Source organism: Dipodomys merriami, unplaced genomic scaffold, assembly GCF_024711535.1.
Source record: "Dipodomys merriami isolate MVZ:Mamm:240054 unplaced genomic scaffold, mDipMer1.0.p SCAF_60, whole genome shotgun sequence".
In the NCBI taxonomy this organism is placed as follows: domain Eukaryota; kingdom Metazoa; phylum Chordata; class Mammalia; order Rodentia; family Heteromyidae; genus Dipodomys; species Dipodomys merriami.
The window spans coordinates 1,278,466-1,405,106 of NW_027206180.1; the positions used below are offsets into that span (position 1 = coordinate 1,278,466).

The following is a 126,641-nucleotide window of genomic DNA, read 5'->3' on the forward strand; positions in this document are numbered from 1 at the left end:
ATCGTGTGCACGAATATCTTAGGTGGGTGGTAAGACTGTAGAAAGGGAGATCCACGGTGAGCTGTCCAGGCACCCCAGCACATGGCTTCAAGGAGAAGTCCAGCAGCCCTGTGGCTCCATCTTCCTGGGTTCTCTCCTTGAGCTCTTTCGCTCAGGGCTAACCACTCTACCATTTTGAGCCACAGGGCCACTTCTGTTTTTCCGGTGGTTAATTGGAGATAAAAGAGTCTCATGGACTTTCCTGCCCAGGCTGGCTGTGAACTTTCATCCTCAGCTCTCAGCTTCCTGAATAGCAAGGATTACAGGCGTGAGCCACTGGTGCCCAGCATTCCCCAGTTTGAGATGTCACACACTCAGAGACCTGGCCAGAGGCTGGATTTCTCAAAGGTCCCCACAGACCAGGCGGGGCCACTCATCCCAGGAGAGTGACATAGAGGTGAGCAGTCACCATGGCAACCCCAATGCGGCCAGGGTGATGTCTTGAAAGTCCTGATCAGAGCTGTGGATTACGGAAGTGAGGGCTCATAGTGCACATAGTTTCACAGTGGTGGTGGTCAAACCTTGACCTGGTTCTTCCTGGCAGGTGTATCTCTGCACAGTCTGGCTGGAGGGCAGGGAGGGGAGAAGCTGGAAGGCAGCGCACTTGAGCTGAACTTCGGAGAAATGAATCAGAGAGGGAACAGGTCAGGGGATTAAAATGGAGTCTGCTAGGGCAAGCACTAGGCAATAACTCTGGAAAGGTTTAAGTCACTGGCTGCAGATGACAGTCACGGCTGTCACTCTGATAATCTAGGGAAGGCTGATGATAAATGATGTGTTGGTTAAAATGTCCCTGAAAATCTGAAGAATTATCTTAGTTACTTCTCCATGCCTTCAGAGCTAATCAACTGTGTTGTGTTGTGTATGTGTGTGTATGTGTATTTTGTACCAATACTAGGCTTAAACTCAGGGCCTAATCACTGTCCTTAGCTGATTTGCTCAAGACATGGTGCTCTACCATTTCAACCAAAGTTCTACTTCCAACTTTTTACTGGTTAATTGAAGATAAGAGTCTCACAAACTTCCCTAGCCTGGGATGGCTTCAAACTGCGATCCTCAGCTCTCAGCCTCCTGAGTAGCTAGGATTACAAGTGTGAGTCACCAGTGCCTGGCTGAGGCACCAATTTCCCCGTCTGTGGACTCAAGTGGAGAGTCAGAGCGTTTAGTAAAAACAGACTCTTAAGTCCATGTTACAAGATTTTTAATATAAAATTTTCTAGGTCTTCAAAGCGTGTGGGTGTCATAAAAGAGCAGACTGGACTGACTGTTGTTTTGTGGGAACTAATGTAAAAAATATAATAATCACAGAATTTCATCGTTTTAGTAATAAAAGAAGGATATAATGCAGAAAAATGGAAGTCCCTACATCTAGGTGACTGTGGTGTGTGCAGCTGTTGGCTTTTTCTAGATAGAGAGTGCTTCCTTCACAGTAACACCCCCCAATTCTATCCAGAGCAACACTAATGGACCAGAAGCTCTGCAGTATAGGACACCCTGAATCCGTACCTGCTTCCCAAATCTACATAAATGGAAACCATTGGAACAAATATTCAGTGAATTGGAGCAGAATCTACTTGTATTAGAAGACTCCAATCCTTGAATAACCAGAGACTGATTTTTACCATTGCCCGTCCCCCAGTAAAATCTCTAGTTTGAGATTTATCTTCGCAAGTAAATGCCTTCAATAATCTTGACTTTTAATCAGACTAAACCAAAGGTTACACTTGACCTAATGATGGCTCTAGCTGGCAGTGTATGCAGTCATAGGATGCAGAAATATTCAATTTAAAATGCTGTCCTGTCCACTAACCTTTTTCCTAATAAACAGGTTCCCCTTCTTCCAATCAGAACATCTGATACTTGCTCAGAGGTCCCTCCTAAGAGCCTTTGATCTTGCCTCCTCTGATTGGTGGCTCACACCTTTCAGTTGATTGTGGTTGCTAGGTTACTGATGATTCATTTCCCTTCTGACTCTGAAAGGGTTGGGATGAGCTCCATTCAAGGGGGTTTTCAAATAGGGTTTCTCTTTCTTCCATGGCTAAGGCCAATAATGTTTCAGCCCTGGTGATTGAAGAGTACTGAGCCAGGTCTGGGCCTGCCTGGCTGTATCCTCACGGGAAATAAACAGAAAGGCAATAAGAACCAATTTGTACCTGTCCTGTTCCCCACACCCACACACCCACACACTGTGGCTTGTGCTCACCTGGACCAACTTCGAATCTTGACCTGTCTAGGCCCCATTTGGAGGTTACCTCCCTTGCCCTGCCAAAGAAGTTTCTAGGGAAAGGCACATGACTCTTCATTTATTCTTCACTAAGATTGTTAATCATTGTAGAAGTCATATGCTCCAGCTCTTGAGGACTTTCCTTTGGGCATCTTTCCTTTCGGACATGTTTCTTTTTGTGGATGAATTTCCAAAGTCTGGTTTGAAACTCAGAAATGGATAACTGACTGACTTCTAGATTCCCTGCACTGAGTTTTGACTTTCTCTTCTTTCCCTGGGGCTGGAGAAATGCCATCTGTACAAGAAGAGGTGGAAGGGAATTCAAAGGAATAGCTTTCTTTCTTTCTTTCTTTCTTTCTTTCTTTCTTTCTTTCTTTCTTTCTTTCTTTCTTTCTTCCTTCCTTCCTTCCTTCCTTCTTTTTTTCTTTCTTTCCTTTCTTTTTTTTTTTTTTTTTGTTGGTCATGGGGCTTGAACTCTGGACCTGGGCATTGTCCCTCAGCTCTTCAGCTCAAGGCTAGCACTCTACCACTTGAGTCACAGCACCACTTCTAGTTTTCTGATAGTTTATTGGAGATAACGAGTCTCATGGACTTTCCTGCCCAGGCTGGCTTTGAGCCATGATCCTCAGAGCTCAGCCTCCTGAGCAGCTAGGATGACAGATGTGAGCCACCAGTGCCTGGCTATTCAAGTATTTATTGAGTACATTCTATATATTTCACTGTTGTTTCCCAAAGTCCAGATTCAGGTCCTTTACTGTAAAAGACATTCTGAACACTGCAGGAAGTTTAAAAAGAAAAGAAAAACGACCTCCAGTTTAAATGCCTTTCCTAGAGAATCTAATGCCATCCAGTCAGCTGTAGCTCAATGCTTACAATTATGGCATCCATTCTAAAGGTTAGATGAGGCGTGTTTGATACTATGTAGGTTAAAATCCTGTGAAAGAAAGCTGTGTGGAGCTCAGAAAGGTTTATAAATAGCTTTGCCGAATTCAGGCAGGATCACAAATCTTGTTTCTGAGTTGATACCTACAGGGAGAAAGATGAGGTTTCTAGTGACGTTTAGGAAGGAAAATGTCCACATTGCTGCTTCCTGGTGGCTTTTGCTGAAAAGCACTAACAGCAGGAGAAATACTAGGCACCCTCGTCTCCATTTTTCTGTTTATGTTCGTGTGTGTGTGTGTGTGTGTGTGTGTGTGTGTGTGTGTGTGTATGTGTGCATACGTGCTCACATGCCTGTGTGCTGGTCCTGGGGCTTGAATTCAGGGCCTACACGCTGTCCCTGAGCGTAAGGATATAGCTCTTGACTACTTTGAACCATAGCACCACTTCTGGCTTTTTGGTAGTTAACTGGAGATAAGAGTCCCACTGACTTTCCTGCCTGAGCTGGACTGGAACTGTGATCCTCAGATCTCAGCCTCTTGAGTTGCTGGGATTACAGGAATGAACCACTGACACCTGGCTCATGTCCTTTCTCCCAAGCCATTCCCTCCCTCTACTTCGCAGCCTTCTTGTAGTGGACAGGAAGACAGGAGTCAGTGACTCTGAGTGAAACCAGTCATGGGACAGGGAGCCACCAGACCAACTCTGCAAGTGGTCTCTGACCACCAGAACCTGTGCCTGTGCCCTGACCGGTTAACTATGCCTTCCTACCTTTTGCCTGGTCCCTATTTAAACCTAGAGCTCCCGCCAGCCGCCTGGAAGATGGCTGACAATGAACAAACAAAAGTTCTCTCTTCCTGTGGCCGCACCATGCTGTGGTCAGTCTTGCTCTGTATCTATTTTTGGAACATGTGGCCAGTTTTCACGTTGTGTCTGGGATCTGAACCTCCAATTTTAGTGTGGACACCCCCTACTCCTAAGCAAGGTCCAGGCAGAGGAAGAAACAGGGCTTTTGCCCTTTTCCAGGCCGGCGGTGGCAGGCCTGTCCATCCCGAGGGGTTTTAATGGAGTGATGAGGTGGATGGGAGACCAGGACCCTGAAGCAACCAGCCAATGAGGAGCCAGAAGAGCTCATTCGTCTTTTGTTGTACCAGCTTTTGCGTTAGTTTGTGTGGTTGGGAGACAGAGTCTCACAAATGTAGCCCAAGTTGGCTTCGAACTTTTAATCCTCCTGCTACCGCCTTCCGAGCACTGGGGCTTACATGCATGTGCCATCCCTGACTTGAGTAGGGTTTTTTTTTTTTCTTTAATTTGGGTGTTTTGACTTTTTTTTTTTTTTTTTTTGCCAGTCCTGCGGCTTGAACTCAGGGCCCAGGCACTGTCTCTGAGCTTCTTTTTCTCAAGGCTAGCACTCTACCGCTTGAGCCACAACACCACATCCGCCTTTTTCTGTGAATGTGGTACTGAGGAATCAAACCCAGGGCTTCCTGCATGCTAGGCAAGCACTCTACCGCTGAGCCACCTTTCCCAATCCTGTTTTGACTTTTTTCGTGTGTGTGTGTGTGTGTGTGTGTGTGTGTGTGTGTGTGTGTGTGTGTATGTGTGTGTGTGTGTGTGTGTGTGTGAACTCAGGGTCTCACAATCCCCTTAGTTTTCCACTCAAGGCTTGGAGCTCTGCCACCTGAGCTACGGCTCCACTTCCAATGACAAGGTAGTGTAATCTTGTGCATTGGCTAGATTTTCAGTTCTAGGATTGAGGAACGCGAGCTATAAAAGAGAGTAAGGTTCTGGGAGATCCAAGCAAAGGAGAGGTTGATTTTTATAGACAAAGAAGGGCTTGAGAAAAACAGACACAGACACAGCAAGAGAGCTGGTCATTTTAAATTTTCTGAGGCGACAGGGAAAAAGAATAATAGGGGAAATGAAGGATTATCTAACGCCCAGGTATTTCAGGTGATTTCTTTTGTGTAAGGATTAAGAACGAAGGAATTTCACTTTCATACTAATGGAAGTTGGGCAATTGGACTTCTCTCTCTGTTTCTAATCCTGATTTCCTGCAAGGTCAGATAATCAGCTTAGTTTTTCAGCTTGGTCTCCTTCTTTATTCTGATAAATGAAAATAATGGAAGGCCATTGTTTTGGACCAGGCTCAAAATAAAAATGGAGCTCTTCAGGCTGCGGTTCAAGTGGTAGAGCAGTAGCCTTGAGCAAAAGCAGCTCGGGGCCAGGGCCAGTGGCTCTCGCCTGTCATCCTAGCTACTCAGGAGGCTGAGATCTGAGGATCAAGATTCAAAGCCAGCCCAGGCAGGAAAGTCCATGAGACTCTTTCTTTTTTTTTTGTCGGTCGTGGGGCTTGAACTCTGGGCCTGGGCGCTCTTCAGCTCAAGGCTAGCGCTCTACCACTTGAGCCACAGCGCCACTTCCGGTTTAGAGTTCAAGCCCCACTACCAATTAAAAAAAGAAGCAGCAGCTCAGGGGTGGCACCCAGGCCCTGAGTTCAAAGTAAAATAAAATAAAAATAAATGCTTGACAAAATGAGTGGCTGAATGAATGGTATTATAGAAACATTCATCTGAATTCCCCTCTACTACTTCTTGAACGGATGGCATTCACCCAGTCTTAGGGAAAGACGAGAAAGTCAAAACTCAGGGAATCTAGAAATCAGTCATTAGCTTCGGAATTTCAAACCAGACTTTGGAAATTCATCCACAGAAAGGAAGATGTCCAGATAGTTAATTGTCCAAAGATGTATCTCCGATTGCCAAAAGGAAAGTCCACAAGGGCTGGAGCATAAAACTGCTACAATGATTAATAGACTTGGTGAAGAATAAATGAAGAGCCATCTGCTTTTCCTTGGTAATTTCCTTGGCAGGGCAAGGTTCAAAGTTGGGCCAGGTGAGCACTAGCCACCGTGTATGTGGGGGAGGGGGGGAGCAGAGCAGGTACACATTGCTTCTCATTACCTTCCTGTTTATTTCCCATGAAGATACAGCCAGGCAGGCCCAGACCAGGCTCAGCACTCTTCAATCACTAGGGCTGAAACCTTATTGGCCTTAACCATGGAAGAAAAGAGAAGTTCTATTTGAAGGCCCTATTGAATGGAGCTCATCCCAACCCTTTCAGAGTCAGAGGGGAAATGAATTATCAGTAGCCTAGCAACTACAATCAACTGAAAGGTGTGAGCCACCAATCAGAGGAGGCAAGAGCAAAGCCTTTTAGGAGGGACCTCTGAGCAAGTATCAGATGTTCTGATTGGAAGAAGGGGGAACCTATCTATTAGACAGGAAAAGCATAGTAGGCAGCAGTAAATAAGTTGTTAATTTCTTTTTACTGTTTGTCGTGTGTGTGTGTGTGTGTGTGTGTGTGTGTGTGTGTGTGTGTGTGTGCATGCATATGTGTGTGTTGCTGAGATTAAGGCCTCCCCTTTACTAATAAGCTATACCACAAGTGTAATTTTTATTCTTTCTTCATATTCACAGTAAAGATTACTTCCTCTAGCAATTGCTTTATAATTTTCTATTTTATATACTGTGTGTGTGCACACACGCATGTACACACAGGTATTAGGACTTGAACTCAGGGCCTGTGTACTGTCCCTTAGCGTTTTCAGCTCATAGATGGGCTTCTACCAATTGAGCCACCGCTCCACTTCCGGCTGTCACAAATTATCTGCCTGGGTTGGCTTCAAACCAGGATCCTCAGATCTCAGCGTCTTGAGTAACTAGGATTACAGGTGTAAGCCACCAACATCTGGCACCTTCTTCTTCTTTTTCTTTTTTTTTAGCATAGTGAAAAAAACTCATTTCTTCGAGCAAAAATATAATCACTCCCAACTGTTAAGGAATGACTCAAGACATAGATATTTTGCCCTTTAAAATTTCTCCCAGAGGGTTAAATCAACTATGTGCAATCGTTAACTCTATTCAAAAATCCACTCATCACCACCTGCAGAAAATTCTCCACTATTTCTTCTCACACATCTCTTATTGGCTAAAAGCCTAGAAATCTTGTTCTGCTTTAGTATTATTTATCATTATGGAGCAAAAACAGTTTGCAGAAAATTGACAGATTATTATTTCTGTGTGGTGGGTTTATATTTTCCTGTTCAGTTTATTAATTTAAGACTTTATATCCCTTTATTAAGTCCTCTAAATATTATTAAATATCTTTTCTGGCATTCAACCTGAATATTAATTTTTTTTCCTCCACTTTTCTTTAGTAACAAAAGCACTAAAACTAGCCTAAGCCGAAGGAGGAGGATTGTGAGTTCAAAGCCAACTGAGCTACCTAAGTGAATTCTAGGCCATCCTGGGTTACATAGTGACCCTATCTTAAAAAAAAAAAAAAAAAAAAAAAAAAAAAAAAAAAAAAAAAGGATTGGTGGTTTACTCCTGTAATCCTAGCAACTCACTGAGATCTGGGGATCATGGTTGGAAATCAGCCCCGGGAGCAAAATGGGTAAGACTCCTATCTTCACTGAGCCAGCAAAAAGCTGGAAGTAGAGTTGTGGCTCAAGTGGTAGAGTTCCAGCCTTTAATAACAACAACAACAAAAAGATAAGGATCAGCCCCCAGGCCTTGAGTTCAAACCCCAGTACTCACACAAACACACACACACACACACACACACACACACACACACACACACACAGACACACACACACACACACACACACACACACGGAGAGCAGGCTTATTCTACAAGACCTTTTACTGTTATTGGAGCCATCATATACACAGGGAAGATTTTCCCTTTGGGTTAGTGGTTTGAATTTCAGTTTTGTAACTTACAACCCTCAAGCAGAAATCAGAACAATGCTTGAAAATTTTACAAACCCCAAACCTTAGCTCTACATGTAACTTGATTTCATTGTTTCTGTCCCAGTTCAAATCAGAGAGCTAACTGCTGCATGTTGTGTACAAGGAAGAGTATCTCATCTCCCACACTTTAAATTAATTTCCCGACAGCGACTTGCTACTTCCCTCCCAGTCACACAAGTTCAACTATAACAAACCGTTCCCACAACAGCAATTCTATCAACAGAAAGACACCAAAAATAAAGATGCAATATTAAAAACAGGATAAATCTACGAGACTCTCTCTCCAATTAGCCAGTAAAATGCTGGACTGAGCTTGGCTCTGGTGGCTCACACCTGTCATCCTAGCTACTCAGGAGGCTGAGATCTGAGGAACGCGGTTCAAAGTCAGCCCTGGCAAGAAGGTTCATGAGGGCTGGGAATGTGGCTTAGTGGCAGAGTGCTTGCCTAGCATGCATGAAGCCCTGGGTTCAATTTCTCAGTACCACATACACAGAAAAACCTGGAAGAGGTGCTGTGGCTCAAGTGGTAGAGCACTAGCCTTAAGCACAGAGAATCTCAGGGACAGTGCGTAGGCCTGCACACTGTCCTTGAGTTCAAGCCCCAGGACTGGCAAAAAGAAAGTTCATGAGACTTATCTCCAATGAACTACCAGGAAACCAGAAGTGGCACTGAAAGTCAAAGTGGTAGAGCACAAGCCTTGAGCGAAAGAGCTCAGGGACAGCCGGGCGCTGATGACTCACACCTATAATCCTAGCTACTCAGGAGGCTGAGATCTGACGATCGTGGTTCAAAACCAGCCCAGGCAGGAATGTTCGTGAGACTCATCTCCAATTAACCATCAGAAAACCAGAAGTGGCCCAGTGGCTCAAGTGGTAGATTGCGAGCCTTGAACTAAGGAGCCTCAGGGACAGTGCCTAGGCCCAGAGTTCAAGACCCACGACCAACCAAAAAAAAAAAATTCAGATTCAGCACCCAGGCCCTGAGTTCAACCTACAACCTACCAAAAAAAAAATTCTGGACAGGAGGTGTGGCTCACCACACCAGTGGTGAGCAAAGAAAGTTAAGGAAGAATGCAAGGGCTAGCACTGGAAAAATAAAATCCAAGCCACACATACACACCAATACATACACACAAAATGTATGTGTACATGTGTGTATGAAAATGAATCCTCAAAGGTGAGTCTTTAGAAGCAACCAATAATCAAATAAAGCACATAGCAATGATGCATGAATTAGAAATTATGACTGTGAGTTGTCCCTCTTAAAGAAACTATGCATACTCATTTAGCCCAGTGAAGCAGTCAACATAATAAGCCACCCAACACATCAGAGTTGAAATTCCGGAGGTTTTAATGTAAAGAAAATAGAACAAATTTTGTACTCAAACCATTCAAAACCACAAGTCGCAATTTTTAATGAAGTACTAGAGATTGACTGTTTTCCTCTTGGAACCAGAACATTTGGTCCTTTTTCTCATTAAACTGCTTCTTATTCTGGCCCAAGCCGAATAACACACATCAGGTAATAATCAACTGTCATCTGTATGAATGAATCTCTGTCAATCATGGACTGGCTAGTGATTGAATACTCTATCACCCTACCGAACAAATTTTGAGAAAAATATGGATGTCTTCCAAAGAGACCCACAAACTTGGTTCATCAAAAATTTTAAACAGGGGGGAGGGGGGAGGCGGGGAAGGGAAGTGAAGGGTAAACAAAGGAGGAGGCTGCAATGCTTGGTAAGAAATGTATGCATTATCCTGCCCATGTAATTGTAGCCCCTCTGTACAGTATGTTCTCAAATAAAATAAAATACAATTAAAAAAAAAGAAAAAAAAGAAATGTACTCATTATCTTGCCCATGTAATTGTAACCCCTCCGTACAGTATTTTCACAATAAAAAATAAATAAAAATTAAAAAAAAATTTTTAAACATACACCAAACTGTCAAATGGCCTAATTCTCTCTCATCTCACCAACCATGATACAGATATGATACAGATATTTCCAAAAATGAAAATGGCTCATAAGGTGCAAGTTATACATGATTTTTTAATTGCATGTAAGCTGAGTAATCACACATATCTTCATCCCTTTATACTTTCAACATTCCCAATTTCCTGGCAGTTCATTGAAGATAAGAGTCTCACGAACTTTACTTTTTTTTTTTTTTTGGCCAGTTCTGGGGCTTGAATTCAGGGTCTGGGCATTGTTCCTGAGCTTCTCTGTGCTCAATGCTAGCACTCTACCATTTGAGCCACAGTGCCATTTCCAGTGTTTTCTGTTTGTGTGGTACTGAGGAATGGAACCCAGGGCTTCGTGCATTGCACATCTCAGGCCAGTGCTCTGCCACTGAGCTGCCCCTCAATATTTCCTGTCTTCTTGCTCTTTCCTCAAAACCCCTTTCTCATGTCAGTCACAGCCATTTTCTTCTTTATTATTATTTGTTGGTACTGTAGTTTGAACTCAGGGCCTTGTACTTGGTGGGCCGGCGCTCTACCACATGAGCCATATTTCCACCTCTAGATATAATTGTGTGTGTGTGTGTGTGCGCACGCACGCGCTGGTCATGGGTCATGAACTCAGGGCCGGGACACTATCCCTGAGCTTTTTATTTACTTATTTTTTTCTAGTTATGGGCTTTGAACTCAGGGCCTGGGCACTGTCCCTGAGCCTCTTTGTGCTCAAGGCTAGCATTCTACCGCTTGAACCACAGCACCACTTCTGTTTTTTGAGTGGTTAATTGGAAATAAATGTCTCCCTGGAACTTTTATGCCTTGACTGGCTTTGAACCATGATTCTCAAACCTCAGCCGCCTGAGTAGATAGGATTATAGGAATGAGCCTCCAGAGCCAGCTAAGCCTGAGCTTTTTTGCTCCAGGCTAGCACTCTACCACTTGAGCCACAGCTCCACTTCTGGCTCTTATGGTAGTTAACTGGAGATAGGAGTCTCAAGGACTTTCCTGCATTGGTTTGGCTTTGAACCGCAATCCTCAGATTTCAGCTTTCTGAGGAGCTAGGATACTAGGCATGAGCCACCAGCGCCTGGCTTCTTGTACTTTTTGATGACAAAAGTTGTCTTACATATTGTGAAATACTTTTCTGTATTACGTTAACTACTGTTAAACTAATGTAAATATCCAGTTGTTTTAGAATTCAATCATCAAGAAATTACTAATGTAAAATATTTTCATATCAATTACACTCACATAAATTATATACTTAGAAATTATACACTTATGACCTATGTACACAGTCATACAAATTACATGTGTAGAAAGTTAGGTATACATTTTTTTTTTTCTGATTTGGGGCTTGAACTCAGGGCTTTGGTGCTTCTCCCTGAGCTCTTTTGCTCAAGGCTAGCACTCTACCACTTTGAGCCACAGCACCACTTCTAGTTTTCTGGTGGTTCATTGGAGTTAACAGTCTCATGGACTTTCCTGCCCAGGTTGGCTTTGAACCATGATCCTCAGTTCTCAGCCTCCTGAGTAGCTAGGATGACAGGCGTGAGCCACCAACACCTGGCGTATGTATACATTCTTGATCATAAATATAAATTCTCAAACTAAGAATTTAGTACTTCATTACTTGAAGTTTGTGAAATTTGCCATTGGAACCAACAAGATTATGAAATAATTAACTTGTAGATAAAATTTGCTAAAACTTCTTGAGATATTCACATACAATTTATTATTTTGTTTAGAGACAAGTCTCAAAAATTTTGGCCAGGCTGGTCTGAAACTCATGGCTGAAGTGTTCCTCCTGCCTCAGGTTTCTGAGCAGCTGAGACTACAAGAATGTGCCACCACACCTGGTTATTCACATAATTTTTAATCCTGATGGGGTTGAGATTAGACAAAGTGAACAAATATGAAAGACTAGGTCAAGTGTCTCAAATCTACCTTAAAGAGTAAAAATTTATTTTTGAAGCCCCGAATTTTAGAGATGTAATATCAGAGATCAAGGGATGTAGCTCAATGGTAGAGCCTTGAATGAAAGAAAATAAATGAAAATACCAGATGATGCAGTGTGAAATTTAGAATAATTATGTTCCCTGATACAGAATAGATTAGAGTTCTTCCTGACAGAGGAAGAAATTTTTTTTACAACTTTCACTCACGATAGTTCATTAAGAAGCCAGATATTTCATATATTTAGGAAATATACTATATATATATATATATATCTGTAGTGTCATCAAATATGTTCAAAACTAGAAAATGTTAATTTAAAAGTACTATGCTAGACATAATAATATAAAAGCCAAAGATATCAATAAAATATTCTATAAAGAATATGTCTGTCTGACATGATTCCTTTTTTAGATGATAAAAATGTGCTTATAGAATTTAATATCAGCATAATCACAAATTACAGATCATTGGGGGAAAACATGATCATCAAGTATTTCATCTGAATTAAATAAAAATTTACTATCAGAACTATTTTTGGTATAAAAGGTGATCTGATTCAAAAGTGTATAGCAAACAACCTGAGTTTTTGTTTTTTGTTTTTTTTAGAATAGATCCTTTTTAAAAATCCCAGTGGCTCATGCCTGTCATCTTAGTGACTCAGAAGGCTGAAATCTGAAGATTAAGGTTCCAAGCCAGCCTGGGTAGGAAAGTCTGTGAGACTCTTATCTCAAAAAAAAAAAAAAAAAAGAAGAAGAAGAAGAAAAAAAAAGAAAGAAAGAAAGAAAGAGAAAGAAAGGGAGAAAGAGAAAGAAAGAAACAAAGGGAGAAAGAGAAAGAAAGAAAGAAAAAGAGACAGAGAGAGAAAGAAAGCTGGAAGTGGAGCTGTGGGCTCACGTGGTAGAGTGCTAGCCTTGAGAAAAAAATAATAATAATAAAAGCTCAGGGATATTATCCAGGAACTGAGTTCAAGCCCTGGGATTGGCACATCAAAATAAAATAATAATAATAATAATAATAATAAATAAAACGCTGGGCATATGAATTTTACTGGCATTAAAATATTCAAATAGAAATATTAATAATTCTTTTGTGTGTGGAGGGGGTCTGGTCGTGGGGCCTGAACTCTGGGCCTGGGTGCTGTCCCTCAGCTCTTCAGCTCAAGGCTAGCGCTCTACCACTTGAACCACAGCGCCACTTCTGGCTTTTTTTTTCTACTTATGTGGTGCTGAGGAATCGAACCCAGGGCCTCAGGCATGCAAGGCAAGCGCTCTACCACTGAGCCACCTTCCCAGCCCCAGAAACATTAATAATTCTGAAACGACCTTTTGCCACTGGTGATGAGTTTAGCCAAAATACTAGAGGAAGCATTAAAGAATGAAGACTCTCCGACTAGAATAGGGGAGAAGGTTCAGGTAAAAGTTAAAGGATGACTAATCATCTCCATCTTCAAAGTGCAGCACGTAACTGAGTGGCAAGTGTTTTCTGTGTGAAGCAGCCAGTGCATGGAGGCAGGGCCCTTGGCCATGGGGTGGGGCGTGGGGGGAGGCGCTGCCAGGCTTCTCATTTCTCAGGGGATCCTTCCTCTGTGGCGGCCTCCTTCTTATGGAGGAAGACGAACAGCGACTCCAAAGTGCCATCCCCGCTCTGCTGTGAAAAGCAAAGGAATGTGGCCCAGAAAAATCCACAGAGTCCAGTGTAGGCCGTCCGCCAGTGCACCGGGACAAGGCTGAAGTTGGTCAGCTGGAACACACAGGGAGAGTCTGTTAGCCTGCCAGAAGCCCAGGCCGTGAGCCAACAAGCCAGGGAGGTTTGGGGCTGATGGTTGTGGTTGATTTGGGTTTTAGGGTGTTTTTGCTTTTTGGTTTTTTTTTTTTTTTTTGCAATGTCTCACCATGCTGGGGGCTACATCTCCAGCCCCAGATTCTAAGTCATTTGAAACTTACCTGAACAAAAGGCCAGTACATGAGACCACTCTGGAAGAAAGAAAACCTTTTATTAGCACGCTTGCTAAGTCATTCAAAATAAGCACACCGTTCAGTCTATCAAAACAAAACAAAGCAAAAAAAAAAAAAAAAAGACAGGTTGTATTCCCAGGCAGTACTACATTTCCAACTAAGCTGATTAAATTAACTACTTAAAACCTCAAAGGTAAAGAGCTGGGAGAAAAGCAATTGGCCCAATATTGTGTGTGTGTGTGTGTGTGTGTGTGTGTGTGTGTGTGTGTGTGTGTGTTTGCGTGAGTGCACTGGTACAAGGACTTAAACTCAGGGCCTAGGCCCTGTCCCTTAGCTTTTTTGCTTAAAATTGGCACTTGAGCCACAGCTTCAGTTTTGGCTTCCAGTGTAAGTTAACTGGAGATAAGATTCCTGCTACGGTTAGCTTCAAGCCTCAATCCTTGGATCTTAGCCTCCTGAGTAGCTAGAATTACAGGTTTGAGCACATAGCACCTGGCCCAAGATACTTTTATTAGTTATATTCATAAGTGCAGAATGAAGTCAACTGGCACTAGTACCAATTCCTTCCAGAAAGTATCACATAGGAGGTTGGAGGTATGACTTAGTTGGTAGAGGGCTAGCCAAGGAGTGAAAATGTCAGGTCTTGGGCCTAAAAACAAAGAAAACAAAAGGAAAGGGAAGAAAAGAAAATGTATATATTTACATTGTAATTTTCCAGTAAGCATAAGCAAATGAGGCAGAAATATGTTTATAAAAACAGGATCAGCTGTACACAGTGGCTCATGCCTATAATCCTAGCTACTGAGGGGGCTGAAATATGAGGATCACGGTTCAAAGCCAACCTGGGAGCTGGGCACCAGTGGTTCACACCTGTCATCCTAGATACTCAGGAGGCTGAGATCTGAGGATCCTGGCTCAAAGCCAGCCCGGGCACGAAAGTCTGAGAGACTCTTATCTCCAATTAACCACCAGAAAACCAGAAGTGGCACAGTGGCTCCAGTGGTAGAGCACTTGCCTTGAGCTGAAGAACTCAGGAACAGTGCCCAGGCCCTGAGTTCAAGCCCCATGACTGACAACCCAAAATCAAAACAAAACGAAACAACAGCAACAAAAAAGATGCAAGATGGTTGCTAGGATATGGAAACTAGCCTGAAAGACTGGCCAAACGTGAGACACTTGAGTATGCTAAATCAACACAGTAAGGAATTATAACCCACCGATTAAAAAAAAAAAAAAAAGGAAATAAACATAAAAAGGAATGCAGAAGCAGTTTGGAGGAAGCATGTTCACAGTGGAATGCTGAGTGCCACCTGGTGTGTGTGGATGTGGCAGAGGTAGAAACTAACCCCTGCAACACCACGTCCAGCTACTGATTGAGATGATGGGGTCTTACATTTATCCCTGGCCTGGAACTGGCCTGGAACTACGATTCTCCTCTTCTCCAAGGATACTTGCCTCCACAGCAGTTAAGGTTATAGACATGAGCTACCACACCCTTGCTAGGAAGCAATATCATGATCGATTTTTTTTTTTTTTTTGGTCAGTCGTGGGGCTTGAACACTGGGCCTGGGCACTGTCCCTCAGCTCTTCAGCTCAAGGTGAGCGCTCTATCACTTGAGCCACAGCGCCACTTCTGGTTTTCTGGTGGTTGGCTTAGAACCGTGATCCTCAGATCTCAGCCTCCTGAGTAGCTAGGATTATAGACATGAGCCACCAGCACTTGGCTTATGTTTTTGTTGTTGTTAAGGCTGAGGAAATATTGCTGGTTAATAGGCAGTAAAGAAAAATGACAAGTACCAGCCATTTCTGAGGCTAGACTGGGCCTTAGGTCAGAGAGAAAAGGGACGAGATAAAACTGGTCCAGTGGGGAAAATGGGATATGGATGATATGTTAAAGTATTTTTGTAACATTTGAAATTGCAAACTCTAGTAACCTAGAGAAATGAGTCTGGGGAAGAAATATTCTTGTTCTTAGAAAATAGATACTTAAGTATCCAAGGGTAACAGATAATTCCCTATAAGCCAGCTCCCAAGTGGTTCAAGAAAATGTATGTTTGGATACATGGAGGGATGGATGATAGATGCTGGATAGATGCATGGATGATGGATTGCTGATAAACAGATGCTGAATAGATGGATGGATGGATAGATAAGTGGGTGGATGAATTGAAGGATGAAAGTATGGAGCAAGCAAATAATAAAGTCAATGGGGCTTTATCATGACAAAGCAAATGTTACCAAGTGGTGAATTTGCATCAGGGGACGTGAATGTTTGTCAAGTTTGATCTTTAAGTTCTGTAAGTTTGAAATTATTAGCTGTTCTTTAAATTCTCTAGTTTTATATCATTCCAAGTCATTTCTTAAAACTATAAAAGAGAAGAATAGGAGACATGTTTCTAAAAGATAACATGCAGTACAGCTGGCCAAAAGAGCCCAAAATTGCCAGCCATCTGTGCAGAAAATAAAACACAAATCACAAACCTCCCCCAAACCCGAGTGTGACGTAGACAGGAACAACAAATAAATGAGGCCCGTCCTTCCGAAGCTTTTTCAGAAGAATATGAAGCAGGCAGGGGCTGGTCCTCAACAACAATCACCATTACTCACTCTCACAAGACATGTTTCCAGATGCTTCTTTTAGACTCTAAACATTTGTATTCTTAGTTTCATTGATCAAGCTTGGCTAAAGACAGCCTAGTTTGGACCCAATTCTGCAGGATCTAAAGACCTCTAGCTCTTAACTCTCCTCTGTTTGGACATCTCTGAGAATAATCTAAGGGGTCTAAAAGACATTTCCCAAACTGTTGGCATCTTCCCTTCTTCTCAAATCAGCGCCCTTTCTTCTTGCTGAAGCCGGAAACCTGTGTCAAACATCCACACTTCTGACCTTTCATCAAGCTGTCTGTTCTACCTCCTAAATACTTCCAGATCCTTCCTGCGACCCCCCTGCTTCTTTGCTCTTGCCTTGTCTTTCCCTCCTTTTTTTTTTTTTTTTTTTTGTGGCACTGAGGCTAATATTTGAACTCAAGCTCTTGTGCTTGCTATGTAGATGCTCTACCACTTCAGCCATGCCTCCCATCCTCTTTGCTCCATGCCTCCAGTCCAGTCCTGCTTTTGGCCCAAGCTGTGAAGGAAACAAGAATCTATCTCAAAACAATAACCAGCAAAAAAAAAAGTCAGGCCTGGAGATGTAGCTTCCGAAACAAGAGCACCTCCCTAGCAAGTGTGAGGACCCAAGTTCAAACCCCCTAGCACCACCAGAAAATAAATATTGATTGTTCACTGAATGCTCACTGAATAAGTGAATAAACTATTCGTTGATCTGAAGTATATAAATTTGTCATGAGCAAACACAACAGCAGGTGACTTTCTTCATGCCTGGAATAACCAGAAGAAACATTATATTCTATAAACACCTTTGTGATTAATGTCTTAAGAAGGCTTTTGTTTTGTTTTGTTTTACATAAGGACTCAGGCAAATACACACCTGGGTATGAAGGTGAGACTGATTTCTGTAATTCCTGCTTTGTAAATAGCGTCTAAAACTTAGCCTCTAAAACTTACCAAACTGTGGTCAGTAAGAGTAAATAGGATATCATCAGAAATCATTATGAACACGGGGGGGGGGTGAGGGATGCAAATATATAATTTCTTTCTCATTCTTGAGGAGGTAGAGCCAATCCCCCCAAGCATCTCCTCATTCATTATGCAAAACCAAAACAATGGCTAGGAGCTTGGCTCAAGTGGTAGAACTCTTGCCTGGCATTCATGGGGCCCTGAGTTCAATCCCTAGTCCTTGAAAATATTCCAACTGGGCCCTGGACTGCATGCATGCAATTCCAGTTACTTAGGAGGCTGAGCCAGGAGGATCACTTGAGACCAGAAATTTGAGACCAGCATAATAAAAAAAAAGGCTGGGAATGTGGCTCAGTGGTAGAGTGCTTGCCTAACATGCATGAAGCCCTGGGTTCCATTCCTCAGTACCACATACACAGAAAAAGCCAGAAGTGGCATTGTGGCTTTAGTGGTAGAGTGCTAGCTTTGAGCAAAAGAAACTTAGGATAGCATCCAGGCCCTGAGTTCAAGCCCCAGGACTGGCAAAAAAAAAAAAAAATCTCTTGCTCAAAATTTGGAACTCTTGCTGGGTGCTGGTGGCTCACCCCTGTAATCCTAGCTACTCAGAAGGCTGAGAGCTGAGGATCATGGTTCAAAGCCAGCCCTGACAGGAAAGTCCATGAGACTCCAATAAACCATTCAAAAAACCGGAACTGATGCTGTGGCTCCAGTGGTAGAGTGCTTCGCCTTGCACTGAAGAGCTGAGGCACAGCACTCAGGCCCAGAGTTCAAGCCCCACCACCGACAAAAAAAAATTGGGACTCTTGAGCCAACCAAACTCTTGAGCCCTAACTTAAGAGCAGTTTCACTGAAAATGTACATACTGTTAAAAGATACTCAAATATGTATGGATTATGTTTTTTCAAGAGCCTGTCTTAGCGGGGCACTGGTGGTTCACACCTGTCATCCTAACTACTCAGGAGGCTATGGTCTTAGGATGGAAGTTTGAAGTCAGCTGGAGCAGAGATGTCCCCATGAAACTGTTATCTCTAACCACTCAAAAACTGGAAAGTTGGGGTGGGAAGGCAGCTTAGTGGTAGAGTGCTTGCCTTGCATGCATAAAGCCCTGGGTTTGAATCCTCAGCACAAAGAGGATGGGGCCCAGGCTGAGTTCAAACCCTGCAACTACCACCACCACCACCAACAACAAAAAGCAGCCCATCTTACCTTATATGTATTCCAGAATTTCTGTCTCAGGTCCAAAAATATGTCATCTTTTCCCTGGAGAAAACTCATACCTGTTCGCAAAACACACAGAATTGTAAAAGATGCTTCCAGGAGGGCACTGATGGCTCAGGCCTGTAATCCTAGCTACTTAAGAGAATGAGGCTGAGATCTGAGGGTCGAGATTCCAAGCCAGGGGGGGCAGGCAAATCCAAGAGATAATCTTGTCTCCAATTAAGGGGGGAGGGGGGAGAGCTTGTGGCTCCAACTGGTGGAACACCCACCAGCTGTTGGGGTAAAAGGCTGAAAGGAGAACGCAAAGCAAGCTGTCCATTCTAAAACTGGGGACATCACAAAAGAATGTAGTAAATCTTAAATTACAATAGCAGGTGATGGAATTACAGCCAAACAAACAAACAAACAAACAAAACACATTAAAGCAGAATGGCCAGGCGCTGGTATCTCATGCATGTAAATCCCAGCTACTCAGGAGTCTGAGATCGAAGGATCAAGGTCTAAAGCCAGCTGGGGCAGAAAAGTCCAGAAGACTCTGATCGCCAAGTAACTAGCAAAAAGCTGGAAGTGGAGCTGTGGCTCAAGTGGTAGCATGTCAGCTTTAGGGTCTGAGGGTGGGGGAGCCAAGTTAAGAATGTGAGACCCTAAATTCAAGACCCAACACACACACACACACACACACACACACACACACACACACACACACACACACACACACACACACACACACACACCTAGACCCAGCCTTGAACTGGTGACAAACCCAGCCTCTCAGCTCCGACTCTAGCATGCTGGAACTCTAGCTCCCCAATCCCGGAGCTCCACCAACAGTGTGTCCCCCACCCCCAATTTTCCTTCCCTCCCTCCCCTCCCCCAGGCTCTGGCCACCTCCCCCCCCCCCCAGTACCCGGCCTTCTAACAGCTCCCAGCTCCAGCCTGAGCCCGAACCCCAAGCATCCACCCCGGCTCCCCATCCCCTGGAATCCTCCCCCACTCCCGGCCCCCCAACCCCGGGCCTCGGGGTCCCGTGGTCTCCGTGGGGAGCCCCTCACCCGCGTAGAAGGCCGAGAGGGCGATGGGCCCCCCCACCGTCTGGTCGCACAGCACCTTGGCCAGCACGGCGCGCGGCGCGCGGCCCGGCAGCGCGCGCTCCAGCAGCCGCAGCCACGCGTAGTTGAAGTGGCCGTGGAAGGTGACGGCCAGGGTGGCCACGCTGCGCGTCTGCCGCCAGTCGGCGGGGCCTCCGCGGAGCTGCTGCTGCGCCGCGTCGCCCGCCGAGAAGAGCCCGGCGTACAGTAGCACGTTGGTGGGCCACGGGTAGCGCCGGGCCGCGTGCTGCAGCGCCCGCCACCAGCTCGCCATGCCCGCCTGCCCGCGCCGCCGCCACCGACACCTACACCTCTTCCCTCACGGTCCCCACCTGCACCTGTCTGCTGCCCGGCGATTGGGCGCCGCCCCCACCGCGCACACCCAATCCGGTGCCCGCTGCCTGCCTCAGGGGGCGGAGTCCTGGCCTGGCCCCGCCCAGGGCTCAGGGACACAGGGCAGACAGGAGGTGGGTTCGGCCTGTGATGGGCAGAGGGGCTGGCAGGATTCGGAACTTCGCGTGAGTGTGCCTGGCGTTTGAGGGGGGTTTTGGTTTTGGGGGTGCGGGGTTGGAGAGATTGAGGATGTTTCTTAATAGGCATGCTTAAAAAAAATGCCCTGGCCTGGGAAGGTGGCTCAGTGGTAGAGTGCTTGCCTAGCATGCATGAAGCCCTGGGTTCCATTCCTCAGCACCACATACACAGAAAAAGCCAGGCGTGGCGCTGTGGCTCCAGGGTAGAGGGCTAGCCTTCAGCAAAAGAAGCTCAGGGACAGTGCCCAGGCCCTGAGTTCAAGCCCCAGGACTGGCAAAATAAATAAATAAAAATGCCCTTTGAATTGTGCATCATAGAACAGTGGGGTTTGTGGCTTGTGATTTCTCTGTGTGGAAGAAAAGATGTAGCGAGACCCAGTTATCCAAAGGGCGATGTGTTTTAAACACTTGTGTGTGAAGCATTGGTGCTTTCAGTTTATACAGCGTCCTGGGGCATTATGTCATTTCGCTGGCAAATGTCAAAAGTCAAAATCGGAGGCATTCAGTGAATGCGGCACTGTGTCTGCCCACGGCCTTCACTCCTCAGACTACCACCCTTAGTGGCCAGGGCCTCCCACCAGCTGAGCTGAGTTCCCAGAGAAGCTCCTAGAAGCTCAGGTCAGTAGGCCTTATACCACAAATGGAATTTTTGAGCCTATGGAATTTTTATCCCTGATTTTTAATTAAAAGAGTGTGTGTGTGTGTGTGTGTGTGTGTGTGTGTGTGTGTGTGTGTGTGTGTGTGTGTGTATGCGTATGCGTGCATGCATGTGTCCCAGTACTGAAGCTTGAACTCAGGGCCTGGTTGCTATCCCTTACTTTTGTCATTCAAGGCTAGTGTCCTACCACTTGAGCCATAGCTCTACTTCCAGCTTTTTAGTGATTTAATGGAGAAAAGAGTCTCTCAGACTTTGCTGCCCAGTCTGGCCTCAAACCCAACTCCTCAGATCTCAGTCACCCAAGTAGCTAGGATTATAAATATGAACCACAGGTACCTGGCAATGTTTAAATTTTTAACTTTAATTTTAAAGTAGTTCCAGACTTTAAAAAAAGTAGCCAAAACAGATAGAACAAAAAATGACAAAAAACATACAAATGGTTCACATATACTCTTCATCTAACCTTCCCCAAATATTGACCTCTTACATAACATGAAAATACTGATGTAATACAGTTACCCAACCTTCAGACTGATCTTAGTCAAATGACTTCCAGAAAGTCCTTTGCTCCTGCCTGACAGCGAGTCCTGGTGCATCTTGTATGGTCCTGGATTGATTTTCACATTGCTTATTTTATTTTTATTTTGCCAGTTCTGGGGCTTGAACTCAGGGCCTGGGTGCTGTCCCTGAGCTTCTTTAGCTCAAGGGTAGCACTCTGCTACTTGAGCCATAGCGCCACTTCTGGCTTTTTCTGCACAGGTGGTACTAAGGAATCAAACCCAGGGCTTCATGCATGCTAGGCAAGCACTCTACCACTGAGCCACATTCCCAGCCCACATTACTTAAGTCTTAATCACATCTTTAATTCTCCATTGTGGGGCATAGAACCAGTTCTTCTGCATGCCATCCCTCAATGTATTATCCCATTATTGAGAGCTAAATTGTGTGTCCCCCAAATTCCCAACCCCCAGATATGTTTGCAGTTCAAGGGAAGACTCTCAAAGAGGTGATCAAGGACAGTAGGTGTGACTCAAGTGTCAGAACACCACCCAGCCATGTTGACACTGGCACACACACATACGATTGCTTTAAAATGAGGTCAGTAGGGTAGGCAGTTTGTCTGGTGTCCTTACAAGCTCTTAGGCAAAGACATCCATTTATGCAGAGGAAAGGCTGTCTGGAAGGAAAGGAAAGCTATTCAGAGTGAAACCAACCTTGGTCTTGAACTCAAACTCTAGCACTGTGAAAAGGTAACTTCTATTGTTTTTTGCCCCAATCTGTTGTGTTTTATCACGGGAGACTTCTCTACTCCATTCTTGGCAATCTTGCAGTTTCTTTGACCTTTGTCTACCTATTGATTCATTGGTTTCTACTCTGCTCTGTTCCCGAGTAAATCTGTCAGACTTTTCCAACGAGATGCAGTTCTAGCTCACCTGCCCGTCACCTTCTTTGCTTATATCCCTTTTGTGTGGTTTTCTGGTTGTGGCTTTAACATATTACCCCCCAAAAATGGGATGGCTTTATACAAATCTGTTGTCATGTGTATGTATGAGTGTGTGTATCTGTGTCACCTGTAAAAGTCTGTCATTGAAGTCTATATTCCACAAATAAACAAAAATGTGGTATTTAGCTTTTTGTGCTGTCCTGTTTTGTTTTTTCCCCAAGGCCAGTACTCTACCATTTGAGCCACAGCTCCACTTCTGGCTTTTTTTTTTTTTTTTTTTGGTAGTTAATTGGAGATAAGAGTCTCATGGATCTTTTCCTGCCTCATCTGGCTTAAAACTATGATCTCTCAGATCTCAGCCTCCTGAGTAGCTAGAATCGCAGGTGTGAGCCACCAGTGCCAGGCCAGAATCCTTTTGTGCATATTTTGACAATAAAAAGGTTTTGTTCTTTTTACCTTCTAGCCACTATTAGTGAACGCTGGGTCCCCTAATGAAGCACGGGAAGACCTGAGCGGTCTCAGGGTTGCCACCTGGAGTTGCTTTCGGGGATTGCATTCTTCTCTGAAATTGCTCAGAAAGGTTTAGTGAATGAAATCTATTTCTCACAAGCCATTTACTTTAGAAATTTTAATTCATAAGAGAAAAACCCATGCAGATACTAGCAGACCAGGCAGTGCAGAAGAACATGAAATGTTGTAATATGGATGTTGCAATGTCTTTATGTTTATCTTCATCCTCGAATCCCTAACCACAAAAGCCTTTACCTACTCTGGAAAAAGCATCCTTGTGCAGTGTCTGCAGAGACTCATGCCTGAAATCCTAGCCACTCAGAAGGCTGAGACAGAGAATCATGGTTCATAGCCAGCCTGGAAAGCAAATCTTCAAGACTCTTACCTCCAATTAACCAGTAAAAAGCTTGGAGTACAGGGGTGAGGAGGGAAGAGGGGAGGGGGAGGAAGGGGAAGAGGGGAGGAGGGGGAAGAAGAAAGGGAGGATGGGAGGGAGGGAGGGAAAACAAGCAAGCAAGCTTTTAATGATACCCATGGTGATCCGTTTGGGGTGCAGTGTACCCAAATGGTAGAGAGCCAGTTGTGAGAGCATGAGTGAGAGGCTCTGACTTCAAGTCCAGACATTAGTGTGGGCACATGCGTGTGCTTGCATGCACACACACACACACACACACACACACACACACACACACACACACACACACACCCTTGCGTCTGTTTAAGAAACCATAGATTCATACTTAAAAAATGAGAAATTCGTGGTTATTTACTCTTTCTCTCTCATCAGTTCCAACTCCTGATTTTTGTCACTTAATTCTATTTTTTCTAAGGTCTCCCTTGTCTTATTTATTATTTAGTTGGGTGTTATTGGTGTGAACCACCATTTCCTTTCTCCTTTGCAGCCAGTAATATGCTGAATTGTGATGATCAGATTTACCTGTCAGTCCATCCACAAGCCAATCATTTTAACAATATTCTTTAGCCACTGGAGTGGAAAAGAACATCATAAACTTGAGAACAAAAATGAAAGCTATGACAATTCCCTTGACCTCCACCTGAGCTTCCTATGGGAGCGGGGAGCTTGTCTTTGTTTGTGCTTCTAGAATCTAATGGGAAAGATTGTTATAAATCAGTGTTTGACAAAGGATGAAGCAGTTTTCCCCATTTCCGCACATTGGATTCACAGTTTACTTTTTTAAACAATAAAGTTAACTGTTAACTCTCTAGAATTTATTTTGTAGAATGTAATCCACAGATAACTGGAGGCCGCTTTAAACATTAAGTGCTTGTTGAGCATGGTGACACACCTAGCACTCCAGAGAGGCAGGATACGTTTGAGACTAGCCTGGGCAATATAATAAAAACTTTTGTCAAAGATAAATTTAAAAAAAAATAAGAGCTGGACTCTGATGGCTCATGCCTGTTATCCTGGCTACTCAGAAAGCTGAGATCTGAGGATTTCAATTCAAAACCAGCATGGGCAGGGAAGTCTAACTGTTTTGTTTTGTTTTGCAGTCCTGAGACTTGAACTCAGGGCCTGAGGACTGTCCCTGAGCTTCTTTTGCTCAAGACTAGCACTCTACTATTTGAGCAACAGTGCCACTTCTGGCTATTTCTGTGTATGTGGTACTGAGAAACCGAACCCAGGGCTTCATGCATGATAGACAAGCACTATACCACTAAGCCACATTCCCAGACTTAAAAAAAAATCTCCAATAAACTTTTCCCCAAATAATAATAATAAAGCTGGAAGTGGAGCTGTGTCTGTAGAGGTAGAATGCTAGCCTTGAGCAAAAAAACCCAAAAAAACCAAAAAACCAAAAAACCCTCAGGAACAGCACCCAGGTCCTGAGTTCAACCCTAAGTACTGGTGCACACACAAAAGAAGAAGGAGAAGGAGGAGAAGGAGGAGGAGGAGGAGGAGGAGGAGGAGGAGGAGGAGGAGGAGGAGGAGGAGGAGGAGGAGGAGGAGGAGGAGGAGAAGAAGAAGAAGAAGAAGAAGAAGAAGAAGAAGAAGAAGAAGAAGAAGAGGAGGAGGAGGAGGAGGAGGAGGAGGAGGAGGAGGAGGAGGAGGAGGAACAGGTGGTGGTGGTGGTGGTGGTGGAGGAGGAGGAGGAGGAGGAGGAGGAGGAGGAGGAGGAGGAGGAGGAGGAGGAGGAGGAGGAGTGGTGGTGAGGAGGGAAGTGGGAGGAGGAAGAAGGGGGAGGGGGAGGAGGGGGAAGAAGAAAGGGAGGACAGGAGGGAGGGAAAACAAGCAAGCAAGCTTTTAATGATACCCATGGTGATGTGTTTGAGGTGCAGTGTACCCAAATGTATCTGGATACATGTGGACTAAAACAGGTAAAAGAAAATACAAGAGGGGATGGATGGCGTTGGGGGAGATGAGGATGATGAAGGGGTGGCATGGATCAACATGCATCGTACTCATCAACTGACATGTTGCACTGAAACCCTTTTGTACAACTAAAGACAATTTAACAAGTGTAAAAAGTATATTAAGTAGAATTTAAGTAGTGTATACATTGGTTATTAGATGTTCTCCCCCCCAACTTTTATAAATGTTTGCAACGTTTTAAAAACACATGGTTAAAGTAATGGTACTTGCTCATGCAGAAAGAGGCACATTCAATTTATCGTTCTTGGAAAAGTGAATTCTTATGTCCTTTGCCCTTTGTAATGTCCCTAGTTGTTTGCTTATTTGGCAGTACTGGGGTTTGAACTTAGGGCCTGGTGCTTGCTGGGCAGGTGATCTACCATTTGAACCACGCCCCCACGACACCAGACACCGGTTTCTTCAGAAGGCTGGCAACACACAAGGAAATACTTTGCTAGGTAATGCTTGCTTCACATAACGGGACAGTTGGCTAAAATTCAAAATAGCGCAAAATATGTCATTTCCTAGGCTGGCAAAACTGTTGACCCACAGCTTTAGGGAGACAGGCGTATAAGCCCAGAAGAGAAAAAGAAATGTTACCGTGGCTGCTACTAGAAGTTCTTCGGGCTGGGGGCGGGGGGAGGGGGAGAGGGGGAGAACGTGTCTTACCCACGACACCCACGGGTGATTTTCCAGTCCATTCATCATCACAGTGAGAGGGATTACTAACAAACCAGGCCCCTCCACAGAGCAGGAGTGATGGATAGGGAAGTCCGGCCCGGGATGCCCAGGCCTGGCGCTCAGTCCTACCTAGAGCCGCCCGGTGAGACGAGATAATGACACGGGCATCAAAGGGATGCTGTTAATAAAATGGAACCGCGGGCAGACCTGTTATCATCATCATCATCATCATCATCATCATCATCACTGTTCTCCTCCCGTCCCTGGACAAGCGTATAATTATGACATGGAGGCGCTGTCTCAAAATCTTCTCCTTCCAGGCTTCTATGGGAAGAGCTGAGACAAACACCCCCAACTTGGACCAGGGGCCCCGTGGGAATTTAAAGAGCCCCTAAATCACTGAGCCACCCGCTCCGTCGGCGCTGCGCAGGCGCAAAGGCGCTCGCCCCGCCCACCTGCCCCGAGGTCGAACGGACTGTTCCATTCCTGAAGGATGCTGAGGGGTGGAGTGGAAGAGACGGACAGGGGAGCCCGGGCCCGGGCATGCAGGTGCGTGTCTAGTAGTTCCAGAAATCTTCATTCCAGCAGTGATACTTTGTGACGATTATATTTCCACTCCGACGAGGGCCGCTCACTTCTGAAAAAGGTTCCGTGTGGGACGGTTCCACTACCCCCCCCCCGCCTTCCTCCTCCCGCCTTCCCCCGGGCGCGTCGGGGCCCGGCCAGCGTGTGAAGGCCGAGTACGGAAGCCTAGAAGGCCCCGCCCCCTCCGCCGGGGCCCCGCCCCGCCTCGCCGCCCGCGACGCGCGGCTCCACCGCCCGGCGACGCCGCCGCCGGCCGGCTCCTCCTCCTCTCCGCCCCGCCGGCCGCGGGCGCGGGGCACGTCAGCGCTGCCAGCGTGGAAACCGCTGCGGGGCGAGGCGGGGCGAGGCGCGGCGCGGGAGGCGGAAGTAGCGTCCGGGACGGCCGGGCCACCCGCGGACTCGGCCGCTCTCCTCAGCCATGGACGCGTCCCTAAACCAGGTCGGTACCCCGGGGGTGAGGGCCGGCGCCGCGGCCTCCCCTCCCCTCCGCCGCCGCCGACCCCCTTCCCTCAGCCTCCGGGGCGACTGTTTACCCGCGAGCTGCCATTGTGACCCGGGGGAGGCCGCCGGGGGTGGGGGGGGGGAGCGGGCCGCCCCGCCCGGGCCTGGTCGCGTCACGGCGGGGGGGGGGGCCGGGCCCGGGTCCTGCCGCGGGGGGCGACCTCGGCCCTGCCGCGCGCGCGCGCGCACGCGGGCTCCGGAGCGAGCGGTGACAGGCGCTTCTTCAACCCCGCGGGCCCCGGAAGCTTCTGGAACGGAAGAAAGTCTCACCTGCGAAGCTCGGACGTGTGCGCTGCGGTTTGCAAGTTAGGAAGAAAATGGTTAAACTTTGTTAGCGTTGATAAGGTTCATCTGGAGGCCCTGGGAGGGGGGTGTGTGGGTTGGTTTTTGGTTTTGGGGGCGGGGTGGGGGGGTGAAGATAAAATTTCAGCCTGGGGGTCTGGTCTGAAGCTGGGGGTCGGGGTGCAGGACTCGGGGCTGCGTGTTTAATGAGAACCCCCTCCCCCCACCACACACGCACACACACACGTACACACACGTACACACGTGTGACTCCAGGGCCGGGAGCTGGCGAACACCCGGCGGGAAGCTCTGGGGTCAAGAAGGGGTGGGGCGCCTCCCCTCCCCACCCCACCCCCAGTCGTTGATGAATTTAGTTTCCGGGATCGCCACGGCTCAGCGACTTCTTGGCTCTCCCTATCCGCCTCGCAGGAGGGACTTAGGTGTCCACCCCCAAATCCGGTGGCACCAGCAGCGCGACCCTGGCCTCCCCTCGGAGAGGAGGGGGGGGATGTAATCTGGCTGGCTGCTCTGGCGTGGAAATGGGCTCTCCTTGTCCCCGATTGAGGGCCCCGTCAAGGAGAACAGGTGTTTTACTGGGGTTTCTTCACGGATCTTGCCTGCAGTGCCTAATATCCTGCCCTCTTCTCCGTGCCAGCTTGAGACTCGGCAAGTCCAGTTTGGTGCAAACTCAGTTCTTCCTACGTGGGGGCGGGGTGGGGAGGGTAGGGGGACAGGGAGGAGGAGAATCAGCAGCAGATGATGTGGATTTGTTCACGTGTGGCCGGAGAGTTGAAGGCAGTCGCGGTAGAAATTGAGCCAGACACATGGTGGTTTATCTTCTTGGGCATTTGGTATAAACTGGGCAAAACATTTAACTGAAATAGGAAAGGATAATGTATGTTGGTTTTCCCTCTAGTCTTCTGATTAGTGCAGTGTCTACGTTTTGGTACTTAGCATTTCATGTAGGATCGACGATTCTCAACCATAGGGAAATTTTGTTCCTCAAGGAGACATTTGGCCAATCTGGAGGTTTGTTAGGTTGCCACAGAGGGCAGAGAGGTGTTGGGAAACATTGCACAGCACGTCCCCCAACCTCCTAACATCTTTAAAATGTCTAGAAGATCCCAATTGCAAAACCCACCTAGACTACACAGGGAGACTCTTGTTTGAAAAACAAACAAACAAAACAGCTGAAGCTGAGAAACTGGTTAAGATCGGGTGTATGACACCAGTTATTGAATACAAATGATTTATAAAAGTGTCCCTTCATGGGCTGGGAAGGTGGCTCAGTGGTAGAGCGCTTGCCTTGCATGCCTGAGGCCCTGGGTTTGATTCCTCAGCACCACATAAGCAAAAAGAAAAAAGCCGGAAGTGGCACTGTGGCTCAAGTGGTAGAGCACCAGCCTTGAGCTGAAGAGCTGAGGGACAGCGCCCAGGCCCAGTGTTCAGGCCCCATGACCGGATAACCCCCCCCCCAAAAAAAAGTGTCCTTTCAGTGTTGTTTCTAATTTCATAAGAAGTAGGGGTGGGCTTTGTGTCGTTCAGTTAAAAACCTAAGAGAACTGGGGTGATCATTCTTCCAAGAATAGTTCTGTATAGGAAAATCTGCAAAACAGAGTGGGTAGACATCCTACTTTAAATGTTACTTTCCTGACATTTGACTAGTAGATTACAGTGGTTGTTCCTTAAATTCTAATTGATAATAAAGGATCCTAAACCTTTAAAATGAAGATCTGAAAAGGTACTGTAACTCTTAAATGCTTAAGGCTGGAGCAGTCACCAAAACTGCAGTGAACTTTCAGGAATTCAGAACACATGGACTGAAAGTCTCTGCTTTAGGCCACTGTGAAAATTGTGAATGTGCCTTTTTTTTTTTTTAAGGCTAGGGCTCTTATTTTTATATTCCATGCAGTCATAGAGAACTTTATAGGATTGCTATGATATGTGTTTGGATGATTGTATTCTGAAAATAATTTGAGTCAAAGCAAAACATTGGATTGTATCATGATGAATAGGCTATGACACTGGGCAAAGTTCTACATTGCTGGTATAAATTTGAGAGCTATTTGAGCAGTTCTGAATGATCCCATTTAAACTGATCATGCATAATTGATGTGGCTACAGAAACCACAATGTTATTTGATAGTTGTCCTCTAAAATTCCAACATCTCTTCAAGATGTAATATGTGTTCGTCATTTAATAGAATCACTCTTCGCCTTTCCTTTGGTCCAAACGTAATGCTGTACCTTTTTCTTTTTGGGGGGGGGGTCCGGTCGTGGGGCCTGAACACTGAGCCTGGGCACTGTCCCTCAGCTCTTCAGCTCAAGGCTAGCGCTCTAGCACTTGAGCCACAGCACCACTTCCGGCTTTTTTTTCTTTTTGCTTATGTGGTGCTGAGGAATCAAACCCAGGGCCTCAAAAAAAAAAAAAAAAAAAAAAAAGGCAGCTAAGTTAATTAAGGGGACAAGGAATTCAAAGTAGCGGAGTAAAAAATAGATGTTTGAGCCCCCTAATACTATACTAGGAGACTGCTGGGGAATAGTCTCATAAATTCAAGTACAAAATGCCACAAAGTAATTGCGGATGGCCTTATTTACCTCTTACATGCCTACACCTTTCACTAAAACTTGCTATTTTAAAGTTTTTTCAGTTGCTTAAAATTCTTACTCTTCCTGTGTATTGTATTTAGGCAGGGTCTACTCTTATTTTTTGTTTGTTTTGATTTTTTGGGGCACTTGGGGATTGAACTCAGAGCCTTGCACTTGCCAGGCAAGCATTCTACTGCTTGAGCCATGCCCCCAGCCTGAAATGTGTTTTGTGTTTACTTTCATTGCATCCTTGAGCACACTAAGAGCTGAGGGTTTCAGCTTCACACTCCTGACATTGGCCAGATAACTGGCTGTCATGGAGGAGGTGAGGCACAGTTCTGTGCACTGAAGCACTTAACAGCATGCCTGACCTTCCATCCATCCCATCCTCCATGCCAGCAACACTGGCATTGCCCCAGATGGAGGCAGTTGCCTCCTGGGAGTGGGAGGAATTGGGAATTGTCTCTGTTTGGAAATTACTTAGAGAATCTAGAGCTGCACTGTACAATTCAAGAGACACTAGCAATATTTACTGACTTAAATCTAGATTAATTATGATTAAATAACACTTGCAATTCTTTTTTTTTTTGGTCGGTCATGGGGCTTGAAATCTGGGCCTGGGCGCTGTCCCTCAGCTCTTCAGCTCAAGGCGAGCGCTCTACCACTTGAGCCACAGCACCACTTCCAGCTTTTTCTGTGTATGTGGTGCTGAGGAATTAAACCCATGGCCTCATGCATGCAAGGCAAGCGCTCTACCACTGAGCCACCTTCCCAGCCCGCAATTCATTTTCTTATTCAAACTAGCGATGTTCCAAGTGTGGAAAAGCTGCATGTGGTTATGACTGCCCTACTGGTCAAGACAGTTCTAGATCATTTCCATCACCAGAAAAAGTTCTGCGGGACAGCTGTGGAGTTTAATTTGCTCACAGCATCTAATTCTTACTCCTGAACAATGCATCTTTCACTCTTTTTTTGATTTAAACACTACTCACACCTTTATCACCGTATTGAAAAGCCTGAAGTTTTTAAGGAGGAAGAACAACAGGAGTGGAACTTCCTGATGATTACTTGGCAATGAGGACCGCAGAACTGCTCTCCCTGCTTTAAAAAGCAGTTTAGAACCCTGTTAGCCCAACCTGAAATGATGGGTTTCTGTGTGTGCTTTGCAGAGCTGCTCATACATGGAATGGGAGGACTCCTGTGTGGAGCTGATGGCTGTGATTGTAGCTTTCAGTTAAAGCTGGTCTTTGCCTCATCATGAAATGAGGGGTCTTCATACTGGTTGGGTGAGGAGGACTGCACTAGGGATTACCCAGTGCTAAGTGGCAAAGAGGTCTGATGGGACTTGCCATGCTACAAAGTTTCTGCTCCTAAAAATGTTTGGCCTAGGTGATTACTCAAAATTTGGGGCAGTGGTCAGTAGCAAAGCTACTGTTGCGTTCTAAGAGTTCCAGTTATAAATATCAGGAGTTTCTGAAGTTTAGTATAAACTGGCTTTACCTACAAGCAGAAACCAGTTTTGATTTATATGGTTTTTTTATTTTTATTTTTTGTCAAAGGCCAACTAAAGACAAAACCTAGTGCTGAGTGCTGCACAATACACAAGGTGAATAAGATGTGATTCCTCTTGGGGTTATGGGCTGCTAAAGAGAATACAATACATATTTAGACAAATACTATGTGGCAAGGAGGGGTAAAAGCTCCTATAGTAGTTCACACTTGTAACCCTAGCTATTCAGAAGGCTAAGAATAAAATAGGAGGATCACAGTTCCAGGCCAACCTGGGCAAAAAATATGCAAGACCACTTCTCAACCAATAGCTAGGCATGGTGGTGTGTGCCTGTCATCCCCAGCTACCAAGGGGAACATGAACTAGGAAGATGAAGATCTATGTGCAGACCTGGGCAGAAAGTGAAACCCCTAACTCAGAATGACCATTGCAAAAGAAGACTGTCAGTCAGAAGTGCAAGGCCCTGAGTTCAAACCCCCAAACCTCAAAAAAACATAAAACCTAGCGTAGAGATGGGAAACAAGCAGGGAGTCCATGGAGTGGGTGACCAGTAAAGATTTTGTGGAAGAGATTTTTTTTTTTCTCTTCCTTTTACTTGTTGAAACAGTGCCTTGCTGTGAGGCCCAGGCTGGCCTCAGACTCGGTACTCCTGCCTCAGGCTCTTGCTTGCTGGAATCACAGTGTTCCCCATCACACCTGGCCTGAAGAGATTCTTAAGAGAAAATTTGTAACTCAGAATTATGCTTTTCTAGAGCTTGCCTTAATTGTAAAAGTGATGTAGAGTTTTACTTTACATGGTAATTGTGTCTCATAATGTTGCTATTACAATATAAATCAAGAGGGGCTGGGAAGGTGGCTCAGTGGTAGAGTGCTTGCCTCCCATGCATGAGGCTCTGGGTTCGATTCCTCAGCACCACATAAACAGAAAAAAGCCAGAAGTGGCTCTGTGGCTCAAGTAGTAGAGTGCTAGCCTTGAGCTGAAGAGCTCAGGGACAGCATCCAGGCCTAGAGTTCAAGCCCCACGACCGACAAAAATAATAAATAAATAATAAAATTAAATACATATATAAATCAAGAGACAGAAAAGCCCATTGCATCCTGGGAAGTTAAATCACGTATCTAGCTGAAGTTCCTTCTCTTCTAGCAACATTCAAGGACCATGACATAAAAGTATTTCATAGGACTGGGAAGGTGCCTTAGTGGTAGAGTGCTGGCTTAGCATGCATGAAGCCCTGGGTTCAGTTCCTCACTGCCATATAAACAGAAAAAGCTGGAAGTGGTGGTGTGGCTCAAGTGGTAGAGTGCTAGCCTGGAGCAGAAGCAGCTCTGGGACAGTGCAAGCCCCAGGACTGGCGCAAAGAAAAAAAAGTTATTTTGGTTTAATTTAATAATAGTATTTCTGGGTTTTGCTTTGCTGCAAATGTTATTTTTCATTTAGGTGGCAATGCATTCTGAGTTAGAAATGACTGAGAGAAGGGTAAGATTTTCATATAATCCTTTTCCAATTGCAGAAAACCAGAAACATCAAAGCAAAGCTTTGAAGTTGCTAACAGTTGAATATTGGCACCTTTGCACAGCTCAACCTTAAAAGTCTCAAGACACGCAGAAGGGCTGGGAAGGTAGCTCAGTGGTAGAGCCCTGGGTTCCATTCCTCAGCACCACATAAGTAGAAAAAGCTGGAAGTGGTGCTGTGACTCAAGTGGTAGAGTCTAGCCTTGAGCTGAAGAGCTGAGGGACAGTGCCAGGCCCAGAGTTCAGGCCCCACGACTGACCAAAAAAAAAAACAAAAAAAACAGGAATGGATGGTGTTTCCTCAGAATTAAGGCTTCGAACCTCAATCCTCCATGATTGTATATAATAGTGTGGATAAGAATAATATATTCTTTTTTTTCTTTTTAAAATTATTTTTAATTAGCATTAAGGTTCATTGTGACATTTCCATACATGCATACTGTGGAGCAGGTCAAACTCACTCGCACAAGGATAATAGTTATATTTCTGATTTGTCCTTTGGTAAATTCTAGGAACACTTTAAAGTAGATTTTCTGAGGAAGTTATGCTATTTAATTGCTATGGCATGCTTTAAACAATTTAATTTTTTTCTAGAATAAATATGCGGTTCCAGATAAACTAGAAAGACTTAGAAGTTTTCCTGCGTGGGGGAGGTAAGGTGGGGAGGGGGTGTTTAGAAGTGCTTGCTCATGGTATAATGGTAAAGTGAATGGATTCTAGAAGCAATGGCTTTTAGGAAGGTGTTTTTTTGAACTTGGATCTCTAGTGTTTGCAACCTGCTTCTATGACAAGTGATGGAAGCCTTTCCCTCCACATAGCACACTGCGAGTGAGATTGGACATCTGCTAGGAGTTTCCCTGCCTACCCTCCTACCCAGTACCCTACTCAGGGACTACTGAGTGTCAAATGAGGGTCCCCTTTTGCTCTTTGCTGCCTCTTCTGTGGGAATTTGCAAGGTTAGATTCTAATTGTCACATGGAATACAAAAGCTTTCCTATCAGGGAAGGAGGGATAGGTGGAGGAAAAATAGGAGAAAAGGTGAATCCTATGCGATATATAATAGAAGCGTCCTGTAGGGAGTTTAACATGACTTCCTGGGGGCTGGAAAGATGGCTCAGTGGTAGAGCGCTTGCCTTGCATGCCTGAGGCCCTGGGTTCGATTCCTCAGCACCACATAAGCAAAAAGAAAAAAACTGGATGTGGCGCTGTGGCTCAAGTGGTAGAGCGCTAGCCTTGAGCTGAAGAGCTGAGGGACAGCGCCCAAGCCCAGAGTTCAAGCCCCATGACCGGACCCCCCCCCCAAAAAAAGATGACTTTCTAACTGTGGACAGACCTGTCTCTGACACTTGAAAGTACAAAACCCAATTTACTTGCATAGCAATAAATGTTTATTTGGATATTTTTAAAAATTTTCCTATCAACTGGGAAGATCAGGCTCTAATGAGCTAGTTTTTACCGAATATCTTCATGTCCCACACACACTCAACATATCCTCCATTAGAGTTAAAAAAGAAGCCTTTCAGCAAACACCTAAACCTTAGAAGATGGAGGGAGGCAAAAAGTAGCTGGTTCTTTTTATTTTTTTTTTCTCTTCCCAGTCCTGGGGCTTAAACTCAGGGCCTGGGCACTGTCTCGGAGCTTCTCTTGCTCAAGGCTAGCACTCTGCCACTTGAGCCACAGCACTACTTCTGGCTTTTTTCTGTTTATGTGGTACTAAGGAATTGAAGCCAGGGCTTCATGCATGCCAGGCAAGCAAGCACTGTACCCCTAAGCCATATTTCCAGCCCAGGTACCTGGTTCTTAATTAAAACTGTTGAAATCAGGCAAAAATAAATATATAAACATTGAGTCCAACAAAGTTAAGCAAGCGAGTTTTGTAAGTTATCAGCCTGGAGAACTCCTGTCCTGTGTTACCATTGACCCATAGGAGCTACAGTGTTCTGGGGCGGCCATTGCTGTGCTGCTCTCCTGCTGCTTCTCAGATGGAGTGGACATGGGGTATTTGGGGTACTTGTTTCATGCTGGGCAGCAGGGGTTGTTTTCACCTAGAAGGAAAATAACATAAAATGTAAGTGGAGAAGCAAGTGGTTATCACTATCCAGGACTGACCTTGTTTGGAAAGCTGTGAGGACAAGGTAGTCAGTAGATCAGAAACAGCAATTTGGGATTAAAGTAATGATTTTTGTACCTCTAAGAACTACAGTGGAAACTGGGTGCTGAGATCTGAGAATTACAGTTCAAAGCCCAGATGGGGCAGGAAAGTCCATGAGACTCTTACTCCAATTAACCACCAGAAAACCAGAAGTGACGTGACTGAAAGTAGCAGAGTGCTAGCCTTGAACCAAAGAGCTCAGGCACCAGGCTCAGGCCCTGAGGTCTAACCCTGCAACTGAACAACAACAACAAAGAATTAGCTTGGAAACAGCACTCACAGTACCCAGCTCTTGTGTCCAAACTGAGCATTCCTTCCCTGAAAGTGCACTTCATTGCATACTAAGTCTTACGGCACTGGAGGGTGATTCCATGCCCCTGATCTATACCCTAAACTCCTATACTTCTGTTATTGATGAATGTTATGATTTATGTAGGTTGTGTGTGTGTGTGTGCCAGTCCTAGGGCATGAACTCAAAGCCTGGGCACTGAGCTTTTGTGCTGAAGGTTAGTTCTCTATCAATTGAACCAGGTCTTTTGGTGTTAATTGGATATAGGAGTCTCTCAGACTTTCCTGACTGGGCTGGCTTTGAATTGTGATCCTCAGATCTCAGCCTCCTGAATAGTACGAGTAAGTTATGGGCACCCAGCTTTTATGTGTTTGTTTGTTTTTTTAATTAAATTTTAGGCTTTCTTTCCCCTTGCACCTCCTTCTAGAAGCTGCTTTTCTAGAAACTGCTTTTCTTGAAAGATTTAGTGCTTTTACAGTCCTGGGAACTGAACCCAGAGCCTTGCATATGCTAAGCAGCCCAAGCTCTGTATTTCTCATACTGCAGTGATTCACAAACCTCTGTGAATTTTGTCACGAGTATACTGCCTACTCTATCATTTGCTTAATACTTTCTCCCCCCACCCCCTTCAGTCGTGGGGCTGAGTGCTGCCCCTCAGCTCTGCAACTCAAGGCTAGCTAGCACTCTACCACTTGAGCTACAGTGCCACTTCCAGCTGTGGTGCTGAGGCATCTAACCCAGGGCCTCATGCATGCGAGGTAAGCATTCTACCACTGAGCCACCTTCCTAACCCCTTAATACTTTCTTTTAAGAATGACTTTACAAAAAAAAAAAAAAAAAAAAGAATGACTTTAAAGGGTCAGGAAGGTGGTTTAGTGGTTGAGTGCTTGCTTAGCATGCATAAAGCCCTGGGTTCCATTCCTCAGTACCACATAAACAGAAAAGGCCATTAGTGGCACTGTGGCTCAAGTGGTAGATTACTAGCCTTGAGCAAAAGAAGCTCAGAGACAGTGCCCAGGCCCTGAGTTTAAGCCCCAGGACTAGCTAAAATAAAATTGCAAATTGCTCTCTGATTTCCTTTACTACCTTACCTTGCAATCCTTCTGATAGTGGCAGAGTATTTTGCTATCCCATACTGGCTGACAGTGATGAAAATCATGCAGTATAAAATGAATTTTTAAATGCCCTGCAGGGATGAAGAGTAGGCTTGTTTTACCAAATGAAGTGTCTTTTAAAATCTCTTGTCTGTGACAATGAGTATACGATTGAATGGTTCTCTTTAGGAGCCTTGAAATTGAGTTATGTTCTACCACGCATCCGTTATATGTACCTGTAGCAGAATACTGAATCCACTTAGTTATACACAGAATCAACTAGCTGAAATGTCATTTATGCCTAATGAGTATTACTGCTTCTGAATTCTCAGCAGTAATTATTAGTTTTGTGATTAGAAAACATGTATGTGGTCAGGTGTGGTGGTGCACGCCTGTAATCCCAGCACTCGAGGCAGTGGTCAAGAGGATCTGGACTTTGGGGCCATCCTGGGCTACATAGCAGGACTCCTGTCTCAGAGAAAAGAATGAAACCTCTGTAGGCATTCTCGGGTTCATACTTTATAGATACTTGGTTGTAGGATTTTGTTTCTTAAGGGTCTGATTGCTACAAGCCTTTTTAAGGCTTAAGTTATATCTCTGCCTAGAGAAGCCATTTAAAACACCACGTTGTGTATGTTGTGATGCTCTGCTTCCTCAGTGAGAAAAGGAATGGAAAGGAAGCCGGCCAAATGCCAGCTGGCTTCAGGCGGCGTGGGGCCGGCTTGGAAGTTATTGAGTGAGTGCTCTGTGATAAAGGGACCTTTTCTCGGAATTGTTTCTAGAAGGCCCTACAGAAACATATTCACAGGTGGAATAGGAAGTCTGTGGGGGCCACCCGGGAATTGTCAGGTGCTGAGCGTCGAGCACCAAGCACCAAGGCGGGCACTGCCAGCCATGGACTGCTCCAAACTCTAGTGTGTTGTCTTTTTTGTTTGTTTGTTTTAAACCAGAACGTTTATTGTATGGCTAATCTTTTAAATTCTCAAGATGAACCGACGCTGCAACAGCTGCTCTCTTGGGTTTAGGTGTTGTTCCTTCACAGGATCCATGCCTGAATCTGCCATAGACCATTTTTCGGTGCCTCATCCCACCTGTCCCGGCAGTATTGGTAGTAGTTCGTCTCTTAGCCTTGGCACTCCAGTTACACTTTCTCTTGCGTTTTGCAGGCTAGCCACATTTGGTACGTGTCACCTTCTGAAGGTGGCAGGCCTTGGAACCGCAGCAGCAGCACAACGTGTGCGTCTTATTGCGATGCTTTCCAAAGGATGACGTTCCCTTCGTCATCTTGCCTCTGCCGCCGAGACCAAAGAATAGTGTGTTGTTTTTATTCCAGTCAGAGCTTGCTCAGAGCCCCTGTGGAAATGGAATGAGGTTTAAGAACTGAAGTAAACATCTCCGTTAAGGGCAGCGTAACGGTACATCCGGGTTTGCCCAGGACCATCCCAGTTTATACCTTTGGTTCTGGGTTAATTATTACACTAGTGCCCCTTTGGTTCTTAAAAGTGTCCCGGGGTAGATGAGAGCTTTATGGTTATCCAGTTAAGACTGTTGTACAATGAAAAGTTCCCTGAAGGGAGACACTTTGGTGGGGTGTTTTTTGTTGTTTGTTTTTGTTTTTGTTTTGTTGGCCATGGGACTTAAACTCAGGGCCTTGGCACTGTCCCCAAGCTTTTTCACTCAAGGCTAGTACTCTACCAATTTGAGCCACAGCACCAACTTCTGGTTTTCTGATGGTTAGTTGGAGAGAGTCTCACTGACTTTCCTGCCTGGGCTAGCTTTGAACCATGATCCTCAGATCTCAGCCCCCTTCTCCTGCTTCTCCCCCCACCACCCCCCCCCCCCCCCAGTAGCTAGGATTACAGGTGTGAGCCACCAGCACCTGGCTCATTTGTTTGTTTGCTTTACCTTGTGAAAATATTACTCACCCAAACGTAACTTTAACATTCAGCCCGAGTTCTAATTGTGATTTATTTTTTTTTGAGTACAGAGCTTTCTGAGTATGTTGCTTCATTTGCTTCCTTAACAAATTTGAGAATCAGTATTGCCTAATGTTAAGAGTACTGGTTCCATAGTGATAATTAGGAAGTGAGGCCTATGAGGAGATTCGTGAGCATAATGTCTGTATTATAGTGTAAGTGTTAATGCTAATATGTCTGCCTAAGTACTTACTCTGCAACAGACCCTGTGCTTGGTACTAAAGGATAGAAATTAGTGATCTTTCTAAGAAGCTGACATAGAAGATCATGTCACCATCCACCTAGTGAACCAGAGGTACTGTGGTACAGTTCAACTCTTCATTCATCCACATTTGTGTCTGGCTGTTGCCGTGTTGTTGTGCGGTAACAGTAATCATAAGGCCACCTTGCCTGACACGGTGACAGGTACTGAGGATGTGAATGGGAAGAGTCAGCAGTGGCTTCCCTTGTAGATACTTATGTAGGCATGGCTTTTACTTTTAAGCAATGAATTGATAAACACAACTTATTTTAGAACTTATCCTTCAACTGGATAGCACTTCATATTTTAGATCATTCAGTTACTGCAACAAGCATGTGTGCTGTGAGGGTCAGCATTTATGCACGTTTGAATTACTCAAATTTACCTGCAAATGCTCCTTTCCCTTCCTGTCCACTCCTGCCTTTTGGCTTACCCCCCAAAAAGTATTGGACTAAGAACAATGGAGACTCCACCAGTGTAGTCCATGAGCAGGATTCGGATGGGGGATGATGAGGCTGCATGTGATTCTAGTGTTTATCAATCATGTTGCTTGTGCAATTTGGGTTCCTTGCTTAGTAAGAGAAACGCAGTGAAACCTGCCTTCACAATGTATTTGGGGAACTCTCTGTGCTAGAAAGAGCACCCGTAACCCAGTTCTCAGTAAAGGGTGTAAGGATTCAGGTGGGTAGACAGCAGTTGCCTATTCGAATGGCTAATATGCTCTGTCCCATAGCCCCATGAATGCAACCATTTTTGTCAGGCATCAAGTCCAGATTTGGGGTTCTAAAAACAAAACAACAACAATAACCACCAAAAAAAGGCGTCAGTGTCCTTAGAATATGAAGATGTGAAAGTGGTTTTCCCCATGAAGGATTCTTGGAAATACTGAATTGTAATTGAGTTGGTAGCTAGAGACAACTAAAAAGCAGAGGTGTTCAGACTAGCAGTTTGAGGTTCCTTTTTTACTTGATAGTTGGGCTGTGTGGCGCATGCCTGTCATTTTGGGAAGAAGGAAGACTTTTTTCTGTTACACTCTTTTGTAGCTTTTTTTTGTTTTATACTTTTGTACTATTAGACACTTTTATATTTAGTATTTTGTAATCAGTGTAGAAGAAAGTGGACTTGCATTTGAGTTTTTGGTGAATTATGTTGTCCAAGTAATAGAGGAGTGTCCAAATTTGCTTTACTTTGGATTGTTTTCCAGATAGCAGACCCTACCTTAGCTGAAATGGGGAAAAACTTGAAAGAGGCGATGAAGATGCTAGAGAACAGTCAGAGGTGAGTGTGTGGGACAGAAGCCACCCTGCTCAACGTGTCCAGCCTGTTTTGAAACTGGTGGCTCTGGTTTCCCTCTTTCAGAGACACGTCTAGACTCCAGGATGTCACATGTAGCTTCTACTGAGGTGAAAATTGGTGTTTGTCTTGGGTTGAAGGAACTTTATAATTAGAGGATTTTGAAATGAGGGGAAGAACTTTGAAGTTTCAGTTCTGTCTGTAAAGAGTCTTACATAACACTGATTTGAATCTGTAAATAGTTCTTACTACAGATTCAGGTCATATTGAGTATCTAACCAAAAGTGGGTTGAAGTGGTTTTGTCATGTTCTTTTTCTGAAACTCGATCTAAAACGGAGGCTGGAATGACGTGATCAATGTGTTTCAAATCCTACACCAGTCACTCAGAGGTACTAGGTCAGGTTGGCATGCTCACATGTTAGTAGTTTGACATGATAAAGTCAGTGACCTGTTTTTCTCCTCTTCCATTAGAAGACCAGAGGAAGAGAGTGGAAGGAAGCCGGCACCGGAAGACATCCCAGGACCACTCCAGGGCAGGCAAGTGCAACGGAGATCAGTTACGGTGAAACCTTTTCTAATCCAAGACTTGGTACTGCTTGTTTACAAATTTAGTTTAATGAGAACAAATAAAATTTACACAGTGCAATGTTCAACAGAACATTGGAAAACTGAAATGCCATTGGGTGGTTGGTTTATAATGCAGAGCCTACCATCTTTCCACTCAGAACTTAATATGACCCCACCACTCCAAAGCCATACACAAATTTGTGTTTATAGATGAAATATCATGCGTAATTCATCCTTGGACTTTAGGATCTTCTCAGTAGACTGAGCTTTATTTTGACAGAAATTTCAATTAGCTAAGACTTGTCATCTTTATAATATAGTAGATCAAAGTAAGATGTCAGCTGTAGTCATTGATTGGCAACTAAAGCAAATTAAGTCTGTGGTTTGAACTAACAGAGAACAATAAGTAGCTGGCTCCAGGTTTTGCAGGATGCTAGCAGTTAATCTGAAGCTAAAATCCCACCCTAAGTCAAACTTATTTTCTCTTTTATAACCAGGAAACTGCACGTAGGTCAATAGTACAACTCCCTTAAATTGTTCTTTGACCTATATAGAAATTGTATAAAGTTGCAAAAGAAAAGTATGGAGGAAGTATCCCCGTGTACCAGGAAACATCCTATCTAAAATACCCAGATGCTAAGACCTTAAGATACTCCTCCCACTTAGCATGAACCAGGCTGTCTCCATATGAAGTGTTTCTACAACTCAGTATAGGAAGCAAATCTTGTAAGACTCCTTATCGCAGGCCTGGAGGGACACAGGGTGGTAAAATTTGTTTGTTTTTTGCCATTGCACAGCAGTTCCCCTAGAGGAGACACTCCCAGGAACATCTGAAACTCAGAATGGCCGCACATTTTTGACCCTTACAATGCTGAGTCCCCAGTATTTGAGTCTGGTGATATGTTGATTGCATCTTCAACCGGCCTCTAAAGGCTTAACAAGTTTGGATAGCTAGCTCAAAGTCACAAGGCCAGCAGCAAAATGTGCCTTGACTTCCCTTCCCTGCCCCAGTCCCACACTGTGTGAGGGCCAGAGCTGCTCTCACTGGAAGGTCAGTGCCTTGGGGAATGGGTTTTGAACATTGTTCCGACAGTGATGCTCTGTTTGAAGATGAAAATTTTCTTAGTCATGTTCTGATCCATAGATACTGCTTTTACATTGCACATGTCACAAGTTGTGTTACCAGTGACCATTCTTACCTTGTTAGCCATTCATATTCTTCTAAGTAGGAGGAAGCTTATGCAGTGAGCAGCTAGAAGCATGTCGTAGATGGAAGTATATGTAGTTAAAGCATATTGCAGCTTTCCCAGCTTGGGGAAGAGCTGGTAAATGTTTTCATTACCTGTCTAAAGCTATTAGTCCAAGCAGACAAGACTCCTCCATGGAGGAAAACAGATATGCCAGCAGCCTTAGAACATTCTCACTGCCTTTGTGACCTTCTAGCATCTTAAGAGGTCTTTTGAGTCTTCTAACATGATTATTAAATATTCTCTGTTCAAATGAACTGGCATAGACATATTCTAGAGCAAAATGTGAAATTTAAAAAACTCATATTTAGGTAGAGTTAATTAATCATAAATAAGGCTAAATTCTGATTTGAGAGTTGATTTTTTGTTCAAGTATAAACTATATATGAAAACACATTTCTTCCCCCTTGTAGTCAGCTCATTGCCCAAAGAAAGGAAAACTTCCACAAGTGCACTAGTTGGTGGTGGGAGTGGGGTTGCGTGCTCTCTTCAGCAGGCTGTTGACTTTCTGTTCTGCAGTGGACAGGACATGGTGAGCATCCTGCAGCTAGTGCAGAATCTGATGCACGGAGATGAAGGCGAGGAGCCCCTGAGCACACGGTAATGGAGAGGGCCAGCATGAGCCACCAGGCCTGGTCTGACCACTTCATCCTTAATCTGTTCTCTGTAGTTCCTTTTTTTCCCCCTGCAGTGCTAGAAATAGAACCCAGGGCTTTGATCATGGTAGAACAACTTAGTAATCTCCAGCCTTCCCTCTCTAGCTCTTGAGGCTGGAATTTAATTGTTAAAATATTGAAAAGAAAATTGCTTTTAAATAGTTTTGGCATATTCTGTAAAAAGAAAGATCTAACATTCTTTTTTTTTTTTTTTTTTGGGTCAGCCATGGGGCTTCAACTCAGGGCCTGAGCACTGTGTTCTTTTGCTCAAGAGTAGTGCCCTTTGAACCACAGCTCTATTTCCAGTTTCCTAGTGGTTAATTGGAGATAAGAGTCTGGTAGACTTTCCTGCCCAGGCTGGCTTCAAACTCTGATCCTCAGATCTCAGCCTCCTGATTTACTAGGATTATAGGGCTGGGCCATCAGCACCTAGCTCTGATAGGATTCTATATTTTATTTTATTTTATTTACCTGTTTATTTTTGTTGGTGTGGGGCTTGAACTCTGGGCCTGGGCACTGTCCCTCAGCTCTTCTGTTCAAGGCTAGCACTCTACCACTTGAGCCACAACGCCGCTTCCGGCTTTTTCTGCTTATGTGGTGCTGAGGGCTCGAATCCAGGGCTTCATGTATGCAAGGCAAGCATTCTACCAACTGAGCCACCTTCCCAGCCCCCGGATTCTATTTTTTAATATATTTTTCTCCTGACATTTTCAGTGTTTAATATGCATTGAATTTCTGAGTTTCTATGAATGAATGCCTTATGAAATTTTGCATGGATTTCAAGTCTAACAAATTTCTATGGAACACTATAGCTCCTTTTATGTTATTTGATTCTATTTTCTTAATGTAACAAATTTTAATGAACAGAGTCCAGAGTATTGGAGAACAAGGTCACATGGCTTTGCTGGGTCACAGTCTTGGAGCTTATATATCAACTCTGGACAAAGAAAAGCTGAGAAAACTAACAACTAGGATTCTTTCCGATACCACCTTGTGGCTGTGCAGAATTTTCAGGTAAAGACATATGATGACATTCTACCTTCTGTAAGATATTTGCCTCGTTTGAAGGTTGCTTAAGCTCTTTGTGCGACTTGATCTTTGTGTATTAAGAGGGGAGATGGGCTGGGTGCCAGTATCCTGACTACTCAGGCGACTGAGATCTGAGGGTCATGATTCAAAGTCAGCCCAGGCAGGAAAGTCCATGAGCCTCTTATCTTCAATAAACCACTAAGAAAACGGGAAGTGGCACTGTGGCTCAAGTGGCACTAGCCTTGAGCTGAAGAGCTGAGAGACAACATTCAGGCCCAGAGTTCAAGCCCCATGCCCAACAACAACAAAAAAGAGGGAAGATGGTTACTATCTGCTTCATGGTGTTATGGGGGCCAAGTGAGATCCTGTGTCAATATAGGTAAGAACTGAGTGTAAAGGTACTGAAATGTTTGCTAGAGTCAGCCCCTTTTTTGGGGGAAAGGAGGGTCTTGAACTCAGCGCCCAGGCTTTGTCTGAGCCTCTCTGCACAAGGCTAGTACTCTACATTTGAGCCACAGTGCCACTTCCTGCTTTTCCTGAGTAGTTTATTGGAGATAAGAGTCTCATGGACTTTTCTGCCTGGGCTAGCTTTGAACCCCAATCCTCAATACTCAGCCTCCTGAGTAGCTAGGATTACTGGCCTGAGCCACTGGTGCCTGACACCCACACATTATTTTTAAGTGTTTGTTTTCCAAGTTTGGCACATTCATATAAGATAGAGCAATGATCTAGATCAAATACCTTCAATCATCATGTTCTTCCTTAGTCTCTAGGAGACTAAGAAAATTCTAATAAAAGCAAGACTTGCTGGGTGCCAGTGTCCCACACCTGTAATCCTGGCTGCTCAGGAAACTGAAATGTGAGGATCACAGTTTGAAGCCTGTTTGATCAGGGAAGTCTATGACACTCTTTATCTTTAATTAACCTGCAAAAAGCTGAAGTGGAGTTGTAAGCTAAGGGACAATAGCCAAGCCCTGAGTTCAAGCCTCAGTACCAGCATTTTTTAAAAAAAGCATTTATTTTGAAGATTTTAGGGGTGACACTGCCAACACATACCTGCATCACCCATTCCTTCCTTTGTGTGGATTCTACTTTTGTATCTGGGACTCCAGGTGTTTGTTTCCTAGTTTCTGCTTTCTAGAGTTGAATGCGGGTGTCATGTCGTTACCTGACTCCATTATAAAGTCTGCTGGAGTGAGTGGCCAGCCAGCCCACTTGAGTTGAGGGCGCCTCACACCCCAATCCTCCCTACCTACTCTAGGAGATAGTTCCTCATTGAGAAGAGAATTGCTCTCATGTCTAACATTGGGATATAGTGGTCAGAACTAGCTAGAAGCAAGAGTACATTGATTTATGGGATCTCTTGATAGGTATGAAAATGGCTGTGCCTATTTCCATGAAGAAGAAAGAGAAGGACTCGCCAAGATCTGCAGGCTTGCCATTCATTCTCGATACGAAGACTTCGTCGTGGATGGATTCAATGTGTTATACAATAAAAAGCCTGTTATATACCTTAGTGCTGCTGCTAGACCTGGCCTGGGCCAATACCTTTGTAATCAGGTAATACGATACAAACAGTGTTCAAATGTAGTTTGGCTTTGCTCTTGTGTTCTAGCTGTGGCTAGAACCTAGGACCTTACCCGTGCTAGGCAAGCATTCTATCACTGACTTCCAGCCCCAGTGTTTTGTCCTGGGCTTGAACTCTGGGCCTGGGCACTCTCCCTCAGTTCTTCAGCTCAAGGCTAGCTCTTTACCACTTCAGCCACAATGCCACTTGCGGTTTTCTGAGTGGTTTCTTATTGGAGATAAGAAAGCCAGCACTGCTTGAGCTGGCTTTGAACCATGATCCTCAGATCTCAGCCTCCTGAGTAGCTAGGGTTACAGGCGTGAGCTACCAGTGCCTGTCCTGTCCTGAACCCTTTGAAACACGTCTATGCATTTCTCTAGCTCTAAAGAGCTCTAGCTCTCTAGTTTAAAGAAAGATGGTACACTTGTCTGTCTCCTGTTTTGTAAGAGAATATCATATATATATATATACATACATACATACATATATATATATATGGGGGACAGGGAGAGAAAATATATTAGTATTACATATATTATTGAATTTGGAGGTGATGTGTGGTAGATAGGTTTATGTATTTCTAATTGCCCAGAGGCCATCATAGGAAACATTTTGCTTTCTTTCCATACTTGAATTAGAGAGGCTGTGTAGTTTTTTTATATGGGTGTTTTCACTGACTGTTGACTTTTTTTGTTGTTGTTGATTGTTGGTTGTGGGGTTTGAACTTGGCCTGGGCGCTGTCCCTCAGCTCTTCAGCTCAAGGCAAGCGCTCTACCACTTGAGCTACAGTACCACTTCTGGCTTTCTGGTGGTTAATTGGAGATAAAAGGCTCATGGATTTTCCTGCCCAGGCTGGCTTTGAACTGTGATCCTCAGATCTCAACTTCTTGAGTAGCTAGGATGACAGGTGTGAGCCACTGTCGTCCAGCTTTTCATTCTTTTCTGAGCAGGTTCTTGCTTTTTCCTGGGCTCACTTTGGACCATGAGCCTCCTGTTTACAGCTAGGGTAGCAAGTGTGCCCTACTTTTTTTTTTTTTTTTTTTTGGTCAGTCATAGGGCTTGAGCTCAGGGTCTGGACGCTGTCTCTGAGCTATTTCGCTGAAGGATAATGCTCTACCACTTTGAGCCACAGTGTTACTTCAGGTTTTTTGGTAGTTAATTGGTGATGAGTCTCACAGACATTCCTCCCTGGGCTGGCTTTGAACCACAGTCCTCAGATCACAGCTTCCAGAGTAGCTAGGTTTACAGGTGTGAGCCACTGGCACCCAGCCCTACTAATTTTTTATTGGTTGAGATGAGGATCTCATGAACTTTTTGCCTAAGCTTGATTTGAACCATGGTTTTCCCAATTTCAATCTCCTTAGTAGCTATGAACTTTTGTAATTTGAACTCAGGGCCTTACTCTTTTCAGCTGGACTATATCTACTTCTTGAGCTATGTCTCTAGCCCTGCCCTTCGCTGGTTATCTTTTCTATCTGGGCTAGCCTCAAACTACCATCTTTAGAGCTCAGTCTTAAGCCCCTGGTAGACTCAGCCCCTGGTAAATACTTGTGTATTTTTCCTCTAAAGAAGAGAATATGTGATAAAGTATTAAATTTTTGGTCTTAACTACTCTTGTTTCTGAAATTGTACAAACAGTACATTGTAACTGTTAACAGTTCCTAAACTTACTCCTCATGTATTCAGAAGCTAATAATGAAGAACATAAAATTAATTTGCCTTGCTTTCCATTCATTACCCTTTGTTTCTCTCAGTACATGATTTCTGTAAAGAAGGCACTGCTGTTCTCTAAATGTCTCTGGTGGTGGTGTGTTTGGAGGAAAAACCCTGTTACCCCAGAAATGCCCAGTGCTCAGTAGTTTCTTTGTTTGCAAAAGTCTTTTTTTTAGTGTACTTAAGACTGTTCCAAAGATAGTTACTTGACTCATTTATGATTGCTTTTATGTTATGTGTCTGTGTTCAGGGGTAACCCTGTGTGCTGAGCTACCTCCTCTGCCCTCATTTAGAAAATTTTACAGCCGGGCGCTGGTGGCTCACGCCTGTAATCCTAGCTACTCAGGAGGCTGAGATCTGAGGATCGCGGTTCAAAGCCAGCCCGGGCAGGAGAGACCGTGAGACTCCTATCTCCAATAAACCACCAGAAAACCGGAAGTGGCGCTGTTGCTCAAGTGGTAGAGCGCTCGCCTTGAGCTGAAGAGCAGAGGGACAGCGCCCAAGCCCAGAGTTCAAGCCCCACGACCGACAAAAAAAAAAAAAAAAAAAAAAAGAAAATTTTACATTGTCTCCTCTTACAAGCTATTTAAATTCACATTTTTTGTCAGGGGGTGGGGCTTAGCATTCCTGTGTACTTCAGTCCTGTTTATAAATGTTCCAGGGGGATCAGGGGGTAAATGACTTTCTTCTGTGTTTTTCTTTGAGACAGAGACTTGTTACATACCCCAGGCTGTCTTTGAACTCAAAGTCTTCCTGCCTCAGCCTCCTGAGTGCTGGGATTATACATGTGTGCTACCATGCTTGACTGAGATTTTTTTTCTTTTAATAGTACTGGGATTTGAACTCAGAGCTTTGAGCTTGTCATGCATACTCTCTACCATGCTCTTCCTGCTTTTCACATAAGGTTTCATATTTGTGCCTGTGTAGAGCTTGGAATCACTTCTACCTCTGCTTCCTGTCGTTGAGATACTGTGGCTTGTCTGTCACATTCATAAGTGAGTGGGGAAAAAAGGTCTTCTAAAACCATGTGTTTCGCCTTGCAGCTCGGCTTGCCCTTCCCCTGCTTGTGCCGTGTGCCCTGCAACACTATGTTTGGATCACAGCATCAGATGGTAAGTTTTCCTTTGGTTTATATGATAAGCTGGAGCTTCATTTCAAGTGTGTCTTTCAACTAAACTTCTGTTTGCTGACCTCCAGGTAGTTAGTAGTAGCTTACTTCAATCTTTGCTTTGTGTAATGTGTATTGCTGCGTTGTGTCCAGGAAGGTTGGCCAGTATAGGTCAGGACCCCCAGGGTCTTTTTTTGGGTCAGTACTGGGATTTGAACTCAGGTCCTTGCAGCTGCTAGACAGACAGGTTTAGTACCACTTAAGCCACAGCCTCAGCCCTGGCACCTTGCTCTTAAAGGATCTTTTATTTATTTTGGTGGTACTGGGGTTTGAGTAGCAGTGAAACTCAGCTTTGCACTGGCTAGGCAGATGTTCTCCTGAGCCATCTCTTCAGCCCTTTTTACTCTGGTTAGGATAGGATAGGATCTTGGTTTATGGCCTGGTGGGCCTGCACTACAATCCTCCTAGTTATACTTCCTGCTGTATAGCTGTGTTGTGTTGAGATGGGCTGGCATGGAACTGTAGTTCTTCTGATCTCACATAGCTAGGATAACAGGCACATGCCACCACAGCTGGTTGAGATGGGGTCTTGCAAATATTTTGCTTGGGTGGCCTTGAACCATGATCCAGAGTACCTCCAGAGTAGCTAGGATTACAGGATGAGCCACTCTATTCTAAAAAATCTTGTAACCACTTTATCACGTTCTTTGAAGTGTTTTTGGTGCTAGAAATTGAGCACCGGACCTGATGCATACTGAGTACACACTTTACCCAACTCTGTTGCCTGTCTTAAGTAGAAATATGGTAGCTCAGATCAGTGCCAAAACTTCCTTCTAAAGCCTATGGTCGAAGTTGTCACTGTGGGGGACTCGTGCCTGGGCATGTCGGGGTCTTTGTATCTTGCTGCATAGCTCATGCTGGCTTTGTATCTTGCTGCATAGCTCATCCTTGGCACCCTGTATGGGAGCGGGTAGGTTATGAAAATGGGATCCTTCTTTGCATATTGCAGTTAAGTTCAATTATCTTAGACATGCAAGTGATAAACCTCTTAGGCTACTAGGAAGAGGATCAATTTTAGGATTCTGCCTTTCTTTTGCAACGTGGCTCAACTTTTAACTTGGGTATACCAGTAAGTAGCTGCTCTCTCATCCATCTTTTGAGGGAGGTACAAGATTTTCTCTAAATGCATATATTTAAAAATAGAGAAGTGTTGGTTCCAAATATGAGCACTTTTTGCTTCATTTTGCTGTTTTTTTCTAATTAGGTTTGAAGGGAAACTATTTGGTTTTGACATTTATGATTAGAGGAAACAAAATTTATCAAAAGTCAGACTTGTTTGAGTGTTTAACTTTGAGAGTCATCTGTGATACTTTTGGAAGTCATAATTTTTCTTTTCAATCTAAAAAGTGATTTTATTTTTCTAAACTTTTTGTTAGCATACAGTAGTTGAATAGGGTTTCAATTTCTGCACATGTATACCATGTACCTCACAAATTCACCCCTTCTATCACTCTCCCTCACCCCCCATCCTCCCTTCTAAAACAAATTTTAACAGGCTTACTGCTCTGTTTTCATACATGCAAGTAAAGTACTTCAGCCACATCCGCCCTCCCACTGTCACTCATCCCAGAAGTCGTCACTTTGCAGTGTGCGCCTTTTGTGTTGGTCATCTCATATTTTTGTGGTCCTAGGATGTTGCCTTTCTGGAGAAATTGATTAAAGACGATATAGAACGTGGAAGGCTGCCCCTGCTGCTTGTGGCAAATGCTGGTATGTATCATAAAACCCAGTCTTTGACTTTGGAAATCTAGGTGAGAAACTTGGCCTGAAAAGACCAACTAACTCTTAAGGGCTGGTAAGGTGGTTGAGTGGTAGAGTGCTTGCCTTGCATGCATGAGGCCCTGGGTTTGATTTGTCAACACTACATAAGCAGAAAAGGCCAGGAGTGGTACTGTGGCTCAAGTGGTAGAGCACTAGCCATGAACTGAAGAGCTGAGAGGCAGTGCCCAGGCCCAGAGTTCAGACCCCACAACCAAAAAAAAAGACCAACTCTTAAAAAAATGTTTTATCTCAGTGCTGGTGGCTCATGTCTATAATTGTAGCTACTCTGGAGGCTGAGGATAGCCGTTTGAAACCAACCTGGGCAGGAAAATCTGTGAGACTCTTACCTCCAATTAATCACTGGAAAATGGGAAGTGAGGCTGTGATTCAAGCGGTAGAGCGCTAACCAGCAGTTTAACCCCCAGGACTGGGAAAAGAAATGAAAAGTAGTAGTAAATTATCTTTATAGGTAGCATGATTGTATATCTATCATGTTTTATGGAAACTAGAGAAACGCTGCTGGAATGAATTAATACACTAAGAAAATGTGAGTGTAGAAGAGCTTTAGAAGATGCTTAACATCAGTAGTGGTCATTAGGAAAATTCAAGTTAAGCCAGGCATTGGTGGTACACACCTATAATCTCAGCTACTCAGTAAGCAGAGATAGGAGGGTCCTAAGTTCCAGGCCAGCCCAAGCAAAGTTATTAAGACATTTTTTTCAGAAACAAAAATATAAAAGGGTTGGGGGCCTGGCTCAAGCGGCAAAACACTGGCCTAGCATGCATGAAATCCTAGATTCAATTCCCAGTGGAGTTTAGCCAGGGGTGATGGTGTAGTACCTACCTGTAATTCTAGCACCGACAGAGGCATGAAGATTGAGAGTTTGAGGCTAGCCTAGACTACACTGAGGGACTGTCTCCAACTAAAAAGAAAAAGGAAAGAGAAGCATAATTTGAAAGCACAGGCTGCGGGTGTAGCTCAGGGGTGGGGCAGTTGACGCCAGTCCTCAGCATCCCATGAAAAAGCAGTGAGATGACGTTAAAGTTAAAAAAAAAAAAAAAAAGTGCCAAATGCTGGTGAGCTGTTGTGTGACTGGTGGGGACACCAAGCAGTACAGCCACGCGAGAGGACAGCTTGGCGCTTCCTTACAAGGCTTCCATGTTTACTACCGCACCACCCCTCAGTCCCATTACTTGGTATTTACCAAAGAGAATTGAAAATGTCCCTCATACCAAGAACTCATAAGTGTTCAGGTGTCCATTGGCTGGTGCGGACCTGCTGCGGAGACTAAGCAGGGACAGGCATGTCCACTGGGAAGAATTACGGAAGCCAGACACAGAAAGGTCTGATCTATGCTTCCATGGACAAATTGTACTGAGTGACGGAACAGGCTGGGGCTATGGGGCTGCACGGAGCTGAGGGGCCGCCGTGGGGACAAGGATGCTTCCAGGAAGTAGAGAACTACACGCCTGAACCACACGTGTATGCCAGTGGGTTTTGTTGCATATGAACTGCACTTTAATAAAGCAGTTCATTTCACAAAATATTTAAATACAACAGGAAAACCACTACTTCCTGCCTGACTTCTTGTATGTTTAAAAGAAACAGATCTACCCATGTTTAGTCACTTGATGGACTCAGGGATTTTTTTTTTTTTTTTTTTTGGCTTATAACATTTGCTCCTTTGAATAGCTTTTCTTGTTTGGGTTATCATAGGAACAGCTGCAGTTGGACACACAGACAAGATTGGGCGATTGAGAGAGCTCTGTGAGCAGTATGGCATATGGCTTCACGTGGAAGGGTAGGTAGAGGCGAGGTCCCTAGGAAGAGGGGACATCCAGCCAGCCCCACTGTAGTGACAGTCATCCCCGAAGGTTCTTAGAGCAAGGTAATAAAATAACAAATTGGCTGAAACAGATCTTACTGGTTCACACAACTAAAAAGACCAGTGCTTAACTGGCTTCTGCAGTCATTCTGTCAACAGAATTGTCTGCTTCCATCCCAAAGCCTCAAAAAAAGTCCCAGGAGCAGTTGGCGCCAGTGTGTCCAGGCCGAGGCCTGCTATCTTGCCTCCAGAAGGACAAATGGGAGCAGTGGCTGGAGGACACAGCATATGGGGTGCAGTGTCCTAAGCAGACAGGGACACCCTGACACATGTCCCGCTTCAAGTGAGTCTGCAAGGGTTTCTTGTCTTTGTAAAGTCCGCACCTCCTGTGGCTGGAGTGGAGCCAATGACGGGGCTGTCACCCCACAGCAGCGCAGCTGGGCTTAAGTTTTGGACAGCACATACTTAGTGAAGAAGAAACAGTGAGTAATTAGTTCTCAGATTGGTGTTTTCTCTTCCAGGGTGAATCTGGCAACATTGGCTCTCGGTTATGTCTCCTCGTCGGTGCTGGTATGTTGTAGGTTTTCACCAAATACTTTACGGCAGGGTGTGGGGAGTGGGTTTAGTGTACTCTCATCATGTGGTGACAAGTTGTTCTCCTGTGGGTAGGCTGCAACCAAATGCCACAGCATGACGCTGACCCCGGGCCCCTGGCTGGGGCTGCCCGCTGTCCCCGCAGTGACGCTGTACAAGCACGATGACCCTGCCCTGGTGAGCTGCCTGCCCGGCTGGGGCGGGGCGGGGCGGGGAGGGACCATTCACTACAGAACAGCCAGACGGAGTCTGCTTTCTTCATTTCATTTATGACATGAATCCATACTATTTTTTTTTTGGTTTATTCATCATAGGTTTATTCCCTATATGTGTAAAGGACTTTCAGGCCAGTGTATAGCTGCATCATATTCCATCACTCAAGTATCGCTCGTGTTTAGTCATGGCCATTTGTGAACTTTAAGGATATTTTCAAGTTTCTATAATAGAGGTTTGAATGAATGTCTTTTTACTTTGCAAATTATTTCTTAAAAATAGGTTCTCCAGGAAGTGGCGCTGTGGCTCAAGTGGTAGAGCACTAGCCTTGAGCTGAAGAGCTGAGGGACAGTGCCCAGTCCCAGAGTTCAAGCCCCACAACTAACAAAAAATAGAAAATGAACTCCAGGAAAAATAGGTTCTCCAAAGTGAAATTCCCGGCTTGTCAAGGCTGCTAAAGCCTATAATCCAAGCTGGTTGGGAGGCAGAGATCAGAGGATCCGGGTTTGAGGCTAGCCTGGGCTAAAGCATTCACAAGACTCTACCTCCACAAGCAGCGGGGTGTGGTGGCCCGTGCCTGTTAACCCTGCTGCTGGGGAAGCACAAGTAGAAGGATCACATGCCAAGCCAGCCCGATCATAAAGCCATACTCTTCCTTGAGAACAATGCCAAAAGAGATTGGAGGCCTGGCCCAAGTGGAAGAGCACCTGCCTCACAAGCTCAAGGTCTTGAGTTCAATAAGGCTTCTAATCCACATTTTCTAAGAGGTTGCAATGGTTTTCTTTTTCTTTTCTTTCTTTTTTTTTTTGGTCATGGGGCCTGAACTCTGGGCCTGGGCACTGTCTCTCAGCTCTTCAGCTTAAGGCTAGCACTCTACCACTTGAGCCACAGCGCCACTTCTGGCTTTTTCTGCTTATGTGGTGCTGAGGACTCGAACCCAGGGCCTCATGCATGCAAGGCAAGCACTCTACCATTGAGCCACCTTTCCAGCCCCTCTTTTTAAGTCAGTATCTCACTATATAGCCCAGGCTAGCTTTAGATGCCTTAGTTATCCTACCTTGGCTTCCCACATGCTGGTAACGAGTGTGCGCTATCACACCCAACAAGACAATTTTTTTAGTGGTATTAGGAATCAAATCTGTGGCTGTGTACCTACTAGGATTAGAGCTCTACCATTGGCTCAGTGGTAGAGTGCTTGCCTTGCATGCCTGAGGCCCTGGGTTCTATTCCTCAGCACCGCATAAGCAACAAAGAAAAAAGCCAGAAGTGGCGCTGGGCTCAAGTGGTAGAGCGCTAGTCTTGAGCTGAAGAGCTGAGGGACAGCGCCCAGGCCCAGAGTTCAGGCCCCACGACCGGACCCAAAAAAAAAAAAAAGAGCTCTATCATTGAGCTACATCCTGAGCCCTAGTGCATTTTTAAAAATCCTAAGTTCTATTGGTTGGTAATAGAAGAGTTAGTGACAAACACATGCAAAATAAGTGCCAGATGACTGAACGATTGGTGTCTTGCTCAGTTAGTAACAGTTACAGTTACGGCTGGATGGATGCTTGCTCAGAATAAGGAACTGCCATTTGCTTCATTGGGACTTTTTTGGCAGTATTAGAGTTTGAGTCTTCAGCTCACTGGACAAGCACTCTGCTTTAGTTCAGTTTTTAGATAGGGTCTTATAGTTTTGTCCCAGCCAACCTTAGACGGTCCTCTTACCTCACACTCCTGCACGGCTGAGATTGCAGGTGTGTATCACTGAGACCAGCTTCCTTTTTTGAGATAGTGTCTCACAGAAGCTGTCTCCTGAATTTCTGAATCCATCAGGATTCTCATCTTGGAGTAGCTTTGCCATTTCTTTCCCCTGAGCCCTTGGACTCTGCCAGGTCTCTGGCAGTGGCAACCGGATGGTGCTCAGGCTGCGTGCCTGGCATGCGTCCCCCCACATTGTGCCTTGTAGATGATAGCAGTTACTCTGCTGCAGAGTAACTTCTTCAATTAATGTATCCATACTGGACTCTCTTAGACTCTAGTTGCCGGACTTACATCAAATAAGCCAGCAGACAAACTCCGTGCCCTGCCTCTCTGGTTATCTTTACAATACTTGGGACTGGATGGCATCGTGGAGAGGATAAAGCACGCTTGCCAGCTGGTGAGTAGACACTTCGGCAGTGACCACGGTTTCCGTCTCTGCCCCTGTCCGCTGCTCACCCCCTGACTACCACCTCATAACCAACTGGCTGCTCACCCCCTGACTTACCACCTCATAACCAACTGGCTGCTCACCCCCTGACTACCACCTCATAACCAACTGGCTGCTCACCCCCTGACTTACTACCTCATAACCAACTGGCTGAAGGCCCTTCGGCTGTTGTTTCTTTTTTTTTTTTTTTTTAAATCTTCTATATTTTTATGTTTTTATTGTAAAAGTAGTGTACAGAGGGGTTATAGTTACATGAGTAAGGTAATGAGTACATTTCTTATTGAGCATTGTTACCTCTTCCTTTGTTTGTAACCACCACACCTGGTTTGCTCTTTAAGATGGAGTCTTGTCAGCTTTTGTTTGGGCTAACCTTGAACCTGGGTCCTCCTTTCTCTACCTCTCACATAGCTGGAATTACCGCTGAGTGGCCTGTTCCTTTCTTTCCATCCATATTTGTATGTGTTTTTGCGTGTGTTGGGTGGGTGGTTATTTGTGTGGCGCTGGTTTTGAACTTGGGTCCACATCCTTGCTAAGCTGCCACTATCCAGCACATGCCATCATGCCCCATTATTAGTTGAGATAAGGTCTTGCTAACATTTTGTTAGCCCAGCCTTGAACCTCTAGCCTCCCAGTCTCTGCCTCCCAAATAGCTAAACATGAGCCACTGTAGCCCCCCACTCCCTCCCTCCCTCTGTTTTTTGAGGTAGGACCTCCAAACTGACCATGAACTCTTGATCTTTCTGCCTCAGTATGCCCAGTGCTGCCATTAGAGGCATGTTACACCATGCCCAGTTTGGCCTGGATTTGTGACACACTGGCTTGGGTTCCTAAATTGGAGGTTTCTGGGCATCTAAGTCTAATTCTCTTTGTATTCAGGGTATTCTATTTGTGAGAAATGTATAATAATCCTGTAGCATATTAATCTGTTGGGTACTGTAACAAAATGCCTTAGAATGAGTAATTCCGGGGCCAGCATACTCAGTGCCTGGGAGAGAGGGCTTGTTGCTTGCACACGCGGCAGCAAGAGCAGGCTCATTTGGGCTGTTTTGGTTTTGTTTTGGTTTTGTTGTTTGTTTTGAGCTGGTTTTATAAGCGCACTCTGATCCCACCACGAAGGCTCCATGCTCTGGCCCCAGCCACTTCCCCTGCCTCTCTCTCTCTGTGCCGTGGAGATTGGGTTCCAGCAATAAAACCACAGCTTTTAGAAAGCGTGATGTTACCTTTATGCAGTGCAGGAGCTGAGCTTGCCTAAACTAACTATCCTTTTGTCCTGTGTCCCCTCTCAACACTGCCTCTGTTGTCTACCCTGCCAGGTAGCAGCAATAGTCACTAAAGAAATTACTTAGGACCGGGCACTGGTGGCTCACGCCTGTAATCCTAGCTACTCAGGAGGCTGAGATCTAAGGATCACGGTTCAAAGCCAGCCCAGGCAGGAAAGTCCGTGAGGCTCTCTTCTCCAGTAAACCACCAGAAAACCGGAAGTGGTATTGTGACTCAAGTGGTAGAGCACTCACCTTGAGCTGAAGAGCTGAGGTACAGTGCCTAGGCCTGGTGTTCAAGCCCCGTGACTGACCACAATCAAAAAAAGTTACTTAGGGCACCATCTGATCACCACCTAAGTTCTGCATTCAGTCTCGCTTTAAATATGTTCTTGGGCTAAGGTGGTAGATCAGTGGCAAAACATCTTTAGTGTATGCAAAGCTCCAAGATCAATCTCAGCACCTCAAAAAATATTAAAATTTAAAATGTGGGTGTGTGTTTTTTGGGAACTGGCACTTCCTAAGTGTCATACACACACACATACACATGGATATGTATAATAGATATTCTACGTAGTTGTACAAAGGGGTTTCAGTTTGACATGTCAGTTTGAGTATAAGACATCTTGATCAATGTCACCCTTTCCAATTTTTATATTTAAATAATCACTTCCCTATTTTTCCATCAGTAGTCCTCATTCACAAGTTCTTTTTTACATTAAAGAATGAAGATCTGTGTTTACAAAAGCACAATATGTATATTTTTTAAATACCCTCTTTATGCTACTAGCTCATATCTTGATTTGGTTCTTGGCTGAGAGAAGCTTCTATTGCTGTAGTAACTTCATCAACTTGGGGAGGGTTTGGGTACCCCAGGGACAGCTTTCAATTCCCCTGGGCCAGAGGAGTGCAAGACAATACTGATGACATTCACTGTGATGCCCTGGAGGCCACCTCAGCCCTGGCCTCCTCCGACGCTAACTCCTCGCTCAACTGCTAGGCCGTCACAGTCCATGCTGCGCCATCCATTCCCCCTTCCTCATCCTCTTCCTCCTCGCCGCCCTCGAGGAGGAGGGTGGCAGTTAGCATTTTGTTGGTGCCCGTCACCATGAAGCACAGTGTGTGTTGTGTTACTTGGTCCCACAACTTCACCGGACAGAAGTTCCTCTGCCAACGGCACATGAAGAAGAGGTTTCCCGGAGGCTCTGTGTGTGCTGCTCTGGAGGTAGCCCGACACCATGAGGCAGGTGATGGTTCTGGGCATACCAGTGCTGAGGGAACCCGGAGGAGATGTGACGGACTGATGAGGACAGTGGCCATCGCGCACATTACACGGTGTGCGTCACTGAGCACCACTCAGGACTCTTCAGGACATATCCTGCCATCCCTTTTTACAGTCGAGAGAACTTGGTCAAGACCATAGCTAGAAATGACAGGTCGGGAAGCTTAGCTGGGTGCCACGCGCTGCTCTCGTAGTTATGGTCTCCCCTCCTGCTCCAGTGCTCGGCTGCCCTGCGCCTACCTTCTCCCTCAGCAGCTTTCTCGCAAATAACATCAGTGACTCCCATTGCTAATAGGACACTTACAAATATCTCATTACTAACAGCTTCTTGAGCCCTGTACCTTTTGTTTTGGGAGATACTGAGTGGGGTTTGAAGTCAGGACCTCATACATGTAATTGAAAGATTGAAGCGTATTTGCAGATTTGAATTGCAGAAGTTGACATCCAGACTTAGAATGATCAAGCTACAGCTACCTGAGGCTTATGTTTGAAGTGCTGTGAAGACCCTCATACTATACCTATTGTGTTAATCTAATGAAATCACACACATTGTGTTTTATCATTTGCAGAGTCAGAGATTACAGGAAAGTTTGAAGAAAGTGGACCACATCAAAGTCTTGGTATGGTATCTAATTTTCTGTTTTTGAAATAACTTTCTTTTAGCTTCAGTTACAAAATGGTTTTCCCCAGATGTGATACACCTCACTGGAGTAGCTCCAATAAAAGCATTCTTTGGGATAAAATGATACCATACAATTATTTAAATTCCTATAGCTTTCATAGAATCCATTTATCCTGCTAAAATTTAGGATTCTCAATAGGCGTTGGTGGCCTAGGCATGAAACCCTGACTGCCTGTGTGATGGAGATTGGGAAGATCAAGGTTCCAGACCAGCATCTAACAGACAAAAACAAACAGCAAAAACAACCTGAGATTCTATCTCAGCAGAAGAAACTGGATGTGGTGGCATGCGTCTGTCATCCTGACTATGACAGGGAGCTTAAAATAGGCAGATGACAATCTAAGTACAAGCCAGGCAGAAAGCAAGACCCCATCTCAGAATAACCAGTGCAAAAAGGGCGGGAGCATGGCTCAGTTGTAGAGCACCTGCCTAGCACGTGTGTGACCCCAAGTTCAAACCTAACTACTGCCAGAGGAAACAACTTCCTAGAATTCCGCAGAGAGCTTACTCAGCACAGCGTCACCTGCCCAGCCATTCCTCCTCGTCACACAGAAATGTGTGCAATCCAGAAGTGTTGAGCTATTTTTTCTGAAACCTGCTGGGGCGGGGGGGGGGGGGGGTTTGAGGGGATGAGGAGAGGCAGGTGGCCCTGCCCTTGTCGTCCTGGGTAAGAACATGAGACACTCAGGAATGGGGACTTAGCAATGCCAGCAACAGCTGTGAGTGCCCATGTGGGTTTGTTTTCTCTGTATTTTAGAATTTCAGGGAATCCGCAGGTTAGGTTTTGATTTCCATATGATCCTTCAGTGTTTCAGAGTACAGTGTAACGTTGAGTTTATTGCAGATTCTGCTTAGCGCACATTTAGGTTTCAGGGGCTACTCCACGGCTACTCCACGTCGTCTTCTGACTAGGACTTTGCAGCCAGGTGGCCCAGATTCTAGCTGGGAGAAGCTGGGAAGAGTGGGTCGTTGGAGCAGCAGGGGTATGATTGTGAGTCAGGAGACCCGCATTCTGCTCTCAGCAGTGTCACGGGGTGATCCTGTGACACTGAGTCATTTTTAACTTCCCAAGGCTGCTGGCTCAGCTGTCACATAGAAGGGCGGCGGATGCATAGACTGGGGGCACAGGGACCCACGGGGGCCAAGGTGAGCGCGCTGCTGGCACTCAAGGCAGAGCCAGACTGCGCTCCTCCCTCCCCACCTACCTCGTGAAGCCCACTGGACTCTTCTGCTCGTCCTCTCTCCCCCATCCCTCACCTCCAAGTAGCAGAGCTTGATGGTGCTGGTTACTCAGTTCTGTTTTTCGCAGTACCCAGAGCTTTGTGCGTGGTAGGCAGGTGCTCTTCTGGAGTTCGATCCCCTTGGGTCTTTTGAGAAGGGTCTTACTATGCAGCCAGGGCTGGTCTTGAACTTGAGTAGCTTCTGCCTCTACTTCCTGATGTGAGGATTACAGGTATGCACCACCATTCCTGGCAATCACCAGTTCTTTTAGAGCATTTTATGTAAAAAAGGCCAGACCTAGCCCAGGCATAAACCTGAGCTCCACACCTTCTTCCAGTGGCAAACTGCAGCGACTGCGTATGCAATGCATACTAGTGAACACGGCTGTCTGGTCCTGAGATTTTTTTTCACACGCCATTCCTTTGACCCTCAAAAAGTCTTCATTGTGCTTCCTCCTTCCCAGCTCCCAGTGCAGAGCCCTCCTGTTCAGCAGCGGCTTCCTAGATAGCCTTCCCTGCCTTCCTCCCCTGCTCAGGCTTTCCGGTTGAAGCCAGCTCACCACGGTCCCTCCTGGGGTCAGTAACACCCACACTGGCCACGCTGCGCTGCCGCCTGGCTGCCTGTCTTCCTTCTCTCTGTCGCCCCTTATTCTGGGCTCTGCTTTTATTTGAGCCCTGCCTGCAGTAGTCTGAATGTTCTGCCATTCCTATACTTAATCTAGTATTTCAGATAGTTCGTAGAATTGATAAATCTCTCTACCATGTGGCTCACACCTGAAGTTTATGTAAATAACACTGTAAAGTGTTTCTTACACACACAGGCCTTTGAGACCAGAGGTCACAGAAGGAAGGAAAGAGTGTCATAACATACTTAGAAGTCTGGCTCGTAGCTCATACCTCAGTGGGGATGGCTGGCTTGTCACCTTTTTTTTGTCCCCACTTGCCCATTGGGCTTTCTCCAGTATACTTAAATATTAAGCTCTTGTTCCTTTAAAGGCAGTAATAGTTTTATTTCTGTGGCCATTAAGCAGTGTTTAAATGGCATCTCCATATGGAATCTAGCTCCTTGGGTGGCTGACGGGGTTGGAGTCACCTGAGAGGAAGGGCTCTAGGACTGGCCACCCTCGGGTGCTCTGAGAGGACCTGTCCTCTTGTCCTGAGTTTCTCCACTCGGGCTATGACACTGCTGCCGTTGAATGACAGAGACCTGCATCCCGCAGAAGTACCACAGAGCCTGCCCGGGGGCATCGCTGCCCAGCGTGTGCCTGCGCGCCAGGGCGGAGCTGATGGCCACTGGATGTGTGCACTAGTGCGTGCTAGCACAGGACAGAGCATTCTCAGGTCATGAGGTTATGCCGAGTGGCGAGGTAGTGTGTGATGTGTCTAGTTCCCGACACAGGTACTGAGCAGGTACAGTGGAGATTGCACACCAGTGCACCAGGGCCCTCCTGCAGCGGGGTCAGTTACTTCCAAACATTTTGCCAGACCATTGCTCTCTGCTGCTCTAGCAACTGAACCTGAAGAGCCCTTGAGTGATCTGGTAGAGGCGGGCACCACTCTGCCCGTTTCCCAACTGGTTCACTGGGCATGTACCAACACCAGGCTTCTGTTTGTGCAGGTGGAAGATGAGCTCAGCTCTCCAGTAGTCGTGTTCAGGTTTTTCCAGGAATTGCCAGGCTCAGGTAGGTGATTTTGGAAAAAGGGTTCTTTGGAGTCCATGTCTACGGGCTGTTAATTTGATACCATTTAAATAGTACAATATAATTCATCTTTGATGTTGTTGAGTTGATGTATTTTGAAGGCAGGCAGTGTTTGAAGGCATGCATGCATCCTGTGGGGTGGGGGTCTCCTGTGCGGAGGGCAGTGAGGCAGGAGGGGCTGGCACGGGTGGTGCGGGCAAGCGTTGATGCTGGCACCAGTACAAGAAAAGGAAGGAAGGTCAGATAGTGGGAAAGGTTTTTGCTCAGATCTTCATTTGAACGCCAGTCCTGCATGCCTTCGTGTTTGCTCTAGTTTCCAGCTCCCAAATGCCAGCGGCGGTGGCTGGGCTTGAGATACGTGGGCCTTAGTGCCCAGAGATGTAGATTCAGGAGCATGGAGCCTGGGAATAAAGTGTCACCAACCAGATGACCACAGTCCCCACCCAGATGACCTCTGACCCCACATTCAACACTGCCTGTCGCATCCCTCATGCACTTGGCAGTGGGTGAACTTGTAATGAAGGCAGCCACCCCCTCACAGCCCACCCAGAGACCTCGTTGGCATCCTCCCACCTGCAGCTCCGCCCCCCGGCTCCAGGAGGCTGGCTCCCGCTGCCGCTCCACGGCCGCCCCAGACCATATGAGAACCAGTGCAGTGGCTCACAGGAACGTCTCCTGCCCAGCTGAAGGGGCCAAAGTGGAGCCCCGACTCCCTTCTAGAAGGCAACAGCACAGTGGGTTTTCTGGTCAGTTTGCTCAGCTAGGGTGAGCCCCAAGATGACAGAAACCTGGTCTGCCTTGGTCTGGCATGAGGAGGAAGCCAGGCCCACGGGAAGGAAGGAGTCCCTGCCGTGGTGCTCGGGCCCTGCTGGCCGGCAGCTCACAGGAAGCAGACCTGTTGTTAAGGGAATGAAGAATTGTGTTTTGGAGAATGCATTGGGTTAGAGAGTTGGTGAGGCGCTGACCGGCTCAGTGTCTGTTAGGAGTATAGGAGGCTGCTGCCTGGGGGCCCCCCGGGGGATCTAAGTGAATCCGGGTTGCATTATTTAGCCCAGCCGTTTCTGGGCATGAATCCTTCTGTGTTTGGCTTCAGATCCGGGGCTCAAGGCTGTCCCAGCACCCAACATGGCCCCTTCGGCAGTCGGCCGGGAGAGACACTCCTGTGACGCCCTGAACCGCTGGGTAAGGACGGCGGGGCCTCCTGCTCCCTCCACCGCCTCGCTCCCGGGTGACCGGGTGACCGTGGGCATGGGTAGAGTCAGCTCGAGGTGGGGGCCCCTGGCGAGGCTCTGGCCTCGTTTGGGGCGCCAGTCTGAGTGGGCTCCCGAAGTCGCCTCTGGCAGTGCCGCAGTTTGCTCAGCCGCCCGTGTCCCTGCCGCCGCCATGTCCGGCTGCCATGCCGCAGACATCCTGCAGCCTCGCGAGCATCAGCCGGACGTGGCGTCGGTACCACTGCAGCCCGCACGGAAGTATGGCAGAGGCACTGCATTCGGGCAGCATTGGGGGCGCTGAAGTAGCACCTCAAGTTCAGGCTTAAGAGTGTCCTGAACAGTGCGGCCCAGGGCCTTGCTGCGTTGTAGTTGTAGAGCAGTGACGGTAGCCACACGGCTGAGCGCTTGGCGCGGTGGGGCCTGCAGGGCTTGCCAGTGTGCCACACCAGCGACAAGTGTGTGTAAGTGGCTTGCCCGCATCTCACACACTTCTCTACGCAGGGGCTGACAGGAGGGAGGTCGCTGGCTCCAGCAGTGGCTGTGGCCAGGGTAGCGTGGGCCAGGCATGGGCGGGGCGGGGGTCGCTGGAGCTGAGCACTTTCCCTGCAGCTGGGAGAGCAGCTGAAACAGCTGGTGCCCGCCAGTGGCCTCACCGTCATGGACCTGGAGGCCGAGGGCATGTGTGTGCGGTTCAGCCCCTTGACGACAGCAGCCGGTAAGCACTGGGGTCCCCCCTCCTCTTTGTTTTTCCCGGGGAGAACTGGCCACGTCCACTGGAGCCCAGGCCGCGGGGTGATGGGCCTTGCTCCACCTAGCTCTCTCCTCTCTGGGACTAAGTTTAGGCAGATCAGCACTGCAGTGTAACCTCCACAGCGAGGGCCCTGGGGTCACTGGGTTCCTGCCATGACCCAGCACTCTGGGTTTTCCGTCCCCGCACATGGCACTTTCCCCAGTGGAGATTTCAAACCTAGCTGACATTTGGTGCAGGGTGCAGGATGAAGCTGGCATCTGTTCTCTGAAGGCAAAGCACCATGCTCTGACGCGGGGAAGATGAAGAGATCGCGGGGCGGAGCGGGGCGGGGTTTTACTCTCACCATGCCTCAGTAGTTTTTTTAAGCTTCAGCAAGGAAATGGGGTTAAAGTCGGGAGAAACAGGGATAGAATAAACATTTCCTGGTCCCCTTGCAGCACCTTGGAGGTAAGGACCCTGCCTGTAGTTTTCACAGCCCCCGGGGGTTCTCACAGGCCTGAAACGGTGGGCTTTGATGAGAGGAAGCCTTCTCAGCCACGCTGCAGCCTTGAGCAGCATTCATGAGCCCCAGGCTGCTTCCTCGATCCCTTCTGCCACTGGTGTAAAGACTAATGTGTATAGATTTCATGGTATACTTAAATGTGTGTCTTTTTTTCATTGTGGTGCACTCCTGTAATCCTAGCGCTAGTGAGGCTAAGACAGAGGACCTTGAGTTTGAGTCAGCCTGAGCTACCTAGGGAGACTTTGTTGTAAAAAACCAAAAAACTGAAAAGAGAAAGAAATCTGTTTTTTTTTTTTCCTTGGTCGGTCGTGGGGCTTGAACTCTGGGCCTGGGCGCTGTCCCTCAGCTCTTCAGCTCAAAGTGAGTGCTCTACCACTTGAGCCACAGCGCCACTTGCAGTTTTCTGGTGGTTCATTGGAGATAAGAGTTGCACAGACTTTCCTGCCCGGGCTGGCTTTGAACCATGATCCTCAGATCTCAGCCTCCTGAGTAGCTAGGATGACAGGCGTGAGCCACTGGTGCCCAGCTGGTTTTGCTTTTTGTGAGTTGACTTAAAACATTTTTAGAAAACATTTGATTCTTTTCCCAAGGTGTCTTTCAACAGTTGTTATAAAGGTTTTTTTTTCCTCAAACATATCCAAGTTGGGACATGCAGAAATTTGTCCTGCAAAGAAAGGCTTCCACCCTGGGGACACCACAGAGCGGCAGTGTCAGGGGAGAGCACGGTGCACCCCTCAGCCCAGAGGTTATTCCAGACACCAGCCAGCGCCACACTCCTCGCGCTGTCTTAGAGATGCTGGGCTCCCTTTTAACCTGTGATAGGATTCTTCGTGTCAGAAGAACTGGCTTTCTCAGAGCATTTCACAGCCTCCACTGTGGTTCGGTCTTCCACAGTGGAGTGGAGCGCCCCAGTTCCCAGCCTCTCCCTAAGCCATCCTCATCATTCTCTGTGGGTTTACAGCGTTAGGGACTCGAGGAGAGGACGTGGACCAGCTGGTCACCTGCATCGAGAGCAAGCTGCCGGTGCTGACGTGCACGCTGCAGCTGCGGGAGGAGTTCAAGCAGGAAGTGGAGGCTACCGCAGGCCTCCTCCATGTTGACGACCCCAACTGGCCCGGGATAGGGGTTGTCAGGTAATGGCGTGCATAGCAGTCCAGAGCGCTGGAGTCGTCGTAGAGCCGTCTGTGCAGGATTCAGTAGACATATGGCCGTTTAGAGGCCCGGGGGGGGGGGGGGGGGGGCGGGCAGGCAAGCCGAGCCAGGCTCAGTGAGGCAGCCCTGGTGTGCTGTGCGTGTGCACATGGTGCCACACACAGGACAGTCCTGAAAGTTTTCCATCCAGACACCATCCCTAGGGGCTCCCTTGTCCTCGCTTCCTGAGCTCCTGATCTCCAGATTGAAGTACTGATGCTTGATACTGTTTCAGGTATGAACACGCGAATGATGATAAGAGCAGTTTGAAGTCAGATCCGGAGGGGGATAAAATCCACGCTGGACTCCTGAAAAAGTTAAATGAATTGGAATCTGACCTTACATTTAAAATGGGTAATTACGCTTACAAGTCCGCTTGCACCCCTGAAAGGGCGGCTTGCTCTCCAGAGCCGGGGCTTTACATGCAGGGGAGAGAGTGGCTCTCCTCGGCCACCGGCGCCCCTGCTGCACGTGCCACACGCGCCCTCCCCAAGTGCTGTGGTCGCCCTGGGGATGGAGGACGCAGGGCCACGCTCACCCGTGTCCTCCCGCAGGCCCCGAGTACAGAAGCATGAAGAGCTGCATTTACATCGGAATGGCGAGCGACGACGTAGACGTGTCCGAGCTTGTGGAAACCATCGCCGTCACAGCCCGGGAGATTGAGGAAAACTCACGGGTGTGTGAGGCCTGTCAGTATTTCTGCCTGGCCGCCTGGCCGGCTAGCAAGGCAGATGCCATCCTCAGAAGCGTCTGCTCCTTTCAGCCTTTCCCTGGCAGAGTCCCTGATTCCTGGCGCGCTCAGTGACGTCACTGAGGGGCCTGTGCTGCGTCCAGGGCTCTTCCTCAAAGGAGCTGGGTCCTGGGGGGAGAGGTGGAGGGGCTGGGTCCTGAGGACCAGCTTCCTACTGGAAATGCGCTTGCTTGTTGGCAGGGTAGCATGGACATCTCCAAACCAAAGTTGTGTCTACGAGGTGACACACGTGACTCGGTGGGGTGGGTGGGAAGAGAAGGAAGCTGAGGAACAGCTGTCTCCACGGGGGCGGAAGTCCTCAAACTAGACTGCCGTTGCTGCCTCTGCTCACCATGGAGAAGATCGTTGTAAGGAGCTGTTCTCCCTGTACCCTGCCAGTGAGGCCACTGTAGGGCTGCCCGGGCCTCTGCGCGCCTCCCTTGACCCTGGCATTTCAATACAGAATTCTGTTTACTGACCGTTTTGAACAGCATCTCTAGTGCTGTTAACAGTTTTCTAGGCCATAGTCAAGCTTTGACAAATAACACCTTTCTTCCCACAGCTTCTGGAAAACATGACAGAAGTTGTTCGTAAAGGAATTCAGGAAGCTCAGGTTCAGCTGCAGAAGGCCAACGAGGAGCGGCTTCTGGAGGAGGTGAGGCGGCGCTGGGCATGAGCCGCCGGGAGGGGCCCCATGCGGCGTGTGGTCCCCAGCGAACGCTTGTCTTGCAGGGAGTGCTGCGGCAGATCCCTGTGGTAGGATCCGTGCTGAACTGGTTTTCTCCAGTCCAAACTTCACAAAAGGGAAGAACTTTTAACCTAACTGCAGGTAGGGCTGAAAGTGTGCTGGCCTTACTTGCTTCACCCCTGTCCTTACAGCTCCTCTGTCTCTGGGTCCTCTGGAAGGAACCCCAGATGGTGTCCATCTGGGGCTTGGGGCCGTGTGACTCTTTCTTGAGGTCCTCATGAGTGTTCTGCACGGCCAAGTGCCCTGCTGGGGAGGGCACAGCCAACAAGGGGACGATTTCCAGTTGCTGGAATGTGGAAAAGATGCAGAAGTTCCATGAGGGAAACGGTCCCCAAACCTCAGGTCCCTTCCTTACTCCTTCCCCAGGGAATGACGGCTGCATTTGAGTTTTCAGTGTGCCAGATCTCAGCCTCGAGCAGGGGCGTGTGTTCCTCATTGCTCCAGGCCACCCTCCGTCGGCCCGGGGCCCCATCCCCTGTGCCCCCCCCCCCAGCCTGGCTGAGGAGGTGGATGCAGGGCAGCTCTGTCCAGCTCCTGGCAGGCTCAGCAATGCCCAGCTCCCCACCGGTGGGTGGGCAAGCTGAATGCATCTCCCAGGGCACTCAACCCTGTGCCCGGAGTCTGTGCCCATGCCTCTCTTTCCCCATCAGGCTCCCTGGAGTCCACAGAGCACACGTATGTCTACAAGGTACAGGGGACGGGAGTGACGCCGCCCCCGACCCCCTCGGGAACTCGTGGCAAACCCAGACTTCCAGGTATGTGACTCCCCAGCCTCGTTCATTACTACTATCCTGCAGCCCGCAGAACAGTCCCCCCCCTTCACTGCTCCTGCCTTTCTCCTCCTGATTCTTTTTTTTTTTTTGGTCCGGTTGTGGGGCCTGAACTCTGGGCCTGAGCACTGTCCCTCAGCTCTTCAGCTCAAGGCCAGTGCTCTACCACTTGAGCTACAGCGCCACTTCCGGCTTTTTTCTTTTTGCTTATGTGGTGCTGAGGAATCGAACCCAGGGCCTCAGGCATGCAAGGCAAGCGCTCTACCACTGAGCCAACTTCCCAGCCCCTCCTCCTGATTCTTTACCTGAAGTCCTGTTTCTCTTCACTGCAGCCTAGCCATCATTGGCCTTGCAAACAGCCACTCATTCTTCTTGAGATTTAATCCCGATGTAGTGCCTCAGTGGCACCCTGGGGCAGGTTAGGGTCTGGAGACAGGCTGCCCGAGGCCGTGTGCCTGTCCTACCAGGACCAGAGGCTCTGGCCTGGCTTGTGAGTGCTCGTCTGCAAGCTGCCTGGCCAGGGATCTATGCATTAAAGCTTGTGACCGCAAAGGCCTGCAGTGCATCCCTGCGGCTCGGCGCCATCCATCCCGTCTCTCCTAGGCCACAAGCCCTTCAGGAGATCCGTGCGAGGCTCCGACACCGTGAGTGACACCAGCTCCGTCAGCCACATTGAAGACTTGGAGAAGATGGAACACCTGGCCAGTGGGTCGGAGCACAGTGGCCTAGAGTCCCCCAGTCCCGAGCAGCCCCCCGAGGCTCCCACGCCTCAGGCCAGCCCCACCAAAGCCCTCCAGAACAAGGCCCAGCACCCCGAAGATGACCGCCTGCAGGTAGAAGAGCTGGAGAGCTTGAGATAAGAGTTGAGTGGAGGTGTGAGGCTGCGCTGACCATGTTAAACTGAAAGCGTGCACCGGGCCATGTGCCCATGAGACAGTTCCTGTTGTTTGTGCAGAACCTGGACTTTTGCACAAATATATGCCTGAAAGCCAGGCTTTCTTGGAAGTCATTCATTGTATGCCTAACAGCTGCTTCCGCCCTGCCCAGCTGTACAGCACCATTCCCCTAAGTTACTACAGAACACTAGTCACGGAAGAGAACAGGGAAATTCAGGTGCCTGCCACTTGAAACGCTTGCTCTCATCTCTCTAAATGTAAAGATCAGGTTGCACAGACTTATTGCCAGGACTTGGGGTTCCCGCAGTATGCAGGTGACAGCATTCCTTGCCTGTCTTAGCAGAGCCGCAGGAGACACAGCCCTGGTTGGCTTGAAAGAGTGGGTTTCTCCTGGGACCCTAAGGAAGGACATGGCAGCCTGCTGTCCCCACTGCTGCTTTCCTGGAGGCTGAGGAAGGTCTGTGTCCGCGTGCACGCTCCGTGTGCGGCAGGACCTTTCCTCCCTTTTATACTACTCTTTGTAAACAGACCCGAGGACTCATCTGTTCAGATTAATTGTAAAGTCTCTTCTTGACCATATATCTGTATATTTTGAAATACTGGTAGCTTTTAAATCGGTGCCCTCCTGCACCGCCCACTTCTGTTCATCTGAAAGACTGGCGGAGGCTCCCCGACACGGAGCTGACACTAACGTGCTGCGTGCGCACTGCTCCCTGGAGGCCCTACTCAGGAGCCTGCAGCCCCTCCGCCCGGCCCCGCCCCCGAGGACGCTTGGGACCCTGCGGTCTCTTCCCCAACATGGCATCGCCTCCTGTAGCTGAAGATGCGGCCGAGAGGGTAGGAATTCACACTGGTTTGTGGACTGTTGTGTCGGAAGCCTTAGTTATACCACATTAAGCCTCTAATTACTCTGATCTAAAGTGATTTTTGACATTTGCCACTTGTCAAGATGCAATTTTCTTTCTTTTTTTTTTTTTTTTGGTGCAGATGATTAAACAGTCTTCCCTGTTTATTTGGTCAATGAAGTCTAACAGATAACATGGGGAAGGGTAAATTATCACCTTTAATGAGATTTTTAAGTGTTTTTATATATTTGGAATTGTTAAGTTTTGCGGAAACAAAATTTCCCCCTTGAGATACTATTTGAATGTTGGTTTCAATAAAGGTTCTTGGAATTGTTACGGGTGAACTCAGTTTAGAAACCTTACTGTTTATCAGGCACGGTAACATGTTTAGAAACAGAAAACGTTTCTAAAGATAGAATGTGCATAATCACTACAATTTGAGCATTTTACTAGTAGACTGCACAGCTTGGCCTCCCAGCGCGGTGAGATGAAGCTTCCGGAACACGTGGGGCCGCAGCTGTGTAATGCGCAAGTTGCTCAGTGGTTGGATTGCATTTCCCATGCTTCTGAGCGACAGCGCTTCCTGTCGCGCTGCTGCTCCGGCCCTCTCCGCTGACCGTTGACCTTATAGCAGGGAAGCACAAAGTCAACGTGAACACGTGCCTTTGCCAAAATAAGATTTTATTTTGAAAATTACGTATAAGACTGAGTACGAATGATGACCTAACACTACTGGATTGCAAATTCCTACCGATTATAAACCCCATCGATAGTCTTTGCCACGCCAAAAAGTTGCTTTCTTTGGTAATTCCTATTTGCAGCTTCTGGGAGAAGAAATCTTTTCCCATAGGCCGTCTTTATTCTTTTTGTAGAGGAGAGCTTGATTTCCAGGAAACAGCGTGTTCATGGGAGACGGGTTCTTCTTTAAGAACAGTAAGGTAGACCTGATGTGTTCAACGAAGTGTGGGGGCTCAGCCAGAGGGGAAGTAGAAAGGTTCTGAGAAAACAGAGATGGCGCATGAGAGAGGAGAGGCGGTACGTCCCGGTACGTCCCCCGTCCGGACACTCGGGGTCACGTTTGCTGGATGGATGTTGCGCACTCCAGCTGCTTGCTACCCTGCCTGTCCCCTTCTGTTGAGGACATTCCTATCCCCAACTGAGCACGCTGAGAGGTAAGCCTACCCGGTAGGAACAGCTCAGCTCTTCTCTGCTCTAGGCCCTTGTTTCCTTACAGGGGAGGAAGGCAGGGTCTGCAGATGGAAGTCCTCACCTCTAGTATGTGCTGGTCATCTTGTTGCAGCCAGAAGTCCACGTGTGGAAATGGCGTCCAGGAATACGGGCCTATCCGCAGCAGCTGTGTGTGTGCATCGTAGATGCTGATCATCTGGGGAGACAAGTCAAGGAGCGGAGGTAAGGCACGCTGCCATGGCCGCCTTGGGCTGCCACCACCTGAGTGCATCCGCGTGTCGCCTGCCCATGGCGGTGCTATCTGAGGCAGAGCGGCAGCTGTGCTCTGTGCTCCCTGGGGCTGCACAAAATGGCCATCTTGTTACTCACCTCTGGCTGCTTAGCTTGCAGTGTCTACTGGCCTACCAATAGAAAGGAAAACTTGAAGCCAGGCACCAATGGTGCACACCTAGAATCCTAGTCAGGAGGCTGAGATCTGAGGATGGAGGTTCAAAGTCAGCCTGGGCAGGAAAATCCATGAAACTCTTTCAAGTAACCAGCTATGGCTCAAGTGGTAAAAGTGCCAGCCAGCCTTGAGTGCAAAAGTAACAGCACTGAGGTCCTCCTAAGTTCAAGCCTCAGAACTGGCACAAATAAAAACATATAAAGCAGATTCACCAAATGATCCATCCCCCAAGTGCACAGCGGTGACTTAACCTGCAGTGCCCAGGCTAGACCGCTTGATTACTACTGGAATGCTGAGAATATTAAAAGGCCGGCAGAACAAACCACCTTTGCTACCAGGAATGCCATAGTTCCCAGACTTGAGCGTGTTTTATACTCTGAACATTTCTACAGCTCCTCCCACTCATTCCTCAAACTGGGCATGTGAGTATTTTTGTCTAATTTATTCTGGTAGTGCTAGGAATTGAATCCATGATCCTGCTCATGCTCATTAAGCAAACACTGAGCCCTATCTACAGCCCCTACTTTTTTAAAAATATTTTTTAATTTTTATTTATTTTTTGGTCAGTTGTGGGGCTTGAACTCTGGGCCTGGGCACTGTCCCTGTGCCCTTCAGCTCAAGACGAGTGCCCTACTGCTTGAGCCACAACACCACTTCTGGTTTTCTAGTGGTTTATTGGAAATAAGAGTCTCACGGGTGTTCCTGCCCAGGCTGGCTCTGAACCGGGATCCTCAGATCTCAGCCTCCTGAGTAGCTAGGATTACAGGCGTGAGCCACTGACACCTGGCTTTTAATTTTTTATTGAGATTAAATGACAACATAAATTTCACAGTATTGTAGGATAGTGACAAAGTCACAAATACATTTTAATCTTTACAAGGCAAATTGTCATTATCATGGTCTATAAAGTTTGTGAATTCTATAAACCTTGACAATACAACTATTTCTTCTGTGTTCGGGGTGTGTACCTTTCTTTCCTTTTGCTTAATGTGAGCTGTTCCCTCTTTCCCGCTCATTCCCCCTCCCATCGCTGCCCAATGCAGCTGATGGGCTCCTCTGATGGATTTTTTTTTCCTGTTTCCCTCTAATTCTGTGCCCTCCTCCTAGCTTCCCTCTACAGCCCCCCGCTTTTTTTAAAAGGGCGAAAAGCAAAGCACCCTTAATTGGCAAGGCTAGGCAGATAGGTGGCTCCCTGGGAGGGAGGGAAAGTGGTCCCTTGCCCAGCAGGGGAAGAAAGGCTGGGGGGGACCTCTGTCCCTTTCATTTGACCCAGGGCAGAGGCATGAAAATGTCTCGGGCTTTTCTTCTCCAGGGTGTGCCTTGTGCAGCCCCTACTTTTAAAATAGTCTTTAGGGCTGGGAAGATAGCTCAGCGGTAGAGTGCATGCTTTGCAAGCATGAGGCCCTGGGTTCGATTCCTCAGCACCACATAAACAGAAAAAGCTGGAAGTGGCGCTGTGGCTCCAGTGGTAGAGCGCTAGCCTTGAGCTGAAGAGCTGAGGGACAGCGCCCAGACCCAGAGTTCAGGCCCCATGGCCGGCAAAAAAAAAAAAAAAATAGTCTTTAAAAAGCACCTACAGCGTGGGGCCGTGCAGCTCACTTGCACACTCAAAGACTGAGGGGCCTTCCTCAGGCGATTAAGCTCTGTGGGATGTGATGCATCTTCAGTGGCCTGCTGGGGCCGGGTGTGAGTGTAGACGCGAGGTCCCCTCCACTCTCCTGCAGCTGTGAGGCAGAGACCTGGGTTCTGCACTTAGGGGTAAACCAAGTGTACACGGTCCTGGGGAACCTTAGCTTTCGAGAGGCAGCCATCAGCTCTTCTGGGGTTCTTCAGACTCCCTATTTGTGCCCTCTTCCTGCCTCCCGCTGCCCTCCAACAGTCTGCACTCACCGGGCCTCCTGCTAATGCCCTGGCAGCCCGCAGCTCTGCCTCTGGGCCTCGATCTCGAAAGGAGGCTCTGTAGATCTCAGCGGTTTTAATGTTGACAGCTGCAGGGGAAGAGGACTGATGTGACAAGAGCAAGTAGGGCTTTACACCCTGACAACATGCGCAGCAGCCAGAGTTGGGGGGGAGGAGGGGGCAGGACGCGGGGACAGGCCACACCTGCAGCAGGCTGTGACTACTGTGCTTGATGCACACAGAATTATCGAGACTAAAAGAACTGAGCACCAGCTCAGTGGACAGGAGCTTCAAGACAGAGCAGAGTCCACCTCAGTGGAGCCAAGTTGGTGCTCCAGCCTCCAGATCGTGATCGAGGGGAGAGGGGGAGGGGCTCTTGAGCTCCGCACTTGCGTAGGATTCCTCTTGTCACCCAAGGGAAAGCGGAGGCCTGAGTGACAGTGTCGTCGGTGCGTGCATAGCTGTGCTGTTTTCTCTGCATGGCTTCACAGATGTGTTAGTGGAGCTTCATGCTCATGAGAAAGCCACAGAGCCAGGATTCGAACCCAAGGCTGTCCTGTTCCAACAGCAGTGGATCACAGGTCCGCCCCTCAAGACTCCAACCCCAAGCCTGCCTGTGCCCCTGGAACCACGCCAACCCTCCAATCAATGCTGCTTACCAATGCCGTAAATGACTGGGAAATGGTTTTCGTTTTCTTCCCGGTCATTTAATTCTAAAGAGAAACAACTGTAAGATACGGGGTCGGGATGCGCTATGCTGCTGTTCCTACTCTGTACAAATGAGGCCGGCTGAGTTTCCCTGCGACCTCCCGCCCCCTCCCTGCAGTTCCTCTGTCCCCCCCCCCCCGTCCGCCCCCCCACCTCCGGGAGTAAAGAGGCCACTGCAGCAGGGAGGAGTAGACAGCAAGCCTCACTAGGAAATGGCAGAACTTACCTGTCACGCACAGCGTTGCTAGGTGAATGTCCTCTTCTTGCTTGTCAAATTCACCTACAGTTAGGACGGGAAGGCTGACATCACTAGGGGAGAGGGGCGGGGCTGTCAGCTGCCTCTGCCCGCCATCCTCTATGGCCAGAACCAAGCGAGCTGCCCGCCCGGCCCCGCGCCCCGGCTGCTCTGGGGACAGGCAGGGTGGTGCCTCACTTTCCGGCACGAATTGCACGTGTACTGCGATTCGGGTCCCGCCAGCTGCCTTTACCCACGGAATCCAGCCCTCCTCGCAAGCAGTACTTTTGTATTGTAATCCCCCTCCCCTTTTTGTGCCATTTCTACCTAAGACTTGAACTCAGAACCTGGGCACTGATCCTATTCAAGGCTAGCACTCTAGCACCTGAGACACAGCTCCACTTCTGGCTTTTTGATAGTTAAGTGGAAGTAAAGAGTTCATGGACTTTCTGGCCTGGACTGGCTTTAAACCATGATACTCAGATCTCAGCCTCCTGCCTTTTGATCTCAGCCTCCTGCCTCCACTTCTAGGCACGCGCCACCACGCCCAGCCCCTAACAATGTTCAGTGTCTGCAGAACTGTCCTACTGAGACATCACACAGTTCCATTTGTCACGAGTGTTGCTCAGCCTTGGGCCAAAGTGTGTGCACATCAGGTGACTCAGGTCCCCAGAGGTAGAGATGTGACCCTCCCACCCCCGCGAGCCCCTGCCTGCGCTGCCGCCTGCGCGTCCAGCACCGCCCTGGGCACTCCTGCCAGGCTGCGGGCGGGCTGCCACAGTCCCATGGCAGCTATTCTAACTGTGCCAGTTCCGTTCACTGTGGACTCCGCTCCGAGGGATCAGTCTGCGACTGCAGCCGGCCCAGGCTTGTCGGCACGTGGCTCGCTGCTCTGCTACCAGGGGTGTTTACCACGAGCAAGCACGGGAACGGAGGGAGAAGGTGGCACTTACTAAGCAGCTGGTGGGTCAGTTTCTGGGATAACTGCCTGTCGTCACTGAAGCCTCCCACGAGGTGCACCTCCAGCCTGGAAGAGAGGGGACAGGGCTCAGAGTCAGTGGGACACAGGGCGTGTGCATGTTTAGTGATGGGTGCTGGGGTCCTCCTCGGCGCCATCAGCCACCTCTAGCACCAGCCCCTTCTGCAAGAGGCTGAGCATCAGCAGGGTCCCTGTGGGGGCAACTGTGTGGAGGCCCTGAGATGCAGGAGGAGAGAGAAAGGCCGTGGCCCCGCCCTGCTTGCAGTCACGTGCGTGTGCCTGGCAGCGTTCCCAGGAGGGCGATAGCTGCAAAAGCAGACTTTCTTCACTGCCACCCTCCCCAGCCCCGCAGCCGGTGCTGCTGTCCACCTGCCTGCTCTCAGACACTAAACCCGCCGCCCAAGGAACACACAGGACCCATCCCGCATGCTGCCTCCAGGCACACAGAATACCTAACCTGGCCCCCAAGCTGCTGAGCCACCTGCAGGGGGCGGTGTTGCCCCAGCCAGCCACGTGCACCTGCGCACATTCACATTTTAGGAGGAGGGAGGGAGGCTGGTGTTCTGTTCCCTGGGACCTAAGCGTGGAGTTGGCCGGGCCGGCTCACGGGGCAGGTAAGGTGGAGAAGAGAGCGGGGTCTAGTGACGGAGGAGGGGACGGGGTGTGGGCACTGGTGTGGCAGCTGGCCCCGGGCTGTGTGCCTACACAAACGAGGGACTCCACTGTGTACCGCTTGTGTAACGTGCTGTGTGGGGGACATTGGGGGGATGGGGATGGGCAGGCCGGTTCGGAACCCACAAACAGCCCATGCTGGAGAAGTGACCGAGTGGCAGCGGAAGGTTGGCGGTGTGGCTGGGCCTGGCACGGGAAAGTAGGTTGTCACTTGAGGGCTCAAAGTCAAATGTCCACTGCCAGCCAGCGCCGAGCCCGTGCCCTCCACGCCAGCGCGGCGCTCACCTTCCACACTGCGCGTGGTCGGAGAAGGACTTGATGGCGTTCATGATCAGCAGCACCTCGGCCTTGGTGTCCGACCCGTCACAGTGCGTCAGGCAGGTGGCCCCGTTACCTGGAGAAGAAGGGGACATGGCTCTGTTAGTCCTCGCGGCAAGCATGCACGCGAGCCAAGGCCGCTCCTGTCCACTCGGCCCACCTCATCTTTGGATGCCCTGGGAAAGAGAGACAGAGACAGGGATAGAGAAGAGAGAGCAGCCGCGCTGCCAGCCAACCCATTCCGACCAGGACACCAGACAGATGCCAGCAGCCAGCCGGCCCGGCGCATGCGCGGAGGGGTCACGTGGCTGCTTCCTTCGCCTCTGAGCATACCTGTGTGCCTCAGGACCACAATGTGACAAGTGGTGGCATCATCAGAACCCAGAATGGAGACGGAGCCTGTTCGAAAAAGAAATAAAATGAAGCATCCGGTGGCCTCGGGGAGCAGCGCCCACTTGACGGCTTCCTAACCTACCATCCTTTGGGGAGGTGACTGCAAGCTCTCTTTGCTGGACATACAGAAGGCCCTGGGGTCCCACTTGCTGAACACACTGACCTCTGAGAAGTCTGGCTCTTTCCTGTTTAATTAAAACAAAATAAATAGCGAGTGTAAATTAGTGAGGCGTGAGTAACTAGGGCTGGGGAGAGCCGAGGTGTTCCTGGGCCTCCGATGTGTCTCGTGTGCTCTGTCACACTGCAGCAACGCCAGCACGCACAGAGGTGCTTAAATCTCCTGAGGAGGGAGGTGCACGAATGCTCAGCAGTGCTTGGCTCCACAGTGGAGAGATGCCTGACCATGTCGGAGCAGTGGTGGGTGACCCCCCACCCCCAGCCCTTCGCTTTCAGAGACAAGGGTGAAGGCCTTCCCGATCTGCTCATCTAGGAATTCCACTTCTGCCAGTGCATAATGAGAAAGGACCTCAACATGGGCCCACTGCTGTTGCTCAGAACTGCCAGAGCCTGGGAGCAACAAACACGGCCACGAGTAAAGGAGAGGGCGGGAGAACATCTCACTGTTCACTAGAAGACACGGCATGAAAGGGTAAATTTCCAAAGAGCTGTAAACACTATTACTACCATCATGGCGAAATGCTTTTTCACACCAGGAAAGCACTAGAAGAAGATTCACAGACTCACAGCTGGCCTGATGCAAACGCGACTGTCACTCTGCCTTTGCTCTAGTGTCGGAATGTTCTGTGATCTCTAATTAAAGACAGGGCATGAGCCGGGCACTGGTGGCTCACGCCTGTCATCCTAGCTACTCAGGAGATTGAGATCTGAGGATCGAGGTTCAATGTCAGCCCAGGCAGGAAAGTCCATGAAACTCTTATGTCCAATAAACCACCAGAAAACCAGAAGTGGTGCTGTAGCTTAAGTGGTAGAGCGCTAGCCTTGAGCTGAAGAGCTGAGGGACAGCGCCCAGGCCCAGAGTTCAAGCCCCACAACCGACAAAAAAAAAAAAAAAACAGGACATGTGTCAAATATTTGAGTATTTGCATCAATTCTTACACAGTAAGCCGTTACTGCGACCCCCGCACTTGGGAGGCAGAGGCTGGACACACTACCCAAGAGTAGAACACCTGCTAGGAAGTGTGAGCCCCAGTTCAAGCCCCAGTATGGCCAAAAAAAAAAAAAAGGAAAGCGAAGCGCATGTGCATGCGAAGCGTGTGGCTCAGGGGCAGAACACTTGCCAAGCATGCACAAGCCCTGGGTTCCAGCTCTAGCACCATGGAAAATGAAAGAACTTGCCGGGCGCTGGTGGCTCACGCCTGTAATCCTAGCTACTCAGGAGGCTGAGATCTGAGGATCGCGGTTCAAAGCCAGCCCGGGCAAGAAAGACCATGAGACTCCTATCTCCAATAAACCACCAGAAAACCGGAAGTGGCGCTGTAGCTCAAGTGGTAGAGTGCTCGCCTTGAGCTGAAGAGCTGAGGGACAGCGCCCAGGCCCAGAGTTCAAGCCCCATGACCGACAAAAAAAAAAAGAAAATGAAAGAACTTAATGTGGTTAAACTCTTCAGTGGAAGAATTATAGACACTTTTTCAAAAATGTAAAGCTAACAGGTCTCAGTTTCCCCCCTTCCACTCCTCCACTGGAGGCCCCACTCTGGTCTCCTGCAGATGCTCCACCACCTCCCAAGCTCCTTGAAGGTTTGCGCCTCATTTCCTAACAAAACAGAGGACGAAAGCCTGGCGCAGGTGGTTTACACCTGTAATCACAGCTACTCAGGAGCCTCAGATCTGAAGACCGTCAAAGCCAGCCTGGGCAGGAAAGTTCATGACTCTTTATCTCCAATTAATTGCTAAGAAGTACTTTGTGGAGTTGTGTCTCAAATGCAGAATGCTAGACTTGAGCACAAAAAAGCTCAGGGGCAGTGCCCAGCCCCTGAGTTCAAGGCCCAGAGCTTTCACCAAACGAAAAGCAGGAAAAAAAATCGTATAGGTGACACTGCAACTTGAATTTCATCCAACGCCCCATGTGATAGAATATAACTCTTTTAGCTAGGTACTGGAGACTCACACCTGGAATCCTCGCTATTCAGGAGGCTGCGACGGAGGCTCGGTCTGCCCAGGCGGAAATAATCAACAAAATGTGTTCATGGTACAGCACCAGCCATGAGGGAAAAAGCCAAGCAGAACAAGAGGCCCCAAGTTCAAGCCCCAGTACACATGTGCTTGTGTATACACACACACATACAAACAGGACTGGAGGTATGGCTCAAGCGGTAGCAACCTCTCAAGGCCTTGAGTTCAAAGCCCAGCATCACCCAAAAGAAAAAAAAAGTAGAAACAAGGGCAGTGGTGTAGCTCAGCAGGAGAGGGCTGTCTAACACCCAACACTGCGGGGCGTGTACCAACATCATGGGCTTCTGGGAAGCAAGGGAGTTACAACCACTGGTCCTGGGGAGGCCACTCTGGGCAGCACAGCCCTTCCGTGGGTGGCAATGGTCTGCGCATGCGCCAAGGGCCTTTCCGTGGGCTGGCAATGGTCTGCGCATGTGCCCAAGGCCTTATCCGTGGGCTGGCAATGGTCTGCGCATGCACGAAGGGCCTTTGCGTGGGTTGGCAATGGTCTGCGCATGCGCCCAAGACCTTTTCGTGGGTTGGCAATGGTCTGCGCATGCGCCCAGCCATGTGCCCTCCCCCCACCCCACCCCACCCCCAGCTGTGACTGAGGCGCTTGCTATGCTTTTCCTGAACCTCATGATTTCATGGAAACAACCCCATGGCTAATGGCCACAGCGCTGAGTCCTACAAGTGCCAGAGTCAGACACTGCAGGGATGCTGGCCTGGCTCCATGGCTGCCAGAAGATGGGGCCTGCCTGGGACAGGCCACTCAACCCTCCGTCCAGTCCACGTGTGAAAGAAAAAGACCTAGGGCCACCTCTGCCATCCAGGGGGTCTGGGAGACCTGCGGCCTGGCCACCCCACGGCCCCGCCCCCGTCCCCAGCGCGGGCCTGAAAGCACCTGTGACTGTAGCTCCCCAGACACACACACACCCAGGATCAAGTTTAGTTCCAAACCAGGCACTGTAACACATAAAAACAGAACCTAAAGTGATAACCATAAAGTAGAACAATCCCAACAATACACTGAAAGAAGAATGGCTCACAATTTATGAATTGTTAATATTCTAGAACTTTCCACGTAATATTTTCAGACTGTGGTTGGCTGAAGTGTTACACTGCAGACAAGGGGAGACTGTAGCCTTCTAGGCATCCGACTGCTGAAAGAGACCGTGGGGAACACGAGTATGTGTCATCACACCCAGGCCTTGGCGGCTCACACCCATAATCCTAGCTACTCGGGAAGCCGAGATGCGGATCATGGTTCCAAGCCAGCCCAGGCAGGAAAGTCTGTGAGAAGCTTATCTCCAATAAACTACTCGGAAAAAGTCAGAAGTGGTGCTGTGACTCAAGTAGTAGAGTACTAGCCATGAGCACAAAGAGGCTCAGGGACAGTGCCCAGGTTCTGAGTTCAAGCCTCAGGACTAGCAACAACAACAAAAGTTATGTTCACAAGGTACTGGTGGCTCACACTTGTAATCCGAGCTACTCAGAAAGCGGAGATCTGAGAATCCAGGTTCAAAGCCAGCCCAGAAAGAAAAACATCCAGGAGACTTACCTCCTCCAATTAACCAACCAAAAAAGTCAGAACTGAAGGCATGGCTATTGGCAGAGTGTTAGAGAGGAATATCCAAGTGCGAGCTCAAGGCCCTCAGTTCAAGCACCAGGAAACACACACACACCCCTACCTGATGGGCACTACTGGCTCACATCTGAAATCCTAGCTACAAGAGGCTAAGATGTTAAGATGGTAGATAAAAGCCAACCTGAACAGAAAAGTCTATGAGGCTCCATATCCAGTTAGCCAACAAAAAGCCAGACTGGAGTCACAGATTAAGTGACAGAGTGCCAGCTGGGAATAAGCTGCTTGGCTTGTACAAGGCCATGATTTCAAGCAGCATACAAAAAAGTGCATCATATACCTATCCAAAAAAAGCCTCAGGCTGGGTACCTGTGGCTCACACCTCAGGTGGCAGAGATCTGAGGATTGAGGTTTGAAGCCAGCCCAGGCAGGAAAGTCTGTGAGACTTTTATCTCCAATAAACCACCAAAAAAGCTGGAAGTGGTGCTGTGGGTCAAGTGGTCAAGCAGATTTTTTTTTTTTGCCAGTCCTGGAGTTTGAACTCAGGGCCTGGGTACTATGCCTGAGCTTCTTTTGCTCAAAGCTAGCATTCTACCATTTGAACCACAGTGCCACTTCTAGCTTTTTCTGTTTATGTGGTACTGGGGAATCAAACCCAGGGCTTCATGAATTCTAGACAAGCACTCTACCACTGAGCCACATTCTCAGTCCTTGAGCACTAGACGAGTAAAAGAAACAGAGACAGAACCCAGGCCCTGAGTTCAAGCCCCAGGACTGGCAAAAAAATAACCCAAAATATGAACTAGAGCTGTAACCAAAGATAATTATGTGTGTGTACACACATACATATATAGTATTTTCTGTGGTTTGGCATAGCATCTCCCTGTGTAGCTGAGTGCTGTGGACACCTACAATCCTAGCTACTCAGATCCTGAGATGTGGGGATCTTGGGTTTCAGTGCCAGCCAGGCAAACAAATCAGACATATCTCCAATTACCTTTAAGCAAGCAGTGGAGCACCAACTATGAGCAAAAAACACTGAGGAAGAATGACACACCCTGAGTTCAAGCCCTCATACACACGCGCGTGCACGCACACACGCGCGCACACACACAATCTCACTATGCAGCCCAACCTGACCTGGAATACTCAGTCCTGCCTCTGCCCGAACCTCCCACGTGCTGGGATTACAGGTGGACACCACCATCTCTGACTAGTTTATATTATCTTTTTCCCTAAAATAGCACATGCTGCTCATTTCTCCCAAGAGCTTTTAGGTGAAGGCTCCATCACAGCCCTCAGCGACCGAGATTCGCTTCCTCTCCTCCCCATGTGCCCAAGGCCAGGAAAACTGGCCAGGACCCAAGGGTCCCCCAGAGGCCCACCCTGGATCCCGCCACCCTGTTCCCGTCAAGTGAGCTGCTCCCCACTCTGCAGCCTTTCCAGACCCTGCTCCCTAAACAGGCCAAAACCCACCTCCAGGGGCCCCTCCATGAATGGACACTGATCACTTCCTGCGTGCAAACTTGCAGACATACAACAGAATTCCTTAGGTGGTTCAAATGTTTTCCTTGGCCAGCACTACTACGGCCTTCACTAGCTGTCTGACAGGAACCCAGCACTAGGAAAGCGAGCTAGCCCAGTGCCCTGCCTCGAAGCGGCGAGCGCCAAGATCCTGTCTCCAGTTCATCAACAAAAAGCCAGAAGTGGAGCTGTGGCTCAAATGGTAGTGTGACCAGGCCCTGAGTTCAAGCCCCAGTACAGGCACACAAAGGGGGGGAGGAGGAGGAGGAAGAGGAAGGGGAGGAGGAGGAGGAGGAGGAGGGAGGAAGAGGAAAGAGGAGAAAAAAAGGGGGAAGTGGGAAGGGAGGGAGGGAGAGAGGGAGGGAAGGGAGGAACAGAGGGAGGGAGGGAGAGAGGGAGGGAAGGGAGGGGGGAAGGAAGGGAGGGAGGAAGGAAGGAAGGAAGGGAGGGAGGGAAGGAGGGAGGCAGGGAGGGAGGGAAGCAGGGAGGGAGGGAGAGAGGGAGGGAAGGGAGGAACAGAGGGAGGGAGGGAGAGGGGGAGGGAAGGGAGGGGGGAAGGAAGGGAGGAAGGAAGCAAGGAAGGAAGGAAGCAAGCAAGGAAGGAAGGAAGGAAGGGAGGGAGGGAGGGAGGCAGGGAGGGAGGGAGGGAGGCAGGGAGGGAGGGGGAAATTCCAGGGCAGCAAGGAGCGCAGGTGCCGCCCTGCAGGGCTCTGTCTGCCCGACTGTCAGTCTGTCTGTCGGTCTGTCTGACGTTGGGCCCAGGAAGTGAACCCTGCGGGCCGAAAGCCCCGGCGGAGCGGGCGGGGCGGGGAGGACGGCGGTCGGAGGCGGCCGGCGCGGGGAGCCCGCCCGACCTTCCCAGGCGGCCACTCAGGGGCAGCGCCCGAGGCCCCGAGTTCGAGCCCCGGCCGGGCCGGCGCGCGAGCGGACAGCGGGGCGCGGCGCCCCGTCGGCGCCCTGACTGGGGCGTTCGCGCCCCGCCCCGGCCCGCTTCCCAGGGGGGGGTCCCCGAACCCGCGGAGCCCTGGCCCGGACAAAGCAGGAAAGCGCGGCCACGCGCGCGCGCTCCCTTCCCCGGGGCGTGTCCTCCCGGTCCAGCCGGGGCACGCGCGCGCGGCGGGCTTCCTTCCGGCCGGGAACAACGGGGCGCCCGACGCCCCGCGAGGGGAGGAAGGCGCGGGGAGCCCCCCCCCGCCGGGCTCCGTCCCCACACGCAGCGCTCCGCCCGCCCGGGCTGGGGTGCGCACCGGCCGGGTCCGGAAACGGGGGCACGGACGCGCCGGGAACCCTCGGGGCGCGGTGCTGGGCGGCCTTGGGCCGGTCGCCTAACCTCTCCGACGCTCGGGTCTGACGGGCCCGGGCTTCCGAAGGATGGGGGCGGAAGGCGCTCCGCGGTCCCGAGACGTCGAGGCCGGCCGCGCCCGCGGCGCTCGCCCGCGCCAAGTTCAAACTCCGTCCCGGGAAGCCCGGAGGCGGCGGCGGGTGTCCCTCGGCCCGCCCCGGAGCCCCCCGCGCCGGCCGCGCTCACCTCCAGACACGGGTGGGCTCGGACCAGCTCCGCCGCCGACTGCGGCAGCCGCACTCGCCGCCCGTCCACGAGCAGCGGCATGGCCGAGGCGGCCGCCCCGGCTGACCCAGGGAGGCGGCGGCCTCCGCTGCCCGGCGCCCCCGGCGCCGCCGCCGCCGCCGCCGCGTCCCCGCCCTCGGCCGCTCGAGACACCTCGCCTCTCTTCGTCGCGGGCGCTGCCGGGAAATGTAGTCCTGACGGAGGTGGTCCCCGCCGAAGAAGGCTGAGGAAGCGTCCGGCAGGGCCCGGGGCCTTTCGGGAAATGTAGTCCAAACGCAGGACGCGAAGCCGGCCAGGAGACTGGCCGGGCATCGCAAGGGACGCCGGGAAATGCAGTCCCCGAAGCGTGGTGGTGACGTGCTCCGGGCAGCTGTGGCCTGAGGAGCGGGTCCGAGGGGACGCGCACCCCGCCGCGGCGAGCGCGTTCAAGACGCCGCCCCGGGCCTCCCCGGCTGGGCGCGCGCTTCCTGGAGAAACCACTGCGCCGCTGGCGTCCGGGTTCCGCGGGCGCCCCCTCCCCGGCGCGCGTCCGTGACCTCAGGACCGCGCGCCTGCTGCTCGCCCCAGACCTCCGCGCGGACGGGCCCCGCGCGCCGCGCGCACCCCGCTCCTCAGCCCGTCCGGCCCCGCGCACCCCGCTCCTCAGCCCGTCCGCGCGCCGTGCGCACCCCGCTCCTCAGCCCGTCCGGCCCCGCGCACCCCGCGCCTCAGCCCGTCCCCGCTCCTCAGCCCGTCCGGCCCCGCGCACCCCGCTCCTCAGCCCGTCCCCGCTCCTCAGCCCGTCCGGCCCCGCGCACCCCGCTCCTCAGCCCGTCCCCGCTCCTCAGCCCGTCCCCGCTCCTCAGCCCGTCCGCGCGCCGTGCGCACCCCGCTCCTCAGCCCGTCCGCGCGCCGTGCGCACCCCGCTCCTCAGCCCGTCCGGCCCCGCGCACCCCGCTCCTCAGCCCGTCCGCGCGCCGTGCGCACCCCGCTCCTCAGCCCGTCCGGCCCCGCGCACCCCGCTCCTCAGCCCGTCCGCGCGCCGTGCGCACCCCGCTCCTCAGCCCGTCCCCGCTCCTCAGCCCGTCCGCGCGCCGCCGTGCGCACCCCGCTCCTCAGCCCGTCCGGCCCCGCGCCGTGCGCGCCCCGCTCCTCACTAACGTGCGGGAGGCCGCAGCTTGCGGTGACTCCCAAGCCAGTGCTCGCCACACGTCCGGCCCGCGCCGCTGGCGCGGTGGTTCCCAGCGGTGAGGGGGCGCGTGGGGCTGCGGGGCCGGGCCCTGGCACCCGCTGGCACCTCGCAGGTGATCTCACAGGGGCCGGAACCTGAAGGCCCCCCCTTGCCCACCGCGCACGCAGGCCCTCCCAAGGCTGGCTTGAAGCGCGCCCTGTGGCTCAGGTGGTAGAGCGCCAGCCTCGACCCGAGTTCAAGCCCCTGTACTGGCGCGCGCTTCGTGCACCGCCCCCCCCCCCCTTGTTAAAATTCGTATCCTCTTCCAAGGAGATGTCGTTACCCCCCACCCCCCATTCCTTCAAAGCTTGTAATGGGAAACCTGAGTCCGGCCTGAACTCCCCTCCATTCCCCGGCCTCAGCAGTCCAAGTGCTGGGATGGCCGCTGCGCGCCACCACCCTGCCAGCACGGTGCTGCCGTGATCAGGCCTGTCCCTCTTGGCTCAGAGCTGCTGACACTAAGACTGGTGGACCACATTCACTAGTTTGTGTTGATTCTGAACAGCCCGAACAACAGCGCAGTTTTCCCTCAAGAAGCAGAGCCGGGCTGGGAAGGTGGCTCCGTGGTAGAGCGCTTGCCTCGCATGCCTGAGGCCCTGGCTTCCATTTCTCTGCGCCACATATGCAGAAAAAAAAGCCGGAAGTGGCGCTGTGGCTCAAGTGATAGAGCGCTAGCCTTGAAGAGCTGAGGGACAGTCTGGGAAGCTGTTTTCCCATGCAGAAACAGTGCGTTAAGCACCCCAACCAGCTTTACAATTCGTTTTTTTTTTTGGGTCCAGACGTGGGGCCTGGCCTCTGGGCCTGGGCGCTGTCCCTCAGCTCTTCAGCTCAAGGCTAGCGCTCTACCACTTGAGCCACAGCGCCACTCCAGCTTTTTTCTTTTTGCTTATGTGGTGCTGAGGAATTGAACCCAAGGCCTCAGGCATGCAAGGCAAGCGCTCTACCACTGAGCCATCTTCCCGGCCCCTACAATTCGTTTTTAAAGCAAACCCAGAAATCCTAAGAGTATTTATGTGAAATGTCTTTATTAAGACAACCCCATTTATTGGCATATGAATGAAAATTTCAGATTAAATATTGCATTATTTTCACAATAGCTACTGTAGTCAACCCCCTTTGAAGTTGAACAGTTATTTGTAAATCTAACCTTGTACACTATTAACTACTTCCTAAGTCGCCAAGACCCATCCCCTCCCTCTGCGTTGTGCTTTATCCTGTACACAAAGGCTATCTTTTTGTCAGCAGTTAAAAAGAGAACCTAAGGCTCTCAAGTGACTTTCCACAAGCCACCAAAGATAATCACCACTACCCAAAGACTTTTTAATACAAATTTCTTTTTTTCAAAAAGGTTATTTACAGACTGGAATTGAAATCCCACATTGCAGTCAACGTAATGACAGAAGAGCAAGCATAGAAGGCCCTGGAGAAGAGCAAGTGGTTCATTACAAAATATCTGTGGATCAAGAAAATACTGCTCCATTTTAAATAAATACAAGTAGAGAAAAATAAATAGGCATAAAAGTGGCCATTTTCACAAATACATAAAACAAGTAAACAAGCCTGGGCTTTATAAGCAACAGCTGAACGTCACACCCACACTGAGGACAAACGAGCAACACTGGCCACCCAACAATCGAGAAGATTGTTTTCCTGTTTGGACAAAGAAATAACCCAGTGTAACGGGCAGGAAGCGGCGCCTGACTGGCAGGCCACTTCCGGTCAGCAGGAGCCCATTCCTGTACTGCACAGCATCTACTGCCAGGACTCTGCAGTCCTCTCCCCTTCCCTGCTGCTCCTCTGGCCTCTGCAGTCTCAGACTTCCTTCCATGCCGGCTCACACTGTGAGCTTCCCAGCACACAAAACAGCGGGGAGCAAAGGAACAGATCTCCCAAGTCCTCCCAGGGAGGGCTCGTCCTAAAGACCTTGTCACCGGTCAGGCCAGCTCAGGCCAGCGGAGCCTGGGGCTTCTGACAGGAACCCATGTGGAAACAATCACCCGCTGAAACTCCCGGGGCCCACAATACTAATCACATAACAAGCCACGTACACATTAAAGACCAACACGCACTTCCCACTGAAGCCCCTGTCCCGTGTCACACGCTGGACACTCGAGTCTTTGCCTCTCATCTGAGGAGAACCAAAGGAAGAGACAACACTCCACACACTCGTGGACCTGCAACGCCCGTGGCACGCGCTGCCTCTAGTAAAGGAGCCGGACAGCCTCCCTCGAAGGACAGCGAGCCTCAGTCACAGATCCTCGAGACCACTGGGGACTGGCCTGGCGCATACAGCAAGGGGGGCGACCCCACGCTGCTGGAAGGGCTGCGGAAGTGGGCATCGAAGGAGCTCGGCGTGAGCCCGATGGTGGCTTCACTCTGTGCTGCTTCGCCTTTCAGAAAATCGTCATCCTCATCTTCCACTGCCATCTGCACAGAAAACTGAGCGTCAGGAAGACAAGTGCCCGTGACAACCCCTCCATCCTACACCCCCTGCCCTGCCCCTCACCATGCCAGGTCTTGGGGCATGCGATGAAGTCTTCCTTTTGAAAGACTAGAACCTCTTTGTTATAAATCACCCACAAAAATGTTCATCTGTCTGAGATTTGACTTTCAAAGAGATTTTAAGCTCCAAGAGGGCAGGTAGCCCCCAAAACAGAAAATACTCAGAAAAACAATAAAAACTTTCTAGAAGATGGGTTGGAAAGGTGGCTTCACAGTAGCTGAGCACCATTTTAAGAAAACCTTGCTGGGTGCTGTTGGCTCACACCTGGAATCGTAGCTACAAGCTTATTTTCAATGAACTGTTTCCCAAAGCCAGTATGCGAAGCATTTTGCTCATCAAAAATTCAGCACTGGGGTTTGAACCCAAGTTTGCTAGATAGGTGCTCTACCACTTGAGCCACTCTGAGAGCTGTGTCTGAACCAGCACTACTGCTGTAGGCCTGGACTGGGATCACCCTATTTGTGTTTCCCTTTGTTGCCGGAATGATGGGTGCATACCACCAAGCCTTACTCTTGGCTGCGGTGGAAATCTCCAGAATGTGTGCTTACCACGCTTAGCCACACACTTTTAACGTTTTCAGAATGCCCCACCCAGCGTGCTGCACCTTTGCCACGGGTTTCTTCAACTCCTGCAGCTCCTCAGCGCTCATGTCTTCCCATTGCTGGTACAGGGGGTCAATGAACTTCTTCGACCTGTCAACAAGGACATGCGTCAACGTCAAGTAGAGTACACCAACACAGCCAGAACATGCTTGCTTTCTTGGTGGTAAAGGCCACAGCGTGGATGCTACTTGGCCACTACTCTAGGTAAGTAAGCACTGTGAGGGGTCCTCCCTCCACTCACAATGGGGTTCTTCACATGCTGTTTCTCCCATGTCAGCACAGGGGCCACAGTGCGCCCTGGCCCTAGGAGCCTGTGGAGAATGAGCCTAGGAAAGTCAGCTCATCTGATCTCCACAATCAAGGCTGGGACCAGACCGTCTCAGCTAGCTGTGCTGCTAGTGAGAAATGGTGTCAAACAGGAAGACTGGCCTGTGGCTCCTACCACAGCCCAGTGACACATGCCACTGGCTTTGAAAGGAATTATGCAGAGAGAAGGCAGCCCCTTCCATGGCCACTCCATCCCGGCCCCTTACACAAAATGCCCCGCGTCCCCTTGCAAGGCGAGCGTGGCTAACAGGAAGGGGCCGCAATCCCTGGGCAAAGGTCAGACCTCTTAAGCATGCAGGGGTCGAAGGGGAAGAAGGTGTCGAGTGGGTTGGTGCAGGTCTGCACGGAGTCCCCTCCGGCGGAACTTCGGATAACCGGCAGCATCTGGCGGCTGTTCCTCTCAATGATGGTGTAGCAGAAGGCCAGCTGGTATTTACTGTGGACACCAAAACCCAACAGCAGACAGTTACATGCTGTGCTCACCCTTGCACAGACAGGACACGTGTGACAACTGTATGACGTAGGAAGTGAAACAATGGCAAGTGGCACTCTTGGACAGCATTCTGCGGCCGGCTGGGGGGCGGGACACAGCTGCTATCACTTGAGCAGATGAGGCTTGGATCGGGGCAGCGTGAAAACGGTGTCTGCAAGGCAGCCCCGGCTCGCATCACTAGACAGGTGTCCGCTTTCTCTGACAGGCTTGGTGCGAAGCTCCTGAGGCGGGGGATGGAGACTGTGCTGGGGGCAGGACACAGAAACGCAGATGCCAGCACCAGTGGCTCACACCTGCAACCTCAGCTATGCCAGATGCTGAGATCTTAGGACAGTAGTTCAAAGCCAGTCTGGCAGGAAAGTCCATGATACTCTTATGTCCCGCTCACCAGCAAAAAGCTGAAAGGCGAGGGGTGGCTCAACTAGTAGAGCCACAACCTTGAAGGAAAAGGAGATAGACGGCACAAAGGCCCATACCAGTGCGACAAGGGCAGGGGAGAGAAAGGGAGAGGAGGGGAGAAAATAGAGCGCTGGCCACAGGAGTTTCCTTCCAAAGGCACCGGACAGGAGCCCAGCAGGCACTGCACAGGCCGCAGCCTCGTCGGCACTCTCCACTGGAAGGCGTAGTCACTGCTGAGCTCCAGCACAGGGCACCAGGGCTGAGTGACAGCGGCAGCTGCCCAAGTGACAGTCCAGCTCATGGAAGGCCCTAAGTCTGAACCCTGCTCAGTGCTGGCCAGGAAGCCAGACTTGAGGGGTGCTCCCCACGCCCTAGGCACATCCAGCCCTCTGACTTCAGGCAAGGAATAAACCGGGCTGTGCCTCCATCCCCGATACAGCCATGAGCTGTGCTGCACGCGGGTGCTCAGAGCAGAGCCTGACGCCCAGCCAGCAGGCGCGGGCGGCTCGGGCCTTTAAGGCCAGGAAGCTGCAGGCACTGCGCAGCCCAAGTGCCATCTTCTTTGGAACCGTCCCCACCGACCAAAGCCTGCAGCAGCTCCTGGGGACACCGCAGAGAGAACAATGGCAGGTCCGTTCTCCCTTTGACGTTTAAAAGGTGACTGGGATCTCACAACAGGACGGCTCACACACACGTCACACCGGCCCTGCGGCAGCCACGCCCACTCCCTGCACGTCAGCGCCACTTACTTCGTGATAGCAGCAAAAAAGTTCACCACAGACGGCAGGCAGATCTTCAGAGGGTTCAACTGGCTCATCACCAGCCGCTCGAAATTCAGGCCCTGAAGATACCTCAAACCTTTGAGGGGGAAAAAAAAAAAAAAAAAGCTTCAGGGCTCAGTACTTAGCATGAGCTAATAAACCAACACCACATGAAAAAGCCATTTTCAAACGTGTGTGTGTGTGTGTGTGTGTGTGCCCAAATTCCTTAATAAAGCTCCACGCAGCTGTTCCCCAGGCTCACGGGCCTGCCCTAGCTAAGGCAGCTGTGCTGAGAAAACTGCTTCTTGTTGAGGTGGCCTCACCCCAATGGGCTTTAGCTCCATCCTCCTCCCTCAGCCTCCACAGGCTGGGATGACCGCAGGCATGCACCACCCTACCTGGCTGCCCTTGGGGGCTGGGACACCATGCTCTCTCTCTCTCTCTCTCTCTCTCTCTCTCTCTCTCTCTCTCTCCCTCTCCTCCCCCCCCCCCCTCTCTCTCGCCAAAATACTAATAGACGAAGGTGGAAAAGCTTGGTTTAGAAGAAACAACTAACAAACTACGCAGGACTTGAGCTGCAGCTCCCGGCTGCAGCGCAGGCCTTGGAGGGGCCTTGTCTCAGTGAAGCGGGGAATGGCCTTCCCCAGGCCGAGGGAAGGGCGCACCCACAGGTCCAAGAGAGAAAACCCAGACCAAGGCCCAGAGCACCAACCTTCCTTCAGGTTTCCACTTAAAAGCTGCTGGTGTCGAAAAACAAACGTGTAGAACACAGCTTGGCAGGCTGAGTAAAATGGACCGTGGAGAGAGACGTCACAAAAAGCCTTTGTTCCCGAATCTTGGTTATTAAGGTACGAGTGCAGCCAGTTAACCAGAAGATCCAGGCATGACTTCACGGTGCTGGAGAGAAGACACGCTCACGTCAGCTGCCTCGCTTTGTAACCAAGCTACCACACACATAGCCCGTGGGTTGTCTTTAACTAGAACTTCAGGGGCCTCCTTCAGTGCCCCTGCAGGTGGGGCTGTAGTTCAGTGGTAAGCCTGCCTAGTGTGCTCACTCGCCAGCACCAAAGTGCAGGTGGAGAAGATGGAAAGGGGCAGTGCCTGGAGGAAGACAGTGCTTACAGGAAGGCTCCTAGAACATCCCAAGGGAGAGAGGCCAGTTCCTCCTAATCAACTCAGAAGGGTTCTTGGGTGGAGCTTGGTCCCTTAGCACTATGGAGAAAAAGCAAAGCTCATTTACCAACATCTGACAAGAGGAAGGTGGCCAGCTCAGTTTCCCTGCTTCCCAGGGATTGTGATGAACTCCGATGGTCAACAATTCAAGCCAGAAGACTTTTAGTTATTGGGAAAGGTTTTTGTTTTTGGCCAGTCCTGGAGCTTGAACTCAGGGCATTGGCGCTGTACCTGAGTGTGTCCTGCCATTGAGCTACAGCTCCACTTCCAACTTTTTTAGGTTAACTAGAGACAAAGAGTCTCCCAGGATTTCCTGCCCAGGCTGGCCTCAATCCACAATCCCCAGATCTCAGTCTCCTAAGTAGTTAAGATTATAAGTGTGAGTCACCAACACCTGGCATTTTTTTGTTTTTCTTCTTTCTTTTTTTGGTCGGTCGTCGGGCTTGAACTCTGGGCCTGGGTGCTGTCCCTCAGCCCTTCAGCTCAAGGCAAACGCTCTACCACTTGAGCTACAGCGCCACTTCGGGTTTTCTAGTGGTTTATTGGAGATAGGAGAGTCTCACGGTCTTTCCTGCCCGGGCTGGCTTTGAACTGCGATCATCAGATCTCAGTCTCCTGAGTAGCTAGAATTACAGGCGTGAGCCACCGGTGCCCGGCTTGATAAATTTTTTTGGTTGTTTTTTTTTTTTGGTCAGCTCTGGGACTTGACCTCTGGGCTTGGGTGCTGTCCTTGTGCTCTTCAGCTCAAGGCAAGCACTCTACTGCCTGAGCCACAGCGCCACTTCCTGTTTTTGTTTTCTAACAGCATCTTTGTCCATTAAAATATCTTCACAAATCATCACCAGAAGGAAATGGCCTCCTAAAGTGGCCTCTGTATTAGCCACCTTTCTTTTAGTGCTGAGTAATCAAGCTAGGATTTCATGCATGCGGGAGAGTAGGATCTATCCACCTCTGAGCACTGAGCAACATCCCAGCCGTCTTGGACTACCTTTGAGAGAATTTTCTTTTCCAATACATAACTGATTCAGAATTCAAGTGCACACTGATAAACTTACAAGACGAATCAAAATAGCACTTAACACTGTGCTACCACCAAGACACCATGCCTCTCCCCGTGACAGATGACGAAGGCCTCACATGGGAGGTGGTCTAATGTCCCAACCAAGAGACCCTGTTCTTGGAAATCAACTTTTTTTTTTTTTTGTCAGTCCTGGGGCTTGAACTCAAGGCCTTGAGCTTCTTTTGTTCAAGGCTAGCGCTCTACCACTTGAGCCACAGTGCCACTTCTGGCTTTTTCTGTGTATGTGGTACTGAAGAACTGAACCCAGGGCTTGATGCATGCTAGGCAAGCACTCTACCCCTAAGCCACATTCTCAGCCTGAAATCAACTCTTAGAAACACCTTTCAGAGAAGCAGGAATAGATTTATTTTCACTTTACAGATAGACCAAAAGGGAAACAAGTATTTCTCTGATAATGCTCTCATGTTAAGAACATGGAAAATCAGGTTACTTACATAAGAGGAACAAATCTCGCTCTTGCCAGAAAGCTCCCGATGTAATTCCCAGCAGCTTGCCGGATGATAGCAGGATTATTTGGATCCTGTAATTTTTTCCAGAGATGTTCCAAAAATGCCTCTGCAAATCCCTATAAAAAAAAAAAAAAAAAAAAGGTTTTTCGTTTTTTTGCCAGTCCTGGGGCTTGAACTCAGGGCCTGGCACTGTCCCTGAGCTTCTTTTGCTCAAGGCTAGCACTCTACCCCTTCAGCCACAGTGCCACTCCCAGTTTTTTCTGTGTATGTGGTACTGAGGAATTGAACTCAGGGCTTCATGCATGTGAGGCAAGCACCCTACCACTAAACTACCTTCCCAGCCCAGCATGATCTTTTATTTTGTAAGCTATTAGAAGCACCAACAGAGAAAAAACCCTAGCATCTCAGTTATAATGTGCAGTGGTCAGGAGATAGTACTACTGAAAACTGAATGTGTTCTGGGTGTTGAATAATCAGTGGGTTCCAGATCCAGCTCAGCATCAGCATCAAAGCTGCGTAATCAGTTCAGCGATGTGCACCTGTAGCTTAACTGCTTACTAGGGAAGCTGATGCAGGAGGCTTGCTTGAGCCCAGCATTTCAGGAACATATGAGGCAACATTATAAGAACCAAGCAAACAGCAGTAACAACTACAACAACAAAAATCAAGCATGTCAGGAGGCAGAGATCAGAAGGATCTCAGAAATCTAAGGCCAACTCAACAGTGTAACCTATCTCAACCAATAAGCCGAGCATAGTGGCGCATCTGTCATGCCAGTTACATGGTATGCATCAAGAGGAAGATCATGGTCAAGGATGGCCTCAGACAAACACGTAATACCTAAGTAAATAAAGCAAGAAAGACTCGAGGGATGGCTCCAGTGGTAGAGTGGCTGCCTAGCAAGTGCAGAGCTCTGAGATCCTAAGTATAGGGGAGAGAAGGGGATGTCAGAGACTGAGCAGGTGTGAGACGCAGCTAGAGTGTGCATGGTAGCAGTGCTTCAGGTGACTCAGGGTCTGCCTCACCTTGAAAGCAGTAATCACCTACACTTCTTAAGAGTCCCCAGGGGCTCTCACTGTCTCTGCACATGCTACACCTATCCAGGCTCCTAAGTATGGTATAAAGAACAAATGCTGTTCATGGAAAATCACTGAGCTTTTCAGCAAAGGGCTCTGCTGAAAAGCTGAAACACTTGGGTTCAGGCAGATGAGGTCAACCTTCTCCTGATACTCTCTGTTGACTATTCTAACAAGGACACAACATCTGCAAAGAAGAGGAAAGGATCTGCTGTGCTGGCACTTTTTCTTGTTGGTTTTTTTTCCCCAAAAAGTAAGTCAGATCCTTCTTGTTGGTTTTTTCTCCCCCCAAAAAAGTCAGATCCCAAAGTTTCAAAATTCTGAAGTATTCTTTCAATACAGAAAGAATAACGAAAATAAACAGTGAAATATTCCATAGGAGATTTTAATGGAAAAAACTGAACTAAAAAAGTGAAGGGTACCAAAAAGAGGGCAAAGACAGAACAACAACTGCAGAACTCCCCTCAGACCAGAAAACTGAATTTTACTAGGGGTACCAACAAAATGAGCTCAAGGAAAAGAAATACCTCTGAATCTCACTCCACCAGTTTTCAACTCCAGAAAAAATTTCAGACAAGAATAATACCAAAGCCAGACATGGTGGAGCCACCTGGCTACTGGGGAGGTGGGTATATAGGGGAATAATGGTCTGAGAACAGCAGAAGCAAAGTGTCAAGAGACTTCAACCAATAAAAAGTTAGAGAAGGTGGTCCATGTGGGTCACCTCAGTTACACAGGAGCATAAATGAGTTCATGGGTAGGTCAGGCGCCAGTGTCTCACGCCTGTAATCCTAGCCACTCAGGAGTCTGAGATGTGAGGATCTTGGTTCAAAGCCAGCCCAGGCAGGAAAGTCTGTGAGACTTATCTCCAACTAACCACCAGAAAACCAGAAGTGATGCTGTGGCTCAAGCAATAGAGTACTTGCCTTGAGTTCAGAGCTGAGGGACAGCGCCTATGCCAAGTTCAATTCCACAACCGACAAAAAAAAAAAAAAAAAGTGTGACACTGTTCAAAATAATGAAAGCCAAAAGGGCTTAGAGTTTGGCTCCCATGGTAGAGTCTGCCTAGAAGCAGCATGAGGCTTTGAGTTCATAAGCCATTACCACCTAGAAAAGCAGAATGAAAAAAAAAAAAACCAGAAACACAGTAAGATACTGAGAGTGACATTTTACTTACCAATTTGAAGCTGCAGAGGTAAAACATGAAAAACTGGACATGGCAGGAGGCATGGGTGGGCAACAGCAGCTTGTCAAAGATGGAGATAAGATCACGATACAATTCCTTGGTTTTGTTGTTATCAACCTTACCTACAGAGAAAATTCACCATCTCAGTTGCATAGTTTCAAGCTATCGGTGTTATTTGCCTAAAGCAGAGCAATGTTAAACATGACAATGAAAGCAAAGTATGGTGTCACTTGCCTGGATCTCAGCAATCAGGAGACTGAGGTGTGAGGATTCAAGGTTTGGGGTCAACCCTGATTGCAGTGAGGCCCTAACCCCTCAATAAAATCAACAACACAGCTTGGTACAGGTGACTCACACCCAAAACCCTAGCTACTTAGGAGGCTGAGATCTGCAAGATCTCGGTTCGAGGAGAATGAGAAGAAAAACTCATTAGACAACATTTCCAAAATAACCAACAAAAACAGCAGACTAGAGGCATGCTTCAAGTAGTAGAGCACCAGCCTAAAAGTCTGAAACCTGGAGTTCAACCCCCAGTACTACAAACACACTAATATCTAGCATTATGCAGTAACCTAAGATTAAAGCAAAATGCTAGATTGCAGATTTTTTTTATTTTCATCAGTCCTCGGGCTTGGATTCAGGGTCTAGGTGCTGTCTCTGAGCTCTTTTGCTCAAAGCTAGTGCTCTACCACTGAGCCATAGCTTCAGTGGCAGTTTTTAAGTGGTTAACTGGAGAATAGAATCTCACAGTGACTTTTCTGCCTGGACTGGCTTCAAACCGTGATCCTCAGATCTCAGCCTCCTGAGTAGCTAGGGTTACAAGTATGAGCCATGAGCACCCAGCAATAAAAACCTTTCTAAAGGGAAACTTTTAACGGACTGTAGCCTCTCCCCTACTTTAAAAAAAAAATTGCTGATAGTGGGTGGGGCTTGTACTCAAGGCCTGACTTTCTCTTGTCTTGCTCAAAGCAAGAAATCATTTGAGCCACACCTCCAGTGCAGTGTTTTGATGATCAGAGGTGGAGTCTCTTGGACTTTTCTGCCAATGCTGGCTTCAAACCTTGATCTTCTAGTTCTCAGCCTCCTGACTAGCTAGGATTACAGGTGGAGTCAGATATATAACTTGAGCACAACCCTTGCCAGGAGTTTATCATAAGCAAATAACTGAAGATACACGTATGTATGAGGTTTGTGTGCCGTTATTTATAATAATGAAAAAAATACCAGTTAAATCCACTGGTCAAAAAAAAATTTTTAAACAGTGAATGGCATAAAATATGTTTTTAATTGGGCTGAGGACATAGCTCAAGGTAGAATGCTGCCTAGCACACACAAAAGACCCTGGGCTCAATCCCCAGTCCGGCAGAATAAAAGAACATATTCACAATTTACTTAATTTTCACTAGACCTCTCAAATTCATAGAAAATGTACTTGGGGCTAGTGCTACAACTCAGTCATTAGGATTGATGCCTGGCATCTGGGGGCCCGGGGTTTGTCTGACTGCCAGCACTTCAAAAACATTTTTTCATTTATGTTTCATATAAATGAAGTTCATACTTAAATCTTAGGAAAATGTCAAGTCTTCACCTGCAGATTTGTTCGGAACAGTTCTGACCTGCTGCAAGGCCTTCAAGCAAAGCCCCTCTAACTCACTCAGCCAGGCAACTGGTGCTGGCTAGAGCACTCTAAACATCTCAAGCAATTCAAGTCTAATTTCAGCTCTGCATAGAGCTTGCCAAGCACCACTACTAGCTCTGAACACAACAGGCAAAGACCAAGGGCTTGGAAGCGCCATGTAAATGAGCCTGAATCTCAGGCCTGTTCTTCTGAAGCTTTGTGACCGTGGCAGATAGCAGACCTCTCTAAAGCTTTCTCCAGGTTGAGGGTTCAGATTTGTGCCAGAAGGAATGTGTGGGGAACACCCAGAGTGATGAGTGGCAATGTCATAGGTTACCATCCACATAGCAGACATCCTTGATGTAGGACAAAAGCAAAGCCAGCAGGATGTCCAGGCGCTCAGCTACAGGATGGGCCATCTGAACTCGCAGCTCTGGGTCGGCCTTTGCTTGACGCTCTGTTTCTTCATCTTCATCCTTTGAAGGAAGAAAAGCTGTCAATACAAAGCTTGATGAACCTGGCACCAGGAGCTCCTTCTTATAACCCTAGCTACTCAGGAAGCGGAGATCTGGGAACTGAAGTTTGAAACCAGCCTGAGCAGACTAATCCAAGACTTTTATCTCCAACCAACCAACAAAAACACTCAAGTGGAGGTATGGCTCAAGAAGTAGAGCACTTTTCTAGTAACTCACAGGCTAAAGTTCACAGCCCAGTACCATCAACACAAATTAAAAGCCACAGCTGGCTGGAAGAAAACGGGAAGGGGTGACATTTTCCAAAAGCAAATGTACTTTTTATTTTTGCCAGTCCTGGGGCTTGAACTCAGGGCCTGGACACTGTTCCTGAGCTTCTTTTGCTCAAGGCTAGCACTCTACCAGTTGAGCCACAGTGCCACTTCTAGCTTTTTCTGTGTATGTGGTACTGAGGAATCAAACCCAGGGCTTCATGCATGCTAGGCAAGCACTCTACCACTAAGCCACATTCCTAGCCCGTGAATGTACTCTTTACCTGACTTTTAGAAAGAACTGTAACTCCTTTGTGCATCACCTTTACTAACAATGTTTAAGCAGCCAGGCACCAGTGGCTCATGCCTGTAATCCTAGCTACTCAGGAGGCTGAGATCTGAAGATCACGTCTCAAAGCCAGACTGGGCAGGAAAATCGAGGAGATTCTTATCTCCAATAAACCACCAAAAAACCAGTAGTGGAGCTGTGGCTCAAATGGTAGAGTGCTATCTTTGAGCTGAAGAGCTGAGAGACAACACCCAGCTCAGAGTTCAAGCCCCAGGAGACGGAGACAGAAACAGACACACACGCACGCAAGCCACAGCTGGATAGGAAGCTCAGTGGTAGAGCATGCCCCAGGTTCAACCCCCAAGGTTTCAATAAAAAATGAACTAAATAGTTGCAAGGTTAGTAAACATGGAAGAAACACAACCACCTCCTCAGGTCAGGAAGCACTCTCAGGTGTAGTGAACTCTTTTGACTCTTTGGAAAGGAGAATAGGCCGCTGGCCGTTAAAAATGCTGACCATGTAGGGGCTGGGAAGGTGGCTCAGTGGTAGAGCGCTTGCCTTGCATGCCTGAGGCCCTGGGTTCGATTCCTCAGCACCACATAAGCAAAAAGAAAAAAGCCGGAAGTGGCGCTGTGGCTCAAGTGGTAGAGCGCTAGCCTTGAGCTGAAGAGCTGAGGGACAGCGTCCAGGCCCAGAGTTTAGGCCCCACGACCGGACCCAAAAAAAAAAAAAAAGCTGACCATGTTGAACAGTCCTTCGGCCGAGTCCGTCCCAACCCGAGCGTGGGCCGCAGCCTCCTCAGCATCCTCGATGTCCTGCCAGGACACACTGACCTGTGCCAGGGAAGCAAAAGGAACAGCCATGAGCACAGTGGGCATCGTCACCATGATGGGGTGAACCTGCCCAGTGGTCTGGGTCAGGAAGGAAGGAACTAAATACTGAAATCCAAGTCCCTTTACTCCAAACTCGTGTATGCATATGAAATCAACACCAACTACTCAAACATCCATTCCCTCTTTCTGCACAAGGCCCTCACATACACAGTCCATAAGCATCTCGCCCATCACCTAGCAGAAGGGCATGATCAGAGGTCATTTTCACTTCTCCTTAATGCCATCCTGACTGCCACCCCTGACAGTGCCAGCACCCTAACACCACCAGTACCCCTGCCTCTAGTTCATCCCAATCACAGCAGCTTCAGCAACAGTACTCCACCTCCGTGGGACTGGGGGGAGGCCGGCGCCCAGCCAGAGGACGGCTGCAGCCCCAGCATACCCACATGCAGGACCAGGACATTAGGAGGGAGCAATGGCACCTCATAAACACAATCATTCCATAAATGCAAACCAGAAGGAAAAAGTTTGTCCAGTACTTACATCCAACTTGAGGAGCTTCTCAATAACAAGTTCCAGAATGTCATGCCTCAGGGTAGGAAAATACACACTGATCCTTAGTAAATTATGGACGTAACATTCCTGAAGTATAACACAGACAAAAATCAACACTTGGCATTACTGTCAGGGCCAGGCTAGCAGATGCAGCAGGGCTGATGCATCCATTTCCTGCGGGAGCCTTTGCCCATCTGACTGCACACAGTGCATAACTTCTCATATATTGTTAGTCTTGCTTTTCTTATATTCATTCACAATTTCTGTATCTATATCCTTTCCTTCTTTTTGAGACAGGGTCTCAGTATATATACTAGGCTAGCCTCAAATGAGTGATCTTCCTCCCTCAGCCTGACATCTATTTTCCTAGCTATGCAGTGGTTTAACCATCCATGGGAAGCACAGTGGGACAAACAAGAGCAAAAGTTAGTAACTCCTCCTTAGTGCCTCTAACCACTTATGGGGGGAAACACAAAGTGATATAGACACTAGGAATTCATGAGGAGCACACAGATGATGTAAATATCACAGAAGCTGGGGACTGGTGGTTTACACCTGTAACTCTAGCTACACCAAAAGCTGAGAACTAAAGATCACAGTTTCGAGCCAGCCCAGGCAGATAAATCCAAGGGACTTGTATCTTCAATTAACCTGCAAAAAAGCCAGAACGAGGAAGCATGGCTCAAGGGGTAGACACTAGCCTTTAGCAAAAAAAAAAAAAAAAAAAGGCAAGTGAAAGCATGAGGTCCTGCATTCAAGCCCCATTTGCATGCCTCCAAAAGTTCCGCTTTCTCTGCTCAGGCAAGGCATGTCTACAATTAGGAACATATGATCTGCTATTATCCAGTGGTTATCATGTGTCAACACCAGGCCTCTAACGATGCCTCTGAAATGGACTGTTAACTTCTTGCAAGTAAGAAAAAGGTATGGAGGATTCCCAGTACTCACTAAGAAAGGAATCAGAATCAAATTCTTTTTTTTTTTTTTTTTTTTGTCAGTCATGGGCCTGAACTCTGAGTCTGGACGCTGTCCCTGGGCTCTTCAGCTCAAGGCTAGTGTTCTACCACTTGAGCCGTAGCGCCACATCTGGCTTTTTCTGCTTATGTGGTGCTAAGGAACGGAAGCCAGGGCCTCATGCATGCAAAGCAAGCACTCTACCACTGAGCCACCTTCCCAAGCCCAGAATCAAAATCTTAAGTCTCAAATTTAAAATCTAAAAAAAGAACTTTTAAGAAAAACTAGCATAACTTAAAAGACAATCACATGAAACAATATTCCCATTATCTTCATGAAAAAGAGTTCTTACCAGTATTCTCTCAGATTTTCTAACAAATGGAAACTTTTCCACAAGTATTGGCATAAGAAACCATGGTGTCCTATTGAAACAAAACAATCCATGTAAACTACACTTGCTAAGAAAATTCACATTCCCCAATTCCAGAGCACTGACAGATGGGAGGCAGGCAAGAACCCCTACACTTCCAAAACAAAAAGAAATGTATAGTTCCACAGAAAAATCTATTAATGAAAACCAGTAATAGAAAATGGCCATGGTATACAATAGATGCTAATAAAAAATTTTAAATTAAAAACTAAGGTGAAAAAAATGGTTTAACTTCATATTAACAGCAACTTAAAAGAGGCGCTTTCCTCCTTTAAAAGTTTAAAAGAAGCCAGGCACTGGTGGCTCACACCTGGAATTCTAGCTACTCAGGAGGTTGAGATCTGAGGATCATGGTTCAAAGACAACCCAGGCAGGAAAGTCTGTGAGACTCTTATTTTCAATTAACCACCAGAAAACCGGAAGTGGTTCTGCAACTCAAAGTAATCAAGTGGGAGCCTTGAGCAAAAGAGCTAAGGGACAGAGCCCAGACCCTGTGTTCAAGCTCCATGACCGACAAAAAATAAAAGTTTAAAAGGGTTTCAGTTTAAGTCTAAACATTTCCCACCACACATATTACTTTTTTTAAAAAAAGCAAAAAGAACACCAACTTGGATTCTTTGTTAACAAAAAAAAATCAACCTAGAAATCTACCCTCCAAAAAGAAACCCACAAACCTGCAAAGGTTTTCTTATTCATATGGCATGACACAAATACACATCGGGATTTCTCAGTGAAAATATTTCGATACCATATCTGTTGAAGATAAAAGCAAAATTCCAAATACCACAGGAAATTTGCGGGAGAACTGGTATGTAAGTTTTTCAAAATGGTTAAAGAACGTGAACAAAACAGAAGCACTATTTTCAATAAAAAGTGACATCATCAACATGATGCAGCCAGCATCATGACACATAGCCCATACGGATGCCGCTTATATATTATGGCTTTCACCTGATTACAATTTTCTTTCCTTTCCTCTTTTGTGGTGCTGAGGATAGAACCCAGACACACACAAGCCAGTCAAGCACACTACTGCTGACATATATGTGTGTGTGTATATATGTATACACATATACATACATATATGTGTACATGTATATATACGCACACAGCTATAGATATATACCAGCCCATTTAGTTTCTTCAGAATCAAATGTTAAGATTCAGAGTAACAAAAGCATACTCACGATGGGACATATCTTGCTATTATTTGCAAGGCTCGGTGACATGTGTCAAAAATCGCAGGAAGATCTATAAGGAGAAAAGTTGGGCATGTGACCGTCAAAACTAAGAGCTGAAAAATCAAGAACCTGAAGCTGAAATCACTAGTTAAAAGCAAGAGTGAGGAATCTATCAGAGAAATGAGAATTTCAAGATTCCTCTCTACAGCCATCAAGATTAAATGGAGTAATTACTTGAGGACATGTGTTGCCATCTACTTGTTGGACCAGATTCCACCATGTTTTGTAGTCATCCATCACATTCTCCACAATCTAGGGGTGTTCTTTGCTTTAAAATCCTTTTATACTTACTATCATCTTCATCATCGGAATCCGAAACATCTATGTCACCTTCCTTAACGATCACTCGCGCTTTAGAGGGAAAAGAAGCACATGTCACTCATCTGTCATGGACCTACACAATGATGCCTATACAGGAAAGCTGTTTTTTCCCATAGTCCAAGCCAAGTATGATGATAGATTCACCATTTGAGAAAGTACAGCAACCAGAGAATGCTTACATAGCTACAAAATCTGAGATAAGTTCTAAGACTTTGTCAGAGGTTCATTAAAACAAGGGACAACCTGTCAAAACCAAGGCTGGACCTAGACATCCCTACAGGAGACATGTACCTCCAGAATACCAGCATGCACATCCATGGTGGCAAAAGCCCCAGTGTGCTTTAATAAAGATGGCCTAGGGGTAGAGTGCTTTGCCTAGCATGTATGAAGCCCTGGGTTCGATTCCTTAGTACCACATACACAGAAAAAGCTGGAAGTGGCACTGTGGCTCCAAGTGGTAGAGTGCTAGCCTTGAGCAAAAGAAGCTCAGGAACAGTGCCCAGGCCCTGAGTTCAAGCCCTAGGACTGGCCCAAAAAAAAAAAAATCACATGCAGTAAATAACACATAACACACACTTTCTACCCCTTGCCTTGATGTCCTGTGTCACAGAGGACTCTGCCATTCACGCAGAACCAAATTAATTAATTTAAATTAATTAGCTTAAATGAATTGTGAACCTCTTTTCTTTCTAATAAGGAAGGGCAGGGGGAAAGGGATGGGACAAGGGGAAGGAGGGAGGAAGGAGCTGGCTTTGATAAGCAGAGCACAACTACTCACGAGGTACAAAGTGGGAAGCCAGCATGCCAAGACAGGGCCTGAGGAAGACGGTCTGGGCAGACACAAGATTCCCGAGAAAAGCCAAGTACTCCTCCACCACTGCCTGACTTCTATTCAACCAAGGCAATTTCTAGACAAGGGAGAAGACAGTGATAAATATACAGTTTCAAAAACAAGAAGCACTTACTAGCCCATGATATTAACTAAATGAACTCACCAACACAATACTAATCAGGTGTTCGAAGTCTTTGGTCAGGTACATGATGGAAGAGCGGAGCTCCAGCAGCCAGCTGATGATCTGTTCATCCTCAAGTTAAACAAAGAAAAGTTCTATCAAAATCACAAATCCTCTGGCTGGGAAGGTGGCTCAGCAGTACAGTGCTTGCCTTGCATGCATGAGGCCCTGGGTTCAATTCCTCAGCACCACATAAGCAGAAAAAGCTGAAAATGGCACTGTGGCTCAAGTGGTAGGGCGCTAGCCTTGAGCTGAAGAGCTGAGGGACAGCGCCCAGGCCCAGAGTTCAGGCCCCCTGTCTGGACCCAAAAAAAAAAAAAAAAGAAAAGAAAACGGACTGGGAATGTGGCTTAGTGGTAGAGTGTTTGCCTAGTATGCATGAAGCCCGGGGTTCAAGTCCTCAGTACCACACACACAGAAAAAGTTGGAAGTGGCACTGTGGCTCAAGTGGTAGAGTGCTAGCCTTGAGCAAAAGAAGCTCAGAGACAGTGCCTAAGCTCTGAGTTCAAGCTCCAGGACTACCAAAACAAAAAACAAAACAAAACAAAACAAAGAAGCTGACCATTCAGACCTGGGTCTGAATGAGTGAAGAATTCTGAAGATTACAGTAACAATGCCAGTAACAGAAGTAACCACCAATAGAACACCCAAACCAAGCCATGTAATCAATTCAGTCATTCCTGACCACCACCCCATGACGTAGGTAGTGACTCCATTGTACTGCAGTGCAAAACTGGCTCTGGGTCACATAGCTAGTAAGGGAGAGAAGCAGTGGAGCCAGAGCCCAGGCTCAAACACAGTGGACAGAGGATCTGCTCTAGTTGCACGGGAAGATATAAGGTAAACAGTGACAAATTTAGGGAACAGGGAGTGCAGTGAGGAACAGGGCGTGCAGTGAGATGTGAAGCTTTTCTGAAAAGCAAGTGACATGCCCAGACATGCCCTCTTGGAGTCATATGAGTCAGGTTCCTCGGGAGAGGATGGGGGGTGGGGCAGCAGGATCATACACTGTTAAGGTGCACTAACAAAGTGGGGAGGGATCCAACATCCTTTTCCCTAAGGTTCGGTGAGTGAAGGTGGAAGTCCAGAAAAGTCCAAGGCTCTCAGCTCAGGACCTGGGAGAGCCACACGCAGTTGAACTTACAGCGGCAGGGACTTGGGAGGGAGATAATGAGTCTGACTTGCTAGTCTAGAGCAACTGTAATAATTCTAGGCAGACACATCTATGCCAGAGGTAGATGAGAAACAAGTCTGGGTGGGGACTAATAGCTTGTATCTATAATCCTAGCTACTCAAGAGGTTAAGACCTAGAGGATCACAGTTCAAAGCCAGCCCAGACAAAAGTCCCGGAAACAGTCTCCAATTAACCAGCAAAACATTGGACTCTGGAAGTGTGGCTCAAATAGAATACTAGCCATGGGGGGAAGGAGGGGGGGAGCACAAAGCTCTCTCTGAGTTCAAGCCTCAAACCACAACAAAACAAACAAAACAAAGCTGGGTGTGGAGGTCTACACCTATAATCTCAGCTACAGAGATAGGAAGATCTCATCAGAGGCCAGCCCCCAGCAAAAACTAGAGAAATGCAAGAAAAAGAAAATAAACCAAAAGCCAATAGAGACTAGGGGTATGACTCAAGTGGTAAAACATTTTTTGCCTAGTAAGCATAACGCCCTGAGTTGAAACACCAGTTTGGTGTTTTTTTTTTTTTCAAACTTCTACATATTGAAGGGGAAAAAAGTTTCCCTAATTTTACATCATCCCTGTCAACCCAACACCCCTAATTCCCATTTGTCACAACCAAAGTTTCCAGCCATTATAAAATGTCCTCAATGGAGTATAACAGCCCCTGGTAGAGCAAAAGATCCAGCTCTGAAAGACAGAACAGCCTGCAAAGTGCAAACTAACAACCTGCTCCACAACTACAACCTACCTTTATGTCTGGGTCTGAGAGTTGGTTCTTCAACAACTCAAAGTCATTCGTCTCACCCTGAACAAGAAGAATGGGAGGGTTAAATGATGACTACTGTGGTTTCCTGTGCAATATCAACAGCAGGACTTTCAACATCCCTCACCATCTGGTGGAACTAACCTTGTCACTTTCACATATCCCTTGCCATTATGAAACCATGACACAATTGACAGAATTCATGTGAGTAGAAGCAGACGGGGAAAAAAAAAATGACAAGTACCCAAAAAGCCATTCATATTTAGCTATATTTGTATACTGACACTTGGGTATTACAATTGATGCTCTTTTTGTGTGTGTTTGTTTTGAGATACAGAATCTGATTGTAGCCCAAAGCAATCCAGAACTCATGGCCTCCTGAGGGCTAGAGTATAGGTATGGCTACTCTTGATACCCTTGAAAATTCTCAAAGAAAAAAAGAGAACTAATATGTATCAATTCAAATGTATAGTATTATACATAAACATCGTTATTTATATCGTCTCTTTCACTAGATCTCGGAGATCTAGTAGAATCACTTGAACCAAAAGCTAACACAAAGATCCCTACTTTATTCTTTCAAAGTAATGTTTAGGCAATTCCTTAAGAAAAAAATGTTTTGCCATGGTGGCACACAACTACAATCTAAGTTCTCAAGAGGCTGCAGAAAAAATATATTGAATTCAAGACCAGCCTAGGATACATAGCAAGATCCTAGCTCAAAAATACAAATAGATTTAAAAAAAAATAAAATAAAATAAAGGGGGACTGGGAAGGTGGCTCAGTGGTAGAGTGCTTGCCTTGCATGTAGGAGGCCCCAGGTTTGATTCCTCAGCACCACATAAGTAGAAAAAGCTGGAAGTGGTGCTGACGCTTAAGTGGTAGAGCTCTAGTCTTGAGCTGAAGAGTTGAGGGACAGTGCCCAGGCCCAGAATTCAGGCCCCAGGACCCACAAAAAAATAAACAAAATAAAATGTGGGCTGAGAATATAACTTAGTGATAGAATGGTTGCCTAGCACACGTGAAGCCTTGGGTTTGATTACTTGGTGCCACATTAACAGAAAATGCCCAAAGGGACACTATGGCTCAAGTGGTAGAGTGCTAGCCTTGAGCAAAAGAAGCTCAGGGACAGCGCCCAGGCCCTGAATTCAAGCCCCAGGACTGGCAAAAAATAAGACAAAGTAAAATAAAATGTCCTAACAGCTTTTTATTCTAGGACTTGCTAATGTTTACAAAAGATTCTTAGTAAATATGACATCTGAAGTTGTAAAAACACATCAAACACTTTATTACTCTTTTTTTAACTAAATGCACCATACAATCTCTAATTACTTGATTTCCATACTGGTAGACAATATTATATAAACTGAGGCTTTGTTTTTTTTTTAAAGCACTGGGGATTGAACCCACAGCCAAAGCACACTCTATTGCTAACCACCCCCACCTCCCACCACCTAACTTATCTTTGGTAGAATAGCTCTGTATTCCAGCCAACAATCCCAACGCTCATGCCATCTCTTCTTACCTTTTTGTATTTCAGCAAGACTTCTGGCACAGTACTGCCAAACCGAACAGCTTTTCTTGGGGGAGAATTGAAGAAGTCATTCTCTAATGTAAGCATATCTGAAATTCTGCAGAAGCAAGATCACCAAGCTATTAAACTCATGACAGAATAGTAGGGAACCCTTACAGAACACATATCAGTGAGACATGTTCCCCCTGCTTCCATTCTTACCCAGTGATGGCTTCATCCTTCACTCAATGAAAAGCAAAAATCAAAACTCCATATTCATCCTAGAAGATTCTCTGCTAATCTGGCCCCTGCCCACCTTTGATCTCATCTCCAACCAATTGTTTTATGGCAAGCATAGTGTCCTTTCTGTTCTTTCAACTTGATGAGCTAGTTAGTACTCATTCTATCAAACATCAGTCTTCCCAGAAAGCTGAAGATTACATTCATTCACAATGAAGCTCCAATATTAGATGCTTCTTCACCAAAAAATCTAAAAAATCCATTTTTCCTTTACCTGTTGCCTTCCTGTATTGTTAAAACGTTCCTTTATTTTTTAGCTATTTAAATTTTGGACAGGGGTTCTCCCTAACTTTATCCCACTTTGAACGGTGATCCCTGGATCCCTGACTCCAGGTTGGACCACCACACTTCAGCTGTCATATTTCTTCATTGAATTTATCACTATCTGGAACTATCTTGTTCACTTATTTACTGGTCTATTTACTGCCACCACCACGACCACCCCAAACACACACACTCTGTTGGCAATGCCCCCTATCTGCCACAGTTAAGGATGTAATTCATAAGTAATTTTGAATGGGATGCTAAGTGTTTGCTTTAAGCAGTGGTCAGCAGGAACACAAAGCATTCCACTGAAAAGTGTTGAATGGAGGAGAGGGGTAGAGATTAGAAACTGGCTACGACACGGTTTAAAATACTGTGGAATTGAGTTTACAGCTTATTTTTGGTCGAATAAATTTCTAACAAAATTTAGGATTCCATCTGCCATCCTTAACACTGGAGGGAAGAGTAAATGGAGAAGACAGTCCAGAAACGCAGTGAGGGGGCCCAGGAAGGTGGATGGCGTTTGGGGGAGTGGATGGGGGCCGGCGCAAGGTGGAGGACAGGGGACCTGGGAAGGATGGGGGGAGGGGACCTGGAAAGGGTAGGAGTGGGGGGGACCTAGGAAGGATGAGGGGGGACATGGGAAGGACGGGGGGGGACCTGGGAAGGATGGGGGGACCTGGAAAGGATCGGGAGGGGGGACCTGGGAAGGATGGGGGGCCTGGAAAGGATGGGGGGCCTGGAAAGGATGGGGGGGCCTGGAAAGGATGGGGTGGGGGAACCTGGGAAGGACGTGGGGGGACCTGGGAAGGACGGGGGGGGGCCTCCGGAGGGCGGAGGGGTGGCTGGGGGCCCGGGACCGAGCACAGCCGCTTCGAGCTGGCCGTTTCCACCCACCAGCCCAGGGCCTGGTCCCGGGCCCGCGACCACCTCCGCCGCGGCCCGCCTCCCGCTCCAGTAGAGGGCCCAGGGCCTTCCAGAGCCGCTCCCCCATCCCGGTCCCGGGCCTCGGTCCCAGGGACACCGACGCGAGACACCCGAATCTCACCCGGGCCTCGTCGTCTCCAGAGTAGCGGCCGCCGAAGCCGAGGGTGCCGCCTCTCCGGGATACCGCGTGTGAACGACCTGGGCCGCCATCTGGGCCGAAAACCGCGACGAAGGCGCCTCGCGCCGGAAGCCTGACTCCTCCCAAGCCCCGCCCCCGCCCCGGAAGTCGCGCGTGCGAGCGGCGGCTGCTAGCCAATCAGAGCCGGCGTATGGGGGGAGCATGGTGAACTGGACGGGCTAGCGCGCCGCCGACTTTCACCCCTCCACACCCCCGCCCCCCCCCGCCCCTGAGCGCCTCCCCTTCCCTTGGAGGACTGTATCCGGCCGGCACCACCTGAAAACAATGAAAATCGGAGGCGACGTTCTTCAACCGGACCTCCGGAAAGGTGGGTTCGAACCCACCCAGTGGATCGGGGCCAAGACTCTATGCACACGGCCCGTCCTAAACAGTCTTAAGATCACCCAAGGTCCCTCGATGTTCTGGGGAAAGCTCCCTGAAGTGATGGAAAATGAAAAGATCATTTCCAGGAACGGTCTAGGGGTGGAACCCAGCGGCCCCCCCACCTGTCTCCCCCCCCCCCCGCCCCCCGACTTGGAAGAGCACCCAGCAGGGCAGCAGAGGATTGTCCAGGGCGGGGAGACTGCCGAGGTCCAGGCCTGCGGGCCAGGGAAGTCGGGGTGGAAACTATTAGAACCGTGGACTGACTCACCAGGCCAACTACAGCAGCTTGTTAAATATCGTGCAAGAGATTGGGGATTTAGCTCAGTGAGAGTACTGGCCTATAAATGCAAGGCTTTCAGTTCAGTCCTCATCCCTTGGGGGGGGGGGGGGGCGGGGAGGGAGGTGCCAGTGGCTCGCCTGTCATCCTAGCTACTCAGGAGGCTGAGATCTGAGGATCATAGTTCAAAGCCAGCCTGGGCAGGAAAGTCCATTTGACTCTTTATCTCCAGTAAACCCCCAGAAATCCGGAAGTGGCGCTGTGGCACAAGTGGTAGAGTGCTAGCCTTGAACAGAAGAACTGAGGGACAGCGCCCAGGCCCAGAGTTCAAGCCCCACGACCAACAAACAAAAAAGAAAAAAAAAAAAATCAAGCCAGGTACTAGTGGCTCACACCTGAAATCATAGCAACTCAGGAGGCTGAGATCTGAAGATTGCAATTTGAAGCCAGCCTGGCCAAGAAAGTGAGACTCTTATCTGCAATTAATCACTGAAAAGCAGAAAGTGGAGGTGTGGCTTCATGGTAGAGCCCTCACCTTAAACACAAAAGCTCAAAAACAGTGATCAGGCCCTGAGTTTCAAGCCCTAAGACCCCCACAAAAAATAAATAAAATAAAGACCATCCTCTGGAAAACAAAGAAAAGCCATCAAGCATTAATGAGCTGCACAGGCAGGCTTGCCCACAGCACACCTTTCACCACTGTCATTACAGTTTAATTATTCTGAACACCCAGATTCCAGAATGAATCCACCTTCATATACACAGAAGACCCATTAAACTGTTGTTTCAAAAGAGCAGTCTTCCCCAGACACAACTTTTGTGGCCTTCCCAGGAGTGGTTGTGTTGGTTAAAACCTTTGGCTTACAAGTAACAGAAGCTTAGGCTGGGAAGGTGGCTCAGTGGTAGAGCGCTTGCCTTGCATGCCTGAGGCCCTGGGTTCAATTCCTCGGCACCACATAAGCAAAAAAGAAAAAAGCCGGAAGTGGTGCTGTGGCTCAAGTGGTAGAGTGCTAGCCTTGAGCTGAAGAGCTGAGGGACAGCGCCCAGGCCCAGAGTTCAGGCCCCATGACCGGACCCAAAAAAAAAAAAAAAAAAACACACAAGTAACAGAAGCTAACTGCAAGCAAAACAGGAAAATTGCTCTAAAGACCCAAAGTATTGTAAGGCATAAAAAAATCCTCACTGGAGCTGGGCGCTGGTGGCTTACACCTGTAGCTACTCAGAAGGCTGAGATCTGAGGATCGAGGATCAAAGCCAGCCCTGACAGGAAAGTCTGTGAGACTCTTATCTCCAATAAACCACTAGAAAACCGGAAGTGGTGCTGTGGCTTAAGCGGTAGAGCACTCACCTTGAGCTGAAGAGCTGAGGGATAGCGCCCAAGCCCAGAGTTCAAGCCCCACGAGCAACAAAAAAAAAGAAAAAAAATCCTTACTGGCTGGGTGCTGGTGGCTCACACCTTAATCCTAGCTACTCAGAATGCTGCGATCTGAGGATCACGGTTCAAAGCCAGCCCGGGAAGGAAAATCCGTGAGACTCTTATCTCCAATAAACCATTTAGAAAACAGGAAATGGAGTTTTGGCTCAAGTGGTTGAGTGCTTGCCTTGAGCTGAAGAGCTGAGGTATAGCGCCCAAGTCCAGAGGTCAAGTGCCACAACTGACAAAAAAAAAAAATCTTGACTGGTCAAATTTTGGTTCACTATCCCCCTATTACACATCAACACTGGCTAGAAAGCTGGGTGTGATGGCACAGGCCTTTAGTACAACAATTCAGAAGGGTGAAGCATCAAGATTATTGAATACAGGAGTTTGAGGCCAACCTGAGCCACAGAACAAGATCATAATTTTAACCCAACTGATGGCTCATGTTTCTCAGGGGACAAAAAATGAGAGTTCAAGGCCAGGCCCAGGCCAAAAAATAAAAATCTTAAAAATATCCAAAAGTAGAGCTGTGGCTTAAGTAGTAGAGTGCTAACCTTGAAAGAAAAAGCTAATGGACAGCACTCAATTTAATGGCACACACACACACACACACACACACACATATACACACACACTTTTCAAGATATATTTCAACTAATAGTTGGGTGCCATGGTGTGTGACTACCATCCCAACTATAGTGGGAAAATAAATAGGACAATCACAGTTCCAGTTGGCCTGGGCAAAAAGCAAGACCCTGTTTTAGAAACAACCAGGGCAACAAGAGGTGGAGGTGTGGCTCCAGCAGTAGAGTCTCAAGTACTTATCTCCCCACTGGCTAGCCTAGCGAAGTGAGGTCAGGTTATATGACAGCTCTCAGTGAATCTTTGCTATGGATGAGGTCACCATAAATGCCCAACTAATGCTTTTCAAATGGCTCCATTGTAGGGAGGGGCCAGAGAACTAGTTCCTAGTAGCCAAAGCATTCCCTCCTCTCCCCTTTCCAAAAGCAGTCAGCAGGGGGCTGGGAAGGTGGCTCAGTGGTAGAGTGCTTGCCTCGCATGTATGAAGCCCTGGGTTCGATTCCTCAGCACCACATAAGCAGATAAAAGCTGGAAGCGGTACTGTGGCTCAAGTAGTAGAGCGCTCACCTTGAGCTGAAGAGCTTAGGGATAGCACTCAGATCCAGCGTTCAAGCCCCATGACCAAAAGAAAAAAAAAAAGCAGCTCAGGGACAGTACCCAGGCCCCAAGTTCAAGCCCCAGGACTGGCCAAAAAATAAAAATAAATAAAAACAAAGGCAAATCAAGGGCCAAACTCTATTAGTAAAAATGCAAGATCTCAAATCTCTTTAGTTTTGTACATCTCCACATGTATATACAAGCTTATGGATGGAACCATAAATTTAAGAGTCTTCCTCATCCCAACATTACAAAGAAATGTAAAGCAGTTTCTCAACCTGTTGGTATTTTGGACGGGATAATTCCATTAGGAGGGGAGATGGCTATGCCTCTGTGTTCATGTGTATGTGTGTGTGTGTGTGTGTGTGTGTGTGTGTGCATGTACATGCATGTGCGTGCCAGTACCACAGTACCATGGGGTTGGTGGGGGGAGACTTGAATTCAGGGCCTGGGCACTGTCTCTGAGCTTTTTTGCTCAAACTAGTGCTCTACCACTTGAACCATCGCTCCACTTTCAGCTTTTTTTTTTTTTTTTTTTTTTGTCAGTTGTGGGGCCTGAACTCTGGGCCTGGGCGCTGTTCCTCAGCTCTTCAGCTCAAGACTAGTGCTCTACCACTTGAGCCACAGCGCCACTTCCAGCTTTTTCTGCTTATGTGATACTGAGGAATCGAACCCAGGGCCTCATGCAGGCAAGGCAAGCTCTTTACCACTGAGCCACGTTCCCAGCCCCACTTTCAGCTTTTTACTGGTTAGTTGGAGATATGAATCTTAGGGACTTTACTGCTTGGGCTGGCTTTGAACCATGATCTTTGTATCTCAGCCCCTTGAGCAGCCAGGATTACAGATGTGTTCTTTGTGGATATTAGCTCCTTCCCTGGCTTCCACTAGGATAGTAGCATTCTAGACACTGTCAAATGTCCTAAGAGGCAAAATCATTCCCAGTCCAGGGCCAATGACATAAACACAAAGCATACTTACAGCCATCAGAGAACAGCAAAACAAAATTATACAAAAATCATACTCAGGCCGGGCGCCTGTGGCTCAACGCTTCTAATTCTTGCTACTCACTGAGATCTGAGGATCGCCGTTTTAAGCCACCCCAGGCAGGAAAGTCCATGGGACTCTTAGCTCCAATAAAACCATCAGAAAAAGGCAAAAGGTTTAGCTCAAGTGGTAAAGAACTAGTCTCGAGCAAAAAGAAGCTCAGGGACAGCACCCAGGGCCTGAGTTCAAACCCCAGGACCAGCAAAAATAATAATAATAATAACACCATAGTCATAACATTGTCATTTCCTGCTTTAATATTCTTGGGAACATGGACAATATTAAAAACCTTCAATACACTCAAAGAAGAACAATCTATTCACTAGAAGAAGGAAGAACCACCCATTCACTGGCAGGTTTTGAGAACTGCGGCATACAATGTGGTCTGGTACCATTTATGGGCAGGACGGAGAAGTGGCTTGGAGAGTTGGATTGAATCCAGTTCTGGGGCCTTTGCCTTTGCCTTTGCCTTTGCCTTATTTGCCTGATAGGTTGTCCACCTGTGATTGAGTGGAGTTTGGCTGCTGTGATTGGCTGAGATTCAACTATTTGTTACAAAAGTATATTCCTAAGATAGACCTCCAATCCCGTTTAAGTACTAAGTTAGATTGGAGGTCACTATGCAAGCACTCAAGTAGAGCCATCCTCAGGCCAAATTTAAGAACAATCATGTATTATCTTGTTCTTTGGGAAAATAGTAGTAAAATTATATGAGACTCATGTTGTTTAATTTCTATTTGGAATATTTTTCAGAGTTTTACTAGGTTTCTGAGAAAAGAATCATGTTTTTCTTCCAAAAGTCTTTAGAACGCAAATGTACCTGAACTTGTCAATCAATAACATCATTTTCTAGTGTTTTACTGTCATAATTCCAGAAGGTAGATTGCTCTCCTTAATGGGTCTATTTGGTCTTCGGACGAAGCTAGCCAGAATAGGGCATTGTGGATATGTGGCTAATAGTAATAACGCATAACAAAAAAAAAATACTAACTTATTTTCAAACAAATCTCATTTGGAACAGAACATTTTTGTTGGTTGGTCATGGGGTTTGAACTTAGGGCCTGGGTACTATACCTGAGCTCTTTTGCCCAATGCTAGTGCTCTACCATTTAAGAGTCATAGCACCACTTCTGGGTTTCTGGTGGTTTACTGGAGATAAGAGTCTCATGGACTTGCCTGCCCAGGCTGACTTTGAACTGTGATCCTCAGATCACAGCCTCCTGAGTAGCTAGGATGACAGGCGTGAGCCACCAGCACCTGGCTCAGCAGAACTTCTTATGGCTTAAAATTCTAGCAGTAACTGTCTTGCGAGGGGCTGCACAGCCACCGCCAGCACTGAGGCAGGGATGAAATAAGATTAAGGTAAGCTCTGAGCGTTTACAAAGTAGGTGGTTATACCTGGGGAAACGTTGGTGGGTTCTGGAAAGAAAAAGGCAACTTCATTTGATATATTTATAAATACAATCATCTAGAGTGGAACAAGAAAACCAAGGAGCTGTTCTCATGTTCTCTCTGCCAGTTTGAAGTAGAGAGGTAGCCTAGAGTAACCTGGGTATTACAGTAGCTTACAGGAAGACTAACACACTTATAAAAAGGTTCACAAATAATTTTCACTTCGAAGGAAAGCTTATCGTATATACCTTATAAAATATTGCTCATCAATTATGCATCTACTCCAGCACTTCTGTTCTTGTGACTTCTGACTCTTGTAACTTTCATTACTACATCCGTCCTATAAATGGAGATGGTGCCCATTCTGATGAATGTCTATATACATGTGTAGTGCCTTGTGAACACCCAATAGCTATTATCACTAACAAACACTTCATGCGGGGCTGGAGATGTGGTTCCATCAGAAAAGCACTAGCCAATTGGCAAAAAAGTCAAGTATCAAGTTCGAGTCCCAGTCTTAGGACAGAAAAAAACAAAAAGAAGAAATGCCTCATGTTTGTGTCTTAATTAAAAAAACACAACTATACAAATTAGTGTAAAAATTCTCATGCCTTACTGGAGAAAAAAAATCATTACTATATAGAGGTAGTAAGTCACCTGAGGACCAAAGTTAGGATATCATCCTTTAAATACCTCATTAAAAAATAGAGCAATTTTAAATATTTATTTTTAATGTTTGGTTTGTTTTAAGATAAGAGTCTTACTTTGTAGGCCAGTCTGAGCTCCCATTCTTTTTTTTTTTTTTTTGAGGTAGGGTGTTGAATTCAGGGCCTAGGCACTGCCCTTTAGCTTTTTTTACTCAAGGATAGTACTCAACCACTTGAGCCACAGCTCCACCTCTGGCTTTTTGCTGGAGATAAAAGGCTCAAAGACTTGCCTTCCCTGAGCTAGCTTTGAACCATGATCTTCAGATCTAGCCTCCTGAGTAGCTAGGATTACAGGTGTGAGCCACCAGCATCTGGCTCATCTAGCCCCATGTTAAATTCCTAACTTAACCTTCAGACACTCCGTACTCCTTTCCTTCTCTCCAGCCTCCAAGTCTCAGTCTACCTCACATGGCCCCCATGAGTCTGCCCTGGTTTTGTCAAAGCATTTGTTACTGCTGTGGCCATCTCAGTGATGGACAGAAGTGCTTTATTAAAGAGGAGGAACTTTGTATTTAGCGCTCAAGGCCCAGTGCCTCACAGGATGTATGGCACTTGCTAGAAGGCCAACAAATGCCTGGCCAATGAGTCCTTTCAAAGGCATTGTTTTGTTCCTGTGGAAACATCTCTCTCTCCCAGTCCTCTGCTTCCCTGGCTAAAAGCCTCGCCTCTCTACAGTGTTCTTCATCTGCTTTAGAGAGAAAAGACTACAAGTGCTTTCTGGCAATAAGATCTGCATCTGCTCACTGTTTATATTTACCTTATTCCAGGCACTTAGTGTCACCTAGAGAATTGTTTCAATAATCTAGATTACCCACAGACTCCAGCTAAGTCTTTTCCTGCTCCAAGTCCTTTCCTTCTCCAACTATGGTTTGTGGTGTTTGGCAATTTTTCTTTTCCAGTGGTGGGGATCAAATCCCAGAGTTTGAGAATGCTAGACAAGGACCATCTCTGAACTACAACCCCCAGACTCTTATGTTTTTTAAATTCAGTACAATAAACCCAAGTTGCTGAATGCATTTCCTCTGAGAAATCAAATGCTCAAACTATATAAAACCAGAATGGTCTATATATCTAGCCCCTAAAGAGCATCTACAGAATACATGTATGTATACATCTAGAATGTGCATCTACTCTCTTATAAGGAAAGTAGGAGCAACTCCTAAGGAAATAATGAATGTGACCACCAGCAACCAGTTATTCAGTTCCATTGCTGAAAAAAAATTAGCCAATCTGAAATGAGGGTGAATGTCTTTATGAATAGTCTGCTTAGTACTTGGCACAATGTAAGGCACGAGCAGGGCACACCACTCTGCCCTATACCCTGGAGCAGATAATCTGAGGAACAGAATTAGAAAGAGAAAGATTCTACCTTTGTGCATGACAGTAGCTTTTAGATAGTGGCTCCTTCCCCCTCAACCTCACCCACAAATGCACTCAATGGGAGTTTTGTAGTTTAATGCTCATGTGGCATGAATAGCCAAATGTTTCCCAAACTCAGCTTCATTCATTTCACTTGCATGTTGACTCTTACCTTTGCATTGATCTGCATAAAATATTTTTCACATAAAATCCCTGTGCTTCCACAAACAACTGCAACTGTTGTAAAACAGAAAACCCCTACCATTTTAGCTTTGAGTAGAAATAATGCCCTGAAGTAAGCGTGTGAACCCAGATGCAATTAAATTTTCATTTTTCTGGGTGCCTTTTTTGCCTAATGAAGCTTTAGAGAGTCATAAAAAAAAAAAAACCCAGACCAGCATTGGTGGCTTGGATGACACTTGTCATCCTAGCTACTCAGGAGGCTGAGAGCTGAGAACCATGGTTCAAAGCCAGCCCAGGCAAGAAAATCTGTGAGACTCTTTTTTTTTTTTTGTCAGTCGTGGGACCTTAACTCTGGGCCTGGGTGCTGTCCCTCAGCTCTTCAGCTCAAGGCTAGCGCTCTATCACTTGAGCCACAGCACCACTTCTGACTTTTTCTGCTTATGTGGTGCTTAGGAATCAAACCAGGGCCTCAGGCATGTGAGGCAAGCACTCTACCACTGAGCCACCTTCCCAGCCCCTGTGAGCCTCTTATCTCCAATTAACTACTAGAAAACAGTGTCTCAAAGCTGTAGAGTACCAGCCTTGAGCAAAAAAGAGCTCAGGGGATTGGGAATGTGGATTAGTGGTAGAGTGCTTGCCTAGCATGTATGAAGCCCTGGGTTAGATTCCAATACCACATAAACAGAAAAAGTAGGAAGTAGCACTGTGGCTCAAATGGTAGAGTGCTAGCCTTGAGCAAAAGAAGACCAGGGACAGTGCCCAGGTCCTGACTTGAAGCCCCAGAACTGGAGAGGGGGCAGGGAGGAGAAAACAACCTCAGGGACATCACCCAGGCCCTGAAGTCAAGCCCCACAGCAGACAAAACAAAACAAAACAAAAAAACCCAACCCAAGCCAGGTTCCAGTGGCTCATGCCTGTAACCCTGGCTCTTCAGTAGGCTGAGATATAAAGATCATAGTTCAAAGCCAACTCAGGCAGAAAACTCCTAGCGACTCTTATTTCAAACCAACCAGCAACAAGGCAAGCTGGAGGCATGACTCAAGTGGTAGAGCACCAGCTCTGGACACACACACAAAAAGAGAGTTTGAAGGCCTGTGTCTGAGCCCCAGCACCTGCACAATAGAACTAAAAATGGAAAATAAAAAGAAACAATAAAATACGGACCCAAAGTATAGACAAACCTCTCTGATGAAATCAGAAGGAACTGAAAAAAGAATTCGAATTTAAAAAAAAAAAAATAAAAGGAGTAACTTTCCCACCATACCATTCAATGTCATGGAAGGTTGCCCCAAGTACCCTCTGATGGCATCCTCCAAAAACCTTCCAGAACTCCACCTGCTGGCAGGACCTTCGAGCACACAAGACAATACAGCTCCCGCCCGCTCTCTCTCCCTGGACTCCCAAGCACGAGGAACAGATTTCCGCGATCTGGTAGAGCCGGCAGCTTAGTTCCTAGAGGGCCATTGGCTTCCAGTGGCTTTTATTGATAATTTATTTACTCATTTCTGGATCGGAGGAGTCCAAGGAGCCACCGGGACGTGGATCTGGGAGACAGGCTGGCGGGCGATGGCGGGCCACGCCTTCCTCTTCCCCAGGCACTCGCTTGGCAGAGAGGCCTGAGCAGGCGGCTCACTGGAGAGGGTGGCTGGTGGTGGCCGTGGCCTTCGTGGCATCGCTCGGGCGGGTGGCACTGGGGACCGAGGCCTCCGCGTCGTCCCGGGGCTGTCGGGTGGGCTCGGGATGAAGGGCGGGCCGGGTGTGAAGAGGCCGCGAGCGCTCGGCGTCGGGAACCCCCACGTCGTGGGGGTACGAGCTGCGGAACAAGGGGACGGTGCTCTCGGAGCTCGGGGGGTGGGTGTGAAACGGGGCCTGGAAATCCTGGGCCGAGGGCGACGCCCGCGGCTCCTTCAAGCCCAGGGCCCAGAAGTCGCCGTGCTCGTCCCGCGGGAGCTGCGGGTCAGTCTGCGAGGCCGCGGGTCGCGGCGGCGGGGGCCCCGGGGAGGCCGGGCCGGGAAGGCTGGCGGCGTCCGCCGCCTCGGGGAGCGCACAGTCGGAGCAGCTGTTGGAGGTTTCCGAACCCTGGGTCGAAGTCTCGGACCCCAGGGTCCAGCCTTTCAAGGCGACAGGCGCCGAGGGGTCCTGGAGGGCCCGGAGGGCGAAGGGCGGCGGCGGGCTGGGGAGGACCGCGGGCGGCGCGAGGCCCAGCGCGGGCCAGGCCGCCCCTCGACCGTCCCGGGCCGCGGCGGCCGGCTTCTCCGGGGCCGATGCCCAGGGTCGGCCGCCGTCCGGGCCCGGACGCGGGGAGCGCTGCACCACCCTGCGGACGCGGCGCCGCCCGCCCAGCGGCCCCGACGCGCGGCGGCCCGGCGGCGGCGTCCGCTTGGGCAACGTGGCCGTGGGGGCGGCCGAGGTGGAGCGCTGCGCGCGCAGGCCCGAGACGGTCGAGGCCCCCCGCAGCGGGACGGCGGCGGCGTCGTCGTCGTCGTCGGGCAGCACGATGTTGCCGGTGTACCAGGAGATCCACCACAGCAGGCTGATGAACAGGATGATGGCGCCCAGGTAGAGCAGCATGTCGTAGAACAGCAGGTCGGCGAACACGCCCGTCAGCAGCACCGTGGCGCCCACCGTGTCGAAGGCCACCCCCAGCCAGAAGAAATGCCGGCAGCGGCCCAGCCCCGAACGCTTCCCCGCCGCCTCCACGCTCTTTTTGGAGAACTCCATGGCTGCGGCCCCCGGACGCCGCCCCGCAGTCGGACGGAGAGGACCCGCTCGACCGGCGTCGCCACCGGCGGGCTTGGGCCGCTCGGTCTCCATGGCAACGCGAGGGGGCGTGGCCGAGGCCGGAAGTTGGGTAGCCGCGGCTTCGGAGCGTGGGAGGAAACCCTGGCGCGCCTGCGCGGGTCCCGCTGCCGGCGGGCGGGAGTCCCAGCTCGGTCCCTGAGATGCTCTCCGGGTGATGGATTTACATCTCCAGATTCCGGACCCGAACCGAGGGGCTGTCTCTCGTTTGAGTTTGTTTGTTGTTGTCTTTTTTTTAGACTATTTTTTGTCTTTTTTTGGGGGGGGATACTGGGGATCGAACCCAGGATGCCACTGAGCTACATCCCAACATCTCTGGTCTTCAAAGTTGAGGAGGGTTGTGTTCGTGTTCTTTTCTTCGTCCCCACTCGTAGTGACGGCTTTGAGCCCACTCTGAGCCCCTGGTGGGGTCCGTGAGGATACCCAGCCTTTCCCCTCTCTTCCATGTTGCTTAGTTGGACCTCCATCCTCAGATCTCAGCCTCCTGAATAGCCAGGATTACGGGCGTGAGACACCGGTGCCCAGCTTCTTATTTTCTCTTAATACCTAAAACCAAAACATTGGACAATTACTACTAGATTAAAAGTGGACCTATGTTTCCTGATACTCTAAATTTAGTAGGAGAAATGAATGTGTCAGAAATGGGAAAACCGTGGTAGTGGTGTAGCGCCAGACGCTTATCTCGATGAATTACTAAAAAACCCAGAAGTGGAGCTATGGCTCAAGTGGTAGAATGCTAACCTTGAGCAAAAAAAGCTCAGGGTCAGCGCCCAGGCCCTCAGTTCAAGCCCAAGAACTCATACACACAAATACAGGAAGCTGAAACTTAAATTTTTAAAAAATGAGTTCATTGCAAACCTAAGAAAGTAAAAGTGTGTGTCATCCTGGCAGCGTAGCTCATGCCTGTAATCCTAGCTATTAAGAGGCTGGTTTCTGGAGGATCTTGGTTGGAGTCCAGCCAGGGCAGAAAAGGCCTAGAGATTCCATCTCCAGAACACCAACAACAAGCCAGGCTGGAAGTGTGTCTCAAGTGGTAGAATGCCTACTGCAAACAAGCAAGCTGAGCCCCTGCATTCAACCCCTTGTACCTTAAAAAAAAAAAACAACCCACAAAACTACATAAAACCTGACATCTTGTGGACAATACGGATGGGAAACTATAACCAAGTACCCACACATTGATTCCTCAGTTGCTAAAGGTACAATTTTATTTTTAGAAAATCCTCATACATTTTAGGCTAGATGTAGGCTGATAGTAAAGTTACCAGGGGCATGGCTAACCCCACAACTGCAATCCAAGCTGTTCTTCAGGCAAAAGAGGGAGGATATTGAGTTCCAATTCAGCATAGACAAAATTAAGTGCAAATACCATACCACTGAGCTGTATCTCCAGCATCATCTTTTTCTTTTCTTTCTTTTTTTTTTTCTTTTTCAGTTGTGGAGCTTGAACTCTGGGCCTGGGCGCTGTCCCTCAGCTCTTCAGCTGTAGATTAGCGCTCTACCTCTTGAACCTCAGGAATCGAACTGAGGGCCTCATGCATGCAAGGCAAGCACTCTACCACTAAGCCACCTTCCCAGCCCCTCTTAATACAATTTCTAAACCTGGCCTGTTTTCTCCTGAGGTATGAGCAGGCATACTTGTTGCCACAAGGTAAAAAATGGCTTATCTTCCTAGAATATTTATTTTCCTTGATAGCAAATACTTAAAATATTATAAAACCCGTACATTTTGGAATGCAGTCTAAAATTGGAAAGCAGAAGTTATATGCTAAATCCACAGGATACATTTTTTTTCTTGTAGGCAACTTAGGAATAATAGTCATTATGGGGTCTAGCAATGTGGCTCAATGGTAGAGTGCTTGCTTAGCAGGCATGAAGCCCTGGGTTCAATTCTTCAGTATAACACATAAGCAGAAAAAGCCAGAAGTGGTATTGTGGCTCACGTGGTAGGGTGCTAACCCTGAGCAGAAGAAGCTCAGGGACAGTTCCCAGGCCCCGAGTTCAAGCAACAGGACAGGCCAAAGAAAAAAAAAGTCATTTGCTGATTTATTTATTTAGTCAGTCCTGGGCGCTGTCCCTAAGCTTTTTTTCTTTTTTACTCAAGGCTAGCACTCTACCACTTGAGCCACAGTGCCACTTCTGGCTTTTTCTAATTATGTGGTATACTGAGGAATCGAACCCAGGGCTTCATGCCTGCTAGGCATAGCACTCTACCACTAAGCCACATTCCCAGCCCTACTGATTTATTTTTGAAACAGAATCTTCTTGTATTGTCCAAACTGGCCTCACACTTTGCGATTCTTCTGCCTCAGCCTCCCCAGTAGCTATGAGTACAGGCTGAAAACTACTATTTTTGTTGTTGTGTTGTTGGTCTTTGGGCCTGAACTCTGGGCCTGGGTGCTGTCCCTCAGCTCTTCAGCCCCAGGGTAGTAGTCTACCACTTGAGCCACAACTGCACTTCCGGCTTTTTCTGCTATGTGGTGCTGAGGAATCAAACCCAGGGTCTCATGCATGAGAGGTAAGCACTGAGCCACCTTCCCAGCCCCTGAAAACTACTCTTAGTCTGTCCAGTTAAAATTGTAAAGAGATGAGACAAAGTAAATACAGCAAAATGTCAATGGGAAAGAATTTGAAATTTGAGCAGGTATTAATCTGTCTGCTAATTTAGAGGCTTGACATTTGTCACAGTGAATATTGGGGAGACTTTTGCTAACAATCAAAAGTTTAGTGTAGAAGCACGAGTCAAATGTGGGATTTTTCTCTAGCAAGCTGACATTGACTACCAGGCAACACCAACCAGTTATACCACAGGATACCACTAGATGGCGAGCTGTTGCCACTTTTTCTTCAGATTCATAGAAGTCAGCTAGTTTGGGCTGGGATTCCTTGTATCTCTCAAGTCCTTGAGATAGTAATTTCTAGAATCCAGTAGGCCTAGAATTCAGATTCTGCTCTGCCACTTAGTATCCCTATGACCTGGAGATTTTCCTCTGCCTCTCCAAGCTTTACTCTCCCCATCAGCAAGTGGGAGAAAAATGTCCACAAGTAGCTTTCTGTTACTAATAGATGATATACCAAGCAACCCCAAGGATAGGCACAGACAGAGACTAGAAGAAGGCAAGACAAAGCTCATGCTGGAAGTAGTCAGTGCCTCCATCTATTCTTGCCTCAGTCTGTCTACTGTTTTGTTTCATTGAGATGAGGTCTGGCCTTGTAACTCAGGCATACCTGAAACTCGCTGTGGAGTCCACACTATCCTCTAACTCACAGGCCTCTAGCCTTCCAGTAGCTGGATGACAGGGGTGTGCACTCTGCCCAGCTTTTTCTATCGACTCTGTGTGTGTGTGTGTGTGTGTGTGTGTGCACGCGCACGCCCGCGCGCACACGCCCGCGCGCACACGCCTGAGCACTGTCCCTTAGCTTTTTTCACTTAAGACTGACACTCTACCACTTGTATCACAGTTTCACTTCCGTTTTCAGCTTTTTGTTTTTCTGGTGGTTCATTGGAGATGAGTCTCCTGCTGGGCTGGCTTTGTTTTGTTTTTCGTTTTTGCTTTTACATCAACTTCATTCTCAGAGCCAACCTGTGTGAGTTTACTAACCCCCACATTGTATTGTGGGAATCATACTCCTTCTTACATGTCCTAAAATCTCATCAACAGTGAGCTCTGGTTGCAAAGGAGGAGTTACCATGTACACCTTGTAAGGGTGTGTTACAAATTAAGGACACACACACACACACACACACACAAGGGCTACTGGGTTGGCTTGGAACCAAGATCCTCAGATCTCAGCCTCCTGAATAGTGAGGATTATAGACTTGAACCACCTGACCCCAGCTTCTGTCTACTAGAAGGAGGAGTTGGCTCTTTGGGAAGGGAAGGCTGGCTGATATGGCCGCAGCTCAGCGATTCAGAGAGTGAGCGAGCAGGCAGAGGTCAGCTGGAACAGGTCTGCGTCCACCGTGGCCAGAGGGCAGAGTCAGTGCAGGGCAGCCTCAGAGCGGAAGTAGCAGCATTATTTCTCAGGGTAGGGACCATCAGAGAGAAAGCTTCAACTAAGGGATGCTTGCTCTTGGCAGGACCTGACTCACTCGTAGTCCTGGCAAGAAAGGATGAGCAGGGAGCTCCCTGCCTGCATTTCCCTCTGGTCTGCTAGTCTGCCACCCACAGGGGCTTGCCAACACCCTGGGTGCCAGTCATGGTGTCCCAGCATCCTGTGCAGATGTTCGAGTGATGCCCACCTGCCGTACGCCACACTGGGGCATGTCACGCATGCGCTCTGCAACCCCATAGCTTGGGCCTCTGAACCTCCTGTTCTATCTAGCTTTTCCTGAGCTCTGGCTGAGGACCGGGCACAGCAGGTCTGGACTCACAGGGAGAAAACAGCAGATTTTGTGGGTGTGGGGGGGGGAATTGTTGGTGAGGAGCTTACCCTCTCACAGGGAAATGTGGCTTCCAAGTGTGGCCCAGGAGTGACAAAGCCTTGCATTTTTCTTTCGATTTTTTTTTCAGGTTCAGGACTAGGACTTGAACTCAGGACCTGCCACTTTTGCTCATTGATTAGTGTTCCAGCAATGGAGCCCCGCCTCCAACCCCAAAGCCTGGCATCTTTTGAGCAGGAAGCAGGAAGTGCCTAATGCCATTTGTAAGGTTCTAGTCTTGCTTGACCTACTCCCTGGTTCTTCATGTGTCTGAGTCTCGGCAGCTTTCTGTAAAAAGAGGTAGGCGGGGCGGGGCGCTGATGGCTCACATCTGTCATCCCAGCTACTCAGGAGGCTGAAGTGTAAAAATTGTGGTTCAAGGCTGAGAATGTGGCTTAGTGGTAGAGTGCTTGCCTCACATGCATGAAGCCCTGGGTTCAGGTCCTCAGTACTACATACATAGAAAAGGCCAGAAGGGGTGCTATGGCTCAACTGGTACGAGTGCTAGCGGTCAGGCTCTGGGTTCAAGCCCCAGGAGTGGTTGGAAAAAAAAATTTGGGTTCAAAGCCAGCCCAGGCAGACAAATCCAGGAGATGCTTGTCTCTACTTAACTAGTATTGAAAGCCAGAAATTGAGGTGTCGCTCAAGTAGAGAGGGAAAACCTAGAGTGGAATGGAAGCAACACTGCAAGACCCTGAGTTCAAGCCCCAATACAGGGACACACGTGTGTAAATGAGCAGAGAAGCCACATTTTGAAAGATAGAATATCACACAGCAGTATGCAGGCAGCCAGTTGTTACAAAAGCCTGCAGCCCACAAATACACTTCACACTGTTAGAAAACAGGCCAAAGAGGAAAGAAAGAACACAATACCAACAAACCAAGCTCCAGTGGAGAGCTGAATTGGGACACGTGATGACCAGAGAGGAGCCAGGACAAAGACGTGAACACCGAGACACTCGATGTGGTGTAATGACGCTTAGGCTCATCCGGGTCCAAATAGGGTCAGGGCAGGGGTCAGGGTCACAAAAAATTTCCAGTCCCAGGCATGGAAGTGACAGATCCAGTAACCTATCAGTCAAGGGCCCGCCCCTATCTCCAGGGATCCAGGCATACCCATCACCTGAGGAGAAAGGGGGCTTCACCTTCTCCCCCCCCCCCCACAAGATGCCAGACCTTAAATGCACATACTCAGGTACCTGCAGAACTTTTCCATCTAAGGAAGATAAGCCTCAACCTTCCGTATAGAGTCTGCTTAGAGGCTACTCAGAGGCTGGTGATTGGGGGAGCTGATCAATGCAGAATCAAAGCATTCTCATCTGCAAAGCTCTCCTAAAGTGATCACAAATGCATTTCTCGGAAGCCAAGCCCTCCTAACTCACCTTGAGCTGGGTATCTGCATTCAGTGAAAGGCCTCTCTCCCCTCTGGGCTTTTCAGCACTGGGTGAGAATTCCCTCCCTCCCAGCAAGAGACACCAGGATGGCTGCAAGAAATTACTTTTTCTCAGCCTCCCCCCTTCAATATGCATGGTGTGTGGTGAAGGAAGGTCTGAGGTGGAGGTATGATCTTCACTCAGGCTGGGTGCCCTCTAGCAGGGCAGACCCGGGGCAGAGGAAGTAGGGTATCCAAGCTGCTCCCTGCCCCTCTCTGGAAGATGGGGTTCACTGTGTCACCCAAGCTGGCCTCTGGTGGCTCAGCCTCCTGCTTCAGCCTCCTGAGTTCAGTGCTGGGATTACAGGTGGTCCCTCCCACACTGGGTTCTAATGCCCTCACCCTTTTTTTTGGCCAGTCCTGGGGCTTGAACTCAGGGCCTGGGCACTGTTCCTGAGCTGCTTTTGCTCAAGGCTAGCACTCTACCACTTGAGCTGTTAGAAATAGGCCAGAATTGATCATCAACAGGCAAGGACTGCTTATTGAGGAACCGCGAGGGACATAGATCTCTCCACAGGTTTGAGGTTGTGTGAGGCATTAGATTGGGGATGGGCTTATATTGCTCTTAACAAGGAAGCAGAGAATCAAAAATGGGCTATGGTCTCCTGGGGCCAACAGCCGTGTCCTTGGCCAGGCCTAGCCAGGAATAACCTGCCTGAGGACAGGCATGTGGTCAAGCCTGTTCAGACACATCTGGTGCCTTGCTTGACCTGGGGGAATAAGGCAGGAATCCTCCCTTCATATTCCATCTTTAAATACATGAAAAGATTGGGCCAAGAGAGGAGAGGCAAGTCCTTCATAGATTGGGCTGAGAGGGGAGCAACATGGAGCTATGAGAACAAAACAGATTGCCATCACGTGAAACCCTGAAAGACTATAAAAAGTTGAGGGGTGTCGTGGTCTTTTCCTCATGACATGGGGATCTATCCTGCGGAAGATCTTAGCCTCGGAGACAGTCAGATGCCATGGGCAGTCAAGCCAAGCAGGAACTCGTTTATTACCACACAGCAAGCACTGTTCAAAGCAAAAAACCACGCGGCATAAAAGGGGAGGAAGAGGAACCAACCAATCACTGTAGAGGTCACCCTATCATGTGCCTAAGCTTTCAATACTTTCCCTGCTGTCCAGGAGCTGTTCACACACTGATGTCATTTTGCCTGATCGTGGTATCCAATCAGATTTTAACGTAAACAACTCGGGCTCTGCCCACTCAACTTCCTCTCAGCACCATCTTTGCTGCCCATGTGCCCCACAGGGCTGGGGTCTTCAGGGTCCAGGTCTGTGCTGGGCAGGGCAGTGTAAGCAAAGCCTCCAGTTGCCTGTAGTTCTAGGATGGCCTTGATTTGCTCCCAGGTGGTATCCTGTGGAGGGTTGTTATCCTGTTAAAGAGAAACTTGACAAAGAAAACACACCCTGGCCACCAGTCAGAAAAGTTCCATTTGGAGCTGGAGCCCAAAGCAGTCAGAAGCTAGGTCTGGATTGGAGTAGTTAAGCGCCTGGTAAGAGGCCTTGATTATTTCCTGTAACTAGCAGGTAACAAAGGTAAGAATGTAAGTTCTCGTCCAGTTAGGAGGTAGACAGGTATGGACATTAGCTGGCATTAATGGGCGTTGACTAATTGGATGGTCATTATTTTCTTTTGATCTCCTGATTCTGGTTAATTTGGAAAGGGCAACTCCAGTTAGGATGTGATACCATCCCCTCTATGCCAGGACTAGCATTTGTCCTGGGGGTCTAGGTGCTCATTGCTGGGATGGCTTTTCCCAGTTGGTATCTCTTTTGTCAGTCATGGGGTTTGAACTCAAGGCCTGACCACTGTTCCTGAGCACTTCTGCTCAAGGCTAGTACTCTACCATTTTGAGCCATAGAACCACATCCAACATTTTGCTGGTTATTTAGCCATGCTTCCAGCCTGGCTGGTTAATTGAGAGATGAAGTCTCAAGGATTTTTCTGAAGGATTCTTCTGCCCTGGCTGGCTTTGAACTACAATCCTCAGATCGTAGGAGTCTTTGCCACCAAAAATCCTTTATATTTCCAATTAAAGCAACAAGGAGATCAAATAGAAATAGTTATTCTTAATTGCATATAACACTTTAAGATACTAATTGAGGTTAAGACCTTGTAAGCCTTTGTGACTACAACAAAGAATGTCAGTCATGTCCTTATAGCTCTATATGGTAGGGAGTTTACATGTTAAACAGGGAGAAAAGGCATTTGAGTTAAAAAGGTGTTCATTTGAAGGACCTTGACATAAACAAACACTTCAAGTGAACTTTGGTTTACACAACAATTACTTTCATAGATGGGACATAAAGAATGAGATGCTAGGGTTTGTTTGTTTGTTTTGTTGTTTGTTTGTTTTGTGGGCATGAACTCTGGGCCTGGGCACTGTCCCTGAGCTCTTCAGCTCAAGGCAGGCGCTCTACCACTTGAGCCACAGCGCCACTTCCGGTTTTCTGTTTATGTGGTGCTGAAGAATCAAACCCAGGTCCTCATGCATGTGAGGGCAAGCACTCTACCACTGAGCCACCTTCTGAGCCAAGATGCTAGTTTTTTAATGTAAATCACAGCCAACTGTATTACTACTAAGCTCAGGAGGCAGAGTCTAAGTAATTTCTTGCAGCCATCCTGGTGTATTTTGTTGAGGGCAGGGAATTCTCCACTCAGTGCTGAAGGTCTAAAGGTGAGAGAGGTCATTCATTGAATGCAGATATTTAGCTCAAGGTGAGCTCCCAAGGCTCTGCTTCTGTGAAATGCAGGTGTCACAGCCTTAGGAAAGTTTTCTGATCCTGCATTGATTAACTCCTTAAATGTCCTGAATCACCAACCTCTGAGTAGCCTCTAAGCATACCCTATATGGAAGGTTAAGGCCTATTTTCCCTAGATGGAAAAGTTCTGCAAGTACCTGAGTATGTCCATTTAAGGTCTGGCTTCTTGTCTTCTAAGGGGGAAGGTGAAGCCCCCCTCCTCCTCAGGTGATAGGTGTGCCTGGATCCCTGGAGATGGGGCAGACACTTGACTGATAGGTTACTGGACCTGTCCAATGCCTGGAACTGGGAATTTCCTGTGACCCTGCCCCCTGCCCTGCCCTTATCTATGTAGACCCCAACGAAGTAGGCACCATTCCTCCACGCCACTTGTCTCCATGTTCTCAACCTGTGTCCTGTCTCCTGGCTCTTCTCCAGTCACCGCGGTGTCCTTATTCAGCTCTCCACTGGAGCTGTATTGGTCTGTTGGTATTGTTTTTGTTCTTTCTTTCCTCTCTGGCCTGTTTCCTAACAGTGTGAAGTGTATTTGTGGGCTGCAGGCCTTTGTAACAACTGGCTGCCTGCACACTGCTAGTGCTCTAATAAAGACTCCAAGATTAGACCTCTCCAATGTGGCTTCTCAGATAATTGACCTACCAACAATACCAACTTTACTCATAGACATACTCAGGCCATCTACTACATCCTTGAACCTTCTGGAGTTTGTCCAAAGCTGTATGGAACACACACACACACTTCTGTACAAAACTTTTAAGGCATGCTTAGGTTTTTTTTGTTTGTTTTTAACTGAAAATCGGCCATAAGCTTTTTGGAATTCCAGTGGCAAAATGGCAGAAGACATTTTTGCCTACTGTATGATAGAACCACATGGTCAATGCTGGAAAAACAGACCATACAAAACGGAATACAAGGCAAAACGTAAGATTTAGCCAACAACCAACAGACATTAACAGAATCTCCATGCTTAGA

At 48.1% G+C, this 126,641-nt stretch overlaps 4 protein-coding genes and 1 pseudogene across 12 annotated transcripts; 1 reads left to right on the forward strand and 4 right to left on the reverse strand.

Annotated features, from left to right (window-relative positions):
* Window positions 1-9,294: 9,294 nt before the first annotated feature.
* Window positions 9,295-20,021, reverse strand: LOC138814513 (mpv17-like protein). 2 transcript variants are annotated; one of them, XM_070003439.1, is made up of 4 exons: window positions 19,681-20,021; window positions 18,617-18,687; window positions 13,823-13,852; window positions 9,295-13,619 (listed from the first exon to the last, which is right to left on the reverse strand). In XM_070003439.1, exons 1-4 carry the CDS (start codon window positions 19,988-19,990, stop codon window positions 13,440-13,442), a joined length of 591 nt encoding a protein of 196 aa, XP_069859540.1. In that variant the 5' UTR covers window positions 19,991-20,021; the 3' UTR covers window positions 9,295-13,439. The 2 variants fall into 2 exon arrangements, with proteins under 2 accessions (XP_069859540.1, XP_069859541.1); XM_070003440.1 differs by lacking the exon at window positions 18,617-18,687.
* A 6,416-nt stretch (window positions 20,022-26,437) lies between these two features.
* Window positions 26,438-68,598, forward strand: LOC138814510 (pyridoxal-dependent decarboxylase domain-containing protein 1). Of its 6 annotated transcripts, none has more exons than XM_070003430.1 (23): window positions 26,438-26,462; window positions 39,849-39,922; window positions 40,410-40,475; window positions 42,272-42,352; window positions 43,276-43,422; window positions 44,808-44,997; window positions 47,761-47,829; window positions 49,517-49,595; window positions 51,364-51,448; window positions 51,994-52,042; window positions 52,142-52,243; window positions 54,291-54,416; window positions 57,578-57,628; window positions 60,529-60,592; window positions 61,704-61,792; window positions 62,431-62,536; window positions 64,036-64,207; window positions 64,501-64,619; window positions 64,820-64,941; window positions 65,558-65,650; window positions 65,728-65,824; window positions 66,394-66,498; window positions 67,117-68,598. In XM_070003430.1, exons 1-23 carry the CDS (start codon window positions 26,457-26,459, stop codon window positions 67,371-67,373), a joined length of 2,349 nt encoding a protein of 782 aa, XP_069859531.1. In that variant the 5' UTR covers window positions 26,438-26,456; the 3' UTR covers window positions 67,374-68,598. The 6 variants fall into 6 exon arrangements, with proteins under 6 accessions (XP_069859531.1, XP_069859530.1, XP_069859533.1 ...); XM_070003429.1 differs by lacking the exon at window positions 26,438-26,462 and adding an exon at window positions 26,767-26,937; XM_070003432.1 differs by lacking the exon at window positions 26,438-26,462 and adding an exon at window positions 27,272-27,344.
* Window positions 37,394-37,741, reverse strand: LOC138814691 (large ribosomal subunit protein eL37 pseudogene; annotated as a pseudogene).
* Window positions 68,599-68,918: 320 nt separating the features above from the next.
* LOC138814511 (protein N-terminal asparagine amidohydrolase) lies at window positions 68,919-82,042 on the reverse strand. Of its 2 annotated transcripts, XM_070003436.1 has the most exons (10): window positions 81,900-82,039; window positions 75,174-75,276; window positions 75,032-75,097; window positions 74,666-74,774; window positions 73,683-73,756; window positions 72,721-72,774; window positions 72,446-72,499; window positions 71,778-71,875; window positions 69,525-69,638; window positions 68,919-69,251 (listed from the first exon to the last, which is right to left on the reverse strand). In XM_070003436.1, the coding sequence occupies exons 1-10, from the start codon at window positions 81,978-81,980 to the stop codon at window positions 69,066-69,068; spliced, it is 939 nt and encodes a 312-aa protein (XP_069859537.1). In that variant the 5' UTR covers window positions 81,981-82,039; the 3' UTR covers window positions 68,919-69,065. The 2 variants fall into 2 exon arrangements, with proteins under 2 accessions (XP_069859537.1, XP_069859538.1); XM_070003437.1 differs by lacking the exons at window positions 75,032-75,097; window positions 75,174-75,276 and having other exon boundaries at window positions 81,900-82,042.
* Window positions 82,043-84,156: 2,114 nt separating this feature from the next.
* LOC138814514 (RNA polymerase I-specific transcription initiation factor RRN3) lies at window positions 84,157-115,601 on the reverse strand. Of its 2 annotated transcripts, none has more exons than XM_070003442.1 (18): window positions 115,514-115,601; window positions 104,648-104,753; window positions 103,108-103,164; window positions 101,160-101,249; window positions 100,943-101,072; window positions 100,135-100,194; window positions 99,790-99,853; window positions 98,525-98,594; window positions 97,207-97,305; window positions 96,571-96,663; window positions 95,154-95,292; window positions 93,190-93,320; window positions 90,922-91,052; window positions 88,946-89,130; window positions 88,222-88,330; window positions 86,864-87,016; window positions 86,256-86,343; window positions 84,157-85,575 (listed from the first exon to the last, which is right to left on the reverse strand). In XM_070003442.1, the coding sequence occupies exons 2-18, from the start codon at window positions 104,741-104,743 to the stop codon at window positions 85,393-85,395; spliced, it is 1,878 nt and encodes a 625-aa protein (XP_069859543.1). In that variant the 5' UTR covers window positions 104,744-104,753; window positions 115,514-115,601; the 3' UTR covers window positions 84,157-85,392. The 2 variants fall into 2 exon arrangements, with proteins under 2 accessions (XP_069859543.1, XP_069859542.1); XM_070003441.1 differs by lacking the exon at window positions 115,514-115,601 and adding an exon at window positions 106,248-106,376.
* Between the last annotated feature and the right edge of the window lie 11,040 nt (window positions 115,602-126,641).

Excerpts from the sequence above, each read along its gene's own strand:
- LOC138814511 (XM_070003436.1), bottom strand. The coding sequence starts at position 81,980 with ATGCCGCTGCTCGTGGACGGGCGGCGAGTGCGGCTGCCGCAGTCGGCG. Across the intron at positions 75,277-81,899 it reads GAGCCCACCCGTGTCTGGAG|GAAAGAGCCAGACTTCTCAG; the intron begins GTGAGCGCGGCC and ends TTAATTAAACAG. Across the intron at positions 69,639-71,777 it reads GGGCATTAGCAGGAGGCCCG|ATGATCAGCATCTACGATGC; the intron begins GTGAGTGCAGAC and ends TTGTCTCCCCAG.
- LOC138814510 (XM_070003429.1), top strand. The coding sequence starts at position 26,917 with ATGGACGCGTCCCTAAACCAG. Across the intron at positions 47,830-49,516 it reads TTGGATCACAGCATCAGATG|GATGTTGCCTTTCTGGAGAA; the intron begins GTAAGTTTTCCT and ends TTGTGGTCCTAG. Across the intron at positions 51,449-51,993 it reads ATATGGCTTCACGTGGAAGG|GGTGAATCTGGCAACATTGG; the intron begins GTAGGTAGAGGC and ends TTTCTCTTCCAG.
- LOC138814514 (XM_070003441.1), bottom strand. The coding sequence starts at position 106,336 with ATGGCGGCCCAGGTCGTTCACACGCGGTATCCCGGAGAGGCGGCACCC. Across the intron at positions 100,195-100,942 it reads GGCTTCCCACTTTGTACCTC|CGCGAGTGATCGTTAAGGAA; the intron begins GTGAGTAGTTGT and ends TTCCCTCTAAAG. Across the intron at positions 93,321-95,153 it reads GGATGTCTGCTATGTGGATG|GTAAGGTTGATAACAACAAA; the intron begins GTAACCTATGAC and ends TTTTCTCTGTAG.
- LOC138814513 (XM_070003439.1), bottom strand. The coding sequence starts at position 19,990 with ATGGCGAGCTGGTGGCGGGCGCTGCAGCACGCGGCCCGGCGCTACCCG. Across the intron at positions 18,688-19,680 it reads CCTCTCGGCCTTCTACGCGG|GTATGAGTTTTCTCCAGGGA; the intron begins GTGAGGGGCTCC and ends TTTTGCGAACAG. Across the intron at positions 13,620-13,822 it reads TGTACTGGCCTTTTGTTCAG|CTGACCAACTTCAGCCTTGT; the intron begins GTAAGTTTCAAA and ends TGTGTGTTCCAG.